Source organism: Candoia aspera, chromosome 1 (assembly GCF_035149785.1).
Source record: "Candoia aspera isolate rCanAsp1 chromosome 1, rCanAsp1.hap2, whole genome shotgun sequence".
Lineage (NCBI taxonomy): Eukaryota > Metazoa > Chordata > Lepidosauria > Squamata > Boidae > Candoia > Candoia aspera.
This window is the reverse complement of record NC_086153.1, coordinates 119,110,927-119,227,213: the sequence shown is the minus strand read 5'-3', so window position 1 is coordinate 119,227,213 and position 116,287 is coordinate 119,110,927. Positions and strand designations below refer to the sequence as shown.

General features: G+C 38.2%; 1 protein-coding gene across 2 annotated transcripts; it reads left to right on the top strand.

The window, feature by feature from the left end:
• Positions 1–23,648: 23,648 nt before the first annotated feature.
• On the top strand, positions 23,649–89,537 carry BCKDHB (branched chain keto acid dehydrogenase E1 subunit beta). Of its 2 annotated transcripts, none has more exons than XM_063312737.1 (11): positions 23,649–23,958; positions 25,744–25,821; positions 26,361–26,429; positions 27,658–27,791; positions 32,412–32,567; positions 33,943–34,051; positions 36,762–36,859; positions 38,237–38,347; positions 52,332–52,418; positions 78,687–78,834; positions 89,196–89,537. In XM_063312737.1, exons 1-10 carry the CDS (start codon positions 23,826–23,828, stop codon positions 78,825–78,827), a joined length of 1,116 nt encoding a protein of 371 aa, XP_063168807.1. In that variant the 5' UTR covers positions 23,649–23,825; the 3' UTR covers positions 78,828–78,834; positions 89,196–89,537. The 2 variants fall into 2 exon arrangements, with proteins under 2 accessions (XP_063168807.1, XP_063168815.1); XM_063312745.1 differs by lacking the exon at positions 89,196–89,537 and adding an exon at positions 85,338–86,057.
• The last annotated feature ends 26,750 nt before the right edge of the window (positions 89,538–116,287 follow it).

Below are 116,287 nucleotides of genomic sequence, written 5' to 3'. Positions count from 1 at the left end.
GTAGATATTGAAGAAGAGCGGAGAAAGTATCCTGAATCTTAATCTTTTATTTGTTATGGTTTTATAAATTTGTTCCTCTTTATTATTAAGCTTGCAGATTTTCTTTTAATTTTTGATTAACTGATAGCACTTAGACAAACCCTTTGTAATGTGAAGTTTGCTTTGCAGTTTAATAATTTAGCTTACAGGTCAGCTCCTATTTCCGCTGTTGCATCAGAAACAGTGACAAGGCCACATTTTGTGTGACCACACCACACATCCCCCCCCCAAATTGAGCAAATAATGGACAGGAGACAATGTTTATTCTATCAATAACATCTGCAAAAAAGGCCCACCACATTTTCTCTACATACTACAAAGAAAAATTGCACTGAACATGGTCTAAGGATAATTCAAGGGAAAGGTGAATTTAGCTTTAGTTTGTTTTAGCCTTCCCAAAGAGAAAGCTAAGTTTCAGGAAGAGATTCAAACTATTCAACAGGAAAATTATAGTATCCACACAATAGTAGTAGCACAGTGGGCTCACCCCAAGCATATCTAGCTCCATGATTCTCTTCCCCACTCCAGAAACACAAAAGTGAAAGGAAAGGGACCTGACATAACAGTAGAGGTGGATCCAAACACAGGTAAAAAAGAACACAGGGGGCTGAGGAATTCTTCCTGATTCCTCTAGACTATTTTCCCAAACACTCCAAAGTTGAGAGGAGAAGACCATGGACAAGGTTGGAAGGCAAATGAAAACAAGCAAAAACTGTTTGGGTCCCCCAGCCACTGGCAAGCTACCCTGTTTAGATTATAGGGTGGTGGGTGAGCTTCATGATAAGGGTTTAGAATTCCCTACAGTCAGGGGCAGCCTCTTCTGTTTTATTTCCCACCTTCTTGGCCAAAGCCTGAAAAGTTCTTAAGTTGTCAGATCCTAAAATCACAGCTGAGCAACAAACCTTACTTTATTCTTTGGGGAATATACTGACGTTAGATTGGCATTCAACTTAATTGTAAAGGATAAACTTTGGAAGGTCACTGGTTATTATTATTAATACAGTACAATGTTACATGAAAGTACCTGTGCATATAGTACAACCATTTAGGTCTTCTGTTTGCCCCATATTGAACTTGAAGGGTGTTAAGCAGGAATGCATTTTGGTACTTCTGTTTAATCTCTATATTAATTTATTAGGTATAAGTTTTATTTCTCAGATTTTCTGTCCTCCTACGTTGGCCAGTAGACATACTTCTGAATTACTCTGCTATTGATGTGATGGTCCACTCTGTCAACTGGTTATACACGAACACTTCATTGTGCTGAAAAGCTGCAAATCAATTTCCCAAAAATAAAGATCATGGTCTTCCTAAAGAAGGCCCTATGTACAATGGGCTAATAGTTGGGAATCTGTTGGGGCAGGCAAAGTTCTCTAAGTAACTGTGGATTGTGTTTCATGCTTCTGGCTTCAGAAAGCCATATTCCCAGCAAGTGATATGAAATATAGAAATATGTTCTAATTTGAGAGCTTTTATATGCAATAGGTAGGTAATTTATTCCAACAGCAATCAAGGTGTTTCACGTGAACAATGTGATAGCTTCTATACAGTGCACAGCTGTGTTTTTCAAGATTGGTGTACTAGAAAAAGTGCAAAATAAAAAAAAAATTAAGAACAATTCTTGTTAATTGCCTAGAAGTTGAATGTCCTGCTACATTCAGGTGGGACTGGGATTGGCTAAGGCTTGAGTACTTATATTCAATTACTGGTTAAAATTAATATTCTTTCTGTTAGCTTTAGCTACCTTACTTCTAGACAATTATTGTATTTAGCAGAACACTGTGGAGGGGAAACTTGGACTCACTGTCAAATATGTGACTACAATGGAGCCTATAAGACTAAGGGAAGAATAAGCAAAGGATATTAATTATTGAAGAGACTGTAGTACAGTGCCATTTAATTATCTTGCCATTAATCTGCAAAAAATAACATAAGGTATCTCTAACAATGGGCCCTAGGTAGAGGAAGACTTTTACATTGACTTGTTTTAGCACTTTTGCTTCTGCTTTCCTATAGTTAGGGAGACATTTTCAGTTTTGACTCTCAAAGTGTACTTGTCTGTGTGGATGAGGAGTGGTTGAAATAGTAAGATAAGCATTTTACACTGCTCAGGTAAGTGGCTGCTGCTGGGGGCGCAAGAGTGTGCGAGAGACCAATGCAGCACGGTGGGACTTGGGACTGCTGCAGGGAGGGGGAGCCTTACACGAGTGACTTGCAACCTTCCCTGCTGGCCTCCCCATTGACTTTACTTGTGGAAAACCAGCAGTGAAGGTTGCAAATGGTGATCATGTGACCACAGGGCACTGCAACAGTCATAAGTGCGAGCCAGTTGCCAAGTGCCCAGATTGTGATCACATGACCAAGGAGTGTTGTGATGGCCTGAACTTCAAGGACTGGTTGTAAGTCTCCTTTTTCAGTGCTGTTGTAACTTTGAACGGTCGCTGAACAAATGGTTGGTAAGCAAGGGCTATCTGTGTATATTTTTTATTTTATGTTGTGTCTGATCTGGATTTATTATGAACTTAACAGAGCCTGTAAAGCCTGACAGTCTTATTTTGAGATATTTTTTTGTAAGTGTGAGAAAAATAGATGTTCCTGGCCCAGGAATAAACAAATCACTCACTTTGTGAATAAACAATTGGTTGCCTAGGAAAATCATGGAGGAACTTGCAGTTCTATTGGTTGGTGTGGTAACTTTACTTGCTGCAATCCCAGCAGATAGAGAGTAAGAGGACCAACATAAAGAAGGCAGAAGTAGCATGTTGCAAGTTAAAATCGCTGGAAGAAACATTAACAATCTCAGATATGCAGATGATACCACTTTGATGGCTGAAAGCGAAGAGGAACTGAGGAGCCTTATGATGAAGGTGAAAGAAGGAAGTGCAAACACTGGCTTGCAGCTAAACCTCAAAAAAAACCAAGATTATGGCAACCAGCTTGGTTGATAACTGGCAAATAGAGGGAGAAAATGTAGAGGCAGTGAAAGACTTTGTATTTCTAGGTGCAAAGATTACTGCAGATGCTGACTGCAGTCAGGAAATCAGAAGACGCTTAATCCTTGGGAGAAGAGCAATGACAAATCTCGATAAAATAGTTAAGAGCAGAGACATCACACTGACAACAAAGGTCCGCATAGTTAAAACAATGGTGTTCCCCGTAGTAACATATGGCTGCAAGAGCTGGACCATAAGGAAGGCTGAGAGAAGGAAGTTCGATGCTTTTGAACTGTGGTGTTGGAGGAAAATTCTGAGAGTGCCTTGGACTGCAAGAAGATCAAACCAGTCCATCCTCCAGGAAATAAAGCCAGACTGCTCACTTGAGGGAATGATATTAAAGGCAAAACTGAAATACTTTGGCCACATCATGAGAAGACAGGACAGCCTGGAGAAGATGCTGATGCTAGGGAGAGTGGAGGGCAAAAGGAAGAGGGGCCGACCAAGGGCAAGGTGGATGGATGATATTCTAGAGGTGACGGATTTGTCCCTGGGGGAGCTGGGGGTTTTGACGACCGACAGGAAGCTCTGGCGTGGGCTGGTCCATGAAGTCACGAAGAGTCAGAAGTGACTGAACGAATAAACAACAAACAAACATGTTGCAGAGTGCTCTTAATCTTTAGGGAATCAACTACAAATTTAGAATATGCTGAAGCACCAAGAGACATCCAAGAAGCAGTTGCTAAGGGCCCTGCAGAAAATGATGATTGCAGCACCAAGATGCAGTACCAGGGGCCAATTTCTATGCCAAGCCCCTGCAGTGGCTCCTATTGTTTCAAGAACAGATCACCAACAGCTTAAGTGATTTTAGAGACTGCAGACAAAGTATCCAAGTGCTTGCTGTGGTGACTAGTTCCAACCAATGTAGCCAGAGGAATGCCGTTCAAAGAGCCAATAAACATTACCATAGATGCCAACCTGACAGGCTGGTCAGACTAGCAGCAGAATTACTCAGTCCAGGGATTATGGTCTCTCTCAGCACAAAGCAACGCTACTCGTAACTCATAACTCGTAAACTGGCTAGAACTGAGGGCCATACAGTTGGTAGATCTCTTTCAAGTTGGTTCCATCTTTCATGGCCATGGCCATGACCAAGAACATGAAGTGCTATTCTGGTCACTAGAAGATCAACCTGACAGTCCCACTCCAAGATAAGAGACTAGAGAGAAAACATTAAAATGTCATGTTTTTTTAAATTACTGTTGTTCTCTGTAGATGTTCAGGTGATAGAATTGTTACAGTATGTCAGATGTGTTGAAGGTACTTATTCTTGTGTGTTTCTTTCCAAGCTAATAAAGATGTTGAAAGTGATGTCTGAGGAAGGAGAGACTCCCTTCTCCTTTTGAATGTAAAGTCAAAGCCCTGCCTTCTGACTAAACAAAGTGAAGTTGACGCTTTCCTCTTAGGTCATCTTCTGGTGACCAAAATGGTATCTAAGAATAAGTCCAAGTGCTGCTCTGTGCAATAATCAGGTCTGAAACCAGGGACTTCCAAGCACACTTGGAAGGCCACCATCCTTTCCATCAGGAATGTGTGCATCTGGTGGTATTTATCCCAAACCTCAGGATCCAAGGAAGCATAATTCCCCTGTATAAAGAGACATCAAACATTCCCTGGACTCACCCGGTTAATTCCTCCCTAGCAATCACAATGGGCAAGAGCCTAGAACACAGATACTTGTCCTAACCCTCACAAGTTTCTGGTTCATTTCCTCAGATCACAGGAAGTTGCAAAATCCAACATGGATTAACTCTGAAATACAACACTGTATCTTCATCACAGCTGATTCCTCTAAAATATTTTATGACCTCAGAAATCCTTGGGGATGACTCCCTTCCCAAGGAATGGGTGTAGAAGGAGACAGGCAGAATCCTCCAGCCTGAGGCATCACAGGAGGAGTCACAAAGGGATGGGTTGGGAACTGGATAAGGACTTAATGCAAATAAGAGATGGTAGATTGACAAGACTAGTCTAGCCTCTTCTATCTCTTTTTTAAGCATATTTGAGTAAACATATCTGTTGCCTTCATTTACAAAAGTCTCCTTTGAGGCTGTTTTGACTTGGTAATTTCATGGACTTCTTGGCAATAATATAGAACAGTTTGCCAATATCTTTATCTATAATGTTGTGTGTTTATGTCTCTGTGTTTCCCATCTTCCCAGTCTAGTCTACAATCATAGAATTCTGTAGTAGTTTCCCACCTAAGTACTAATCAGGACTACTTCTGCTTAGCTTCTGAAGTTAGACAAAGTTGGCCAAGAGAGTCTAAATCTAGTAAACAGTAAATCTTTAATTCACTAGTGATGTCTGCCCTCTCATGTTTATGTGTGAACCATTCAACTGTGATTTAGTCAGTAAACCATGATTAAATAAATGGTTTACTGTGAGGTATGAATAACAGCAACTCTTCAGAGTTTCAGGCAAGAAGTTTTTTCCCCCAGTTTTATCTGGAAATGTTGGTGCTTCAACATAGAGCATCAACTCCTGCTTGCTTTAGAGAGAGGCTCTGTTCTGAATTCATAACAATTACATCCCAAACTTGCAAAACTTGCAACCCGTCCAATCAAACAACTAGCCAGGTATTGCCAGAACTTTTCAGATATAAGCTACCTGCACATGTAGTTTATTAGGCCCAGGTTAAGATGCCATTTATGATGTCAATTGATAGACAGTCAATCTGGATACAGTCCTAGATTATTTTCATAGAAAGAGGCATTCCCATAAAAATTCATGTAACAAATCGCATCATAGTCAAATATACACAATGTGACTGTACATTTCCTTGGAAATGAGTTCTGCTAAGGTTAGTGTGACTTCCCTATCACTGAATTCAGTGGGACATACTTTCAACATGCACAGGTTGAGTTTTAGAGTATTTTTGCTGAAAGCCTGCAAACGTACAGTATTTTTTAATAAGTTTGACTCTTAATTTAAAAGTGTTACAGCTGATGATGAACATTCAGACATAGCAGTACTTCAGAAGACTGAGTTTCACATTATTTAGTGAATGAGGCAAGAGAACACAGCCGAGATGTGCTCTTTTTCAGTTTTGCACAAGATGTGCATGTTCCTTTATGGTAAGCAAACTGCTGTAAACATCTATTTAACATAGAAAATATCCCCATCACTTTTCTTTCCCATGTCCTCCAGGGGAAAAAAACTTACTCTTTCTTCTGTACCAATTATAGTTAGGAGCAGTGTTTCTCAACCTTGGCAACTTTAAGATAGGTGGACTTCAACTCCCAGAATTCCCCAGCCAGCACAGTTGGCTGAGGAATTCTGGGAGTTGAAGTCCACCTGTGCCAAGGTTGAGAAATGCTGGTTTGGAGTGTACAGAAGACTCACTTGAGCTCCCACAGGGAATACTAGGCTTCCGATTCAAAATAAGCCAGTGAATTGTCTATGTATTTGTCTGATACTTGATTGCAAGTCACATGATGAGAAACTGTTCACTGAAGGAGCAAGCACAATAGGGATTCTCTCTCTTGTGTTCAGTCACATAGCCACACATAAATAGCAAGGATGGAAATGCTTACTGAAAATGTAAACCTGAACCCCAAGTGCTGAGGGGTGACGGAAGCAGAGTGTTTGTCAGTGACTTCCTGGGAGGGGCTGCATCTGAGCTGGAATCTGATTCTTCCCCTCAGTTCCCCATGCTGGCTGAGAGAACCTGGAGAATGCTGCAATAACGATAAGCTGATTCTAATCGGACAGATTGCTACATCAGGGTGGCTCTCGTGCTGGAGGAGGTGCCCTAATTAAAAGGCACAGTTGAGTCAATGACCCAAACATTTACAGTAGGTTCACGCACATGAGCCTGAAATAATGATTTTCTGGGTCCACACGTTGGGTTACACCATACCTTCTTAAACTATAGTGTGTTGAATAAATCAAAGATGACATGGCACGCATAACACAACATAAGCCATGTGTTTTCAATCACAATTAAGGGCTCATACCATAAAAAGTAAAGTCTCTTGGGTCAAGCTTGACTCCAAGGGGCCACACAGCCACATGTACTTTTTTGGCTACGAAATGAGCACTGGTTGCTATTGGTTTCTTCCAAGATGATTCTCCAGATTCCCAAGCTAAACTGCAGCCCCGGTATTCCTTTGTAACCTCCCACCCGTGTGCTGATTAGGTCTCTCCGGCTCAGCTTTTTGAGATCAGCCAAAACCAAAACCAAGATTTAGTACAAGTGTGAGCTTAGCCAATAGTGTTTCCTTCTGAGTAGATAAGCGTAGGATTGTGCTGTTAAAAATCTCTTTTGAAAACTTCTTTGAATATCAGTTTCTTCATCTGTGAGCTCTGATTTTGCTTCTCTTGAATATGCAATGAAACAAACCATATGGGAAATATGCGTAGATGCATATATATTAGGGGTATTTACTTTAGTTAAGTATCAGCCCCAAACTACCTATGATGGAGAAGTCTGAGATTTGTTTAAAGAAAAACAGATGTCTTTTAAAGTGGTTTGAATTTAAGTGGGCTCTTCCAGGTGTTTTGGATTAGGCCAGACTGAGAGGGAACCAGAAAGTCCTGATTTAGACAGTGCTGTAAGCCAGGTTTGCTTAATTGTGGTCTATTGAATAAGCCACTGATGGTTGGATTCACACATCATGCTGACCATAAACCATGATTTCCAAAGCACAGTGACTAGAATCAGTCAACATGCTAAGGCAAAACTAAGCCAGCCCTACAGTGGTCTTGTGCAATATTTGAGCTCAGATACTTTCTCTGCCTTCAGCACTGTCACTGATTTCTCCCCTTGTCATTCTGCTGCTGCCATCACCCATCTGCACCGCAGGCAAACAGGCAAGTCCTGTTCATCGCCACAGGCAGAAACCAGGGGCATGGATCGGAGAAGAAGGCAGAGCTTATTTGTATTTGTGGTTTCTTCTTTATTGCAGGGGCAGCACAGCAACTACAGAAGGGAGGCCGTCCTGATGCTTGGTTGTCGTAGGATTAAACCATAAGAGCGGTAGGAATAGAAAGTGCTGGCAGGCCGCCTTTGAATTAGTACTGCTGTGATGATACTTGCTCTTGTTCCAGCGTTAGCTGTTTTAATAGTCAGTGAAAGGTACTTGTCTGAAAATTTTTTTTTTAATTTTATTTATCAATTTTTTATCACCGCCCATCTTCCCCCACAAGGAGGGACTCTGGGCAGTGATAAAAATTTGATAAATAAAATAGAAATAAATAAATAAAATATCCTCTGGCTGCTACTTATAAAACTTGGACATTCACGACAGTGCTACTGGATGGCAACATACTTGGAGAAGTTCTAATTTCAAGCAGTCTCAAAGTTCTGACCTTATAAACTGGATTGGTGAATCCCCAATATTGTGGGACGCCAGAAGCCAGATCCATTTTAGAAATATTGAGCTAACCAGATTTCTATTTAAATTATAGGCTGTATTTACATAATATGTTGTACCATAATAGCATTTGTTTGGTTTTGGCTTAGCATACATGCCCTAGTATTTTTTAAAATTTCCTCCTGAACATACATAACTGTATGTTCCCCAACGGGAGGAGATGGGCGGGGATAAATTAGATAAATAAATAAAATAAATAAAATGTACACGTCTTATACAAATTGTCCTCTCCTATCACTCTTTTCTGGGGAAAGATGTGCTAAGTTAGAAGTCTCCCTAATGGTGCCCACTTGAACTTCCTAGAAATCCAAGAGGTGAAGCAACCACCAGCTATGCAGCAAAAGGACATCCATCCACACGTCCATACATGCATCTATCTGCTTTAGGGAAAGATGGCAGGAGGAAATAGCAGCTTTTGTGTACAGTCTATGCCAGAACAAGAGACTGGAAGAGAAGATCCAGGGATACACACGAAACCATGTCTTAAATCTCCCATGTGTAGTGGTTCTTTCTTTTTAATGATTGCATCACTACAGGGAACAAACAACCATGTCTTACAGGGGGAAAAGGGTAAATTCCATTTAACTGGTGTAAAGTATGGCTCTCTTCTTTTCCTCATTCAGAAAATGAAATCAACTTAATCTATAAAATTATTGTTAATTGTGTTTGTATTTCATCAAATTGACAAGGAAGATTGTTGGATCAGATAACGTGCTGAAAACTATCTGCAATCTAGCTACTGTGTAACTTGACTACATCTAATATTAGCTAAAATTGCCTGCATGAGTCTGTTTTCTATTTATTCAGGTCTGATTGATGACACTTTCCTCCTCAACGTTTTTTCAATTAGATATAAGTAAAAGTTTAGCCTCTCAACAAACTAAGTGTTGATAATTCTAGTACTGTAATCATTTTTTTTAATCTGTTCAATCATGTCTGATTCTCGGAGAATGCCTGGACAAGTCCCTGCAGTTTTCTTGGCAGGTTTTTCAGAAGTGGTGTGCCCTTGCCTCCTCCCTAGGGCTGAGAGAGTGTGACTGGCCCAAGGTCACCCAGTTGGCTTTGTGCCTAAGGCGGGACTAGAACTCACGGTCTCCTGGTTTCTATACTAACGGCTAAAATGGATATTCGTGAAAGTGAAAGACTTGGCCCAATAAATATGTTTATGCCATGTTTGTTTAACCACTTGACATCGCTCATCACAAATATCTACATCAGAGCCTGATCCACTACGCCTTCCTTTATACTTGGTTGCTGTATTGGACGAAGCCTTTATTTCCGAAGCAGCTGTGGCCAGCCACCAAAACAAACAAACAAAAATGGCTGGTTTGTGCTACTCTTATGGCTTCTAAAAGGACAGAATGGTATGGAAATGCAAGGGAAGATCAAAGCAAAATACACAATAGGCTGACCTGTCAGTTTAGTTGCTGGAGCTTTTGGAGGTAGAAGAGGTAGTTATCCTTCTTTCTTATAACTGTTTTTTTGTAGGGGAATGGGAACAGGATGTGGTATAATGGGTTTCTAAGGGAAGAAGGAGGAAGAATTGCACCTTTCCAATTCAGTTGATGGAAAATGTTTCATCAGCAAAAGAGGAATATTGTTTTCATTCATACACAGACAATCATATTTCGTCTTAACTGCTATAAGGTTAAGGCAGTGGCAGCTAAACATTTGCTCTGAAAGCTGCTTTCAGTGTGTTATTAATATAGTGTGTGTGTATTATTAATATAGCCAAGCTAATTTTGCAGTTAGATTGATTTTTGATACAATTATAAGCTACTGTCATCTACAGCAGGTGTAGATAGAAAGCAGATTAGTATCACTGTTACATCTCTGGGTTATTTTCTTAGATATGAGATCTGCCAGTATTTTCGACTCCCAGTTGTTTAATAGCAGCAGTAATAAATCTCTCCCCTCCCTCGATAAATTAATGAAGAAAGCTTGGGGAGAAAACCAAGGGTATACTTTTGTGCAAAAGAAATTGATTTCAGTTTTTATACTGAAAAGGAATTCTGAATCAGAATCATGTGTTCAGAGGTATCCTGTTCCTTAATCCTGTTTTGTATCTAAACTTCTATTTTGTACTTGATCATTGTCAATGGATCCAGGAGACTGAATGCTTGAACCATTTGATCTATACTCTTTTTAGTATGAGCTGATTTTGTTTGTACAGAGGAGGTTTCTGCTGCTATCCTTCCCTTAAATCTGTTTGTTAAACTTCCCAACCCTTCAGAGCATATGGAAACATCCATTCATGGAACGAGTTAACTAGATACCGTTCCTGATCTCCTTTATATCATTGCTGCACTTGGGTGCTTGATCATGGGAGGACCTGGAAATAAGGCTTGATACCTTGCCTGTCACCCTTTTTAAGGCTACCAGATCTACTGCAAAACTCTGGGTGCCATTCTTAACATCTACTTATCCTCTGGATTTTTGTAGCTCAGATCTGCTAGTTCTATCCTTTTCTTCCTCCCTCCCATGCTTTAATTAGTTTTAGATGGAATTGTGATTTTCTTTCATCTCTTTCTTTTTCTCCTGTGAAAGGAGACATCATCATCTTGACTATTTTTTGTGCAAGGCAATCTATAGCAATAGGGTTTTTTATGCATGTATCCTAATATGGTTGGAATTCCATCTCTGTCCTGAACAGTGGCACCAAAGTTTTCTCCTCAATGTTGATACAATAATAATTATATTTTTGCTGTGTGTTGGAACCCGTCATAATGTTCTTCAACCATTCACTAATTGGTGTGAATACAGTCAGAGCTCTACTGGCAATGGTTGCTTTAAGCTATGATTTGTTTAACCATGACACAGTAATTAAATCTTGATTCATACAACTTGCAACACTAAGTCTAAGGCCTTAGTAAGGTCTTAGTGCAATGAGTAAACAAAGCAATGATGTTGCATCAGGACATTAAAAAAAAGGAATCACCTACCTTACGCATATAGCAAAACAAAAAACAGAAACACACACATGCATTTGATAGCTTAATCAGTCGAACGTACATGTCTGCCACTCCCATACTTAACAGATTAAAAATAGAGAAATAACAGCTATGCACATCCTGACACTGTTCATGCCGCTATGAAGTCTCAGGGATCTACTTCATGCAGTAAGGTGTCTTTCTTTAGAGAGATGCAACTTTGCATTTATCTGGTATTATTTCATGAAATGTCCAATAATTTGAATATGTAAGTTCAATTTCAGTTTCTCTGGCCGCCCATGTGCACATGACTCTGGGCAGCTTACAAAGCTTGAAACAACAGAAAAACAATTTAAAACAAGATAGAAGTGGCCATGCCTGGCAGAGGGGAACACAATTAATAACAATCACTCAAATGGAGGAGTGGGCTCATATGACATCCTGGCCCAGTGTTTTTAATTCCTTACTCAAGAGGGATATCTCCCAGCAACCGATGTTTTTCAGAAATCCAACACTTTTGGGGATGTTTGGCTATCTTTTTATGAATTATATTTTCTCAACATGCATGGGACCCTGATTAGATTCCACCTTCATGGCTTGCCTTAGCAGACTTAGCATACTATGTGCAACCAGACTGTTTGGCTGATTTATGCTCAGGGGGAACTTGCAAAATGGATCAGTTCCGTAATCAAATATATTGGAATGTTGCATCAGCAGTGGCTGTAACAAACTGCAGTGGGGTCAAAACAATGACATGCGTGTGATGATGTCATCACACGAACATTGTAATTACATACAGTATTTGCATCACATCTGACTCAAGTATGTATTTGCATGATGATGTGTTGTCATTTGTCCCTCCTTGCCCCTCTCTGGGGATACCCATCTCCAATGCTAGGCCTACGTTCCTGGATCTTTGCTCTGATCTTGGACTCTAGGCTTTATTGTTCGGACCAGCTTGTGGAACTCTTTGGCATTTGAATGTTGGACTGATCCAGACTGCTCTTCTCTACTGCTGCCTTGCCCATTTTCCTGGACCTACGCACCATGGGTCGGTTGCCTTCTAGCCTTGTCTCTTATCACCACAGCTCTGGACCTCTGGCTCTTGATCCTTGAACTCCTGACTGCAACCTGTATTGGCCGTCCTAGCCTTTTCCCCTGACTACCTGGTAAGATCTCACCTTCTCTATATTTTTTCTGGAACTCACATGTGACAGCTTAGCTGAGCATTCTGCTTGCCTCCTTAGTTGTTTGAATTACAATCCTATCATTAAATCAGTTGTAACTTGCTACTGTGTGATTGCTCGCTCTGGAACGGGACAGGTAGTTTCATCACTGTAAGCTTGGTCAGTATTTTAATGGTTGTCATTTATAAAAAAACTGTTTCAGATTAAAATTATTTATCTACAGTATTTATTCTGCATCACTCTGAAGCTGAGAGTGCTTTCAGTTCTAGAAATTTAGAATTTAGAGTTTTAATTTGAAGCAGTTTGACAAATCACACAGATTGATTTGATATTCTGAATCAAAGCAGAAAGTCAGATTAAACTGTTGGATGAAAGAGATGCTTTTGATTTGATTCACATCACTGGGTATTTCTATACATACTGTATGTAGAAATCAGCTTTTAAAACTGATTTGGAAATCCAAATCAAATTAATCCAATTTGGCAATCCAAATTGAACTGATTTTTTAAAATAGGTTTAAATAATCAAATTGAATCAATTTTCCAAACTGAATCAGCAATTTGCATTAAAGCGGCTCTGCAACCATTACTAAATTTCAAGGTAGCCTGAAATTATCTTGAAAGATATCCAACTGAATCTTGTCAGCCTTTTTATATGACCTGGACAGCTCTCTTACAAAGGCTGCAAGATTAAGCTGACTTCCTAGGGATGAATTCCCTTAGATTCAGTGGAATTTATTTCTGAGAAAACTCATCTAGGTAGGCTGTAATATCAGAAGCAATATATATAAGTCCACATTGACTTGTGATGCTACTTCACTTTCAGGCCCGGTTCTTATTGAAAGAAGCGAGATATTTTAAGAATCAAGCAATGCTGAAGAGAAGATACCACACTGAATTTATAAACTGCAAAAAGATAGACTGTATTTCTAATTCTCTACATGTATGAATCAGGAAGTGTTAGCCATGTGTAGTAGTCCAGAGAAGAAGTACAACCAGGAGTACTAGCTCTATCTTTATCGTAAGATCATATTAACAGAATCTTGCAAGTTTGAAAGATTTATTTTCTATCCCGCCTTTATTCTTTTTATAAATAACTCAAAGTGGTGAACATACTTAATACTCCTTCCTCTTCCTATTTTCCCCACAACAACCCTGTGAGGTGGGTTGGGCTGAGAGTGACTGGCCCAAGGACACCCAGCCAGCTTTCATGCCTAAGGCAGGACTAGAACTCTCAGTTGCCTGGTTTCTAGCCTGGTGCCTTAACCACTAGACCAAACTGGCTCTCCCTTCCTTCACTTTTACTCTCCCATAAACTACAGAGGATCCCTTCTGAGATGCTTTTGCCACCCCTTCTCCTTAGGACTCAAATTTCATTTATCAGACCATTATCTAAGTTGCGGCTCTTCCTCCTGTCTCCCAAGGTCATTCCCACATACCATTACAGGAAGTCATTGAGTTATATTCTTAATACTACACACAGATTTTTAAACTATGCTTGTCTGTTGTTTCTCCTGTGGGAAACACTCATGAGAAAGCTAAAAGGTCACACATACAGAATTTGTAGGACAACTGGTTTGTCTATGATAGCAAAAAGTCAGCAGTCTGGTAGCACCTTTTCTGACTAACAAACTTCATTGAAAGGTATAAGTTTTCATGATCTGTGGCTCACTTCATCAGATGTGTAGTGATTCAACTGATCAGTTAAGTACTACCAGACTCCGTCTGATTTTTTCATTCAGAATCTGTGCTTTCACAGCCTACATTTGCCTTGCTTCACCTAGGACTTAGCAAGGCACTGAAAAATGATAGCCTCTGACAGAGGGAGGATTAAAGGCCACATGAAACCTGGAGATCAAAGGTTGTAACTGGTATTATAAAGAAATTTCAAGAACCCTTGAACAAGATCTGCATGTAATTCAAACGTGATGGTCTGTTTCCAGATGCCTTTTAGCCTGCATATTACTTCAGACCCTCTAATCTGCCCTACTTAGCATAGCACAGCATTGCCCTATTTATACTAATATCAATGACCAATCCACTTAATTACTGTTTAAATCTTAGAATCTTTTGGCAATCAGCTAAGCCTGAGAACGCCTGATCCTTTAAGATCTCAGGTACTTTGTAGAAAGGAATTGAGCTGGGGCATAAGGAAGGAATGCATGAGGTGTTAAAGGGGGACCTGCATTGTTTGAGGGAAAAACTGTTTCTGATTGTTTCTGCCCATCTGGTGAGATTGGGCAGAGTGGGCACTTTTTGGGCCCCATTGATCGAGTGGTGTCATCTTGTGGGACCCAGGAAGTGTACCTCCTCTGTTGTGGTGCTTGTCCTCTGAAATAATATCCCATAATATTAATATCCCAGGGTGGATTTTTCCCACCCTGATTATGTTCAGGAAGCTATTAAAGACCTAGCTACTTTCCCAGGCTTTGGGGTAGGGTGAGGGTTGAGCCCCTGCTGGATGTTTTTTTGGTTATATGTTGTTTTGCAGCTGCTCAAGATTTCCCTTTTTTGCTTTTACTTTTTAATGGTAAGCTGCATGGAGTCATTGGGAGTTGGGTGACCTACTGTATAAATTGTATATATAAATAAAAGATTGCACAGTCCTGGAACAGGAACTCAGAATAACCCTGCCTTTTCTTTACTATAAGATGGAACAGAAAGAAAGTTGACAGGCTTTCAAGATTTTTTTATTCTACTATAGTACAATATAAAGAGCATTCCTGGAACCTCTGCTGTGCCTGGTTTTTGACCTGGCTTATCCTGAAGGGCTGACAACATTCTTGAATGCTTCACTACTCTGACATCAGAGAGGCACTGAATGATGCTATTAGACCCTAACTATGGCAACAGATCCTTGAGACACTCCATTGCCCACAAAACAAGTTACTGAGGCATTGTTACAGCATCAATAGCAAGTGGATATAAAAATAATGAACCTGCACAATGCCACGATACGGCTAGCACAACAATTGGGGCAAGGCTGTTTCAGCGGAAGCAGCCCCACAAGTTGCTGCCCAATGCACATTGCGCCATTCTCCTGGAATTCTACAAAGAAGGGCTGGTGGTCAAGATCAGTTCCTGACTTTCATGATGCAGCATGAATTGTTCATGGCAGGCCAGCCAGGGGAATTTCCTATAGATCAAACCAAGGTTTCTCTTGCTATGAGCTGATGAAAGAAGAGGCAGCCAGACAGGCCATATCTCTCATTGAGGGTGATGATCCATTGTTGGATAATTGCCAGAACTCTATGCAAAGATTTAGAGTTGCCAGGACTTGGATGTATGCCCTGCAGGAAGATACTTCCCCTTTCTCTATGACTTGAAGGACAATTGTTTCATAGTTGATGTTTATACATTCCCCTTCCTCTCAGGGAAGGAGTTTTTCAACTTTATGGTTCCTTTCCAGGGACACATCATGTCCCTGAACTTGCTTTAATGAAGCTCTACCGCTTACTCCTTGTTCATGAAGAGCTACCTGGCCCTGGCATTTAACGTCTGTTCTTCCCTGCCCCCTCCCCACCCCTGGTTTTGGTGGATGTGGAAGAGGAATATGAAGTGGAAGGTATTCTGGATTCTAGAAGCAGGAGGAGACACTTAGGACATCTCGTTCACTAGGACAGCTTCCCTGAATTGGAAAATTCATGGGAGAAGGCAACAGATTTTCATGCACCACACCTTATCTGCCAATTTTGTCTGAAATTCCTACACAAGCCCTGTACCCATGACATGCCACCACTATCAAAAGACAATGAACCCCAGGACAAAAGAGACTCTCAGACGGTAGATGTCATGCAATGGGAGAGGAGGGGGCAATTTCCAGCTCAGTTTAACTCTTCTCTGCAAGACTTGTCCATTGACTGCCAGGCCCATCCACAAGGACGGAGGGGGAGTGATTCTGTGTTCCCTTGGCAAATTGTCTGGTCTATCTCTGCACAAAGGAGGAGGGACTGATTCTGATGGGGTGGTGGTGGTGTAAAGGAATTTAGAGTTGGCCTAGGAGATAGGGAAGGAATGAGTGAGTCATTAAAGGGGGGAGGAATGAGCAAGCCATTAAAAGGGGACTTGCAGTAAAGATTACACAGTCCTGAGAAAGGGGGACATGTGAGAAAGAAATTCAAAAATAACCCCACCCTGATTTTGTTAAGCATAAGATAGGTCATCATCTTATCTCTTTGTAACCAACATCACTCTTGAACTGGCAGATGTTCATTTGCATTTCTATCATACCTTAATTTGATTCTTTTAGTTTGTCCTTACTATACAACAATAAACCTATTTTGAACTGTAAGAAAACATCAGCATTGTACAAGTTAATGCTCTCTGACTAGTGATATTTCTGATTTCAGATCCATATTCTCAGGAGGTCAGAATAGCAGGAGTAATTAAAACTTTGCTCTCCCTCTTATATCTCCTAGATCTCTGAGCATGCAGTGTTCTCTTCCCCTTCCCCGTTTAGACAGTAATGAGTATTGCTTCACTTCATATATTTCAGATTCTGATATGCCAGCTCTGTTGTGTTTGGGTTTCATCCTGCACATTTAGCTGAGCTGGACCCTAGACTTCCCCAATTTCTTGTCCAAATAACACTACGACAAATCACTATTATTGTGAATCAATTTTGCTGCCTGAGGCAAAGGCCATCAGTCACATATTAGCTGTGTTTGCATGATATATTTGCTCATGGTTAACTTAACCATGGTTTAATCAATTAATCTGGTTGCCTGAGTTCATGGGTTTTAATGAAACTCATTACATTGCCTGGATTCACAGAACTCATTAAACTAAAGTGTGACTGGCTAGTGTATCCTTCAATGTATTGTGCAAACTCAGCCAATGAATTCTAGTATGACCTATAACCCGAGGACTTATCTCTTTGGGCTCTATTATTCCAAGTACCTTTTCTTTGAGAGAAGTTCTGTCATTGGGAATAGAGTGGAAGAAACTCTTAGTTTTAGAGACTAAAGTATGGAGAGCTTGCGTGGATTATTTTCTTATGGATGGGAATTTCCTCATAAGATTATAAATGTGTTAAATTAAAATGGATTTATAAGAATGAGCTGCAGGGATCAAGAATGAGAACTATGGAGAAGACTGGAGAAATGTGTCTACCAAAGGGTAGGAGGAATTCTAAGAATAATATAAAGGCTAGAATAGACAACTTTAAAATAGGATAGATTTCAGAAATAGTGACTGATGGATTATTTGCTATCAGGTCAAGGTTGATCTGTCCCTAGCCTGGTCCTTCAAATCTTCCAACAGGGTACCAGATTCATCCACTTTTCTGCTGGTTGTCATCATCTTCTCTTTCATTCTACCTTTCCCAGCATTATGAACTTCTCAAGAGAGTTTGGTCTTCTCATAATGTATCCAAAATGTGATAATTTTTAGAAACTGGGTGTTTCTAGCACCAAATCTGAAACCATCCCTGTAAGTGTCTGCAGAGCAACTGTTCAGCAGCAAGTTGGGATGGTATATCAACAAAATTCCCGATTTACTGAATGTATACTCAATATTGTTGATATTCAAATGAACAAGAAAATTGGAGAGAGAATGAGAGAGCATACATACTACAGTAATGCCTCCCCCCACCATTTAATCTATTCATGATGACTCAAGTACCCAAGAACATGTCTACCATATCTGGGAGACATTAATTTCCCAAGCTACATTTTGGTTATAAGTACCAAATTGGCAACCTCCCTCATAATCTACCAAAGATAAGAGAGATATTTTTGTTTACCAACTTGGCATTTAACAGAACACTAGGAGACTGCAGGACACATTTATTAGATCCTCACAATTCTGTTTTTCAGAAGAAGGGAAAGGCACAAGATATTCAGGCAGCAATTCCCTGAAGACAATACTTCTCTTTTTTTATACTTAACCTTGGTTAGACTTGTTCATTCCATCCCAGGTTCCCACCAGCAACATCTCCTAAGTGCGTTATCTTAAAAACTCAAAGCAGAAAGAGAACAATAAGATGCATCATGCCATACATTCATGCAGTGCCCCTTACAGGGGTAATCTTTTGGTGTCACCCACTGGTGCTGGCTTGCTGTCCAGCTTCAGACCTGGGGAAATCCCTTCTAAATTGAAGCATCGCAGAAACCTGAGTCATTTTGTGCGTTTGGAATTTATTACTAAACAGTGTCCTAGTTCCTGACCTGGAAATGAATCTACAAGCTTTACAGGATGCTCTACATGTTCTGACACATCACTGGAGAACAAGAAAAGAGTTAGATATTTTTTCCTTTTGTTTGTTCTCCTGTGCCATCTTGTGGTTTGTCAGAGAATTATAACTTGAATAATAAATCATATTGGCTGGGAGTTATGCTGCTGTCATATTGGTAGTGCAACAGTCCATAACCAATGTGTGCCCTACCCAAGACAGAAAGGATACTATTTTAAAAATTGTAAAAACATCAGTCTCATTTCCAGTGTCTTTGCAAAATGCCATTGTCCACTCCAAGACACAGAAGGGAAAGCAAATGCCTGCCTCACAGGAACTGAGAGAGGCAATCCAAGCCAATTAATCTAAGGGTGGAACTGCTCAATTTCTACAAACCCATAGCAGCAACCCATCACAGGTCCCAGGAGCAGAGGCACCAGACGCATAGCTCTTGAGAGACAAGAAGCATTGTTGTAAAAACAGGTCTGAGCAACGTTCCCTGTAATTTCTGACTTGCTGTATGCAGGAAAAAAAAAATTGTGCAGCTTTTCCCCAAACCAAGAACAAATTTGTGCAGCACAATATCAGTATAGAGTAAATTGCAAGTTCATGTAAGAGCAATGAATTTAAACATTTACATGTTTAAATACTTCTTAGTTGAAGTATAGAAACCAGAAAGCATAATATAGTATGTAACATGCACGCTTAAAAGTTGTGCCTTCAAGTCATTTTTTACTCCTAGCAGCTCTCCCCTACTGTTTTCCTGGCAGCATTTTTCAGAAGTTGCTAGGGAGTGGGACTGACCCAAGGTCGCCCAGCTGGCTTTGTGCTTCAGGCAGGACTGGAACTGACAGTCTCCTGGTGCCTTGACCACTACACCGTATTGACTCTACACATAGGTGCTTACAGATTGTAAAATAAACTCATTAGTCACTGATAATTGACAATTGCAATCAATATTTTGTAAGCATTTGATTTTTTTTCTTTTTTTCTCTGGAATATGATACTGTAATGAAAGAAAAAAATTAAAAATAAAGTGTCATACAAAAAGCGTTTAGATAGCCTCTCTTTCATTTCTTCCCCATTCTTTCCTTCTCCTGTGCATGTATTCTGAACTTATTTCACTTTAATTATTATTAATTTAAAAACTGATTTTTTAAATATAAAGTTAACAGCAACCATGGATCTTGTGTGGCCCAAAACTCAACAGATACTAATTAAACCTCTGCTTGGAGGGGAGGGAAATTAAACCATTTTCGGAGAGAGGAAGGAAATTAGCCTGTTTTGGAGGGTGAGAGAAATGAATTAAACCCTATTTGGAAGGAGATGCTCCTTTGTGCCCTGGAGGTTCCAGGACAATGTTTCTCAACCCTGGCAACTTTAAGATACGTGGACTTCAACTCCCAGAATTCCCCAGCCAGCCACTGGCTGGGGAATTCTGGGAGTTGAAGTCCACATATCTTAAAGTTGCCAGGGTTGAGAAACAATGCTCTAGGATCTGGGAAATGACTGCCTGCCTGCTGTCTGGACCAAAGGCACAAGCTCGCCATCTTGCCTTAACTGCAGCAGCAAGGATTACTTGGTGTCATTGGGCGTGGACTAAGTGGGACCTCCTGTCACATGATGCTCCTGCTCAATCCATGCTGTGGTGGTGCCAAGAGACCCTCACTGCTGCAGTTAAGAGACAGCGAGCTTGTGCAGGACTCCTCGCCAGCCCAGAGTTTTATCTGGCTCAGTTTATTATTATTTAAAGTTAATTCTATATGTGCTCCAGTTTTTACTGTGTGTACGGTTTTCATGAGTACTGAGCATGCACACATGCACACACCTTAGAGTGGACCTAGGGTCAGAGTCCTCCCTTTTACTCACTATACACAATTCTCAAGACCCAATTAGTTTCTGTCCACATTCATCCCCACCACTATCAGTTCATCTGACAACCATCCATGCTATGTGTTATCCCAGCAGGATCATACTCCCCTAATACCATGTAAATGGCTGTGCTTTGTGGAAGAAAACACTCGAGTCCATATTACCAAGCAAAATTATTTATTTTGAGCTCATGAATTGAGAAGGAATTCCTCACTTCTCTCTGGGTTGTCCTAACTTCTGATTAAAAGTCTATTGAAATTACGTATTTATACTTTCAGCTCTTAAAAGTTAGCAAAAATCGAGCAAAAATTAGGAAAATCCCTTCATTATCTTGCTTCTCCCTTTTACAATACATAAATCACTCTTTTCTGATTTTAGGCAGTGTGTTCTGTCCTCCCTTCCCTTCTCAAAGATGACAGTCAGGAATTAAACATATGTACCTAAAATAAAAATAGCTTTGCTCTTAATGTATGTATTGCTGCAGTTCAGAAAAGGAAAACAAGTTTGGGATCAATGGGCTACTGATTAAACAATTAGGACAGCGTTAATTTACCATATACTTGATGGTAAACAGATTCCTGTATCAGTTCTTTCCACATATTCAGTATATTAATTTTTTTAATGTAAAGACATTATACAGTATATTTTACCCATCTTTTCCCTTCTGATGCAGAGGAAATCATAAAGAAGTATATTTATGTTTGGACAATCCAATTATATTATTGTGCCTTAATAAGTCATAAGGTGTCACCATCGTTTCCTTTAATTAAAAATTTCCACTGCTATGAAAAATATTCAATTTATCAATTCAGAATTTTCCAGTAAGGACAGCTTTAACTCAATTATGAATGCAGTTTATGCCATCAGCAGTTCCTGAAGGCAGGTTTTGAAATATTTCCTATAATTTATGTCTTTATCCATGTGGAACAAATATGATTGAGGATCTCCCTATTTGCTTCACTGCCCTATTTTTGCAAGGCCTTGGGAAAAAATTCAGTCACCTATCTAGCAGGACAAAATTTATTGATAGATCATTATAAAATCATTTCCCTTTTTCCCTTTCGTCATTTGCTAAAGATTATGTTCTTGGGGCTACAACTGGGTTGAGTTTGCAGCTGTTTCTCGAAAGAAATTTGTCCATGCTGGTACCTGCAAGCACAGTCTGTCTGTCTGTTTATCAATCTATCCTGTTTATTGCCTTGTTTATTCATTATTATTCATTATTATTCATTTTAGAATTTGGTTTTATTTTAAAATTTTGGTTTGTTATGGCATAAATGCTTTGCAAATAATAGTTTGTAGTTACCAACTGTGGCTTCTGAGTTGTCTTCAAAGGAAGCCCCACATGCAGTGCATTGCAGTACTCCAGAGATCGCATGATGATGGCATGAGTTACAGCTGCCAAGGCTTCCTGCTCCAGGACAGGCTGTAACTGGGGTACCAATCAAAGCTGGGTAAAGCACCCTTGCCACATGTCCACCTGCTGCTCAAGCAGAAGCCATGATCCAGGGGGACCCCCAAGTCACAGACCTTTCATGGGAAGCCTGACCCTGTCCAGAGCAATCACAGAACCAACAATTCTGGAGAGATGAGATGTTTATGGACAAACAGCACTCTGTCTTGCTAGCATTTAATCTGACTTGGGTGTCTCTGTCCCAGTCCCCCACAGCCTACAGACATTGGCTCAAGACTTCCACAGCATCTCTGGCTCAGCCTGGGACAGCAATACCTAGTTGAGTACCATCAAGTGTGCTGATGATACCTCACCCCAAGCTGAGGGATGAAGTTCTAGAAGTTTCATACAGATGTTAAATAGCAGGGAGAAGAAAAAGGTTGAGATGTTTCTTAAGTATGGAATAACACTGGATAACAAAGCTGGCCTGGACTGTGATCTTACCACAAGGAATAATGCCTGTAATGGAAGAATAATCTGGGCTATATGAACCAATAATATAGCCTTGGCCCCATCTTCCAAAATTACTACATTACTTTGGGCTAAGTATTATGCATCTCTCCCTATCAGCCACAGTAGCAATTAATAATCACTGTTACTTCTCCAGCAATTAATAATTGTTCTACTACATGCTACACAGATTAACCACTCCCTGCTTTAGTTTAGTTTAGTTCATGCAAACCCATGGGCAACGGGGACAAATGAAGACATTTGTGTGGCATCATCATATAAATGCTATGCTTTGTGTAAGATGTTGAAACCCAAGTACCTAAGGGTAGCATTTGCCTGATGACAACACTGCACATATATTTCTGGCATCGTTGCAGTTTGTTGTAGATGTTGCTGTGTGTAGTTAATGATTCGATGTGTTGTGTGAACCCAGTTGTAAACCATGGGTAACTTAGCCATGGGAATATGTGTCATGTGAGTACAGTATGTATTTTCCAATTACAGGATACAACAAAAATCAGGCCACCATCTAAGATCTGGACTGACATACTTCCTGGGTTATACTGCACAACAAATACATATTATGGCAATGTGAGTCTACACATTGCAGTAACCCAAACCCATTGGGCTCACTGCATTAACTAGCTATCCAGGTTTTCAGCCAGGAGCCTTCTTTTCTGGAGAGTTTGACATCTTTTGTATGAAAAGCATGTGCTTTGCCAGGAAGATTCGATCTTTCCTTTGTATTCGAAATATTTTTTTCTCTGCATGGTACAATTAAATCAACCACTTTTCTTTTGCGCCACGTCACAAGACAATTTGTGAAGGTCAATTCTGCCTTCTCCTTTGGGATAGGTGATTGGAAGGCACACATCTATGCTACCCAACTGCAGCCTCCACAACATCTCCGTATGGTGATTGCTTTCGAGTTATACTTCTGGCAAAGGAAAGTATGCCATCAATACGACCTTATACTAATGGTACTAGCTATCAAATTAAAACCCGAAGTGTAAAACCAAAACAGATTCTCTTCATCCTAGATATGCTCCGCCCAACTATACACCTCGTCTCTCACCATCTGGTTTTTCCCCCAACAGCGTATCAACACTCGTCTTCTGCGCACGCGTATAACAACCCAGCACCCCTCGTTCTTAAAGGAAGGCTCGCTCCTTAAAAAGTACCCACCGCCCCAGCTGGCAGGGTTTCGATTGGTTTATTCGCTCTTGGCGCCGCCACCAATGAAAGGAGCGAGCGCGGGTCCCCGCCTCTCCGCAACGTGCTCGCGCTCGTTCCAGTAACAAGACCCCACCGCAGCAGAGGCCTCAGCCGCGCGTTTTTCGCGACTGGCCGACATGGCATTTGCCGGTCTTGGGATCCGGAGGGCGGCGGTCTTCACCCTTCGGCTCCGTCTCACTACGGGGTCTCCACCCCGCAGGCGCGCGGCGCATTTCACTTTCCAGCCGGACCCCGAGCCCACCCAGTATGGTGAGCACTTTAGTCTTCCTCGCCCGGGTCCGTGCTGCCGTCGTAGGGAGCAGGCGCCGCTCTCGTGTCTCCCGGTCTCTTTGCAGTCCCTGGAGTTGAGGGGAAACGAGTCAGCCGGAGTGGAGTCCCCCGTTGCTCTGGTTTTCTCTCCAGGCCAGCTGACTGAGGTGGTGGGAAGGGAAGCAGCATTTCTGCAAGTGTGGGACTGGCTTTTTCAAATGCTTCTGGCGCAATAGGCCAGGGTCTTACGAAAACGGCGACCCCGGTGTGTTGATTTCTGCCTGTAAAAAGACTTGGACGCGAGTCAAAAAGTACTTCCTCCCTCCTTACAGCCTAAAATAAAGTTTTCACCACCTCTGTAGATGCAGCCCCTAATGTGGGGAAAATGGTACAGATAAGTGGTGATCGTTGAGGAAATAATGTGGGACAGCAATATACTAAGCTGATGGCACTTTCGAAGTGCCTGATTAAAATGCAGGTTGTCCCTTCTCCTTGTCATAGGTTATTTAAAGTAAGGAGAGAAGAAGGACTTTTGTGAAGAGTTTTACTGGAGAGGAAACTAAAGTGAATGCCGTTTGTCATTCATAGCTGAGGCCTTGCACCTTCTGCAGTGTGTTGCAGCACTGGCCTTTGTAACTGCAGACAACTACAGTCTTGCGCCATTGTGTCTCTCTCTGTTTTCTGCCCTCATCATGGCAGGTTGATGTTTCATTTTGACAAAAGATTTGTTTTTCTTCATTGCTTTGAATATGGAAAAAGCATGAATGGTATTATTGAAAAACCACTTTAGATAGGAGTGAAAGTAATAAAATAATACCTTGTTGTTAAACAGACATACATATGTGTACTAATTGAGGCTACCTTTAAAATGTCATAATTCCTGTTCTGGGACTTCAATCGAGTACTGGTCCCACTGTGCTGTGTTGTGCAGATGGCTGCTTAGTTCTTCTGAGGATGTTCCTCTTCATCTTCTATCTAGCCCAGACTTTCTCAACCTTTTGACCCTGGAGGACCCCTTGAAATATTTTTTGAGGCCTCGGGGAACCCCTGCACATTCAGGCTCCAATATAGGCCAGAAGTTACAAAATTGTTATATCTGTTTCATGTGTAGGCCTGCATATATGCATTAACAGTGTTCTTAAACTAAAAATAAAGAATGAAACTTACCTCTTTAATGTGAAGTTGCCTGAATTTGAAATAATTTTTTAAATAAATCGTGATCTCCCAGGGAACCCCTAGTGACCTATCGCAGAACCCTAGGGTTCCATGGAACCCTGGTTGAGGAACCCTGATCTAAAGTATATACCACAGCTTAGCCCATCGTGTTATGCTAACCAAGCCATAGAGTTGACACATCTATGATCTCAGAAAAATAAAGTTAAAGGAGTAAACCATAATTATATTAATCATAATAAGAGTACTGTGAGAACATGGGCAGCAGAGCAACCAGCAAAATGTTCTAATAAATGGAAAGGATCTTTTAATCTACAGGAAGCTTTTGATTTCAGGGAACTTTTATTTACTAGCTGACCAGCAAAGGAGATGATTTTTGTGGATTTCCCCTTCTGTATTCCCTCAAATGGTTACTTACTCATGATTAAACAGACACAACCACTGAGTACATACATTAGTGATGTATGCATTGGAAAACAAACAGATGGAAATATGGGGTTCCACAAGTCTTAAAGCTTTCCAAATGGATCATGCTGTTTTTGTATGGTAGTAATTAGCAATTCGTTAAATTAAGTAGTTGGCCTTGTTTAACCAAATAATCTCTCTTCACAGGCCAGACACAAAAAATGAACCTTTTCCAGTCTATAACAAGTGCCTTGGATAATGCTTTATCCAGAGATCCAACTGCAGGTATGTTTTTATGCTTTGTTATTTAAGGCGAGTCTTTTGCTTGGAGCCTCTTCAGTTGAGGATACTCACTGTCACACAATTCTAATGCAAACATGACTGTTAGTATGAGGATGCTTAATTAGCATCTTTTCTCCCTTATATCCTTTTTGGATGGTAAAAGGATTCTATTCAGGCTTTGACTTTTGCTTCTAGATGTAGCTTCTCTTTGAAGTTTAAAGCTTCAGTGTTGTGTGCTGCTAAATTAATATAATTTTATGTGCTGGAAAAAAGTTGAAGATAGCCTTTGTTGCTAAAATCAGGAAATTAAGTAAGTTGAAAAAATACTCCTTTTAATGGAGACAGATTTCTTTCATGGCTTGTATAAATTGGCTAGTCCCTTTCACTTCTAGTATTGTTTATGAATGGTGTTCTTTGTTCTTATCACTCATCAGATTAATATTATATAAAGAAAAGCATGAGCAGTAGAAAAAGTCAGATGAAGGTGATTTAACAATCCATTTTCTTTCTGAACAACTATTTGATTCCTAATGTACACGCAGTAATATTTGGTGAAGATGTATCCTTTGGTGGAGTTTTCAGATGCACCGTTGGCTTGAGAGACAAATTTGGTAAGCTCACAACTTAACAGTTCATCATATCTCATGTTACATTATTTTTATAAAATTTTGTTTTTCATTTTGATAAAGATCTCACTGTTTTATTGTACAATAATTAAACATAATTAACAATAATTAAAAATTGAACAAGATTGTTGGTTAAAACCATAATTTTATATAACATTAGAGCAGTTACTGGGATAGCTGGCGTGCATTAGGGAAAAATGTCCTTGCAAACAGATGTTATTTTGCCATCCAGAGCCGCTTTGGAGTTGGGGGGTATCTAAATCTAATGAAATAAGTAATTGATAAATTTTCTAATTGTTGATAAAAACAATTTTGGAGTGCACTTGATCTAAGTGTACATATAATGGGTGTTGGTGCTACAGTGTGCGAGGCATTCTCAGAAGAATATAAGGATGGCTTATATGGAAAATAGTATGGTCCCAAGTTTAAGATCTTGTGAATAATACATTGCTCATACATGCATAGTAAGGAGTTCTACTGAGGAATTAAGCTGCACAGGCATAGCTTTACCTAACGTTAGAGTGGTCAGGTCTTGAGATTATTATTGCATAGATTACTGAGGAAAAGTTAGAGCTATTGATTCAGCTGAAACTAGTATTTTACATTCTTGGCGGCTGAAAGCACATCATTAGGGACTGAAGAATCTACAAGCTTGAGATGTATTGTGTAGTTCTGGGTATCACACTTTAGGAGGAATTCAGATACCTTGGAACAGGATCAGAGAAAGGCAAGATTAGGGATCTAGAAACTAAGTCCTAAGCAGAAAGTTTGAAGGAACTGGGAATATTTAGCCTTGGGAGAAGATTGAAGGGAAATGTGATCATACTCTTAAAGGTATGAAGTACATGGAATCCAGTGTGCAGAACATGGACTAATGGATTTAAGTAACAGGAAGGCAGATTTCAACAGAATGCTAGAAAGCTTCCAGACTGTAAGAACAGTTCAGTGGTAGAGCCAGTTACCCAGAGACGTAATGGACTTCCCTTGCCATTTGTCTCCAGTGCTTTAATTCTGATTCCTGTATGGAGCAGAGGGTTAAACTCAGTGGCCAAAAATGTCCCCTTTCAGCTCTATAGTTCTGCTTTTAATTTAAAGGTTAATTAAAAAAAATAGTGTAAGCCCTTTTATAGATAGGTAACTTATATTAAAATATTTTTTCCTGGGTTGTCATATACATTTTTAAAAAGGTTTATTAATAAAAAATCTCTTATAGGTAAAGACAGAGTGTTCAATACTCCATTATGTGAACAAGGAATTGTGGGATTTGGCATTGGAATTGCAGTCACTGGTGCTACAGCTGTTGCAGAAATCCAGTTTGCTGACTACATTTATCCAGCTTTTGATCAGGTTAGAGCGTATTTTAAGAAGTCCAAAATTAGAAGAAAATTCAGAGATATTAAAGTTACTTTCTCAAAATAATGAAAATATGATTGGAGGTGAGATTAACTGTGATGGTTGAATGGCCCTTCATGAACATGGAATAGAATTGTTGAGCAATCTGTGCCATTTTGTATGTTACAAAAGGAACAAAAATTGTGAGAATACATTGATAACAGCCTGCTGTTTTGAGTAACATGCAAAAAGAGAATTTGCACTTTTGTCATGGACAGCTGAAAGTCCTATATGCTTTCCTCTTGAGAAAAATATACATTCATTTTACATGCTACAAAAAAGAAGTAACATCAGAAGCATGAATATACCTGTACTGTATTTTTCTTCTTGTAATGGGATGGAGCCCATAGTGAAAAAGTAATGAAGGTAGGTTCATAGCTGGGCATTGGTACACTCTCTGACTGGAATTGTTGCTTGCTTGATAAAATGTGCTGTATAGGTATTCCTTGACTTATGACCATTTGTTTAGCAATGGTTCAAACGTATGATGGTGCTGAAAAAGTGACTTGTGACTGGTCCTTGCACTTACGACTGTCACAGTGTCCCCATGGTCACATGATCAAAATTCAGGCGCTTGGCAACCAGCAAGTATAAACAACAGTTGCAGTGTCCCGGGGTCATGTGATTGCCATTTCCAATCTTCCCAGCTGTCTTCTGACAAGCAAAATCAATGGGGGAAGCCGGATTTGCTTAACGACCATGGCAAAAAAGGTCATAAAATCAGGTGTGATCATGTGATGCCTCACTTAATGACCACATCACTTAATGACCAAAGTTCCGGTCCCAATTGTGATTGTAAGTCGAGGACTACCTGTATTATAATTACATTTGAGCATCAAAGGTAATTTATAACTTTTGTATGTGGAAAACAAGTTTTAGAAATCCATACTATATTTGTAGCTGGCTCAAATAAAGAGAAAGCTTTCAAAATACTTAAGTAACTGGAACAAAAGGTTTTCTTGATGTGGGAAACAATATATACATTGATTAAATGAAGTTATACCAGTAGAAGTCTTACTTTCCTGAATTCTGAACTCACTGAAAAAAATGTGCATTCCCTAACACCCCCAAATGTTTAGGCAGATTCATTGAAACTATGGGCTGTGTTAGGTGGCTACAAGTGGGAGAGGGGTTTGCTGAAATTAAAAATGTGTTAATACACAGTTGTTTTGCCTTATGCCAGACAATCCCTTCTGTCATTAAAGCTCTGTAAAACACAGTCCACAATGTTTGCTAAATTGAATGGGGGATGTGAACAGCAAAGAAGAGAATGGAAAGTTCCATTATTATTACTTATGATGTGCCATCATGTTGGTGTCGACCGTTAGCGACCCCTTAGATAGATTTTCTTCATGACAATCTGTCCCTAACCTGATCTTTCAGGTCTTCCAGCAGTGCATGCATCATCACTGTAACTGAGTCAATCTACTGTAGCTTACTACTGGTCATCCTCCTTTTTCCTTCCACCTTTTCCAGCCTTATAGACTTCTTCAGAAAACTAGGTCTTTGTATAATGTGTCCAAAGTATCATTATTTGAGCCTGGTTATTTGTGCCTTGAGTGAGAACTCTGGATTTATTTCTTCTATGATGCATTTGTTCGTTTTCTTGGCTATGCATGTTATGCTCAAGTCTCTTCTCCAACATCCAGGTTCAAAGGTGTCAATACTTCTCCTATCCTGCTTCTTCAAAGTCCAACTTTCACTTCCATAGAGTGTCCCAGGGAATACCATGGCTTGCACAAGTCTGATCTTTGTAGGGATAGACACATCATGGCATCTGAATATCTTTTCCAAGTCCTTCATGGCTGCTGTACTGAGTAGTAGTCTGTGGTGTATTTCTTGACTGCTTGTTCCTTTTCTGGTGATGGTTGATCCTAAAGGACAAAAGTTATCCACCATTTCAGTATCTTCATTGCCAATCCTAAGGCTGGTTGTTCTACCTGTTGTCATTAGTTTTGTCTTCTTTATATTTAATTTTAGTACAATTTTTTCACTATGCTCCTTGCTCTGTGTTATCAGAACTTGTAGATTCTTTGTATTTTTGGGCTATCAGAATAGCGTCATCAGCATAGCACAAGTTATCGGCCTTCCTCCAGTTTTAAAACCATGCTCATCTTCTTCCAATCCAGCCTCCCTTAATATATATTCAACATACAGATTAAGTAAATAAGGAGAGAGTATACAGCCATGTCTCACTCTTTTACCAACCTGGAGCTAGTCTGTTTCACCATGTTTGACATTGTGTAAGGAGAATATAGATTTTCTTAACAAACTTAACATGTTTTTTGGCAGGTTTGGGGCACTTAATATCCCTGTGAAGAAGGCTGTTCCTCATCCTGATGAACAGGCACTCACCCTTGATATAATTGTTGTCTGGAGGACACTGAAAAGAATCAATATGCGGAAAGCAGCAGGCCCAGATAGTATTCCAGGGCGGGTACTCAGGGACTGTGCTGATCAATTGGCCGGTGTTCTCATGGACATTAATATTTCATTGCATTAGGCTGTGGTCCCAGTGTATTTTAAGACTGCTTGTTACGTGAAAGGCCCCCTGTGCAAGCACCGAGTCATATCTGACCCTTTGGAGGGACCTGTGCCTAAAAAAATCTATGATCACATGTCTTAATGACTATCGCCTGATAGCACTGACTCCCATGATGATGAAATGTTTTGAGAGGCTGATAAAGGACCATATTGTCTCCAGACTTCCCCCATCGTTCAATCCACTTCAGTTTGCTTACTGGCGGAACCACTCTCTAGAGGATGCAAAATCTCCTCTGTTCTTCATTTGAGTTTGCCACATCTAGACGAGAAGAACAGCTACCTGCGATTACTGTTTGTTGATTTCAGTTCAGCATTTAATATGATCGTTCCCTACCCCTTTCCTGGTAGACAAATTGGGCTCTCTGGGTTTTAGTACTCCTTTGTGTAACTGGCTACTTGACTTCCTCACTGATAGGTCCCAGTCAGTGCGAGTTGGAAATAATATCTCCAAGCCTAGTTCCCTGAGCATCGGTTCTCCTCAGGGCTGTGTCCTGAGACCATTGCTGTTCACCCTGATGAGCCATGACTGTTGTGCCAGGTTTACCACCAACTCCATTGTGAAGTATGCAGATGATACAACGGTGGTGGATTTTATCAGGGAAGACAATGACTGGGCTTATAGGGAGTTGGTGAAGGGATTGGTGGATTGGTGTAATATAAATAGCTTGGTTCTAAATGTTGAAAAAAACTAAGATTATCATAGATTTTAGAAAGAACCGGCCCAGCCGTACACCACTCTTTATTAATGATATAGCTGTGGAGCCAGTAACATTTGGTTCCTGGGGGTGCAGATAACGAATGGTTTGACTTGGTCTCTTAATGCTGCATCCTTGGTAGAATGGGCACAGCAGCGTTTGCATTTTCTGCACCGGATGAGGACAGCCCATCTTCCACCTCCCATCATTCTCACTTTCTCTAGACACACTATAGAGAGTGTATCGACCAACTGTATTTCTATCTGCTTTGGAGGCTGCAGCGCCTCGGATAAGGCGCTGCAGAGGGTGGTGAGGGTAGCAGAGGGGATAATTGGGATTTCACTTCCTTCCATTCAGGATGAAACATATACACGATGCCTGTTCAGAGCCCGAAATATTGTCATTGACCCCTCCCACCCCCATTGTGGCTTGTTCTCCTTGTTACCCTCTGGGAAGAGGTTCCGCTGCATTCGATGCAGAACAGCTAGATTAGGTAATAGCTTTGTCCCCTGGGCTATTAGACTCCTGAACTCTTAATAATCCCCTCTTACTTCATTGTGGCACATGTTGTATGTAGGACCATGATATTTATTAGGGATAATGATTAGGGGAGTGGAAAAGTAAATATGTATTATATATTATAGTAATTATTTTTTGTGAGCCAATTGCAATGGCATTTCATTTTAATGTGTACCTTGGTGTATAGTGGAATGACAATAAAAGTCCTGCCCTGCCCTGCCCTGCCCTGCCCTGCCCTGCCCTGCCCTGCCCTGCCCTGCCCTGCCCTGCCCTGCCCTGCCCTGCCCAGCCCATACTGTGGCTTCCTGGCCTGTATATAGGTTTCTCATGAGGACAGTGAGATGCTCTGGGATTCCCATTTTTCTAAGCACATTTCACAGTTTGATGTGATTGACACAATCAAAGGACTTTCTATAATCAGTGAAGCACATCGTGACTTCTTTTTGGTATTCTTTGGCTTTCTCAATTATCCACCATGCACCAGAAATCATGTCTTATGTTCCTTGGCCTTTTCTAAAGCCAGCTTGAACATCTGTCATCTTTTTTTTCCAAGTAGGGCTCTAATTTGCATATTATTAATATTAATATTATTATGTCCTTTATTTTGTACAGCTCAAGGCAGCATACATAATGCTGCTGGCTCCAATTACAGTACATTAGTTTCCTTTTACTCCTGCTGATAGCATCCATAATTTCAAGATTTGGAATGTGTATCTTGTTTCTGTGTAATCTATAGTAGAACATGAGTGATCGTTAACTGCATAAATATGTCTTGATAACCACATGCAATATTAAATATATCTCTATATTTCTTCAGATTGTTAACGAGGCAGCAAAGTATCGATACCGTTCTGGAGATCTCTTTAACTGTGGAAGCCTCACAATAAGAGCACCTTGGGGATGTGTGGGTCATGGCGCATTGTATCACTCTCAGTCCCCAGAAGCCTTTTTTTCTCACTGTCCAGGACTGAAGGTATAGAACAGCAATTTATTAGATGGTCTTTAGAGTGCTACAGTAGTTCTTTTTAAATATAAAGGATTAAATATAAAAAGTATTATATTTATATTAAAAAATACAAAGAAATTATAGAATACAAATGTTACATGGGAAAATTTGCAGAATGATATACTACAAAGTAATTTTTGGAAAAAAATATAAAATGATCCCCTTGGAAGAAAAACAAATCTCCCTTTTATCCTTATGTATCAACTTGGATTAGAACAAATATCATTTTGTGTCAGTTTAATACTTTCAAAGCTATTCTTGAAATCATATTAAAGAACAGCTAAACCATCTGAATAATGGAAGCAAATAACCATGGTTAAAGAGTTTAAAAACCTTATTTTTAGGAAACCCAAACCTTGGATATGGCAGCAAGCCATGTGCAGAAATATATTCTATAAATGGTTTCTGGATTAAATTGAAACTAACATCAGACTTGTTTTTTTCATATATGAAGTTATTTTTGATATTGATAGCACCTAGTTTAAGCTGCCATTCCTCTAATGAAAGAGTTGATGTGATTTCCAGTAAGAAGCATAAAGTATCCGGATAGCAGTTAATATATATATAAAACCAGCTCAGTGTATTTTGTAGGTATGTAATGTTTGGTAATAATTAATGAAAAAATGACTGGAGGAAAAAGAAAATCAACATTTAAGACTTGTATCCTGTAGTAGATCATCTTCCAGTACAATTTTTTTTGACTTTGCCACCAGATATGGTAATGCTTTCCAACTTGATTTTTACATTTCCATATCTTTTTTCCAATATGCACTATCCATTTCAGTAATCATCACTGGAGTAATGTACCAACAAAATAATATTTTGTACCAGTTTTATTTCAGTGTGTTATTCACCCTAAATTTGATGTTCATTTTCTTTGATATTCCCATTGTTGCATGTCAGTTGTCCTGTTTAAATTCTGCATCCATTTAATCATACAAACTTTGACATGTTTGGTCTCTGAATCATATGTCAGTAGCAGCTGATTGATATATTGATAGATATATGTACACACACACACACACACAATTCCTTCCATAGATGCAATCCATTTGTATGGTGCTATGACCCAGTTTGTGATCCAGGTCAAACAGCCTGATAGTGTAACTTGGTGCCACCAATCTCCCTTTTTCTTATACAGCTTGTAAACTCTTTAATGTCTGGTTGTTTATTTAACCAGATAAAATTATTTATTTGTCTTTGCCACTCATTTAGCATATTTTCACAAAGTCTTATGGGGATCATTTGAAATAGGAAATTATCCCTTGGAAGAATGTTTATTTTTTACTGTTGATATTCTTCCTAATCAAGATAATCTTTTTATGTATTCATTTTCTTGAAGGTGGTTGTTCCAAGAGGGCCTATTGAAGCCAAAGGATTGTTATTGTCATGTATAGAAGATAAAAATCCTTGCATATTCTTTGAACCTAAAATAATGTACAGAGCAGCAGGTAAATTATTCTCATATTCAGGGCAAAACTGAAAGTTACATCTTATTTTTTCATATAATGCTGCATAGAAACGTAGAATGTATGAGCTGAAAAGACCTTATATATCATCTAGTTCAATCCCTTGCTCAGTGCAGAATTTATTAAACCACGTCTAATAGTTGGCCAATCAGCAGATTGAAAATTTCTTCTCATTACATTCAGGGTGGGTCAAAGAACAATGCAATGCATTTTCTAGAACTGTGATGCCATTGTTTGTACTGAGGGCTACCAACAAATGTGGCATCTAAATTCTGATCTGACCTGTCCCAGTGCAGTACATTCCACCAGCTCCCCAGTCTTCTCAGCAGCTTTCCTTTCTCCTGGGTCTTCCCTCAGCCTCTGATGACCTTGCTATTTTCTCCTAGTCTTCTTTCCCCCCATACCACTTCAACTCAGAATAAAACTGTTTTGTTGAATGCGTGAACAAAGCCACTCCAGATGTGCATATTCTGGTTTGGTCATTGACCACCCAAAACCAGCTATTCCGTGCATGGAAAGGCTCATGTTTGGAATGTTCTGCATATTCCTATTTTCTGTCAAATGAAAGGAGAAAATAAGAATGAAAAAATTTATAATAGGTCAAGTAGCAATGACTGACAATTTTCAGTTGCCTTCATTGAGTTAGAGTAAATCTACACTCAACCAAAATACTTTGTCTAGCTTGTGAGGTACAGAATTTATGGTAATAGTGATATATATTTCTGACCCACTTAAATAGCAGTGGGATTTTATTATTATTGAGCAGTACTGGTTAATGTAAGACTCAGCATAGGTGACTTACATTATAAGGACAGTTTTAATTATTTTATTACTATTTTTATAATACAAATTTGGGATATTGAAAAGTAGTTCTACTCAAACATGTCAGCTGTTTTTCAGAAATTAAACTTCAAATAGATCTTTTTTAAAAAAAACCTGTTGAATGATTCAAAAGCAGATAGTGGTACTTAGAGGAAAAAATGAGTCATCTTGACATTAGCAGGTTTAAATTTCTTGTGGAGAATCTATTCTTATGACCTTTTCAGCTTCATTTAATTCTACCTTATATGACATAAATAGTATAGAAATAAATGATTTGCATCAGTGGTTGTTATAGTGACATGGCAAGTAAGACTAAAAACAACCAGTTTTTCAATTGGTGTTCAAAATGTCCTGTCACAAGATGTACACATGTTTTCCTACTACAATTGAGGATTAATAGAATGAAAACTTGTACTCTGCAGCCTGCATGAATAGGCTGTTGTGGCTGTTTATAGAATCATAAGCAATGACACTAAGGCAAAATTAACCATATAATGGTTTCCTGCAATGTGTGAATCCAGCCACTGAACTGAAGGAGTACTTGTAAATTCAGCACAGGACATTATATTCAGTTAAGAAAGTCTAGAGCTGTAAACATATCCCCTTCAAGTCAAGCTTGAATTCCTTGTGACTTCGTGGAATTACCCATGCAGGATTTTGATAACAGTACAGAAATTATTTCCTATGGAATTTTTTTGATTTTCCAGTTTATCCCACAATTTTGGATTTATTTATTTATTTATTATTCAAATTTAATTACTGCCCATCTCCCCCAAAAGAGGGACTCTGGGCGGATTGTCTGGTAGTCTCCCATCCAAGTACTAACTAGGCCTGATCCTGCTGGCACATGCTGCAGGCTAAATCCAGAACTGGAATATATGGCAGCTTTACTCTTCCATTGATTGATTGATTGATTGATTATTTATTTATTTATTTCTGGTTCTATGAGCAAATACTAATTTTTCCCTTAATGGTGTGCTGAAGTCTCTGAGAAAGAAAACTAGACAAATCCTGATCTAAGTATCTATGAATAAATATTTTGCAGATGTTTAATACAGCTTAGTTAACTTACCAGAATAAAGATTTTTGTGTCTAAATAATAACATTTATTAATATAAATGAAATAATTAAAATATTTATTGTTTCCTATATTTCCTATAGCTACATCTCTCTGTATATCTATATATCTATATCTATATCCATATCTATATATCTATATATCTATATAGTTGAGAGACTGTCATAGAGATAGCCAATTGTGTTTGTGAAAATGGGATCTTATTGGATTATCTCTAAATTTAATTTTGTTTGGTTTTTACTGCAATGTATCTGAACAATTGTGAAGACAAACAGATTTTTTGGTTTATAAGGGAACTTATCTGCCTGCTAAATTTGTAGTGAGTTTTAGTTGCTGCTACTATTTTCCCCCAAACTGGATTTCATCTAATTATTTAATTGTGGTTAGTTTATTTTAGTATATCCTTATGCTGTTCTGACAGAACAAGGCTTGTCAGATTCTTTCCAGGGTAATTTCTAAAGAATTAGGTCCCTGGGATTTATTTTTATTTCCTGTACCCTAGTCATAGTTTCAACTGATAATTAATAAATTACATGATGACACAAGTGAATTAACTTTTATCTTGATACTTTGCCACTGGATTTCTCCTTCTTCAGAGCTGAACTTTCTTGTAAGTTCTGTTATAGTTATGGCTGTAAGTTTAGACATCTTACAGCAGGGATGGGGAACATGCTGTCCTTCAGCTTTTGCCAGCATCCTTTGGCCAGTTGATTGGGGCCGCTAGAAGTTGTAGTTCCCCATCCCTGTTCTACATACTCAATTTATAAACTTACTTGTTTTCCATTTATTCAGTGGAACAAGTCCCTGTGGAGCCTTACTGCATTCCTTTGTCTCAAGCAGAAGTGCTTCAGGATGGAAGTGATGTAACTTTGGTGGCCTGGGGTACTCAGGTGAGTAATTTTTGAGGATTTGAGAACCCCCCCCCCGAAAACTTCCTAGAATATCACACTTTATCATTATGACTATATTAGCACATTCATCTGGATAGAATTGATATCTGATATCTGTTGATCACCTCAACAGATATTTATGTTTTGTTTAGTCTTTCACTGTGGGTGTGTGTAAATATTGTAGAATATTCTTCAAACAAAAATGATGGAAATTAAATAAGACTCAAATAGATAGGATTAGAACCAAAGTGTTAGTGATACTTAGATCTTGTTGAAATTCGTGGGGTTTAAAGTTTATTAAGAGTACAGTAGAATTAAATTTCAACTCAGTCTCATCCAATTTGACTGGTAGCTTTCAGTATAACAACTAAAACATACATATTGTTGTATATTGACTCTTTAGCAACAGTGGTGCTATGCGTCTGTTCAGGCATCCATCCATACAGCATCAATTTGCCTCTTTTTTTTTAACCTGGATTGAGACTCTAAATATGTTTTAGCCATATAGTGTTAAAATAAGTGTGGTATACCATATATTGCATGGATTCTCCCACTGCAATGAATACATCTAAATACATTCAGTATGTAAAATTAGCTGGTTGGCTGTTTGTTTATTCAGAACAATTCATATTTCAATAGTTTCTAAGGTAAATAATAACAATCAAAACATTAATTTTAGGTATTTTATAATAATATTGGTTGACCAGAATAATAAACTCTGCAACAGCTAAAAAAAACCTTGTGGAAGCACATCACCTTCAGCAACCTTCTGTGTAAAAAGTAGCTTGCAACAAATCACTGGCCATGGCAGGTGCTTGGTACTTTTATTAAGGATCTTGGACCAGACCAGAATGATCCCCATGAGGCATTTTCTATTGTAGAACATGGAAGAAATGAAATAAGGAAAGTTGTATGCTTCTTTAGAACTTTAGATACACCATTGAAGGGAAGGGAGGGGAATACAGATTGTTGTGTTCCCATACTGAATGAAGGTGATGTGAGATTCTTGAGGGTCTTCCAAGGAACTTCACAGGACTGCATGCTGTGGAATAAGAGTTTGTCTGGATTGGAAGTGACATTTAACCATTAGAAAATGGCATCCTAGAGAAATTTGAATTTAGAGCTCGTTCCAAATATTTTGTGGAATATTCACATGCAGTTGTACTGTCAAGCAGTATTTGTTTTTTGATACTATTTTATATTGCAAACTTCATAAACTCGAGGCATTTTACAACTGTATAAAATCATAATACCATAAAACAGTTTCTTCCTACAAAAGCAAACTTTGGGGGTCAGAGTGACTGCCATGTTTTTAACCAGTTAGAAGTATACTCTTTACTTTCAATACACTATTGCATGTTTTCTCCCAATATTTAGGTTCATGTTATAAAAGAGGTAGCAGTTATGGCACAAGAAAAACTAGGAGTGTCCTGTGAAATAATTGATTTGAAGACAATTTTGCCTTGGGATGCAGAGACTGTGTGCAAGGTAAGTGTATCATGCTTGTCCATTCAATCATACTAATTTATAATGGTCTGATTATTATTCAGTAATAATGTATAATATATAATATAACACTGATACAAAATAAATACGTTGAACAAATCTCTCCTGTTTATATAAGAAAATCTATGGTCCAAGGAAAGCAGTGCTTAGGGAAATGTTAAAAAAAAAGTCGAAAACTACTGGGACAGCATTGAACTGTTATCTTGGATTTCTCTGTCTGAGATTGAATATAAAATGTGGGCTTTGAAGAAGGATGTTATGTTGGCAGATTGCTGGGAAAGCCTTTGGCCCAGGAGAGATCAGAAAAGTCACACACCAGGCATTTCTATAAAAATAATTTTATTTACAGAAAGCAAAACATATTTAAAAGCTTCTGCATTGTTTCAGGCTCTCAGTGAGAGCAGCTCTACTCTCTACATGCCTACACAGAAGGGAAACAGAAACTAAAACAAGTCCAGGCAAATTTTTTTTCTTTCCCAGGTGCAAAAATTAACATCCGAAAAGGGGACAGTTGAATTCAACTCTTCACCCGGCCAAAATGATTAGTTACCATAGTAACCTTAATCTGTAGTAGAAAACATTAACATGTTAAGCCTGATAACAGCCCCCATCCCAAGAGCTGAAAATGCTGCTTCTGGTCTGCTGAGCAATTATCCATGGGACGTCGGATTTATTTCAGCCCTAAGTGTGAAAGAATGTAGACCTGGCCTTGGGAATGAACTGTTAAGGGGAGTGTGTTGGAAAAGATAACTCAGCCCTGAGAGAAAGTGTGAGAAAGGAACTCAAAATAACCCTTGCCCAAGTTTTGTTTGGTATAAGATGGCATTGAGAGAAACTTCCAAGATTCTGTTACTTTACCTGCAATAAAAGCTGGCTGTGCCTGTATCTTGACTTTGCCTGCCTTGAAGGGCTGACCCTAAGCCATAATGTGATTTGCTTGATGCTTACTTATCATGTTGTGTGAAACCTAGACAGAGTAATTGGTAACTGTGGTTCATGCTTTAGCACGAGGCGTGAACCAGGCTACTTTTGCTTATTCAACAAGTCATGGCTTTATGAAATAAATCATGTTGCCATTTTCTGCACAGGATATGTATCCTAAACCAAAGCAAGAATCTAAGGTCTGGTCTCTAGATTTGTCATGCTGCTTTAACTGATTTCAGAACTGAATATTAAACAAAGATAAACTATTTCTTCTATATATGTAGCAAAACTGATTGGTTTGGTAAGAAGTGGCATAATTTTCCTAAGTTTATTTTAAATGTAATATAGTTTAAAAACTTACTGTCACCACTCTAAAAATAATTCTTATACTGCTTCTTTCTTCTTGATTCTTCTTCCTGTGTTACCTTACATGTGGGGAAAGGTACTATATTCTCTCATTTACTCAGGGCAGATTTTTTAAAAGCAATCAAAACTTTATTTAATAATAACGTTATATGAACAGATAATATAGGGTATGTTTCTGTTTAGAGGTACAGAACTCTATGCTTATTTGAAAAACGATAGCTTTTTTTCCCACAAAGGCATTAATTTTTCTTTTTTTCTTCTATACTAATTGTCTCCCTTTTCTTTCTTTTCCCTCTTCTTATCCTCTCATCTGTCATTTCCCTGCCTCATACCTCTCTCTCTCATTTTTCTCGCCTTGCCTTCCTTGTGAGAAGGTGTCCAGTGAACCCATTATTTATTTTAGTATGATTTTATCACAATCTATATAATACTTTTCCCATGGATGATACTCATTATTTCCCCCTGTCCCCCTGAACCTGATTTCTCCCTGTATGTAGCTACAAATATCTTGGTAACTAGACCCTGGAATTTGTTTTTGAATTGTAAACATCTTTTGTCATGAAAATGCTGTCGTTCAGTGCAGGTATTATATTACACCTAATAGCTGTTTTCTGTACTTCTGACAGGAGTAAACAGTGTCGATATCCAAAATAGCAAGTGCCAATAGCAAACAGCCTTTTCCAACCTGTTCCAAAAGAAAAAAATGTTAATATTAATACTGATTGTGTCTTGGGAAGGCAAGATACTATTTTACAACTTCATTTTTATGCAGGTCATATAAGAAGAATTAAATAAAATGTATCTACAGTTTATGTAATGCAAATGATTAAGACCGCAGTCCAGTAATCATCAGATGTTAATCTTATTAATTTTTTAGAGCAAAGAAGTAAAAACAAGTCTTATGAGTATTATTTAATTTTCATACTGCTTGTTAGAGTATTTTTTTTTCTAAAATTACAAACAGTATAATCATGTTCACACCACTAGAGGTCCCTGTTAGCTCAATTAAATCTGAGCTTTGTATGTTTTATGAAGTATTATTTTCTAAAATAATTGTTGTTGTTGTTTTCAAAATAATTTGAGTATTAAATCTGTTTAATAATTTGAACTGTTTTTGCAATAGTTTGATGTTAATAATATGTCATTAAAGGTCGAAATAATGCTGAACAGGCCACCTGTAGATCATGAGTGTGATACTGCTCAAACTGATAGCTATCCTCATGTACTGAGTACTAATTTGAACAGTTATTGTCCATTTCACAAAAATCATAAAAATATTTTACCATCTATTAAATTTTATTTCAGTGAATTTAAACGTATTTATTCTTGCACTGTGTACTGGAACAGATTGTTTCCCTGATTTTACTGTCTAAGAAAGAAGACTGTTTGAAATTCTTCATAATAAGAAATGTCTTTGTCAGATTAAATAACTCAGTCCTGTTGATTTAGAAACTTGCTTCCTTTTTCAATAGAGAAAAATAAGGGGCTGGATTCAGTTGCAGTGCTAACCATGATTTCCTTAATTATGTTTAAATAAATTAAATATGGGATCATATATAATGCTAATCTGTAGCCATGGCTTGTAAGCAAGACTGCCTGAGCTCACAGAATACACTAAACAAATGTGGGCAACTCATATTTTGGCTTAGAATGCGAACGAAGCTGATATTAGGAAGAACTTCACACTGTTCCAAAGAAGGAAGAAAGTGGCTGAGAAGCCTTGTCCCTGTGTTCCCTGAAGACATGGAAGTTCCCATCACTTGATGAGCCACTGCATTCTAGACCAATTAAACCTCCTGGGTTGTCTTGCAACAGCGGCTCCATTTAGGCTGCACTGTAGTAGTCCAAATGATTGCTGATTAATGCATGTGTGGCTATAAGTAGACCTCCCGATGCAGGAAAGGCTGTAACTGGAGCACAAGGTAAAAAATAAAGCAAAGCTTCCAAGCCACAGCTGCCACCTGCTCTTCAAGTTGGTCCTGTGCGCCCAAGCGGATCCCCAAGTTATAAACCATTTCTGCATGCGGAAGTGTACCCTGTCCAGAGCCAAAGGTGGAATATCTCTGGCATCAAAAGACTTCTGAACCCATAGCTCAAGATTACTCAGAGCATATTAGATGAAATTCTTAGCCTGTGTTGTAGTTATAATTATATTCCTAATTCTAGGTTTCTCTGAAGAAAGAAGGAAAAACACCGGGTAATTCTATAATTTAGTTCTATAAAAGCGGCTGTCTCATTCATCTCAAGCTGTCATTTTCTTCCAAGTTTTTTCTACATAAGTCATTTTTTGTTTGATAGAGATACATGTATCAGTTGGTCAAATGCTGAATTATGGTGGAACAAAATTGGCAGCTGCCTGGCACAATTTAGCCATGTGCTTGATTGCTATATTCCAGAAACACTAGATGATGGAAGCTTCCTAAAACCCTTTAAAACTGTTTAAAATGTATGATTAAGGGTAGGAAGAGGTTCTGTGCTTTTTTATTTTTTACTTGGGATGACATTCATATCTGAGACTTTTTTCTTTGTAAATTATGGCTATGAAACCAACTTTTTCTTGCTCCCTATTATCCATTTCAGCTTGTGATTCCAATGGCATAACTTACCCTTTTTTGTAAGAGAATTCATGGACATAAGTAGGTTAAACACAATTTAAGCTTTGCTGAGTCTGTATTAGTTTGTGGGAAATGGAAAATGTGTTGTCCACAGTGATGGAAAATGTGTTGCAGAAAGAAGCTTTGAGATATTATTTTAACTGTAATAGTTCAGGGCATGGATAACTTTCTATGAAATCAATACAAAGGTAATATTTTTGCAAATTTACTTTGGTATAATATTTTTGAATTCTAAATGTGATAGTATTTGTATTTTTACTTGTTTTATTTTACAAGCTTTCAACTTTTGGGAGAATATTACTTATGATTTTAAAGTGTAGTATCTGATAAAGTTATATATAAGTAAGATAATTATTGTAACAACTTATATATGAGAAAGTAAGATAATTATTGTGTCAACTCACCAGTTTTCTACCCAATGCTATTCATATTTTTTTTTCTGGAAAGAGTTGAGGTTTTTCCCTAAATCTAGATATATGTGAAACTATAGGGAGGGAGAAGGATTTTGTGTAACTGAAAGTATTTTGGCAATTGTGTGTAGTCAGTGTGTGTCTGTATACTCTCTAACACTGTTGTTGATTGAATATCCCAAAAATCAATGGGAAAAGCAAGATTAGTTGCTAATTGCATCCTCTCTTCCAGCAATATGGATTTTTGTTTTTCTTTCCTTTTTCAGTGTTCAAACTGAAAAAAAAGGAGATGTAGATTAATCATATATACCATAGTTTCTATTCGTTTCCCATAGTTTCTATTCATTTTCATTTATAATTTCTTTGGTGCCATATCAATAACTGCTTTTTTTATTTACAAAGCAAAAGAACTGTTCTAAAAAGTTTAGGTGGGCATCAATTTATATATTTGTTTATTCAAATTTATATAGCCACCCATCTCATATATATGACTCTGGGCAGCTTACAAACAATTAAAACAAAAACAACAAAAAGAAGAATACAATTTAAAATGAGGAAGAAAATATAAAAGCAAATAAAAAACCATAATATAATACATAAAACAGCTGAGGTAATCCCATTCATCAAAACACTCAGTACAACTACTGCACCAACTCCATTACACTCCCGAGTCCCAGTGCCTGTTGGCAAAACCATATCTTCTGGACTTTGGCCCTGAGCCTGCTGGCTTGTCTTAATCTGATCTCCAGGGATGATGTTCCACAGGGCAGGTGCAATGGCAGAAAAGGCTCTCTTCCTGAGTGCCACCAGACACTCCCTGGCTGATGGGACCCACAATATGCCCCCTGCCTGATGGGATGGGTGATGTAATTGGGTACAGGCAGTCCCTCAAGTTACTTGGTCCTATGCCATGTAGGGCATTAAAGGTCATTACCAGCAACTTGAATTGAACCCGGAAGCAAACTGGCAGCCATTGCAGCTTGTGGAGCAGAGGTGTAACATGCGCAGATCATGGACCACGCATAACTGTCCACATGGCAGCATTTTGAACCAACTGAAGTTTCTGAATACTCTTCAGTACGCTTTGTAGAACGCATTGCAGTAATCCATATGAAAGGTGACTAAAGCATAATGACTGTGAGCTGGGCCTCTTGGTCCAGGAACAGGCACAGAGTAGTTGTGCAAGGGCCCTCGTGGCCACAGCTGCCGCCTATCCTTCAAACAGGAGCTGTGAGTCCAGAAGGACCCCCATATTGTGCACAGGACTTGTTTGGGGTAGTGCAATCCCATCCAGAACAAGAAATGGAAAGTCCTGAGAACCAGGAGGACTCAATACCTAAAGCTGCTCAGTCTTGCTTGGGTTGAGCTGAAGCCTGTTGTTCCCCATCCAAATTCTCACTGCCTCCAGGCATCAAGTCAGGACCTCCACAGCATCACTTAGTTGGCCCAGGGTGGAGATATAAAGCTGGGTATCATTGGCATACTGATGATAACTCACCCTGTGCCCTCAAATAATCTCACCCAGTGGCTACATTAGATGTTAAACAGGAGAAAGTAGCAAACTGTGTGGCACCCTGCAAATCAGGGCTGAGGGTGGAGAGACTGACTGGTACTGGCCCTGAAGGAAGAGAACCAGCACAATACAGTGCTGCCCACATCAACTCCCAGAGCTGATCCAGAAGAATACCATGGTCGATGATATTGAGAGCCACTGAGAGGTCAAGAGCAAGGATGGACACTATCCCATCCCACTCCTGCTGGCAGTCATCCAAAAGCACAACCAATGTTGTTTCAGTCTTATACCCTGGCCTAAATCCAGACTGAAAGGTGTTCATATAATTCATTACATCCAGGATTCTCTGAAGCTGCTGCACTACCCGCTTCTCAACAATCTTCTCTAAAAAGGGAAGGTTGGAGACTGGACAAAAATTGTCTAGAACAGTTGGGTCTAGCAATGGCTTCTTGAGGAGGCAGACATCAATATACATGCTTATGTGCCTAAGGAAACCTTAAATGGGCTGGAGGGGTATACATAGCCTGTGGTTTGCCTGCTTCTCATATTACAGTGGGTTTCCCTGTACTGTCAGGGAATACTTTTCTCATCAGCTTGTATATTGAGGGATTTATGAATATCAGTCTCAGATACCTTGTTGACAGTTGAGATTTTGAAACGCTCAGTTCAGGAGGGACACTGACCAGACTCAAAGTTTCAATAATAATGATCTGAAAATATGTCCTACACTTGCCCAATTCTGCTCTGTAACTGCACATTGCAAATTCATCATCAACATCACCACCACCACCATCATAGGGCTACCATTTTTCTGGGCTGGAAAAATCCAGACAACCACTAGATGGCAAAAGTCACAAAACTGATTCCTTTGCTCCCTCCTAGTGGTTGCATGGATATTTGCAGTCCACATATCATAGTCCTAGATGATGCAGCTCTTTTTTTAGGTAACTTGTCTGTCATACCAAGAAATTAAGTTATTACCCATATATTTCTAGTCTTACATATACTTGAATAACATGTCTTAGGATCATTGTGCATCATGAAAAAACAGATTCAAGAAAGTGAAGTACATAATTAGGTGAACTAGTATAGGTTTATAGTTCATTATATAGACAGACAAAATAAATGTGTAGTACTTAGGTTATAAATGCAGTGCTTGGGTTAAATAATAGAGAAAACAATAGAAAAAGGTTAAGTGAGAACTTGATTCTCACAGATATTGCCAACAAAAAAATGGGAGGAATGGGTTAAGTTGGATAGTCAGAAAGAAAATTAAGTGGATGGAAGACACTAGAATGTGAGAGATCAGGCAGTTTCAAGAAAAGTGAATTTCTCTGGAGGAAGAAAAACAAAATATCCAGTATCAAAAAAGACTAGTTATAAAAAGAGGAAATATAAAGGAGCAGTTCAAGAGAAAAGTGGTTTGACTGCAGTAAAATTTCACGTTTAGAGAAAGGAATTTGAGAAGGGCAGGTAATGATTACTATAATTAAGAATAGCATAAAAGAGAATGGAAATTGTGAGGACAAAGGTTGTACCTGAAATATAAAGGGAATAGTTGTGGTTACCATCCTTCTTTGTCCTGTAGCAGAAGCATGTAACAGAGGAATGGTAACCATGATGGAGAAAGAAGAAGGTAAACAGAAGCCCCAAAGCCTTACAGGAAAAAGAAAGGAAAAAAGAATATGACATAGGAATATTTCAGGCTTTAAGAAGAGAGGGTGAGAGAATAGGCCTTGGATATTAGAACAGTAAGAGTTATTTTATTTTTCTTATAAACCTCTTTTCTAGTAAACTGCTCTCAGTGAACATTAGGTTAAATAAGTAAGACTAACAATTTTATAAATATATCCGTTCAATACTACAGTGAAATAATTTAGACTGTATAAGAACGAAACAAAACCGGCACTGGCAATTAAAGGCAGATAGGTAAAGGTAAAGGTTTCCCTTGACGTAAAGTCCAGTCGAATCCGACTCTAGGGGGCGGTGCTCATCTCCGTTTCTAAGCCTTGGAGCCGGCGTTGTCATAGACACTTCCGGGTCATGTGGCCAGCATGACTCACGGAACGCCGTTACCTTCCCGCCGAAGCGGTACCAATTAATCTACTCACATTTGCATGTTTTCGAACTGCTTGGTGTGCAGAAGCTGGGACGAGCAACGGGAGCTCACCCCGCCGCGCGGTTTCGAACCGCCGACCTTCCGATCGACAGCTCAGCGGTTTAACCCGCAGCGCCACAGATAAACCTAACAATAATTATTGCTAGTAGTTTTAGTGCATTCCAAGAAAGTATAGTACCGTAACTTAAAATCTCATTTGCAGGTATTAGGTGCAATTTTTTTTTGATACGTTAGGTGGTTCATAACTAGCTCATCTTTGCTCCAGAGAGGCTGACATTAGCAAGAGGGTGTCAGTGAAATTCACCTGCCCTGGCCTTCCAGTTTTGGCTTCTGGTGCTGAGTATGTAAGTTGGGTTACATTGACTGCTACTTTGTTTTCAGGCGGCATATAGCATTAGGCTCTTGCCTGTAGAGTTCTAAATTGTTTGGGCCTGGACTTACCTATGAGAATCATTTGTTATACTTAACCCTATCTCTTATAAAGGTCACCCTCTCATTGCTGCAAGTTCAGCTGGTGATAACTCTTAGCTGGACCTTCTCCATTTTGCTTGTGGACTCTGAAATATTCTGCCTCTGTTAATCTCTGTATTTATGATGCTGATCAATGATATTGTGTGTGTATGGACAACTGCTTAGGCACTAGTAGTAACTCTCCATCTATATATTTTGTCTAGGTTTATCTTTTTAAGATTTTGTGTTGCATACCACCATATCTTGTGGTATGCTTAGTGAATTTATAGAATATTCATGTAATTAGAGCAAAGTGATAAATGGATTGTTGATTATGATTCATGGGACAATGTTTAAGTGGCTCAGCATCTTTTATTTTTAATTTACTCCTTCTTAATTCTTGAGCCTTAGGAAAGGACATTATTTAGATGATGTCTGCACTGTACCTTCCAAGTTAATTTATACAGCGTTATTTTTTTGCCAAGTAGTATACAAATAATTAGCATTATTCAGTAGTAAGTAGGAAATGAAGAAAGAATGACTATCCATTTTAATAGTCAGGCTTCCCTAGTGCCTGCTCAAGAAAATGAAGATCACTCAGAGAATAGCCATGTATTATTGCAGAACTGATAGCTAATGATTCCTTCTACTTTGTCCTAGACAGTATTAAAGTAAAGTTGCAAGCAGAGAGAATGGCTGCATTCCTCTACAGGTAGTCTTCACTTAACAACCATTTGTTTAGTGATGGTTCGGACTTACAATGGTGTTGAGAAAAATTACTTATGACCGGTTCTCACACTTATGACCATCACAGCGTCCCCACGATCATGTGATCACGATTTGGGTGCTTGGCAACCAGTTTGCATTTATGACCATCACAGTGTTCCATGGTCACGTGATTGCCATTTTCGATCTTCCCGGCCAGCTTCTGGCAAGCAAAATCAATGGGGACTATGGGTTCACTTAACGCCTTCAGTGATTCAGTTAATGACCACCGCAAAAAAACATGAAATCGGGTTGGATTTGCTTAGCAACTGAAATTCTGGTCCTAATTGTGGTCATTAAGTGAGGACCACCTGTATTTGTCGTCTGTGTTTCCTTGGGCTAAGAATTTGTAGAACTAGGAAGGATTGGATTACATTCCAATTCATGAGCTATGAGTGCAAGTCATTACTTCATAATATCTTTCTACGCACATTGCTGCTTAGAATCATAATCACAGAAGTAGTATGGGTTCTAGGGTTCCTAATTTGGGGGGATGGTGTTTCTTTGTTTGGTGTTAAGGAATTTATTACACTTAACTTGCACATCTGTTCTGGTTGTCAGTTAATTCCTAGCTATATTTAAATAGTATATATGATTTAACTCTTTTTGGAAGTGCTTTACAAGTCACTGACAAGCCAGTGTTATCTGTGCTTTTCAGAAGAAAACTCTACAGAGTTCACTGGAGCTTAATCTCAAGTAAATGTGTTAAGAACTAGGCTCGGGCCTATAGGTAATTTTTTTATCTCTTGTTTTGGGGCGATTTTTACATTTTTATTGAATAAATTACACTGTTTCACTCCAGCGAACAAATGATAGAGGTAGGCTTGCCTTTTATGGAGATAATTTGAGAGGCCTGTATGAATATTTAAAACAAACTGTATAAATGCCAGTCTGTAATGAGGGAAAAAGAATGCCTGAGGAACTGTTGAGTGTTATGAAGAAGTCTAGGTCAGGTTTCTTTCTTTTTTTCCCCCCTACAATTTACATGCTGTTTTTGAATGAACTGGAAAGGTATTTTTCCCCTAGAGGACTGGAATGTTTAATCATTCATGCAGTTGGGTAGTTACAACACTGTAAGAATTGTATGTTTAAGTCTGTTAAGTCTATTAAGACATATTGAGTAAGGCAAAATTAGTTAAAAGTAAAATCTGAAGTGTAGCTATAACATTTTAAATCTTGTTATGTGAAATAATAAATTTCAATTTATCAACTTTCAGAAGGTGGATGTATGTAGCTTCTAGCTTCCTTCCATGTCCTCAACCAGAAAGGAAATTATCAGTTTTGTTTGGCTGACTCGGTAACCAAATAAAACATAAAACAGAAGACTAATTCTTTCATCTTTTGGTTCAGCCAGCTGTTGCCAATGGGAGCTGTGAGCTCGTCAGTGCTCCAATTTGACGATAAGATCAACGTGTTGTATATGTACTCACCAGGAGTTGAATTCGACTTGAGGGAGTCTTTATCCTTTTTATATATACTTTATTGTTTTGTAGCCAGTTCATAAGATTAGAATTGTAGACCTAGACTATGCCATTTCTGGGCATATGTATGGGTTATGGAGGAATTTAACACATTCAAATGAATTCAAAGAAAAGATGGTAACTAAAACTGTTTTGGGGTGTTTGAACTGTTCTAAACATGGAAGAGGGAATGTGTGTCTCTTTAATTCTTGCCCACACAAAAATTGCTTAATACAAGAATAAGTAACTGGAATTTACTCACTTGGCTTAATCTTAAGCAGTAGAATCATCTGTGTTTTGCCAAACATCTGATAAGCAAATCAGACCTGGAGAAAGCTATGTGGCCTGGCAGATCCATCATAAAAAGTGGTACAGCCAGGCAAAACACATATTTGGGTGTTATCATTGGTTTTTTTTAAACATTGAGACTTATGTTCAAACATGGCCTATCTTTAGATTCTGCTTCTTTGGATACTTTCTTGTCATTTAGATAACACATATTGCTTTGCTAACTGGGATCCCTTATAATAACATTCTATTTTGTTCAAGATAGACAGACAGACGCTGCTTCTTTGAATGTTCAAGAATGAAGTAAATATCAACCCATAAATTTTGCCACAGTGATCAAATGTGTGTTCTGTTTCTCATTGCTGAAGGTCTGTCAAAGGCTCCTTTAGGAGACAAAAGAAATTACAATGGTATAATTACATATGTGATTGTAGTGGCTTACTGAGAAATGTGAAGAGAACCTGCTGTAAATTTGAAGCAAGCTACCTATTTGCAGCAATATGCAAGAAGAGCGTAATATATCAAGATTACGAAGGAGACACACACCAGTTTTAATGTATTGCTGTAGTCCTCAGTTCTTTTTAATCCTGTTCTGCTGGAATGCTTCAGGTAGATATCTGCTGTATATAAAGTAAAATGCATATATGGAGCATATATAGAGTCGTATACGAGATGGGAGGCAGAGAAATTTGACAAATAATAAGTAAATAAAATTGATAGTGTTTGTCATGATTGAGACTGAATGAGACAGTTCAGTTGTAGAGGTGCTCAGGGTACTGTCCTTGAATGACTTCCAGTTCTTATGTTGTGAGGATGTGGACAAAGTTTTTAGTAGAGTTTGGTCAGTTACCTGTTTTCTTGATCCCTTCTCCCTGCGGCTTACTGTATTACGATGGGAATGTTCAGCTGAGGCTAGGACCTTACAAATTTCTTCTTAGACAAAGGAATAGTTCCCATCTCATTAAACGAGGCCATAAAGGGACCCATTTGGAAGAAATAACACTGTTCCCGGATGATGATGATGATGATGATGATGATGATGATAGGCTAGAATTCTTCCTGAGCAAGATGTTCAAGGGAGCAGATCCAGATATTCTTGGATGTTTTTTCTAGATCCATTTGAATTAGGGTATAGATCTGTTTTTGACACTGAAACAGCCTTGATCTCTGGGATTATTTTTGCTGGGACAGAGATGGGGGAACATTATTGTTTGATTTTCCTGGACCTCTCAGCAGCTTTTGAAACTATAGATCTGTGTATCTTTCTGGAAAGGCTATTCAAATAGGAGTGGAACAGCTTTGTGGTGGTTCCATTTTATCCAAATGACTGTTTCTAGAAGGTGTTGCTCGGTACCTTCTCAAGCACATGGTGTTTATACTCTGGGGTTCTGCAAGATTCCAGTTATCCTTATGTTGTTGAAATCTTGCATGAAGTTGATGAAGAGATCATTCAGAGATTTAGAATCAAGTGTCATCAGTATGCTGATGACAAAGAAATATCTATCTCCTGTTTATCAAGGTTAAGGGAGGCAGGGGAAGTATTGAATTGGTGTTGGTGACTGGATGAGAACCATCTACTACTTTTATTACAAGGTTACAATAAAGAATGTTGCAAATCTGAATATTCTTTTGCCCCCCCCCCCCATCCCTGGCCTTTATCTTTATGAGAACTAGGGCGGCTCCTGTCTGAGATGCTTTCTCAAATTACATTTCTGCCCTGGATTCAGATTTCTTTTATCTGACTGTTATCTTGGTTGTGGCTCTTCCTCGTGTTTCTCAAGGTTATATCTTCTGCCCATTACAGTCAGTCTGCTCTAGAAGAAGTTACACTTCCCCTAAAGGATTAAGTTTCTAACTTGGAAGTGCTTCTATTTCCATTATTGCTATTAGAGGCACAGGCATCCTCTCTGACATGCAACACTTTTTCCAGTTTAAGCTGGAATGCCAGGTACAACACTTTTTGAACAGAGATAGCCCTGTAATGATAATCCATACCTTGGTACCATTTCATGTAGATTATTGAAATGGAGCTGCTCTTGAGTCCAAGTCTGGAAACTGGTAGAAAATAGTGCAGGAGTATTGACTAGAACTGGGTATTGTGAATATGTTGCTCTGGTCTTATACATCCTTCACTGGCTTCCAGTTCATTTCTGGATTTTGTCGGTGTGCTGGTTTTAACTTATAAAGTCCTTCACTGCTTAGGACTAACATAGTGTCTCAAGGTATGTCCTTACCTGCAACCTAACATAATCTTCACTTTCTCTGGGAGTCATCCAATGCTGAGATGTGGCAAGTAGCTATCAGAGAATAGGCCCTTTCTGTAGTAGCTCTCTGCATCTGGAATGCCTTTCAGTGGCAACAGCTATTTTTTTCCTGCAAGCATTTAAATCATTGTGTTGATTTTCAACATGCTGTTGTCTAGAAATGTTTACTTTGGCTGCAATTTTTATTGTTTTATTGTTTAAGATATTATAGCTTATATATTCAAACTATTTCAGTATTTTATGTGGGTTTAGTTTGTTAAGTTGCCATGAATTTTTTTAAAAAGCAAATAATATAGAAGACTTTAAATATAATATTTGATTATGTGAAAGTAAATTTCATTATTTGCATTGGGCAAATTGTGTTGATGAAGTCCTCTTCATACCTTTATATAATTTGTATATAATCTGAACCTAGGTTTTCATAGTCTAAAAATATTTGGAATAGATTAATATTCTAATTTCTTATCTTTTATTTGGCATCAGAAACTTGTTTAACATATTTATATTTTCAAAATATAAACAGTATAACATAGTATTCAAGAAATGTTGAACATATTGTTCCCTAAAAGTTAAAATAGTTATTAATCTGTTATTTATCTCAATACAATAATAAAATTGATAAAATAGAAAGTAGAAAGTTTCACTGTAGTTGGAATGCCAGAACTTCAAAATAAAAATTGCTTATGTGTGCCTTTTAGAGGCAAGGTACTATGTAAAATGTCACTTTTTAGTTACAGAAAGTTGTGTCTCTATAAATGTATCTTAAAAGTTTTCCTTTTGTCTTTTTTTTAGTCAGTGGCAAAGACTGGACGATTGCTCATCACTCATGAAGCCCCTGTTACTGGAGGCTTTGCATCTGAAATTAGCTCCACAGTACAGGTAATTCCTGGGGTACTAAATTAGTTGAGCTCTTTACAGAAGAAACTCAACTTGCTTACTGTGGGATTTTCACAAGTGAAAAGTGTATGTTTAAACCGTTGACATATATTTATGAGGAGGTAGATCATATTTTACCCCCAAGACCTACAATGCTGTCACATTGTGATGGGATCAGGGTATTCCTGGAAGAGAGAATGAAGACAGCTGGGAGTGTACATCAAGAGTATATACTCTCTGCAGATTCACCCAAGGCATGAAGGTCATCCCAGCTGCCCAGCTGAAGCAAGCAGGCACCTATATCAGACAGCAGTGATATATAGATGTGCTGGAAGCAGATGAACACTTGAGTGACAAGGACAAAGGCATCATTTCATAGTATGTGGAAGAAAGCAATGGTAACTATTCCTGTATTTCAACAAGAAAACCATATGGGTAGACAAGATAAAGTGATTGATAATATAATGTCAGATGATGGGACCCTCTGGTTGGATAGCACTCAACATGCTGCTGAGGAAGAGCTGAGGATCTTTTGCAGTATTAATAGTGTTTATAACATGACTAGATTAAAGACTTTGGGACATCTAGTTGCTGATGTTGCCATGCTGGAAAAGAAAATCCAGAGCTGAAAAGATAGAATCGCAGTGGGAGCATAGAATGTAAGAAGCATGAACATGGGAAGGCTCAGCAGAGTGAAAGGTGAACTAAATCAACTACATATTAATATCTTCAGTATCAGCGCATTGAAATGGGCTGGAATTGGACACTTTTCAGGCAGAAATTCATGCTGTTTACTATTTAGGACATGAAAAATAAATGGCGTTGCTTTCATAGTCAAGAATAATATAGCAAAAAAAATATTGGGTTTAATTCAGTCAATGAACAAACATTATCAGTGAGACTTTGATGATAGTCCTTTAATATGGTCATTCAATAGACACATAGTAAGCAATTCAAAACAGATCAAAGATCTGGTGGACTTGTAATAAAGCAAAGAAATATTGGGAACAGATATATATGATTATTCAAAATATTTTGAAGGTAAATATAGTAAAAAAAGAATTATTTTTATTAGGAATAATGGAGGAAGAACTAAGAAAAAATATGGAGTTTTTTTTGTTATATATGATTACTGCAGCAAGAATTTTATATGCTCAACATTGGAAGAGAGATTATATACCAACAATAGAAGAATGGATGATTAAATTATTAGATTTAGCACAAATGGCAAAACTGACATTTCTGATGAAAGATAAAAATACTTTTGAGATTTAAGGAATTATGGCAACCACTTCTTGATTACCTGCTTATAACCGAACAAAATGAAGCTATGACTATGGGCTTTTTATATTAATGAATTAGTTAAATAGAAATAATGGTAATATAAGGGTAAATAGAGAAAAGAGATTACAAAAGGCAAATATAAGTAGATCTATAGCTATGATAGTGGGAAACTTTTCCCTTTTTCCTTTTTTTTTCTCTTAATAGAAAATATTTTGTTTTGTTATTTTGTCCTACTATATTTGTTGTACCATGACTTTTTGTACATAGATTGTACTATAACTGTAAATATATTTTAATAAATAAAGGATTAAAAAAATTAAAAAAACAGATCAAAGATGGAAAGAGTATACTGAAATTCTGCATAGCAGAGATGGTAACATCCAAAATACCTTATTATCCAAGATATTCCCTGTTTACAAGAACCCTTAGTACTAGAACATAAAAGTAGATCACTATGGTTGTTGGCAAGTTGGAAAGCTACAGGAATTGATGGAATATCTATAGAGATACGGCAGGCAGCAGAAGAAAAATCAATAAAGGTTCTAACCAAACTATGCCAGCAAATCTGGAAAACAGCACCTAATAGATTGGAAGAGATCCGTTTACATACTAATGCCAAAGAAAGGAGGCTTAACAGAATGTGCAAACTGTTGCACAATATCTTTGATTTCACAGGCTAGCAAAATAATGCTTAAGATCATCCAGTGCAGATTAGAGCCATACATGGAAAAGGAAATGGCAGTTGCTCAAGTTGGTTTTAGAAAAGGCTGAGGAACAAGCATTGTTAATGCTGATATATACTGGATAATTGAGAAAGCCAAAGAATACTTTGTCCTTCATTCAGTGTACAGTAAGAGAAAGTTTGTATCATTTAATCCTAAACTAGCTTTTGTATCGTAATATAACATACATAATTTGTATAAAGTTACCTTCAAACTTCATATATCTTAATAGTAAAAGTAGAGAAGACCAATGGCTAATCCAGCCCTGACTCTATTAGGCTTTCATAGCACTCTGAAGACCTGGCTGTTTCCCCAGATATTTGGGCCAAGTTAGGCAAGCTTCATTGTAGGTGGGGTTTTAGGACTAGAACATATTATTTACCTCAGGCATTATGGGCTCTTTCTTTCTTTCTTTCTTTCTTTCTTTCTTTCTTTCTTTCTTTCTTTCTTTCTTTCATTCATTCATTCATTCATTCATTCATTCATTCATCTTGGTATGCCACCCAGATTCACTTCTGTGAGATGGGTAGCTATATAAATTATCTAAATAAATAAATAGACGTTTGTAAGTGGTTGCTGGACAACTTGTGTTTGGAAGATGGGGAATAATCTTTTGGTGTTAGTCTGTATTCAACAATGTTGGCAAATGGAGAAGCTGATCCCCCTTCCTCAAAAAGTGATAGAGAAAGGCTTGGTATACTGAAGATGTCTCTAAATCATCTTGTATTTTGTTTGCTTTGAGGTATTTGAAAAATCTAAACGTTGTAATTTTTCAGTTATTTTTACCACAATTTTTTACTGATTGATTTTATCAGTTATAATTGCTACTTTTAACATTTTCAAGGTCACTTCTTCCTGTAGGAAGAAATAACGTTATTCTTGTCTGAAAATGATTGTATTCTGATAATTATGGGAAAAAAAAGTCCTTGAGAACTTACCGTACTTGGCTTTATAGTGCTTATAGTTTAGGTTACAATCCTAAATTTACTACATCTGTTCTTTGTAGCATTCTGTGGTAGTGGTAGAAAACCATTGAGAAGGGTAGATATGCTGTTCTGTGAAAAATGTGGGTGTGGGGGGCTCTACCAAATGCAGTGGCAGAAGTCCTGTAGCTTTCTGTGCCCTGGCAGCAGGGAGACCAGGAATGATGTGGTCCAGGAATCATATGATTCCTTATTCCCTGCCATGCCCCAAATAAGAGCCAGGAACAATATCAGCTCTGCAAACATCTCCCCTTCCTCCTCCTCCTCCTCCTCCCCCCAGATCAAATGGTCAAGATACCAAGGAAGAAATACCCACTCATCAGAGCAGAGTGTCTATGGTAATCCTTCAAAAGAGAGATGCTTTGCTGAGAAAAACGCACAGCTGAGTGGCTATCCATGGGCAAGCCTCTAAGGACAGCTAGGAACAGCTCCCAAAAGAGCTACAGTATGTAAGCCTGGAGAAAGATGTCCCTTGAATGTGCGCCTACATGTGATAAAGCACCTCTTTCAAAAGATTTGCAAAGCCTTAATTAATGGGGTTTAGGAAATGGTGTTTCCTGCATTAATTTTATTTGTTTTATTTTACAGTTTCTCCCCTCTCCTATAGATAAATCATTGTCATTTTTCATTCAGTATATAAAAATAAGATATGTTTGATGTGTGATTTATGAAATGTATCACAGAGGAATGTTGCTTTAGGCATGCAGAAGAACCAATCTTATTAATTTCTAGCATATATTTACTTGACCGTGAAAGTAAGGTTTCAGTGTTAGACACGTCGTGTCATGAAAATAAAAGAAAAACAGTTGTAAAAACCATTTTTCTGGATGAAATGCATAGTAGGAAAGCCAGAAAATCTCAGGGATTGAAGCTTTTCTTTCTTTTCTTTTCTTTTCTTTTTTCTTTTCTTTTCTTTTCTCTTTTCTTCTTTTGCACATGGAATTAATAAAACGTATACCAAGGAAGTCTAGTTAAAGTAGATTATATATTTTCATATCATTATTTTGTACTTATTGTGAGGTCTGGAAGAAACTGAATTGCAATTATTGCAGTTTACTATATGGGTATTATTGTTTTGCATTTTGTATATGTATGGGTGTCTGTGTGTGTATCACCATGTAATCAGTCAGTATGGATCTTGTCTGGCAGAGACACTGTCCATTTCATCTTTAGTTGGATGTGACTAAGTATTCCTAGATTAGATGATAGAGGACTGAGGTCAATTTATAATCTGTTTTACTTTTTCTATCAAGATAATTAATGCAAGAAAATTTTGTTCAAGGTTGTAGATGTTTGAAGCAAGAGCAGAATTATGTTTTAGTAAAGATAAAGGTTTCCCTTGACGTAAAGTCCAGTCATGTCCAACTCTAGGGGGCGGTGCTCATCTCTGTTTCTAAGCCTTAGAGCCGGCGTTGTCCGTAGACACTTCTGGGTCATGTGGCCAGCATGACGACACGGAACGCCGTTACCTTCCTGCCGAAGCGGTACCTATTGATCTACTCACATTTGCATGTTTTCGAACTGCTAGGTGAGCAGGAGCTGGGACTAGCAACGGGAGCTCACCCCGCCGCGCGGTTTCGAACCGCCGACCTTCCGATCGGCAGCTCAGCGGTTTAACCCGCAGCGCCACCGCGTCCCCTTTTAATTGTTTTGTTCTTAAATAATATGAAAAAGAGAGATGATTCTCTCTGATACTTTGGTATCATTTTTTAGTTTTGAGAGCACTGTGCATGAATTTAGCCGGCAGGTTCTAATTATGTGTAACTTGTGAAATTATATGCGACTTAAGATTTTATTATTGGCTTAGACATTTTTCCTTTGCCAGGCCGCAGTTCTTCCCATATTGACTAGAAGGGTTTGGGTCATACTTACAATGCTTCTACAAGCTGCAACAAAGGCAGAAATCAGGATGCTCTAGAAGAAGTTAGCTCTTGTGATACAAATGTGATGCATACATGCATGCATCTTGCATGCTTGTGTGGTAGAGCAAGAAATATTATGTTTACACAATCATATAGCATGCTAGAAATACCCATGAGTTCACATAGCATTTATATGCAGGTGCTAGATGTCGATCACAGTTCTTGACTTCCTTTGTAAATTTTTATGTGGAGAAAAATTAAAGCCTGAAATAGTCAAATGCAGATAGGACTGATACATTGATTGAAGGGTGGAATTTGGGATGCATTACGTTTCCAAATCTTCAAGTGTTTCATTGTAGATAAGCAGCCAGCTCTCAAGTGCTCGGTAATAAAGTAACCTTTATTATGAACAAACAAGAATCTAGGCTTATGGGCTACCCCTGTGGAGAATAATAAGACTCTTTTCCAAAACTGTCATTTAATCTCTTGGAAAACCAGTCAGACAAGCAGAGAAGGACTAGAAGTTAATCTGATCAAGCATGGATTGTATGAGCTCAGCTTTGAGCCTACACTTTGGTTGTAAGGGAGGAGAAGTACTCTTAGTTCTCACTTATTGTGCTGGTCTGTTGGCTGGTTGCCTTGGCAGCTGTGATCATTTTGCAAAGTATGTTGTCAAGAAATGCAAATTTGCCAAATTTTTGACTCTTCATGGGTGGAATCCATGGTGATGATTGGGGTATCATCTTGCTGGGTTAACGGGTTCTTTTTGGTCCCTGGATTCCAAGGAAGTGGCTGTGGTGCTCACTAATAAGTCTCCTGCTACTCATAGAGGAGACCCATGCCTTTCCTGGCTTCTTTGAAGGATGGAGGAGAGTGGTCATTAACTAAAAATAAAGCCTCTTGAGGCTTCACCTCGGGAGGGGTGTTTCCTGTATTCTCAAATTTTTTTTTCCAGGATATAACTGCATTGGACAAACATTGTCCCATCTACAAGCTTCCCTTTCTCAGAAGATTGTTGAGAAGTAAGTAAGTTGCAGAATACCCTAGAAGAAGCAGATTATTGACCTTTTCTAATTAGGATTCTTGCCCAGGATGAGACAGAAACTGCACTGGTTGCCTTTGTTGGGACTTAGATGGGGGACTGGACTGTGCCCCTTCTGGGCCTATTTATTTATACATACAATTATCTATATGTTGCCTCTTTTTGCAACTCTTTGCTGCCTTTGATAGTATTAACCCTGCCTGTGAGGGTTGGGGCACTATTCTTCAGTGGTTCCATTCCTTTCTTGGTGGGTGGTTCTAGTCATTAGTTTTAAGGAAGAGACCAGCCTGGTGAGCTCTTACATGTAGAAAGCCACAGGACTCTGATCTCTCTTCTCTGCTTTTTAACATATACATGAAGCTACTGGGAAAGCTCATCCATCAGCTGAAGATGTGATATCATCAAAAGCTGATGATAGCCAACTGTACATTGCCACCTGTGACTGCTTCAACTGTCCCAGTGTCTGGGATTAAATCCAAACAAGATGGAGTTGGTGTTAGTTTGTTCACTGAGATTCTTCAGTGGCTCCAGTATTATGCTGTCAAGTTACCATATTATCGTAACCTTTGGAATGAGGTTCTCCCTGAGATCCGGATGGCCCCCACTCTGCTGTTTTTTGGAAGAGCTGTAAAGACTTGGCTCTTCACCCAGGCCTTTGGTGAGGGAGAGTGAGACCCCTCTCACTCATTGGGCTTGCCATCTTTTCTTTGGCTTTTATATTTTATTGATTTTATATATATTTTTTTGGTTGTTGTGAGCCACCCAGAGTTGTTGAGAGTTGGGTAGCATAAATATCCTCCTCCTCTTCCTCCTCCCCCACACAAGGATGGCAGTTTCCTTGGACAGGGCAATGGTCTGGGGTCCTCCTGGACTCACAGTTAGTACTTGATGCCCAGGTGGAAGCCAGGGCCATGAGGCGCTTTGCCCAGTTCCAGCTGGTTCCCCAATTGCTGCTTTACCTGGATCAGGAGTTCTTATGACTGTCACTCATTATCTCATCATCACCTGTGTTAACTACCAACATGTAGTCTACATGGGGCTGCCTTTAAAGATCACTCAGAAATTACAGTTAGTACAAAATGTGGTGGCCCCTATGTTAACTCGCATTAGATGCCATAAGCATGTTACACCTCTGCTGTGGGCCCTACTTTGGCTGCCAATAAATATCCATGTGTAATTTAAAGCATTAGTTTTGACCTATAAAGCTCTGTGTGGCTTGGCACCACTGTATCTCCACCTTCAGCTTGATTGGCCAGTAATTGGCCAGAGGGAAGGAGGAGGTTCTTTTTAATTGTTTCCATGTTATGAGATGGCTGGAAAAATGGTTAAAATGGAGCTTTTCTGGAGGACTTTTAACTATTTACATCATACAGTTGGCAATTTATGTAAATATATATTGCTGCATTTTACTTTATTTTTTGTTAAATTGTTTTTATCCTGATAGTTTTTTATGTATACAGATGAGAATTGCATGATTGTGGTATTATAATCAAACAAAATAGCAAACGAATTTGTCCAAGAGACCATTGTCCAGGTTAAGGAATAGTATATTTATTAAATAATCCAGCAGAAAAGAGTTAAACATGGTGAATTAAAATAACAGTAAATTAAATTAAACAGGTTTATTTGTCTAAAACTGTCAGGAATCTTCATCTTTTAGGATCGTTGTAGAGAACTCTGTAGAACTGCAGAGCAGAACCAGGCTTTTATTCACCAGTCACTTGATGTCAAAGAAAGTTTTACAAAGAGGCCAGAACTGTTGTCTGGCAAGGAAGACTGGATTTATCATAGAGGGATCACTACAAATATCAGCATTTACTGTGCGTTTTACAAGCAGACTTGTCTGTTTTAATGGTATGTGTTTCATAGCTTGTGAGGGTGTATGCTAATATGCTCTGATTCATAACCCAATTCTAATGATTACTAGAGAACCCATCTTTTAGAGATATTTTCTTACCTAAACAGAGACACAGAATGACCATGGGCAGGCAAAAAAGCAGCGGGAGCGGGAGCGACTTCCAACTTCCTGCCAGCTTCCCCATTGACTTACCTTGTGGGAAGCTGGCAGGGACCATCGGAAATCTTCCCTCCCTCCCTTGGCAGGAGCCACTTGCCTGCCTGCTGTCCTTGGACTTGAAACCTCCTGCCGGCTTCCCCACTAACTTGTGGGATGGGATTTTGGATGCATTCTCTAAACACATTCTGTCAGTTAGCCCATTTGATGTACCTTGGTTGAAAAATTGTTTCCCTGTGATGCAGTGTTTCCCTGTGATGCAGTGTTTCGCCCAATTGAAGGTTACAGACAGACAGACACAAGAGTTTTAGTAGTATATAGATTGGGGTATTTTCCAGTTACAATTGGTATGATATTAATAGTTTTCTGCTTAAACACTGAGGCTTCTCCTTGTTCTGTTGTCTGCAAGTCCCTCTCCCCTCCAGTCTGCTCTGGAGGTTTCTGGAGCAAATTTGTTAGACTGAAAAATTCATTGTGTTGCCAGAAAGATATATACTTTTAGTGTAAACCATGATTCTCAGGAACTTTTGATAGAAAATAACATTGGCTACATTCACATGCATACCAAGTCGTTTTGTTTTTTTTTGGCTGGGCCAATAGCTGAATTACACAGTGTTATGATGTAAACCAGAATGGCTGAGTTCAACACAATGCCCTAAATGTATATCATACCAACCACTACTTTATCACAGTATATGAACTTGGCTATTGATTTTCATACATTTTCGTCTCTAAAATATAAGCAGAGACTCACTTTGTGGTATAGCAAACTTCCTACTCTATAATTTTCTGTGGTTCAGATGATGATAATCACAAGGCAATGAAAGAATGGTATAGGTCTATAGATCACAGTATTAGATAGTCCATCAACTGACTTCCAGAATTAAAGTAAAATAGTACTGCATAATCTAATGGAAAAGAAAAGGCACAGAATTGTATAAAAAGTAGCTTGAGAAAGCTTATAATCCAGAAGAATTTGAGTCATATAAAAATAAAATGTTGCTACTGCTTCAGATGAAGATGATTATTTTAAAAAGGCTTTATTTACATATATTGTTCATGTGCTTAATCCATAGCTGTCAAGACTGTTTGACAATTGGTAATTATGCAATGTCGACACGTAGAGATGGTCACTTCTAAGTTTACAAAAGGTGATCATCCTTGCATAGTGCATTTTCCTAGTTTAACTGCATATTGCCAGAGTTATAGCCTTTTAAGCCCCAGTTGTTCTGTGCTACCTGGCAGCCCTCAGTTTTCTGTGCTGGAATGGTAACCACAACAGAACCACTGTCAGGCTAGAAAAGGTAAGGTTGTTTAAATCAAATGTGACTGCATAGTCTGTGTGTGTAATGATTGCCTACTCCAATATACTCAGTCTCACAAGCCCAAGCTTTAAGATAACTGATTTATTAAAGGAATAGTGTGCAGATACAGACAAAGCTGAGAATAAACCAAAAGCGCGCGAAATACAAATCAAATACTGTTGCTTCAGGCCAACTCCGCCCCGTGCCTCATCGTAGCAACCACCCCATCCCAGATGTCAACCATCGTCATACACCGGCCTGGGAAAGTAACCTTGAATAGAGTCACCAACCCAAACATGCATTTCAGAGATTACAGCCTCGCAGGGCTGGAAATTTCCAACAGGGAAACACGGATTAGAAGAGTGACATGTGAAACGTTACGATGTATACAGGACATTGAAACGGAGAACATGACATACTGCCCCCCTAAAAAAATTACAGAGCAGGTTTGGAGGGATAGTCAGCATGAAATTTAGCGAGGTTTGGGGAACGCACATCGGGAGCGGCAACCCACTCCGGGTGTGGGAAATGCTTCCATTGGATGAGATATTGTAAAGTAGAGCGGTTGCGACGAGAATCAAGAATGTCCTTAACTTCAAAGTGTTGCTGAGCGTCAATCATAATGGGTGGAGGGGGTGCTTGCTGAGGATGCCAGCGATCCGACAGAACGAGCGGCTTGAGTAAGCTGCAATGAAAAACAGGATGCAAACGTTTAAGATTGTGTGGTAAATCCAATTTAAAAGTTACAGGATTGATTTGGGCAACAATAGGAAAAGGACCAATGAACTTAGGGCCAAGCTTTTTGGAGTGTTGTGGGGATTTGATAAATTCCGTGGAAAGATAGACTTTGTCCCCGACTTTAAATGCGGGTTGGGTGGAATGCCTAACGTCGGCATGTCTTTTGTAAGAGGCTTGCGAGTGGTGTAATGCCTGCTGGATCTTCGGCCAAGAGTCGGCTAAGGTTTGAGCCCAATTGGTGAGAGAGGAAGGGAGAGATTGCGGATGCGGGAGTTCCGGAATTGGGACGAAATCACGGCCGAATACTGTTTTGAAAGGAACTTGGCCAGTACTTTGGTGGACAGCATTATTATAGGCTACTTCAGCAAAGGGAAGGAGGTCGACCCAATTGTCTTGTTGATAATTGACAAAGGCACGGAGATATTGTTCCAAGGTGGAATTGACAGCTTCAGTTGATCCATCCGTTTCCGGATGCCACGCCATAGAAAGGGCTTGCTCGGTGCCAACCAGTTTCAAAAAACCCCGCCAAAACTGTGACGTAAATTGTGAACCCCTGTCACTCACCAAACGGGAGGGGCTCCCGTGTAGGCGGTACACGTGTACGAGAAACAGACGGGCCAGCTGCTGCGCGGTGGGAATGGATGCGCAGGGGATGAAGTGGGCCTGTTTGGAAAAGAAGTCTTTGACAACCCAAATTACGGTTTTATGTTGACTGGGGGGTAAGTCCACTATAAAATCCATGGAGATCTCCTGCCAAGGGCAGGTTGGGTTAGCCACCGGTTGTAGCAAGCCGTGGGGCTTTCCAACTTTGCGCTTAGTTGCCGCGCAAACAGGGCAGGCGGCGACATAGTCTTTGACGTCCCTGAGGAGCGCTGGCCACCAAAATTGACGGCAGATGAGATGGAGGGTCTTAAGGTAGCCAAAGTGTCCCGCTAGCTTATCATCGTGGCAGCGCAGGAGGATTGTCTTTCGCAAAGCCACCGGGACATAAAGGCGATCATTCTTCCATGCAAAACCCCCATGAAAAGTAACAGAGTCTAAGTTGGTTTGCAACCATGTATCAGATTTCAGGTGAAGAAGAAACTGTTGTTGCAAATCTGAGGAAATTGGCAACTGTCCCGGAGCGGGAGAGGGAGGAGTGGCTGGCTGCTGAGAGGGAGGAGTGGCCGGCTGCTGAGTTAGACGGGCGCGTGTCTGACTGCGCGTCATGGCTGCCAATCCCAATTGCTTTTCAGTCCATACTGTGCCTTGGACAGTTGGAGCAGGGCCAGAATCTTGGGGCCGGCGGGACAGGGCGTCTGCCAAAAAGTTTTTCCTCCCCGGAATGAACTTGAGAGAGAAATCAAAACGGCTGAAAAATTCGGCCCATCGGAGTTGCTTGGGGCTGAGTTTGCGACTGGTGGTTAAGGCTTCGAGATTCTTATGGTCAGTCCAAACTTGAAATGAGTGGGAAGCCCCCTCCAATAAGTGTCGCCAAGTGTCCAAGGCTGCTTTTACAGCAAAAGCCTCTTTCTCCCAGACATGCCATCGCCTCTCCGTCTCAGTAAACTTGCGAGACAAATATGCACAGGGTTTCAAAGTGCCTGACTGGTCACCTTGGAGCAAGAGGGCTCCGATAGAGAAGTCGGAGGCATCGACCTGTACCACAAATGGTTTAGTTGGGTCGGGATGCTTGAGGACGGGTTCAGTTGTGAACAATTGTTTAAGCACGTCAAAAGCCTGCTGGCAGGCTGGAGTCCATTTAAGGAGAGCGCCTGGATTTTTTGATCGTCGAGTGTCCCCCTGAGCTTTGGTTTTTAATAAGTCAGTGAGGGGGAGGGCGGTTTCCGCAAAATTTTGGGCAAATGCCTGATAGAAATTGGCGAAGCCAAGGAAACTTTATAATTGGCGTCGCATGCGTGGGGGTTCCCAGGCGACAATGGCTTCCACTTTTGCTGGGTCCATTTCAATCCCCCCTGCTGAAATTCGGTAGCCGAGATAATCAATTTGGGACTGATGAAAACCACATTTGGATAATTTAGCATACAACTCAGCTTTTCGGAGTTTAGCAAGCACTTGATGCACCAGGTGAACACGTTCTGCCATAGTTTCAGTATAAATCAATACATCATCCAAATATACCAACACCCCCTTAAACAGGTGGTCATGCAAGACCTCATTGATGAGCTGCATAAATACCCCAGGTGCCCCTGCCAACCCAAAAGGTAACACTTTGTATTGAAAAGCCCCCAGAGGACAGTTGAATGCTGTTTTCCACTCGTCCCCTTCCCTTATGCAAATGCGAAAATAGGCCTCCCTCAAATCCAGTTTTGAGAAAATCTTGCCTCTGGCCAGATGTGCTAACATGTCCTTTAGGAGGGGCAAAGGATATTTATTTAATATTGACACTGCATTGAGCCCCCGGAAATCTGTACATAGCCTCAAAGAACCGTCCTTTTTAGGTCTAAATAGGACAGGTGCCCCCACCGGAGAGTTGGCTGGCTCAATAAAACCCCTGGCCAGATTCTTGTCAATGAACTCTCGCAATGTGGCCAACTCTTTCGGGGACATGGCATAGATTTTTGGGTTAGGCAACTTTACATTGGGTAACAATTCAATAGCACAATCAGTCTTTCGGTGAGGGGGCAGGCGATCTGCCTCCTTTTTGCCAAACACATCTGCGAAGTCGTGATATTGGGCAGGCAGTCCCTCTAGTGGCTCCAGCGTTTGTACTGTGGTGGTGGCTGCCCGCCCCCCTTCATTGTCCTCCAACAAATCCTTCTCTGGCACCTTATAAAATCCATTAGCGAACGTCACAGTTCTATGCAGCCAGTTGATAGCCGGATTTTGCTTGACAAACCAGGGCATCCCCAGGATGACCAATGGGCCCCCCACCGGTGCTATTACAAAGGGTAATTTCTCCCAATGAGTTCCCATTTGCAACGCCACCAGTCCGGTGGAGTGGGCTACTGGTTTTCCCCCGGCCATAGTCCCGTCCAGTTGGGTAAAAATCATTGGTCGCTGCAACAGGAACCTGGGAAGCTCTAATGCGGCTACCAGATCGGGGTGCATCAGGGATCGCGAGCAGCCCGAGTCCAGCATTGCCCACACTTCCACAGTTCGGGTACTGGAGCCCAATTTTACCTTGACCGTCAGGGTAGGAAAATTCCCACTCACCGAATCGTGGTCGCGCCCCTCTCCTTCCACCTGCCCTAGGGCGCCATTCAGGGCAGGTGGCTGGCTTTTCCCGCCGGTTGTTCGAAGTCCAGCTGTTCCTCCTCTCCTCCGAATTGGTGATCGTCAGGGTCGTCCTCCGCGCGGGCAGCTCTCACCTTCCTTGGTACTGAAGGGGACTTGCTGGACGCCTTCCCAGGTCGCTCCTCGGATCTCTTTCTTGGGCACGCCGCTGCACGATGCCCTTCTTTCCCACATCGCAAGCACTGTCCTTTCGCAAAACGGCGTTCTTTCTCCTCCTCCCAACTTTTCGACTTAGGGCGGCTTGGGAATCCCGGGGTGCGGACACTTTTACTGAACTTTCCCTGTTTCAATTCTTTATTATGGGCGAACGTCTCTAGGGCGTCTTCAGCACTACCGGCCAGCTGAATCCACCCGTACAATGTTTTCGGGTCGTCCCGTCCCAACGCCCATCGGAGGACCTCCGTCTCCAGTCCCTGTTTGAACATTTCCACTAGGGTCGACTGGGACCAGTCCTCCACCTTTCCAGCCAGGGCTTTAAACTCCAAAGCGTAGTCCGCGACGGAGAGGGATCCCTGGGAGAGCTTCCTCAACGCCCACTTCGCCCGTTCCTGGGCCAAGGGGTCTTCGAAGTGTTGTTTTAGTGCCCACAGGAACTCCTCAAACTCCTCTAGTTCTGTGGCTTCGGCTTGGCATAATTGCACATACCAATCTGCTGCCTTCCCCTTTAGCTTATTGGCGATGGCATTGATTTTGCCTGACTCGGAGCGAAAGCTTCGCCCCCAGTCAGCTATATAATTTCTAGCGTTGGTAAGGAAGAAGGACAGCTTGGTAGGGTCGCCATCGAACTTCACCATGAAAGGGGGGGCTCTTGCCGCCTCTCTCGGCTCAGCTGGCTCCGCAAAGGCCAACGAACGCCTGCCCGCCGCCTGTGACCCTTCCCTGGTCACTCCCGACTCTCTACCCCTCGCTTGCCGGAACACCCCAGTCCTACTTCGCCCCCTCGGTGGGGATGGGGACCTCGCTCCCGGGTTGGGCCGTCGAGGTGGAACTTCCTCCGGACCCTCCTGCCGGGATTCTGACCCCCTGGGGTGGTCCTTTAACAGGGCAACAATAATGTCCATTTTTTCCTCCAGCGCTCTCATACGTGCAGGGGTGACCGGGGTTTCCAATGGATCCGTAGTCACTACCACCGTAGGCGCCAGCGGGATCTCCGGTTCCCAGGATGCTTGGGGTGATTCAACCTCGGAGTCTCCCTCCTCCCCGGTTCGGTAGTCATCCCCTGTAGCGCCGCTCACTTCAGACAGTAAACCCCGGTCCTCCGTCAGGGCACCTTGCTTATCCCGTTGGGCTGCCCTCTGAGCTCGGGAGCTCGGGACCACAAGCGCTCTTGTGGTGTCTGGTTCTCCTTCGCCCTCCTCGCACGCTTGCAGTCCGGGTTCTGACATCGCTAGCGTCCCTCTTCACCAATTACTTGGATGGGGCTAGCGGAAAGGTTAAAGAGATGATTCTCAGCTTTATGTAATGGTTGCCTACTCCAATATACTCAGTCTCACAAGCCCAAGCTTTAAGATAACTGATTTATTAAAGGAATAGTGTGCAGATACAGACAAAGCTGAGAATAAACCAAAAGCGTGCGAAATACAAATCAAATACTGTTGCTTCAGGCCAACTCCGCCCCGTGCCTCATCGTAGCAACCACCCCATCCCAGATGTCAACCATCGTCATACACCGGCCTGGGAAAGTAACCTTGAATAGAGTCACCAACCCAAACATGCATTCCAGAGATTACAGCCTCGCAGGGCTGGAAATTTCCAACAGGGAAACACGGATTAGAAGAGTGACATGTGAAACGTTACGATGTATACAGGACATTGAAACGGAGAACATGACAGTTTGTTTACAACTAAATGCTAAATTTATAATGTTTCCTTTTTTTTAATCAGACTGTGTTTTGTTCTTAAGTAATTAAGAACTAATTAAGTAATGTTCTCTTTATTGCTCTATTTTTTCCATAGTTATTTAGCCATTTACTCATTCTGTCAGTGGATGGGGTTAAATACTTACATGGTATATAGGAACTAAACATGAAGTTAGTATGTCCTATATGTCTTGTAATTTCTAGGAAAATTAGAGCATTTTATGATTAAGCAAATATGCAATGGCTATTTTTCCTGCATTAAATGGAGGTCTTCATATTTGACGGATTATCATATATTCTTTTACATAGAGAAGATCTTTTTAACCCATTTTTTTAGCAGAAGAAATTGATTTAGTACAAAGTGTAGGGCTAACACACACATGCATATAATGTTTTAGAAATGGTAAACTGATTTAAATCACAATTCCTTTCAATTTTCAGTTATAGATTCTTTGTCCCTGTGGTAAAAACTCTGATTAGTTCAACCATACTCTTCAGTTGTACTTTCAGTTCTCGCAAACGAGAACTAAGAATATGATCTTACTGAACAATAATGGCGAAACATATTACATTGAAAGAGACATGACATTCAATTTGAAAAATGTATATAAGCTTAACGTATCAAAATGTGAAAGCTTAGTTTGCTAACTGGTGGTATTTGTGTTGTGCTATAATTGTTCTTAGCTTATATGTTTTGGGTTTTGATCTGGACAATACAGAAACTGCTTTCAAAGCTTCTTTAAATTATCTTGAAAAGCAACATTATTTGTAAGCCACCTAAGGAGCTGGGTAACCTTGAAATGGGGTGATTAAATAAATAAAATAAACACATGACTCTCAGTGAAGACAATTTCTACCTCTTTTTTCCTTATGGATTTTCCTTATTTATGCAAACCCGTGGTCTACAGTCTTTTAAACCTTTGAAGTCTTTTAACCTTTCAGTACATTTTTCCTCATTTTTGTAGGTAACTACATGCCAGAGAGGGCAGGCCACCTGGTTTCAGATATGGTGCTTACCCCAAAATCCCTTACATAAAATGATATGTATGATTGCGTTCAAACTTGTAGGTACATTTCCACTCATTTATCTTTAGCCATCTCTTAGTTGTCTTTTGGTATTCCTTTCACAGCAGCATTCTGAAAGGGGATTAGAGAGAACGTACTCTCTTGCCAAAAGATGGAAGATAATTGTTGAAAGATACAATTTAATGTAGTAATAATGATACTTTGAATAAATGTATGAAGATATTGATAATTTAACTTCAAGGTGATCTCTGCCTTGATTTATCAGCTTGAATTCCAATTTTTTAAAAGTCATTTTAATTGGCTTCAGATTAGCTGTAGGTATGACTTTTACTTACTGTTTTTACCACCATCAGATTACCTCTAATTATTAAAGAAACATGCAATTTTCTTTGAACATTATTAAATGTATCAGTTTGGAAAGTTAACCCTATAATTTTATGCCCCTTAAACAGTTATTGTTTGGTAACAAAGCTCTTCATTAATAGGGAATTTCAGAATCCAGGTTTACTGTTGTGAAAATATGAGGAATGGGATCTTTATTTATACACAGCACTACATTGTAATAATAAATATCAGGTGCTTTTTTATTTTTAAAAGTATTGACAACATAAGTACTTCCTTTAGGGAATGATTCCTTGTCTCTGCCTGCCCTCTGCTCTGGGGAGCTGGGAAGCCTCTGACTCAGGAGGGAGGAGGAATGTGGGTCTGGGGAGAGCAGGTTTATGGTTGGGAAAAGGTTGCTGTTGGGAACATTTTCTTTGGTTCTTTACGGTCTTTGACAAACTCGGAAGGCCATTCAACCTATTCAGATATAACACACATACAAAAATATAGACTTTGCTTATATTTTTGTTATATTTGGAGCAGGGGAGTACAGGAAAGAAACTACTAAATTTATCTCAACCAGAATAAAAAGTAGATGAAGTCCTGATTGTACTGGGAAATGTTTGTTAATATTAGTATTAATGTTAACGTTTGCCAAATGATAATGATTTAAATACAAACTCATTATATAAAAGTAGCTGATTTTTAAAAGGAAGTAGAGTATTTTTCTTTTTTAAAGAGAGCTTAATAAAAGAACTCAGAAACTTATCTGAGTGTGGAAAACTTCAATAATGTTTAGTTCATGGAAAAGATACATTGCTTTTAGGCCAAGAGAAGGAATGACTAAAATGTGAATAATGATCGTTCGCTTCAATTAATCTTCTAAAGCTGTAATCCTAGTATATTTAAGATCTGCAAGTGGTTAGAAATATACAGCCTTATAATGTGAAGAACCAAACAGTATGGATCGTTAGGAAGCTTTCGTTAACTAAAACATTCACGGGAGCTAGTTCATTTTTTTTAAAACAGCGATGTTGTATAGCTGCTCAATTTCTACAGAATTGTATTCTAGACATTGTGGAAATATGTATGTTTAAATTATTATATCATCTTTTCACTGACTTGCTGGATTATTTAAGCTGCTGCAGTGTTACAAATAACTGAAATAGTAATTTGATGCTGATGGTGTAGGTTCTGTAGTACTAGAAATTAGTGATTTATTCATTTCATTTTTGTGTAGATGGGTAAAAGGGTTTTGAGATACTTCAGCCTAGAATAAATGGCAAGTTTTCCATGTTCTACACTTCGTCAGGTGGGTGTTTGTTTGTCTGAAGAATACTTATTTCCTTATGTCATTTGGTGAACAGTAACGGTAATTTGATTAAGAGTGATGTTGTTTTACTGTAAGAATTCTTAGAAAGTAAAATATCAAAATATAGAAAAAAATTGTTAGTTTAGTAAGTCTTCATCGTTTTTATAGACATTAAAACAAATAATGGTTTGGTAGCTTCTTGTCTGAGCAGCAGCCTGGTTTGATCAGTCCTGGTGACACGCTTTAGAACTAATGCTGTACACCTGGGATTCCTGGCAAGTTGACATTAACTATCATTCATAGCTAGAAACGTTTTGGATAAAACTTGCAAGTATCAACAATCCTAAACTGAATAAGCATGGGATGAGGGTATTGACAATAAATATTTGTGAAGTATTTTAGAAGATCGTGGGAGATGAGTTATTTCATGTTAAATATATGGTTGTATATGTATGCAGATGTTTTTAAAGTATCTTTTTTTTCATTCAAAAAAGAAATTACACTTTCCTCAAAGCATGAGAGCACAATACAAATAGCAAAGTCTTCATAAGATTGTTTTTGAAAACGTGCATTTCTTGTATTTGATTTTTAAAACTGAGATAAATATACTGCTTAACTGTATCCTTCATCTGCTGTATTTTAAGATAACTGCTCTTTTACCTTTATTAAAATGTAAGATGTATTATTAATTAAGCAAAAATAAAAACTTCTAAAAGTTTACATTGCACTTTACCTGTACTTACTGAAAGCTAAATTAATACTGCATTTTGTTTTTGGAGTGAAGGAGAATGACTATGATACTCCACAGGTATTCATGTATTTGGATTTGGCATGTAAACAATTTTGCATCAATAGCCTAATGCTTGGTAAGGCAAGTGAGTTGGGTGAGGTAATTATTTACCTGTCTATTTATACAGAAGTAGGGCCTTTGTTTAACAATCGCTCTTCAGCCTGATGGCTTAAATACATTTTTCTGAACCCTTAATTGTAGATTTAGTAAGAATCTAAAATGTACTGAACGGGTTCCATCTTAACAGAGAATAGATGCAAATTCTGCATTTAGTCACTGAGAACTGTGCAGACTCTACAGTACAGAAGTTCAGACAAAAGCAGTACCAGCCTATTTAGGTCTATAAAGAATCACCTTTAGTTATTGTATGTCGCAATCTTGCATTTTTATGGAATGTGTTATGGGGAGAAGTAGCTGCTAAGGAATCCACGTCAAAAGAAAATGTTGCTTTATAAGAACAGAGGTAAATTACAGTTTGCAGGTGTAATACTTTAAAACTAACCAGAGACATAGTCATAGTAAGCTTTTAGAAATGAAGTACTCCGTCTCCACCAATATAGTTTATATGATGCATTAAGAGAGACATGCAAAGCCTCTTTATGCAGCCAGGCTCTAAATACTATACATGCACACACACATATACACTTTGGAACTGATGGCTTTGCCAGATTATTGAAATTCAACACTTAATTCTTACTTTTAGTTCGAGAGAGAGTATATACTTTGTCTTTGAAAACATTAATGGCTGTTGAATTAAAATTGCTTTTGCACTGAAGCACTTTGTATTCTTTAAAATATTACCTTTTTTTAAAACACAGATAGACATTTCCTTTGTCATCAGTTCCTGGTTAGTTAATATTGAATTATGATGTACTCCCCTTGGCTATGCTGTATGCTTACATTAGTTTTATGGTAAATAACACAATTTTTTTTTTCATATTTATATTTAAGATTGTTCAAAAGTTTTTCATAGTTGAGATTTGCAAACGTTTTAAAAATCAAGATCTTAAATTTCATCAGTTCTACGCATTTTAAGAAAGCACATTTGAAAAGGCTAAGTTTTCCTATTAAAGATCACATTTGTCAATGTATCTTACTGACATTACTCATAGTTATGCAGCACAAGCAGTTTATAGTAATACTAAAGAAGTGAAGCAGAGAAGAAGCTGAGTGTAGAAAACTGATTAATGACAGTATAAATTAAATCTAAATAAATATGGTTTAATATTCATTTGTGGGCTAATGCTCCAGTATGTTGTAAAGAGATTTTTCAGGTTTTTTTCTCCTTTATTTTACACTTTGGGCATATGTAATGTTCCAGGCCTTTACTTGCTAGTTTTTTGTCTTTAGAATGTTTAGTTCCTTTTGAAGATCATTGTATTAATGTCAGTGGTATTTGACTGAGTACTTTGCCATAATTTGAACTATCTAGAATAGTGCTTGATGATTCTAGAGATGCAAATAGAATAATATTGACCCCTGCTAACTGAACAACCATTCATTGTTTTTGTACTTAACTATTTACTCTTATCAAGTGCCAATTGCCACCAATTTAGTTTCTAAAATTTCTGCAACAGTCAGAAATTTTGTCTTCATGAGAGGGATTAAGAAGGAAGAACGTATCTTCTTGCATTATCTTTTACAATTTGAGCAGAAGGTGGAGATCTTTTTAAGCAATAAAAGGTGGCCCACATTTTCCAGTGTATTTGATTGTGAATTAAATGTATCAAGTTTGAAATGATGTTCCGAAATTTATATTTTATTGTATTTCAGACACAATTACTATTGTCATATTTGGTTTGACTTGGATTGTGACTGAATCCATAGTAGGAAACACATTTCAATGTAGGAGTTTACTTTTCATCACAGATTAACAAAAAGGGAATCCTTACTCCTGGAATGGTACTTTGTAATTCAGTGCTAGCTGTACAGGCACAGATGTTTTTCTTTTTCCTTTCTTATTCCCCCATTGCATTCTTTTAAAAATAATCTAACTGTTAAGGATAGATTTACATTACGTTTGGAATATAAGCATAATTTTTTTTCATGTGCAGTTAACTATTATCACAGTTTCAAATTAAAACAGTAAGACAATACCAAATATTTGTTAGAATTTGAAACATCTTTGAATTTAAATAGCATATGTTAAGTATTAAGTGCATTTAAATCAAGTGCTTTGAAACAAACACTATAGATATAAATAATTCCTAAAGAGTTTATCACTTTTCCTTTAAGCATTTTTTCTGCTTCTGAAACTCAGGAAACTAGCATAGCACATACATTTCAGCGGAAACTGTTCACTGTTTTACTAAAGATTCAGTATATCAACAGCTGAAATTGTTATTCTCTAAATAAATGATCGGTTAAAACGATCAAAGCATCCAGAGAAAAAAATCTTTGATCTATATCTATATCTATATCTATATCTATATCTGTATCTATCAATATGAGATGGAATATTCACCCAGGGAGGGAACATTATTATAAAAATTAGGGAATTTGTCTCTGTATGCTCTTTAACTGTAAATACATAATCTTATTTCATCTGTATTTTTTTCATCTCATATTAAGGAATTGCTGTAGGTTTACAAATGAATGCAAACTATTAACAAATATATAAAATCGCACATATTTAAAAATCTCTCTTTTAGTGTAGGTTATACTAAAGAAAAAAATCAAAACAAAAAAAGAGTGCATGTCATTGTACAATGAAGCCTTTAAAGATATTACTGAAAGCAGTAAATATGTACTTGAAAAGTTAAACATTTTGAAGCTCTCATTTTATTTTAATTATTCACCTTAATTCAAGTGGGAAGAGTTATAATTTATTAGAGCGGGAAAGATGATATATAGTGTCACTGCAATCCAAAAAGAATACAAGAAACAGCTTGCATATATGAGAGTCCAAGGACAACTCAGATGGTGAACTTGAGAAAAAATAATTTGAAAGCTCCATGCTTTCATTGGAAAGCTGAAATGTATGAATCCTAAATATGTAAAGATTGGCTGCTCATCCATAAGCAACCAAACTGTTCCTGTTCAGTATTGTCACACAAAGGAGCTATCTACAAGCCTAAGTTTCTGCATTTAATTCCTGGAAGGCCCCTTGGGTGGCTAGCACTGAATGGTGTATTATTAAAAAGAGGCTAGTATCACATTTCATTTAAAAAATGTGCATGTTAGAATGCTATGTGTCTGTTTATATTTAAAAAAAAGACTTTTCTTATAAGTGCACTTTATAAGCGGTTTAAAATGCTTTTGAAAAAAATGTGAAATATTTATGCCTCTGTCTGCAGTTAGTTTAAATTGACAAGCCTATTGTAGTATGCCTGTAAACTATGCTCTTCTATTATCATTTCACTGTAAGCCTGTGTTTAATTTGTAAAACATGATACCACTTTTTCAGCTGGTTAATTTGTCCTGCAATGGTTAAACTGATATTATATGAGAGAGACATATAAGCAGAAATACTTTTGCTGGTCCTAAACTAGACCATTTGCGGACCTCATCGCATTCAGTCTGACCTTTCAGTCTTAATTGTTTTATGTTTCATAATGTCTATCCACATTGTGCAGTGGGATGAAAACCTTTGGGATACTCCTCCTCACAAGTGTTGGACTCAGGCATCACATAAGTTGATTTCCATTTATAAGAAGTTTCAACCAATGAAAGCTGGAGAGGCACTTTAGACTGATCTGTCCTTTCCCCTGTGTCTCCTGAAAAACTGTTCCAAAGGAAATCTTTTCATTCATGAATGAGCATGTCTGGATCCAGCCCTGTGCTCTGAAATGGGTTGGAGAAGTATTTATTGCAAGCCATACCTTGCCAGTTCATTCAGTGAAAGTATATTTCTTCTATGTATCCCTCCTCTGAAACTTAACAGAAATAATAATCAGAGCCAGACACATAATTCAATTACAGCTAATAAGTAGAACAGGTTTTTACACATTTTATGCCATACCTTATTGAAAATTAAATCTGTTCTCATATTATCTCCTTTTTCCTCTGCACAATGGGATATGGTATTCAAGGGCAGATAACTCATTTTACATATAAAACTCATCTTGAGTATTTGAATATATTTGGGTTATACCATTATCTGTATTTTATAACAAAGACAGATTCATTTTATAAATGCTGAGGTAACTGGAAATAGGAATAATGTTCTGGAATGTATGAACAGAGAGGTGGGAATGTGTAGTGGCAACTGGATTTGCAGTATTTAACATTGCATTAGTCATGGCCATCCCTAAACTGGTGTTATGTTCCCTATTTCTTCTAAATTGTGTAGTTCTTATGCAGTGCTCTTCATATTCCACACGCTCATCTTTTAATTTCCTTCCACTGGAATATAATGTTAATGTTAATACATTCTTACATGTATTAATACAATGGTTTGGATCCTCCCTCCTCTTACATTTGTAGAGCTTTAGGTTCCCTAAAAATGTATTCATCATGATCAGAGAACACTCTGAAATAGAATAGCATGTTATTTGAAACCTTGCAGTACAGAGAGCTCACCTTTATAATATTTCATTTAGTCTTGCATGTTGTAAGTGGGGGGCTGACTTTGAGTAGTGGTCTCATGTCTGAGATTACCGTGCAAGATTCTTGGATGATTGGAACCAGAAAATTCTTGGTTTGTGATTCTCCTAGATGGATCAGTGGAAACTAGATCCTATCTTTGGTATTATTCAAGGTTTCAGTCTTATTCAGTACTAGTTGAACAAGTGCTGAAGGATTTGCTGCCAAGATACCAGGTAGTTTTGGAAACAGCTGCCTGAGCGTTCTTACTTTCAGGCAAATAACAATTTAGACTTTTTTATGCTTTTCCTTTTTGCTATGTTTAAATTTTTGAGTAGCAATTTATTTCTAATCTTCTATTTGTCAGCAGGACTGTAGGCTTTACACTGAGTTTCTTAGATTACAATTCCAAAGCCAAAAATGTTATTGAAGGGATGTATTAACTGTATACAGAAAGTAATTTAAAAAGAAGCTATTAAATAGCATATTACAATATACTTTTATTGATTGGTAAGAAATAACTATGAAAGGTAAAATCTTAATCTGTTTCTAAAATAGATGTGTTAATACTAAGTCTGAGAAGTTTTGATTGTAAAAAAATTAATTCATTTTTCAGTAGGCATAAAATAAAATGCAAAGTTTGCCTTTTTTTGAGTCAAGTGGTCTTTCTGTAATGTCAAACTCTAATTTGCAGACTCATTGTTTGCAGATCTGCATATCTGATCCTTCCAAGGTTGAGTATTCTGTTGTCAGTATACTATATGACCAAACAACTGATCAGAGAAACCTGTTCTTGCTGATTATTTTGAATTCCCCTGTGCTTGCAGTTTCTTAGAGAAAACTTAAGTTTTAATGATGAAGTGACTATTTAAGAGATCTAAAGTTAGCCTGAGATGTGTTAATGTGAACAGTTGAATCTTAAGGCATTCTTAACATGATTACATTGAGACAGTTTCATAATAAGCTTTTAGTTAGAAGTTTGCCATAACTTTTTAACAAACTTACATTTAATTTCAGAGATATATAATTCCATAGGACTGGCTTCTAATTTGTGCCAGCCCTATCTTTATTTGCTACACTTGTATGGTTTTGTGTAGGAAACAGAAAAAGATTTCTCAGTGGTACAAGGAGAGAGGCAGTATATCTCTTCTTCTGCTTCACTATTGAAATATAATTTTGCCTTGTAAAGGTAATGTGGTGTTGCTAATGTGGTGATACATTGCTTTTATTTATACCTTACTGTTCTCCCATGAATAGTGGATAAGGCAGTTAGCAAAATGTTAAATGAAGTTAAAAAGGAAATTGAAAATTGCATTATAATTAATAGAAAGACCCAGTTCAAGTCTATCCTTAGCTAAGAAATTCTCTGGGTTGCTTTGGGCCAGCTGCTCTCTCAGAGCCCAACCTACTTCACAGGGATACTGTTTTAGGGATAAAATGAGAGGCTGGAACTCTATGCTGCCTTCAGCTCCTGAAAGAAAGGTAGGAGATAAAACCAATAAATAAGTGAATAAATAAACATTTGCCTCCAAACAGCAAAACAAATGGTTAAAAACAACTTTGATTCTTTTATTCACTGTATTTTTTGTACGTCACTTTAATTATTAGTCTTGGATCATAAAAAAACATATAGTATCCATCTACCAAACCAGCTCACACATCAAAAGAATGTCTGAATAAAGACATGACATGATACTTAAATGATTAATATGTCAAAATATGTAGGTCTTAGTCTTTTCTTGTTATTGTAATACATTTATCTGATCTCAGAAATGAAATGCCTTCCTAAAGTGTATGCACTAGATATATTTATGTGCACGCACACACAGAGCACCACAAAGCATTTAAAACATCTCTAACACATAGTTAAAACATCCTGAAGCAGTTTGTCCACCTCTAATATGTTTAAATGCACACAGAGAGAAATGGATTGTATAATAAAAACATTGGTGTTGTCTGGGAATATAGTCTGCTGTTTCTGTGCTTGTTCTGTATACTAATAATTCTTTGCTAATAAATGTATTAGGATAAATTGTAAGGTACTTAACCATAAAATGAACATGACTGTACAGTGTAGTTGTGTTACGATTCTGCAGAAATTCATATTGATCTAACCTAATAAAAATGACATATGCAGTTAAGAAAATATTTAAAGTAAAAATAAGTATTTTTTTATATGAACCAAGGAAAAAAAAGAAGCAGATTGTTGAATTTTGTAGTACATTTATGATGCTCAAGAAAGAGTAGGTTGACATAATGAGAGTTCAGTTTTAAGCACTTGCTTGTTTTGTGTTTATTGAGGGTAAAAACAAAAAAGGATTATATGAGCATAGTTCATTTATCCAGGGACTTTAGGTCAGTTTCCCACCCCAATAATGACCTCTATGAAGCGGTTTAGTCGTCAGAGACAGAAATGTGTAGGGCAATTTCAAATGAGATCCTGGACATTCCACAAGAGAATTTTAATCAAGGAAGTTGTTTAACTCAGGCAGTATAAAAAATGAGTGTTTATAATCAGAACAAAATTTAACATCTTCTGTTTAAACTTGTTTTGAATTAGTAAATTAGTAGAATGTTCAATATTAATATTTAGTGCACCTTTTTAGATGAAATTGAACATCCTATAATTGAAAATTACTTGTACAACTGGAGTTTCACCCCCTTGCCTCCACTCCCCAGAGTTCTGTTCTCTGGTATGTGCAGATTTCACATTGGCTCCTCATATATTATTTGATTTATTGTAAGTGTGACATCAGAGATGTGAACTATTCCTAACATACATTTTATGACAGGTTATTTATTTGGGTTTTCCAAATAAAATCTGTATATAGATCAGTACGGTACAGATAAGATGAAGAATGTGGGATTGTATTTCTGGGAAAAAAATACAAGCTCTAATTCAGCATTTTGTCTTTAGCAGAACTTATTGGGATTGTGGGATTGTATTTCTGGGAAAAAAATACAAGCTCTAATTCAGCATTCTTGGAAAACGCATAAGCCACTGTCATTCTGTTTGTTTTTAGCATCTGGTGATCAGATATATATATTGCTTTGCATATGCATGTTCTGTTTTTAGGTAACTTCAATGGATTTTCCATAAAGTGCTTTTTTTAAAAAAAAAAAAGCTAGAATTAATTTTCTCCTAGGCTTACCTCTCAAATTTCAGGAGAGTCAATGTGGCATATTTTAGTGAGTATTAAAATGTGACCTTATAGACTTCACTCACTTTCTTACTGCTTCATTTCAACAGGAGGAATGTTTCTTGAATCTAGAAGCTCCTATTACAAGAGTATGTGGTTATGACACTCCATTTCCTCACATCTTTGAACCATTCTATATCCCAGACAAATGGAAGTGCTACGACGCAGTTCGGAAAATGATTAATTATTGATGCTCAGGTGAGAAAAAAAACTTCCCAATGTAATTTAAGCCTAAAAGTATTAGAATAAAATGCTAGCACCTTTTGAAACCAACATCTGATTAGGTTTGCAGTACTGAACATGCTTTCTGTATAATAGGTCTCACTGAATGCGGTGGAACTATATATAGGAAAAATAGTAAGGTTTTGATTGTTAGTTTAGAGAGTGAATTGTAAGTATTTCAGTCTAGAAAACGTTCTTGAATCAAAGGAAGTATTTCAGTTGTATTTTTATGAGGTTGTGTTTTCATCTACCTGCATGAATTCTGTATTTAGGATTGCTTATTGTGGTAACTGATGGCCACATTCTTGTATTATATCAATAATTTATTAACCATTACATTTCCCATTTATTATTCTTAATTATACATTGTATTCATATTAATATAAGATCTTACTTAACAAATTATGTTCAAATTCCATCGCCGCCAAAGACTCTGTATGTCTTGGTTTGTAATTTTTGTTCCTAATCTCTAGGAACACTGTTATTATTTTGAACATTGTATAATTGAAAATTACTTGTACAATGGGAGTTTCATCCCCTCGCTTCTACTCCCTGGACTTCTTTTCTCCAGTCTGTGCAGATTTCAAATTGGTTCCAGATGTAAAGGTGGTTTTGACGATAGATATCAGGAGCAAACTGAAAGATTTGTGAATAAATCCTTCTTGTGCATGCATTAGAAGTAATTGGAGTAAGCACATTCTAAAATTCCATAAGCATATATGATAATATTTCTGATGTGTTTGCTGATGAAACTTTTGTCTGTTCAGAGTTTTCAGAGTTCCATCAAGTTTATAAAGTACTGTTTTAAAAATGCTGGTTAAATAATCTGTTCTAATATTTTTCAGTAACTTCCGTTGAAATTTCTGATAGGTGTAGCTTGTTGGCAGAGTGCTAGAAAGCATTTGGCCCAGGAGAGATCAGAAAAGTCACACACCAGGCATTTCTATAAAAATAATTTTATTTACAGAAAACAAACATATTTAAAGGCTGTTTGCTGAGAGGAGAGATTTCTCTCAGCTGCATATTCTCTGCAAGCCTGCACAGAAGGGAAACTGAAACTAAAACAAGTTCAGGCAAGTTCCTCCCTTAGGCAGTGCAACCATTAACATGTGAAACCATCAACCTCTTCACCCTGCCAAAATGATTAGTTACCATAGTAACCTTAATCTGTAGTAGAAAACATTAACACTCCCCTTTTTATACTACAGAATAAGACACAAACCAATTTTCTTTGACAACTCTGTATGTCTTTCCATTCACAATATTTGAACATTATTTCCCCTTTGGTTTAACAGAAAGCTACCATCCTTCTTCCTGTGTATTTCCAAACCTAGGTAGTTTGTTACAGTTCCAAGGCTTTTTAATGTGAAATGGCTTTTCATGCAGGCTTCAAAATCAAGCCTTTGTTTTTCTTTTGATGTGAACAGCAGCAAATCATCAACATAAATGCACAGATATGTACAGCCTTGTTTGTCTTTCTTCATATATACACATGGATCTGCTTTTCCTTTTTCAAAACCAAAATTCTGCAGTTTTTCATCTAAATTTTGGTTCCAGGATCTAGCAGCTTGTTTTAACCCATAGATTGACTTCTGCAGTTCACTGACTAGATTCTCCCCTTTTTCATAGCCAGGGGGTTGCTGCATGTATAATTTGTGGTCTAAATCACCATAGAGAAATGCAGTTTGAATGTCATAGTGGTGAACTGACATTCCTTTGAGTGCAGCAGTTTTTAACAGTAATCTAATTGATTCACCTTTAGTAACTGGTGCAAAAGTCTTGTCAAAGTCGAAATCTTTCCTTTGAGTGAACCCTTTTGCAACTAACCTTGCTTTATATTTTTGGATTTTGCCATCAGCATCCCTTTTCAGTTTGAAAACCCACTACAACGTAGACAGCGTTCATTGGGAGGTAGATTTACCAGTTTCCATGTTTTATTTTCTTTCAAGGACGCTAACTCCTGTTGCATGGCAGAATGCCAATTTTGTGCAATCTCAGGTGGTAAAGCATTCACTTGTTCTAAAGACTCAGGTTCTGTGAATATGTGAAAAGCCTTTACTGTTTCAGCCTGAAAATGTGATGGAGGAACGCCTTTATTACTTCTCTGAGATCTGCGAGGTAACACAGGGCTTAAATTTTGACTCCTATCACTTTCCTGAGAAGCATCTGTCTCATCAGACAGATCTTCAGTTTGCTTTTCTGGTTTAATGTCCTCATCAGGCAAAAGATCACCATCAGCAAGTCCTTGCTGTTCTCTTGTGGTGGTCAGATCAACTGGAGAGCTAGAATTTAATCTCCCCCAGTTTTGTTCAGCAAAAGAAGCGCTTTTGCTAATTATTAATTTCTCTCCCATTATGAACCTGTAGCTCCTTTGGCTTTGTTCATAGCCAACAAAGATGGCTTTCTTTGTTGTGGGGCCTCCTTTCCTTCTCTGTTGTTTTGGAATATGAACCCAAGCAGTGCTACCAAACACTCTAAGATGGTTTACCTTTGGTTTCACACCATAAAACAAATGGAATGGAGTGTCCTGAATCACAGAGTTATACAATCTGTTTTGTACATAACAGGCAGTAGATATTGATTCTGCCGAATACTTAAAAGATAAATGTGAATCTTTAAGCATGCATTCCATTGCATTTTGCAAGGTTCTGCCCTTTCTTTCAGCAACACCATTTTGCTGAGGGGTGTAAGGGTTAGCAAGAATTTGTTCTATCCCCTTTTCCGCTAGGAACCTTTTGAATTTGTGAGAAAGGTACTCTCCTCCTCTGTCACATTGGAGTATAGATACAGGCCTAGGGAATTTTCCATTTGCCCATGTCACAAAAGCTTTAAATTTCTCAAGTGCCTCATCTTTATGTTTTAAGATGTAGATAAATGTGTATCTTGAGAAATCATCAATGATGGTCATTGCATACCTTGCTTGTCCAAGATTTGGAGCAAAAGGACCAATAATGTCAGAGTGTACAATTTCCAAAGGTCTAGTTGTAACTCTGTCACTGTGCTTACTCACAGGAGCTTTTAGTGTTTTGCATTCTTTGCAAACTACACAGTCTAAGTATTTGTCACAGGGTTTTATCTTTAGGTCAGCACACAGCTGTGGCATTTGTGCTATATACGTGAAACTAGCATGACCAAATCTCCTGTGCATCAGGTGTACACATTGGTCATGATATGGCGTGTTGCCAACTGCAGCCTTGCAGCTTGGCTTCCTTGCATTTTGCACAATGTACAAGGAGTCTTTTAACATAACAGTAGCACACAATTTTCCATGTTTACGTATCTCACAACCAGTTTTCTTAAATGTTACGATATACCCTGTTGCAGCCAATTGTGCCACAGATAAAAGGTTTGATTGTAAATTTGGCACATACAACACACCTTTTACAGTTTCTCCCAAGCAGGATAAATACAAGTCACCTTGTCCCATAATTTTGGTTACAGCCCCATCAGCCAAAGATACACTTTGTCTTTCAGTTTTAGACAGTGACATAAAAGAGCTTTTACAATTACATAAATGACAATTGGCCCCAGAATCTAACACCCATACATCAGAATTACCCTTCTCAGCAACCTGTGCAATTTGGGTTGTCTGAAGAGCCTTCTTCTGCATTGCCCTTGTGTTCTTCTTCTCTGTCTTTCTACTCTTGGGTCTCAAGCCACAGTCTTTCTGCAAATGTCCAGCTGAAACACAAGTGAAGCATCGCTGGCTGGCTAGCGCTGTGGCCTCAGCTTCCTTTCCCTTCTTTTCCCTTGTTTTCTGGTACTGCAGCTTTCCAGAAGAGGTGGTGGGGATCTTTCCTCTCTCTTTTCCCATTCAGCGAGTAAGCGCTGTGTAACATACGATGGGGTGAGGTCTGCTTCAGGCATAGCCTCCAGGGTACAAATCAGCGTGCCCCACGTTTCATTCAGCGAGGACAGGAGGATATAGGATTTTGTGAGTGGTGTAAATTCCATTCCTCTCTCCTGCAACTCAACAGCTGCTGAATATAATGCAGGTGCTCAGGAAGGCTATCTCCTTCTGCAAGGTAGGCTTTGTACAGCTTTTTTGTCAGGGTAACTTTACTCCCTGCTGTTGCCTTTACATACAAGTCTCTCAAAGCGTCCAAAGTTGCTTTGCAGACTGCATACCTCGCACGTGGACTAGCTGATTGTCCTCAACTCCCAGGATAATGGTGGCTCTAGCCCGCTCATCCTGTCTCAGCCATTCAGCACTGGGATTTTGGGGGGTTTGCTCACCAATTGGCAGCCAAAGATTCTCTCTGTGAAGATACATCTCCATCTTCAGGGCCCAGTTCAAATAGTTGGTCTCTGATAGGCGCTCCAGAGGCATCGCTGGGGGCTGGGAGGTAGCCATGGCTTCTTCCTTCTTTTGCAAGTCACCTCAGCTGGCTTCTTTGTCCTGTAGACCGGCAGTTGCTGGAAAATCTCCAGGTGGCTCCAAAGAAAATCTTCACAGGTCTTTGCTACCTGCCTTTAAATTGTGCATGAGGTGTGGAGCTGATCTCTCTATTCTCTCTGGGGTTTACTGGGTTTACTGGGCTACTTACTGGGCCCATAACCTGTTGGCAGAGTGCTAGAAAGCATTTGGCCCAGGAGAGATCAGAAAAGTCACACACCAGGCATTTCTATAAAAATAATTTTATTTACAGATAACAAACTTATTTAAAGGCTGTTTGCTGAGAGGAGAGATTTCTCTCAGCTGCATATTCTCTGCAAGCCTACACAGAAGGGAAACTGAAACTAAAACAAGTTCAGGCAAGTTCCTCCCTTAGGAAATGCAACCATTAACACATGAAACCATCAACCTCTTCACCAGGCCAAAATGATTAGTTACCATAGTAACCTTAATCTGTAGTAGAAAACATATTAACATAGTTGCAGTACAGTATATCATATAAGTGCATGTTTTATTTTCAAGGCAGACACTTTTTTTTCAATTCATAGTTTTAAAATCAACACTTAAGATAAGATTGAGTGGTTTCTCCAAGGTTGGTGGCTGCAATTTGTTCCTCCAGACAGCTGGAGAGTCTCAAGTGTTGTCACCAAAAAGATGGTGATGGTTTTCAGGGGATTTGAAAGATTTTTGGAGAGGAATTTTAAAAGTGGAAATGGGAGCTGGAAGATCCCCCAGATGCCTTCAAATCAAATGCCAAAAAAGCAAGAAAATTAACTAATTCCAGAGCATCATCTCAGGCTGTTTTGGGGGTGAGGTACAGTCAGGAGTTTGGAGTGTTTTACATCTCATTTCTACCTTTAGTCTTGTTTGGGGAAAATGTAGGGAGATCTCAGTTTATAGACTTAAAGCTTGTTCTGAGCTGTTTATGTTGTTAAACTCTTATAGAAATATATATAGTTCTATCAGTAGATGCTATGTTGTTTAACACCAAAGTACAATATCGGAAGAAATAAAGTTGCACATGCTTCATTTGTCCTTTATAGGAAAAGTAAGCAAACTGTAACCTTCCAGATATCTCTGATAGAGGTTCTAGCATCCCACATCATTGAGCATACTGACAGAGTCCCCTGGAATTTGTCATTCAGCAACATCTAAAGTACCACAGGTTGCCTACCTCTCTTTAATAAAAAATACATAATTATGTATTTCCTTGTTGAAAATAATGTGTTCTCTTGAGCCTTGTGGAGGCTGGCATATAAGAACCTTCCCAAAAAGAGAAACTATCTTTATTCCTAGACTGGCTTTCATAGCCTAAGTGGAGTCTAGTAAAATGCAAACAGCGGTCATAAGTCAGGAAAACCACTTACAGTTATTCTTGCTCATAAAGCCATAAATCAGGCTTTAGACTTTTGTACTGATTGCAAGGGATCAGGCAGTAGCAGAGGCAAAGCTCTAAAATCAGTCTCGAGTGCAATAGTCAAAGTTTCACAGTAGACTTCAGTCATAATTGTTGGGTCTATTCTGGGGATCAGTCATTCATGCAGCATGCATAACATACAGTTTCAAGGTAAAGCTGTCATAGAAATTGTTTCAGTGGAGAATCTCCCATGTGAGGAGGCCTTAAATATCCAAGCCCTGATTTAGTGGGGTCAGCAAGCTTCAGTTCCTCTCGGGTACCTTTCCCTGAAAGTGGCCATTCCTTAGCCTGGCTTTCTTCTGGCTTTTGTCACACTACCACTAGGGTTCCCTTTGTCTTCTGTTCCAGGGCAGTATATTTGATATTAAAATTAAGAATGGTGGGGACTGCCTCTGTTTTTTCTGTTATTTGTCCACAAATACTGGGGGTCCTTGGTTTCTGAGCTGACGGGTTCATCGGCTAGCTCATCTTCTAAGGAAGAAGGTGAATCCATCTGGGCCCAGCCTCATGAGCAGAGTGGTTAGGGTAGTTTAGAATTTCCTAAAAGACCAATCCTATTTGGTGTGTGTGTGTGTGTGTGTCTATCTTTCTATTCAGTCTCTTCGGTTTAACTTAATTATTTGTCTTACGTTCTCAACCATTTCCTCTTCTTTAGTCTACTTCCAGGCTTTGTAGTATTATGAAGAAAGAGTTGTCAGAATCATGAACTACAGAGCCCTGCCCCTTTAGACTGAAGGGTTATTTGAACTCAGTAGATTTTTTTTTTCACAGCATGATGGTACTCTTGTAATGAAGCACCAGGTCAAGTAATACATAATTGCACTAAGCATTGTGATGAAATAAAAAAGAGGCATCAAACACCACATATTTGCATTTATTCCCGGTTACGTTCTAGATTGTTTTCTCAGCTCTCATGAGTACCTGGTGCAGAGAAAGGGTACAGAAAGTGGGATACTTGCACTCATTTTCCATTGCCACAGCAAACGCGTTGTTTAGTGGCATAGAGAGTGAGTAATGCTTGAACCGCTCTGTGAGGCTCAGGAGAAAAGTAGAAATATTATTTACTTAAATGTCTGGTTTAATGTCTGAATGTCACAGAGAGGGTTGAACCTGCCTATTTATTTCAGGATTGCGCTTGCAAAACACGTTTTGGGATCTGCGCTGTTGCCTGTTGTAAGGCAGTAGATAGAGTTTGCAGAGATATCTCTTTTCCCTTGTTAGTTGATCTTTTGTTTAACTTTTTAAAACAATCAATATATTAGTTCACACTTTTAGTATCATTTGAGGCCTGACTGTCTGAGGAACCATTTCTCTTATTAAAATCAGCTTGGATGTTGTGCTCTGTTGGAAAGACCATTCTGAGGACTGACCTTCTTTTAGAGGTCTGTCAGTCAAGAGGAGAGGGTCTTCTTCGCCTCGGTCCTTCCTAGGCTGTGGAGCTGGGCTGATTCCCTGTTCTCTCTCCCTCTAAAGATGCATCCCACCAGGCATTTAGTTGTAGTTGCAGTCACCCATTTGGCTACTCAGTGTGGGTAGAAAGGCAGGATATACACTGAGTTAAATAAATGAATCTGAATCATCAGGCATGAAAGTTCCAAGAAGAGAAACATGCTGGGATTTGAGGAACAATCAGCTCTTGCAACTGTGACAGCTTTTCCCCTGGAAAGGCTAAATGAGAGGTTGGACTTTAGTGGGCGCAGGGGGAGGCTTCACTGCAAGGGGACTGATGTCTTCTGTGAGGCTCATAGATAAGGAATGTATAGTAAGCTTTTTCGGGGGTGGGGCGGTGGAGTCTGCGTCTTATTCTTGATGGTAGTACTGATTTTAGCTAATGCTAATTACTAATGTAGTAGTAATGTAATTCATACAATGCAATGCATTTAATTCATTCAAGGAATATTTGCATTTGGTTTTTTCAGCAAGCCTGGGGATCCACTGGTAATGCGTTAAATGTAATATCTTCCCTGTCATAATATTTATTTATCTACGTTCATCGTTTTTACTGGTTTTGTAGAATGTTTTAAGTGCTGGCCAGAGTTACTTTGTGTTAGATGGGCTGCCATATAAATTTGCCATATAAATAAACAAACAAACAAGCATTTTATAAAAAAATCTTAAGTTATTTTTTGTACCTTAATTATTTTTAGCTGCTTAGCGTTCACCTGTTCTGTCTCTAGGATTTGGTGTAGGCTCAGTTTATAAATACTTGAATAAAATAATTGAATAAAATCATACCAAGCAAAATAGTCCCCCCTTCCCTGAATCTATTAAAAGCTACAGTACAAATATGAGTTTATAATGTTTTCAAAATATGCACACACTTTTGTGATAAATAGTAACACGGGGAATTCATTATTTGTGGCTGCCAAAGAAGTTTGTATGGGTTGTTTGAATATTATTAGAATGATTTAAAGTTTGCTGTAGAATATATGTGTATATATGCATATGTATATGTCAATTCTTATGAGAAAAATAATTGTGTCTCAACATAAAGAAACCATTTGTTACGTGCTTGAACTTGCTTTGTGCAGTTGTCATTTTGGGCCTTGCTAGAAAGAAGGGTTATTACATATTTTAGAATTCTATTCTGGCACTTATGATATCAAGATAATCTGTGATATGAAGAAAAGCATCACATTCTCAATTTACTTCAATAATTTTTTTTTTTCATTTCTTCAACAAGGAAAAAAAGGAAAACGAAAAAGAAATTTATTTTCAAGGAAATACGAAAATATTTCAAAGTAATGATTGGTAGACCCAGCAAGGGGCAGTTATCAGAAACTCTTAAGAATTCTAATATGAAAAAGGATACAGTACTTCTCTTGCTAGGGCAGATTGTCTACCAAAGTAACCATGGCTGTTTCCCTCCTATAATTGAGCCTAAAACTGGATTGATGTGGCTCTCTACTACAGGACTTATTCAGGACAAATGCCATGTACCACAGAGATGCAGAAAAATTCTGAAATTGAAATGTCTTCATTTACTTTGTCTTTTTCAAAGCCTGGACAAGGTGTGAAAAGCTATGAAACTAGTGGTAACAGGGCTCATTTCTAATATGAGTAATACTTACCTGCTCCTGGGGTAAAAATGGCTTGCTTCTTGTTTGCTTTCTACACCATGCTTCCTTTAGAGCTCAAAGTAGACCCTCATCTTGGGGCCACAGGATGGTGAATGCATCAATGTAGTTTGTTTTCTCAAAAGAGACTTTCATTTGTTTCTTTGCTCATAGGGTTGGTTGGTTGGTTGGTTATTGATTGATTGATTGATTGCTGTGTAGCTTATAGTTGTCTGCTTGTGCACTTTACAAGAAGGTGAAGCAGTAAAAAACAAGCAGATCTTTTTTTTACTGCAAGCTTGAGGACACAATGTTCTTGTTTTCTCCCAATATCATTGAGAATATGTCAGCAAACAATGCATCTTCAGTTAGTGTAAACATCCTTATAAAGAGCCTTGGACTGGAGCTCTCAAAAGGATACCCATTGTTTCTAGTTAAAGTCCCTCTATGTGTTCCTTAGTAAAGGTAAAGGTTTCCCTTGACATGAAGTCCAGTCGTGTCCGACTCTAGGGGGCGGTGCTCATCTCTGTTTCAAAGCCGAAGAGCCGGCGTTTATCCGTAGACACTTCCGTGGTCATGTGGCCAGCATAACTAAACGGAACGCCGTTACCTGCCCGCCGAAGCGGTACCTATTAATCTAGTCACATTGGCATGTTTTTGAACTGCTAGGTTGGCAGGAGCTGGGACTAGCAACGGGAGCTCATCCCATCACGCGGATTCGAACCGCCGACCTTCCGATCGGCAAGCTCGGCAGTTTAGCGGTTTAACCCACAATGCCACCGTGTCCCTTACATAGCATCTTATACAGATAAATATGCTTTTAGATTTAGCTGGCAGTGGTAGATACAAAATGAAAAATACACAAGTCAGTTCTATATACACTTACCCAGATCTATTGTACAGCTGTATGTAAAAGTTTAAACATCCTTGGTGAAATTATACAAATACCTCACTCAACAGAAGTTAACACAGCTTCTGTACAGTTCAAAGTTAAACTGCACGTAGTATATACACAAATTTGACAGCTTACACTAATTTGTGTATATTCTTACTATGTGTAGTTGATTTCAGAACCAAATAAAACTTTTTTTATCTTGCAATAAAAAATCACAACACTGAATTAACTGGAAAGGTGTCCAAACTTCTGCTCCTGCCCTATTCACTGTTAGAACTTCCAATTTGTAAACAACTGTGCCCAGATATTCAGGTTTCTACACAGGTATTCAGATTTGCAGGAAGTTGTCATGTTTAACTTTCTACCACATCGACATTGTGCGGCTTCTGTTCACCAAAGGATTTATTGAAGCTTATGGTATGATTAGGAATGCCTAAACTTTTGCATGTAATTGCATTTAATGGAACTTATTCTTAAATAAGGATGCCTAAGAAAGCAAACTAAGTAGTTCAAAATGTTCACTTAAAATGATATTTAAACAGTATAACCTGTTCTATTTCTGTTCCTTTAAAGGTGAGAAGAACACCTTTAAGAAGAAAATTCAACTGCCATCTACAAAATGATTACCATTAAACTTGGACTTATTTTGTTTTATCTTTATCGGGAATAACCATACAAGATTCTTTGCTGGATACTCATCCTGACTAGTCATCAAGCCAAAATTTTACCAGCAGTGGAGTTTAATATGGGCATGGGATGTTTGTAAAATATTTGATTTTTCCCAGTTTTGCACATGAGACTGCTAACATGTTTTATCATGCAAATCAAGGCTCAGGTTGAACGTAATAAATTGTAATCAGGAGACCTGTGGACTACCCTTTTGCCTTAATTGACAAATGTATGTTACAGATTTTACAGCAGACTTGTTATGTCAATGCAGTAGATTGTACATGTCATCACTGGGTATTGTATTCATGCAGGTTATCTGGGGTCCTCCAAAACCACTTGGAAGCTTTGGAGGATTCTCTAGTATAGATCAACAAGTACCCAGCAGGTGCATGGATAAGGAGAGTAAGACAAATTCTTACATGTGAGCAGAAGTTGGCTTGCTTGAGGCTGGATTTAGTCTTCTGTCCCAATTATGTGATCATTTCCATAGCATGTAATTAAAAAAAAACCAGACATCCTTAATTTAAGCTAATCTGATTCCTGTTATAAGAAATATGACATACTCCAATGCATTTTTTGCCTGAAGATTTAAGTGTCGGGGGGGCTATTTTAATTAGTAAGAACAATAAGATATTATAAATTTAATAGACATACATGGAAATATTTGAAGCATTTACCCAAACTCTCCATCACTGAATGCAGACAGTTGGAGCCTGTAATATTTTGTTGCTGCATGAAACTTAAACTGATTGATTAGATTTGGTCTGAAGGCTCCATCAGCAATTTGGAAAGCAGTCAGGTCAAACCACTTCAGAGGCCACCTCATTTGATTTGGTTTGGAACTAGCAGTCTAAGACTTTTTCTTTCCCTGTTAGTTATCATCGTGGAATTAAGAAATGGTGATAGATTATTAAGCTTTTTGACACAATGGAATGAAATCTGCATGCATAGTCAGCAGAGGAAGCATTTGACATTTCAGACACATAGATCACTCATGGGGGGAGACACATCCATCTTCTGTTTCTTTTGTGCTGTTTATATGAAAACTAATGATGATCAGAGATGATAATTCTTCCCCTAGAAACCTGTAAATGTCATTATATAAACTCTTCCCTACATAAATAATGCACCCAATTTCAGAAAGAGATCTATAGCAGTTAGGTAATTTTTGTGAATTAAATAAAGATTGTGTTATTTAATAAGTATCTAATAATAATTCCTAGGAGTGTTATTTATAGAACACGTGATGAGGGTGCATGTATTGGACAGAACGTATTTGGAGTAGTGGCAGGATAGACAATCAGGACACTCTAGAGGTTGATGAACTAGGACTTGCAGCATCCTTAGGAATCGGGGCCAGTGGTGACATGCTAAAAGTGGATGTTCAACATTTGGAATGGCATGAATTATTAGGAATAGTAATTCCTAATGATAGTAATAATTTTCCTAGAACAGAAAATTGATTTCAAATTGAAACTGAATCTGTGTAACAACTAGAACTGAAATAGTGTGGAGCAAAAATGGGGAAATGAAAAGTGACTTTTCTGAAGTAAAATTACTAGCAAACAACATTTAACAAGAAATATAGACTGAAACAAAAGCTAAATAAACAGAATAGGATTTTAGGAAAATTGAAAGGCAAGAATTGGAAGAAAGTGTTGGATGGAAAAGAAGGAAACTATCTTAGGAAGACATGAAAAAGATAACACAAACCAAAACTGATGGCCACTGTAATCCTCTTTAAACACTTTGCAGGAGCAAATGAGTAAAAACCAGCTAACATTGTCATGACATCCCTTATAAAATAATTCCCTGCAGTTAGAAGCTAGACCTGTCATGCATAAAAATATAACACATAATTTCTTTTATCTTTCCTCATTTCAGTATTTTTCTTACATAGAAAACCCGAGGAGAAATTTTGCATTTTTCCAAACATAATGTCATCCTCTTCTTTTCCAAATTGCTTGCAAATTTTGACAAGGCCTGAGTGTGTTCTACAGCAGTTCAGAGTACAATTTTATTGCTTGATAAGAATCTTGAATCTATCCAGAACAGCCCAGTTTGACACAAACCAAAAATTAATGGATTCTAGCCAATTCAGATGTTAACATGGCACTATAGGCATGTACTTGTGAGAACATACATAACTAGATAATATGTGTGAAAGTATAGTTAGATCTTTCAAATTTGTAAAATGGGAACCACGACCTTTTTGGAGATTTGAAACTTGCAATGTAAGCAGTGTGGTCTTTACGGAATTCAGAAAGCAATCTGAGCTAGGTTCATTTGGTTGAAGCAGATGTATTAGTAGAATAATTGCAGTTTTGATCCAGTTAGTTACCAACTGAAAAAGTTCTTGGCTAGATTTTGGCTGGAAAACAGATAATATATTTCAGGAATTTTCTGAATTTTTTGGAAAAAAAATTATATTGCTGTTTTTTTCTAAGTAGGGTAACCATCAGAGAAACTATATGCAGCTGTTTTTCATTTGAAGATATTAGGGTGGCTTATATTAGGGTAATGCTAAACAGCAACAAAGATAAAGCTAGCAATTTTAAAATAAAGGATGATTAGGGCAGCTAGCAAAATAAATAGAAAGTTGTGGTGAATACGTTTTCTATTTTTGACAAAGCATTCCGGTGTGGGAGCTCCCCTAATCTCCAGATGAGGATTGTTCTACAACATTTCAACACCATTATAGAGAATACCACCTCCATACTACAGCTGAGTTCATATACGTAAGCTGTGGTATATTCAGTGGAGCATTGTATCTCAAGAGCAGAGCTACATATATAAAAGTAAGCAGTGGAGTATGCGGACCAGCTCTAATCTAAATCAGTTTGGAAAATTGTGGTAATTTCAATGCAATGTTTTGGAAAGTGATTAGTTTGGAATATCCACTAGATTGCCTTGAGATTGAATCTCTGAATCAAATCTTTGCACAGCACTAGTAGGTTGTTCTTTAGAAATGAAACAGTGTTACACTGTATTGTTGAAATTACTATTGGACAGCTTATGAGATAAATTTTAAATACTAGGAATTTAAAAAGTGTTTTTAAAGTCCAATTTGTCTTAAAGAATAGGTCTGAAACATTAAAAAATAAACAATATTTTTGTCTTTAAATTATGTAAATGTATCTTGAAATAAGTGTGAAGTTAATTCATTATGATTTCATTTTGGTTGCAATGCGAAAAGTTACTTTATACAATAAATAATTACCATGTACATTAAATGAATTACCTTGTACACTAAATAATTAGAGAACAATATGAATTTTTCTGCACAGATTTATCTTTACTCCCTAAAACATTGAATTTTACTACTACTGTTTCAGTTTAAAGAACATACATTTCTATATTTTATTGCATTTATAACAAGAATTAGATGCATTACCTTGATTATTGCAATGTGTGCTGCTCTCAAAATATTGTCTAGATGGCACTGTACACCTATTCAACCTGTATTTGTGGATAAATGCCTTTGTTGTGCAGGATACATGCCTTGTGAGTTTATTGTGCAAAAAATGGTATTTGTTGATGTAAAAATGATACATTGCTCACCAGGAGATGTGAAACCAGAAGCAAAATATAGTTTAATATTGCGTTTCTTTGAAAGTTAGCAACTTTTTAATATAAACTAAACTGAAGAGCAAATAATAATTTTAACATTCTGTGTTAAAATAAAAGCTAACAATCATTATAGTTCGTGTATTTTCATTTAATGAAGTGTTACAGGTTTCTTATTTGGAAAGTATAAAAACAAATTCACTGCAAGAAATAATGTTCCTTTTTTATATATGGTTTTTATTGAAACTTTTTATAAAAGATACAAACTAATACAAACTAATATAAGTAAGGAAGAAAAAGAAAGAGAAAGCAAAAAGTGCAAGAGAAGAAAAAAGTTGAAGAAAAATAGAAAAAGAAAAAAGATACGAAGAAGTAGCTTCCGATATTCTTCACAGCAGTTATAAGTACAATATATTTTAACCTCTCACTCTAAAGTTACATCAGAACAGTCTTCTTCCTATAATCTATCCTGTCTAATCATCAAAGCCATAAATCACAAGTTCATTTTTTTTCGTTCTTATGCAAAAAGTCCATAAGAGGCTTCCAGTCACCAATAAAAGTAGATAGTGCCTTTTCTTTAATCAAAGAGGTTAATTTATCCACCTCAGCAAGAGCTGTCAATTTCACCAATTATTCCTCCATAGTGGGTAGTGTCAAATCTTTCCACCTCTGTAAGAAGTAACTGGTTCCTGATAGTGGACCAACATTGAATAATATGTTCAACTGCATAAATCTTACTTTGAATTTGGAACTGACTAGATTATGTCTGTGGGACGCGGTGGCGCTGTGGGTTAAACCGCTGAGCTGCCGATCGGAAGGTCGGCGGTTCGAAACCGCGTGGCGGGGTGAGCTCCCGTTGCTCGTCCCAGCTCCTGCTCACTTAGCAGTTCGAAAACATGCAAATGTGAGTAGATCAATAGGTACCGCTTCGGCGGGAAGGTAACGGCGTTCCGAGTCATGCTGGCCACATGACCCGGAAGTGTCTATGACAACGCCGGCTCCAAGGCTTAGAAACGGAGATGAGCACCGCCCCCTAGAGTCGGATTCAACTGGACTTTACGTCAAGGGAAACCTTTACCTTTCGAGATTATGTCTACCTACAGCCTGGTACAAACTCAATTTTTGTAGGTATCCTTTCTTTTTAATATTTGCTAAGTAGGTACTAAGCTGTTTGTGAAATACGGATTCAGCACAGATCCACATTAGTTCTGTCTATACAGTATAGGTGGGAACTGCTGATGAAAACTTCCATATTAATTAAAGATTCTGAGGACAGGTTGCTTCTTTAGGGTGTCTTATGGATAGTGTGATTAATATAATGGGCTTCAATTGTAGGTCAGAATTTAAAAGCCCAAATTTGCTCCGTATGATTTCATTTCTTCATGAGATGAAATCTTTGGGTTGGAGTATCACCAACACCTTAAAAGTTATCAGCCCTGCAACTCGCAAGTTGAGGGAAGAATATGGAGGAATAATAATCATATTCAATTTTTAAATAGGGAAGGTGATAGGTTATATGGATGAAATTTTGAAATTGGTCCCAAACTTTAATCATCAGTAATTTATTCACTTTAAATCAGCAAAAAAAATAAAAGCTGTTCATGGATACTGAGTGACTAAGTTCAACATAACATCATTTTTGTTGCCAGAGAATTAGTATATTTACATGATGGTTTCATTCTGGGTCTGCCTATTTATTTGTCTTGGATGTAAATGAAATTTTTGTATCATTGCATTATTTTTTTAAAAAAATATATTTTTATCCACTCCATTGCTTTCCTGTTTATAGAAACATGATTTCATAAATCTCTGTTTCATAAAGAGATTTTTAAAATAGTGAAAGTATTTCTACAAGCCAAAGGGTTGGACTAGCCTGGCTCTTCTTTAATAATATTAAAGAAGAAGACTTTAATATCCAATAGTTAGGGAGATAGTTTAGTGGAAGAAAAGTGCAAAGTATCCAACTGGATTCTGTTTGGACTTCATTATCTTCATATTAAAGAAATGCAACATTTCTATTTATACATGTTTTTTTCTAACAGAGACTTTGGTCATACTATCCTAACAGTGCAGGCCCCCATTTAATGTTAACGTTTATCTAAGACCAATAATATTAATGTTTTTCAAAGATCATTTTTAAAATAACCTTTGCAAGAAAATATGTTGACAACTCATTTGGAGCATCTAACCACCTGTTTGCCATAAATCAAAGCTTAAAATGTTTACAGTGCTGCTAGATAGCACTTAATATTATTTGTGGTAGTTTTCCACTACTGTACAGTATTTCGTTTCCTATCTTGTAGAAAGGCATCCATTCCCAAATAGCTTCTGTTTTGCAAAAGGCTTTACCTCCAACATAATGAACATACCTAAAATACCATTATCTGTATTTTAAAAAGGTGCTGTCTTCTGGCTAGCAAAGAAGATGAACGAGGATGTGGGTGGATGGCAAAGTGGAAGTTTTAGATAGGCGCAAATCACTATCATACTAAGGTAGCTATGAAAGCATTTATCTGTTTCTTGAATTTTCCACTGATACAGAATCCAGTAGTAGGCAAATGGTTAAGATAAAAATGTACTTCTTTTGTTCTGGATGTCTTACAGCCAACTTACAAGTATGCCCTTTCTTATGCTATTACTGGAAAAGTGTCTTTGGATTTGTTGATTTCCTGTTAACTATCAGTAACTGTATAATTTTATTAGTATTGCTTCTAACAGCTCCAAGTATATAACTATATAACTTGAAAGCTTTAATGACTTTTCAAAATTAATATGAAGTTTTTATTTCCTGTATTAGGGCAATGGAGAATGTTTGTGCTGCAGTTTATCTCTTGGTTAATGCCTGAGATTTATGGCAAGAGAAGTTTCTTGTAATAGGAACATTTTCAGTCAACCAATGTCATAATGATGTTTTTTCGTGCATATAAGCATTCTAAGTTTTTCAAATTAAATGACAGAGTACTGGTATCCAGTCATACAAAATCAATTTGGGGAAGATTTGTCTTTTCATCTGTGCTAGGAGCTCTGTGACCAAATGTTAACACTGTGGGTTAAGTTTCACTATAATGTATTTAGAATAATTTTGAGTCCAAATTTTACATGCACAGTTTAAACCTAGTAGAGTTTTTGTTGCTGAGAATTCTTCCACATAATCAAAATGTAAGCCAGTAATTAGTGATACCTTAAAAGCTGAGCAAAATGATACAAAAAATAAGCCTTTATTAAGTTTCAAGCAAAGATAAAAACCACAGAAAAACAAAAAACTACAAAGAAAAAAGAGAAAAAACTAAAAAAGCGTAGAAACAAAAGAGAAAAAAATTCAGAATTACAAGAAGAGGTGACTTCCGACTTTTAACAGCAAGGATATACAAAAATTTCCATAATCAATCCCTTACTCTATATTAAACCTAAATCACATTATTTCTATAAATCATTCCATTGGCACAACATAAAAATCACTAAATACAGTTACTCCCTCACCTTATATTAAAAGAAAAAAAAGAAAAATGTACAGTATATAAGCCTCCTAATAAACTCCCTCCAAAGATAACATTTATTTAATTATTTCCTTCCTACTACTATTTTATACATTTCTGTCTACTATAATAAAGATCAAATTAAAAAACATATAAATGGTCTGCCATTGTACTTGATAATACAACAGTTTTAATAATCTTAATCATGTTAAACCCCAAAACCATCCAAATAGACATTCTTAATCCAAATCATTACAGATAAATAAAATCAGCCAAACCCTAAAAACAATCCAGATGAACATTCTTCAACCCTTATCCCACTTCAAAATAAACCAGAGCATTTACATATCCCCACAATGCGCACAGAGCTTTTTCCTTTAAAAAATCAAACAGCCCAACTGCCCCCCTCAAAATTTCCAGCTTCTCCTCAAAACACCTCCCATACATAATGACCCCTTCTTTTTCATGGCATTCCACCAGGAAGTCTGTTTCACTTATTGCTTGCAAATCCCTCTCTCCCTTAAATTTCTCCAACTCCACTATTCAATTTTCATCCAGCATCTCTGGGGGAGATGGGCGGTGGCTAAATATGAGTAATAAATAATAAAATCTCAATAGAAATTCCAGTCTCACTCTTAGAAGAAACATTTCTATCACTGTTGAATTCCTCAGTTTATCTACCACATCCCCAACCAGATGACACGTTTTAGACCTCATATTTTCCACAATGTCCTGAATGCCTTGCATAAAAACTTGGTAGGAATCAGAAAGAATCTGTTTAAAATCTTGTTGGAAGTCAGCAAAAATCTGTTTAAAATCCTCCATGTCTCAAGGAGTAGATTATGGCGGCCCCTAGGAGCTTAACCAGTGAAAGTTGAAGATATGAAAGAATTCTGGAATGTGTTTACATAAGCAAAAGTGAGATATGCAGAGTTCCCCAGGGAAAGTAGAAGCACAAAACTGAAAGTTCAAAACAGCTGATTCAATGTGTAGGAAATTGCGAATATCTTCAAATTTAGTACAAAAATAATAACAGGCAGCCAATTATTTACTCTCAATCCTCCTTAATATTTGGATCGAAAACAAGTCCAAAACTTTAAAAGAATTTTTTAAAAAAATTAGTCCCAAAAATAATGATAAGTACCAAGACAGCCTGCTTCTTGTTGTAGGAAGCCTCTCTTAGGGTACACATACTGAAAAGAAATATCAATTGGGTGATTTAGAAATGGGGTGGCCGGTCTTAATGTCCCTTTAAGGCTACAGCACGGCTTGGAAAATGGTGACGTCCCAGCCTCCCGGCTAGCTTTTACCAGTCAAACGTGAATGCTGAACTTTCTCCCCTATTCCAAGATAAAACAGTACAGTAGATGCCAAAAATTAATGCAAAGCAGCAATAACAGTACAACATGCCTCTAGTGGTCTAGCAGCCAATGTGATTGATACAAATATATATATAAACATAAGCAGATCAACTGGTCCTTACGAGGTATGATTCATTCTGCATCAGTTGAATATTCAGGGTAATCTTCAAAGACAGTTTTGTGAAGGGTACATTAAAATTGCAGATGCTCAAACTGATAATAATCTAAGTTAGCCTCAGGTCATGGTTATTTTTGTTTCTTTTTATAATAATGGGGATGCATGCTTGGGATACTGAGAAGATAGTGATGAAAATGGTTACAGTTGATATTTTAATGTCTGCTTAGTTTAATCAAGATTTAGATGCATTTGAAGGTTAACCTGCTTTTATACATTCCATTATTTAAATTTACTTACCTTTTTTTTCCTGGTTAAGACTGTACAGTAATTCAGCTCTACAGACTGTAATCATTCTGCAACAAAGAAGCAGCAAAGTACAAGTTGTTGAGTCATTCTGAAGTTCCAAATAATCAAATAGAAGTCTGCTTGGTTCCATGGCTTGCAGCAAACAATGTTTCATTCAGAAAAGGAAGAGAATCTAGGCGTAATTTTAAATCAGGGACTTTGGAGGTAACCTCTGAAATTATATAGAACTTGACATAATTAAACAGTTATTTCATTGTACTACAATTTACTGCTTTGCCTTTTATGTCTACAACTTTGATGTTCCTCACGAATTTGAATGGTTTATGTCAGTGAAAGTTGGTCCACATTTCAGTGTGCAGATTGCAATTACTTTCTTCCTTTTCCCCCCCACAAACCATGCAAAAGCTTATGTCAGTTTGGTTATAGTTAGCAAAGTGGCACTTAATCCAGACACTGGATATGGGCAACAGCAGAGACTAAGCCACGATACTGATAACCTGGTAGTATCGAGAACTTTTTGTAATACTGCCAGTATACCTGAAAGCGGATAAATAAACAGAAAGCTACAATAAATAATGCTGTAATCTAAAATCTGTAGTATTTATTACAGAGAATATATAACCGAAAAGAATGCTGTTTAACTCCCTTCAGGCTACTCATCCAACATGAGTTTAAAGTTACTTGCCAGTATAATATTATGTTAAAAATGCATAAATGAAGTAGTATTTCTAAATAATACTTAGAATGATTTTTAAAAATAAAGTTGGAGCATGAGAAAGTAAGATGTGTATGATTAAAATTCCTTTGGGGATGGCGGGATGGCCTTTTTGTCCTTTAATTTAATTTGTTTCAGCGGGCATGTATAGAGATTTACCACCAAGCCAGCATCAAACCAAAAACAAAAGCGATTTATACTGTCTTGACCTGAGTCAAAGATATACATGGAAAAGTCATAGGTATACATGGAAAACAGTAAAAATATGGCATGAGATGATACATTGCTTTTTAAAATAGATTAAAATGCAACAATTGTTTGTCACAATGTGACTATAATAAAGGAAGCGATAAAGGCAATGATAAGGCAATAAATGGAATATAAAACTATTTGAAAGGTAATAGATAGCAAATGGAATGTAAGGGAGACAGCTGACCGCAGCCTTCCAAATCCACAGCTATAAGAGAAATGCATTATTTATTTCTCGAATGGAGCGATCAAGATTCCAGAGTTCCAAAAAGTGTTTAAAAAAGAGCTGTTCAGCTGTATTTAAAATTAAAAAGAGTCCAGAAAGTTTGAGAAAAACGAGGAAATGAAGAGTGAATAAGAGGGGTTTTAGGTTTTTGTTTGTTTTTAAAAAGGAAGAACATTTTTCTGATAAGCTTAGAGCTGGATTCACAGCTGTAGGACTAACCTTAACAAGGCAACCTATAGTGATCATTAGCTAGAAAAACAAAGGGTTCAAATTCAAAAGGGAGATACTTTTTTTCACCAAAGAGGTTAACGAATGAGAGTAACAAAAAAGACATTGGGATGTAAAGTCTAATTGCTTGTGTTTCCCCATTAGAAACAAACAACAGAAAACCACAGATGAAAGTAGAATGGAAGAATAGAAGAGACAAACAGGATGTTCCTAACCTGCAACACATTGCTGCAGCTTCTATTTTCATATTTACCTTACATTTTTAAGAACAGAGAAATAACAATAATTAGGGAACTTAAAGCAAATATTCAGGTTTGCTTTGTCTTAAAATATAAGAGATAAATAGTCTCTCTCTTTTCAATTAGGCTGAATATTTGAATAGAGTCATGCATATTTAAAGTACAGCAAATAAAACAAGGTGGCTGTGGTGACATGATTTAATATTTTAACTATGTGCTATAGGGCTCTCTCTTTTTGGAGAAGATGTATGTGTAAGACCCTACTTTTATTTTCTTCCTGAACCCTATAATCAGGACTGAAATTGAACAGGGCACTCCCTGCAAAGGAAACTTGAGCGGAGCATCTCTTATGACAAAAATGAGGCCTTGAGGCTTCATTTATCAAATGTTTTTGTAGCACATTTTGAGAGGGGTGGCCATTGTCCTCTTTCTTCTGATTAGGAAAACCTTGATTCAATCTGCAAATGGCAAGTTAATTGTGGGGGTTGTGAAAGACAAGTGTGGAATATTTGAGGCTGCATTGTTAAACATTACCCTGCCAACACAATCAAACAATTGCTTTTTATCTTAGCATGTCAGGAATGCTCCTCTGGCCTCTTTGTTTTAAGATTGGGAGCAGCTAGCACCTTGAGGTTCAGATGATCTCTGCTCTGATGGCTACTATTTAATTCAGTGGCATTTGATACAGACAGACCTTTATTGAAGGTACTGTGAAATACCGTGATTGTATTTGCCAATCCTTGGTCCCTGCTTTTCACTAGGTGTTTGCCCTTACCAGAAGGTTCAGTTCAGAACTTTCTTCATTGATGAGAAAGCAGACAAATTTGCCTTGGACTAAATCAAGGTCTTCCCACCCCTGACTTCAGAATCCAAATTCTGAAATACAGCCTAGGTCTGAGTAATCAGGCTGTTTCCTGCTTAAACCATTTTTACTGCATTCCACTCCCTAACTCAAAGGGCATCCCTTTGCCAGATGGGGCTGTGCTTGTTCTCTTTTTTAAAAAAAAGTTGAAGGGCACAAAGTGACCTATGCCTTAACACTAATGTGAGAAGGTCATGGAGAAAAAAAACCTGTGCCTCTGGAACCCTTTAAAAACATTTAAGGAACATTAATGAAAATATTAATGCTCTTCAGTGGCAGGTTGGCAATGAACACTATTGAGTTTCAGCACCAAACTGTAGAGGAACTTGAGTGCTGCAAAGGGCAAGTAGGGGACTTCATGTCAGGTGTGGGAAATCGGATGGGTTACTGCTGGACATGTTAGCAGTGGCAGGTGGGAGTTGGAATCCAGTGACATCCAGTGCCAAATTTTCCAACAAGCACTCCTCTGTCCTTCAATTCCAGGGTCAAATTAGCCCTTTCAAGTGAAGTGAAACTAACAGATAGTGATTGACTAAGATTATCCATGATACGAGATGAGTAGAAATTTGGGTCACTCCAATTCTAAGTCAATAGGCAAGCCATTACAGCTAGCCAATCCTAGCCCATGCTTCTTTTTCTCTTATTTCCAAAACATGATTTGCAATTGAAGATTTTATTGTCATCTCCAACAAAGATAATACTTGGTGAGATCTACAACTACAAGAAAAATATCAAAGTTCTGAAGTTTACGTTTTTTATTACATTCCAAATATTAAAAATACCTCCTTAAACTATATGCTGACAGTGATATATAATATGTAAATATTATCTGTGTAGAAGTATTAATATGCCTATTGTGTTTGTAATTCTTCTTTATCTGCTTTTAGAATTATTAGTATTTATTTTTGTCTATTGCACCTGAATTTAATACTCCAGTGGTGGTGTTTTAGTTCCAAATGGGATTATTTGAAAAAGGTTTGTGTCTCAGTCATTATAAATCAATATTGTGTATTCTGACTGATAGCAGCAGTCTGTTTTTTCAGGCAGAGGTCTATTTCAGCAACCTCTGTATGCTTGTTCTAACTGGAGATGCCACAGATTCATCCTGAGTTACTTGCATGAAAGCATATGCTGTATGAATGAGCAGTGGTTCCATCCTCCAAATTTGATCCAGTTTCCTAACCAAACCAATAGAAAGAGACACTTGGAATTGTAATTCAGTCACATGAAAAATCTCAGATGTAGCTCCACTCCTGCTCTATTAGAAGAAATAAATGGTCTCTCAGCATCTGGCCTGTCTTGTCTCAGCTGAGAAGTGAAACAGGGTCAGGCCTGGCTAATACTTGAATGGGAGACTTCCAGGGAATATCAGGGCCATAGACTGGACTAGAAAGTTGAAAAAGAGATCTTAGAAGAAAGCAGTGGCAAACCACTTCCATATTGCTGCCAAAAGGATGTGTCAGAGAAGTCACCAGAAGTCAAGCATTACTTGAAGGACACTTTACCTTTTATCTGTTTGGGGTGCTTTCTTTGAATAATGCTACCTGCACATTTGCTTTATCTTTCACATCCATACTAATTTTTGTTATATTTGGTTTTATTTAAAACTTCAAATGGGAACCACATTTTAAAATTATACAGGGTAATTTTGTAGGTTAATAAATACAGATTTGATCTATAAAGTACACAAATGTAAGGGTACCCAGCAAGGTGCTTGAAACAGCAGAGGGATCCTGATACTACTTTCCCCCACCTTCTGCAGCCAGTTGTGTTCTGAAAGTATTTCAATTCTTTGCTTAAAATATTGGCTGCTCAAAAACACTGGCATTAAGGTTCACATCCAATATCAGAAAAAGGATATTGGGTTTATGAAGGATGGAGTAACCAGACTGAACAACACTGCCCACTCAGCTATGTCCTGTCTGCTGTGTAGCTCAAACATACTGTAGCAAATGCACATACCCTGAAGTGTTGATAATGGTTTACAATTCTGTTAATTGCTTAAAACGGAAAAATAATGTTTTCTAGTTTTAGGTACCTTCCATATCTGGAAGTGTTGTGAATGTGAAGAAGTTCTAAACCTGCCCCCTGCTTATCTCATGCTCATAAATCCCTACAATGTTTTCCTACCTCTAGAACCCATGTAAGCTATTTCACTGCAGATGAGGCTCTCAACAAAGGAAAGAGGTTCTGAAAGGATAATTGTAACTTATTTTTAGTCTTATGTCCTTCCTTGCTGCATTCAAGGTACTGCAATACTTGAGAATAGTATGACAGAGGTATTCTCTATTCCTGAAGGGAGGTCAGACAGTAAACAACTCTGCCCTCCCTCCAGATGATTGCCTTGCTATAAACAGGAAGGAGAAGTGAGACTGTATGTTTATGTCTTGGCCATTGTTGTAGGGCTCTTGAAAGGACTCATACAGGGAGTAGTAGGAAGATGATTGAATGGTTTATATACTTAAGTGTGGTAGTGGAAGGATTTATAATAACCTCTATTTCTTCTCCGCAACTATTGCTACTGGCAAATGCCGTGAAAACTAAAGAATAGGTGGCAGTTAATATTAAAATTAGGTCTCAGCTGACAAGGAGATAAAGTCATTTTTAGCAATCACAGAAATGCATCTTTTTAATGGATTTTGTGAAAATGGGGCAAACACGGAAAATCATGTTGATCCTGACAGCACTGCCCTCACCTCAACTGCCTTCAAGACATTACCATGTATTGACTGGCTACAGAAAGTCAGGCTCATGTCAGGCTCCCTAAACCCTGTTTAAGAGTTAAATTATGCTCCCACCAACATCACTCTAAATACTGCTGGTTCCTTGTAGGCAACTGAGCATTCAGTAGGACTGCAGGAAGAAAATCTGTGTACCAAGTAGTATATGCAAGGGGCCTTGCCTTCTGCAGATGTCATGGAATTGACATCAGGTGCAGGGGCATTATCTGAAAATGGGAAGAAACAAGAACGATCTTAGATCCAACCCTAGACAACAAAGCCCTTAAAAAGCTTTTAAGCAATTTAAGGTAGAGAACGTATTTTCATCAGTGAAAGCCACAAGAGTAAATGTGCTGTTAAATAACGCAGGGCTAGGAAAAGCTGCTGACACCCAGCTTTATATTCACCACAGCAAGGAGAGTTAATGGCAAAAGAACTACAATCAGCAAGGTCTCAGCTGAATGGCTCTTTATATCAGTAATAACATGAGGCAGATAATTTGAAATATTTAGATCTACAGTAGATTTTTTCCCCCTTGGGATAATTATTCCAAGATGTTTAAAATAATTGCAACAAAAAAAAAGTAAAGCCCATTTTTTACACATTTCCATAGGTACATTAGAGCCAATGTACATGAGAGGTACGTGAGACTTGCCCCTATTGAATAATCTGATTATTTATTTGTTGTTTCTTTAATTCAATTTATGTGGCTGCATATGTCACAAAACGAGTCCACTGATTTACCAAAGCAATTCTTTATCAATTTACCAAACTGTTCTATCAATATATTTTAATACAGAATTTTCATAATTTTCAGTAATATAGAACATATCATCAGCATATAGTAACTATTAGTGTTCAACTCCAGAAAGCTTTATAATATTCTGTGACTATTCTATATCAAATGCTTAAAGGGAATTAATTTTCAAATTAGGAGACATAAATGCTTTAAATAATTCTGGTCATGTTATTTTGTATAGGCTCCTTAAAGTTATCTTCCAAGTGTTTTAAATCTTTATTTTTCATATGCAATAATATGCTTTTAAAGTATCCCATATAACCAGGAGGTTCTCGATTTGTGTGTGTATGAAATCAGATTTTGAAGAGTATATATACCTCAAAATCTTGTTTAATCTTTTATAAAAATTGGATCATTTAATAATGATGTATTTAGTACAATCTTGAAAAAGATAGGACTTTTTTATAAAAATAAAAGTGATTATTAACATGTTTAATATCCAATATTAAAATATTCTTCTGGCTTACTTCTTGTTCCACTACATTTTGAAGATTTGGTAAGCATAGTTATGATAATCATAGCAGGTTATGTGGTTCCATGAATACATTCTTGAACAACCATTTTCTAGATAAAATATGATTTTCTTGCAGAAAGATAGAAGTTTCTTGTAAAAAAACAAACAAAAAACAAAATTCAGGTTTTAAATAGCTCAATTTGGAAGGACATCTAAGGCCTTTTACATTCCAGGAAACACCTAAAGATGACATAAGTGAAACACTGCATGTAGAAACAGCCAACCCTCACAATTCCATGTCTCAAAAGAAAAAAAAATAAGCGAGACAACTTTTAAAGAATCAAAAAGAAAAATGTGAAAAGTCACAAACAGAAAAACATGGAACAGAAACTTTAAAATAATGAAAGACTTTACACAACAAAAGAAAGATGCAAAGCAAAACCTAAAAGGGAATCTTCAAACACTAACAAAATTAATTTAAATTCATCACATCATTTTTGACTGCCACTTATTTGTGTCTCTTTGGCATGAATTACTCTTAAAACCTTTACAAAATAAATACCCATTAAATGTTGTAAATACTGTATCATCTTGCCAATATCTACTGAGTGATGCTGTATCTGAAACCACCCAAATTGTTGCCAAATTCCTAGTGGAAGTACTTAAAAGGAAATCAAATTTTTCAATGAGTATCACTCTTTCTTTGTTACTCTCATGATAGGTTAATGCCTTTTGTATTTTATTGCTTTTATAATGCCATTAAAGTTTTGACTGATTGATTGATTGAACAAAATTAATTCTATGGGGACTGCTGGAAAAAATGTACTGAAAATGCAGCATAGGAACTCATTGCTCCTCAGGAACCAAGGTGCAGAATTTGAAAAACAAATAATATTGTTCAGCTTTAGCTGGTATAAGAAAGACCATCCTGTTTTGCTTCAGTCTGTAATTTTAAGCTGTGCGTGTATCACTTCTGATAAAATATCAGTACTCTTTCTTTCTTTGCACAGTACATCAGTGTTCTTACAGAATCATGAGTTGCAAAGTCTTTTGCTTCATGTAGGTGTCCCCTTTCTCATTCTTAAATCTATTATAGATTGAAAATTGTGCTTCTGTTCTGTGACAAAGCAAAGATTATATACCACTAATGATTTTGTACAGCTCTGGATATCCTTGTTGTTTGCCATGGAATCCTAAGGTGCATTGGATGGGGATGACCTCATGTGAATGATGGTGATAAATGGAAACAACAAGACAAAGAAACAAGGAAATAATTTTGCTCTGGTATTTGCTAATCAGGATGGAGCTTATCTGTACATCTGGGGTGTACCACTATCTTGCAGGGGTGGAGCATCCATTAAACTGGTCTGCTCTGAGAGGTTGATGGATCCTGAAGAATCATTGGTGATGGAATGATTGATGGCTCACTGACTTTTTTCCAGTCCTTAAAATTATGGGTTCTGTTGGTGCTCTGGTTGATCTGTGGAATGGAGAAATTATTCCGGTGGTTGACATAGCCATCCTAAGGATTCTCTGCTGGTGTATGGTTTGAACTTTATTTTCAAATTTAAGATGATGAAGCACCTCAGTGATAATTGAGGAAAACCTGCTCAAAAACTAACAAAATATGCAGTCAATACATACTCCATGATGGATGGATGCCTTTTATGGAAATTAGAGCTCATTTTAAGGCTGAATCCATGGCAATGACATTCACAAAGAAATATTTTTACTTTGACTCTAAAATCCAAAGTGCTTGTTTTGATCTACAAGGTCCTATATATTCAGAGGCAAGAATATCTGAAGGTCCACTTCCTTCTATTTGAATTTACCTATAATTTAAAGTTATGATTTAAAGCCCTGTTTCATGTCCCATTACCTAGAAAAACTACGTTGGTAGCTACAAGGAATAGGACTTTGGGGCCAGATTCCCTTCCCCAAGGACATCTCCTCACTCTGCTAGATGCAAGAAATCTTGTGTTTAAAAAGTCCAGAGGACTACAGTATGAGAGGGAAGAATTAGAATTTTCTGTAACTTTCTGTTGCCATCTAGTGGAGATCTGGATTTTTTCATCCCAGATAAGATAGCCCTACTATAGCTTTCAGTCACTAAAAATGCATGTATAAACTAGTTCATTACATTCTTATAACCTTATAGATACAGACATTCAAAGACTTGATGTAGTTACCAAAGCATACTTTTTCATTTTCTTTTTGTTACTCATTCTTCATTGATTTCTTATTTGTTGCTTTGCTGTCCAAACTAGAATGATACCCAGCTTGGCTGTTTGCATTTGTTGATATTTATAGAAATAAATATTCTCTACTATGTTCTCTTTATAGAGGTGGCTGACAGAGTGACAACTGCAAAGAAATATATAGCTACATGGGTTATTTTTGTATGGAAGATCATTATTAAGAGGTGTTTTTTTTAAAAAAAAATGGTTGTTGGGGGTTTTTTGCATAAGGGGATGCATGGCACATTGGTTAATTCAAATCATCTTTGGACACAGACATTCTAATGAGGAATTACTGATGGGTCTCCCTGTTCTACAATTAGTATTTCTCTTTCAACAAAGCTCTGCAGGCAGTCAAACAGAAATGTCTAATTACCCTGCTAAGAATTCAACAGACATTCACATCCAACATTTATACTAATGAGCACATTCCCAACATTTATCCATTATACTATTTGTTCCAATTAAAGGTTAAGGATCCTCTAGAGTACTATTAACAAAAGATAAAGATGAAACTGATGAAAAACTGTTTTATTTGTACCAAGTTAGAATGAGAATAATGCTGGGTTAATATACTGTATATCTGTTGAACAAGATTTTTTCCCCCTTGATTACTCAGTTTTGCTGTGTGAAGAACAGAATCAATGTGAATCCTGGATGGATGGCAATGATTCAGAGATGGGAGGAGGATGGTGAGAAAGGGGATGGGGGTGGGGTGGGGAGGAGAACACAACTAGAAATTTATTCAGAGTTGGGGCAGGCATATTTTTGCCTTCCTGCTGGTTGTGGCTGATAAAGTGACCAGTATAAAGGATTGTGGGATTGTCTCTGATAGCCTGTGGCCTAAAACCCACCTTTAAATACATTAAAATGCCACATGGTTGCCTTGTCACCCTCATCATCACTGACTGGCAATGAATGGGATGCTCATAATATGATTTTCAGATAAACCATCAGAAATAGCACAACTTTAGGGAAGGGCATGGGTGCCTCCCTGGGACTAGAGATGGTTCCCCAAGGAAATTTTAGGCAGAAGTTATCTGTTCCAGAAGAGTCAGCCCTGAGCTATCCTAAAACATGTGAAGCAGCCACTTCTGATGGCAGTTGCCAGGACAAGGCAGAAATTCCTCATTGCCCCAAATTAGATTTCGTCCCCCCAAGCTACCCTCATTGCCTCAGGCACGGTGGGGAAAATAGGCTCTGCCATCAGCAGTATTGAAGGAAGAGTTGGAGCAGGATGGAATAAGGGAAGTTGCCTTTTCATCTTGTCCCTCACTGCCCAAAACAATGATTCTGATCACCACCCCTCACATCCATTCCATTTTTTTCCTGGTAAATCAGACTTTGAGATAAGATTGCCCCTCTCTCTGAGTTCTGTATGATCTCTTGCTCTTTCTATTCTTTACATGTCACCCATGAACTCCACGGGGTCCTTCTCTGGGTGATTTCAGGTGAATTTGCAGGGTTACTTAGTCAATAACAAGAAGCTTTTCTTCTCTCTGTCAGGCTGCTGAAAGAGAAAGAAAGAAAAGGAAGGAAGGAAGGAAGGAAGGAAGGAAGGAAGGAAGGAAGGAAGGAGGGAGGGAGGGAGGGAGGGAGGGAAGGAAGGAAATGTTGTAGGACAAAAGAATGGTCTCCTCAGTCTGGTGCTACAAACACATTTCCGAACTGACCAAATTCTTGACCCTTATACTTCCTGGGTGATTAAAGCAGCCAAGTTGGAACTGGCCTCAGTTGAGAAATTCATCTCATTCATTATATTGGGAGATTAACTTCTCTTCTAATACGTTTACACTTAGAATTTGTAAATTTCTTGCAATCATTCTCCATTCCTTCTAGTTCTTTCACTCTCCCCTCCCCACATGCCCATTGACTTCCACCGCCCACCATCTTGGATCATCTGAGTCTTTCACTTATCTTAGTAAGATAAAAAATAGAAAAAATAGAACGGCAATTAAACAATACTGGTCATTTTGACCAGGAGGCCATAACAAGTACAATCAATGCCCATTTTTGTCACAAGCATGCTCATGCTATACAAAACAGATAGACTGCTGTTTAAAATGTCACTTTTCTTCTCTTCTAATACTGCTTGGGAAGATATGCCGACCTACCCCTTCTCCTTTCTTAACCAAGGAAAATTCAATACAGTTAAGCAAGTTTTGTTTGACCAAACTCAGATACATTCCACTAAAAGTTCTGCATGCGCTTCTTTTCCATCTGTCAGACAAATGGAAATAAAAATGTCACTCTCTCCACAAATATATGCACTAAGGAGAGTTTATAACCATTTTACTGCAAGCATATTGAAGAGAAAATGTTTTCACATAATGGTAAATGCCACAGTGTGACGGAGTTCTTTTTGAACTGGAGGTGTATTTTGCTTTGCAAGTGTGGCAACTGACAGAGAAAAACTACACAGTGGAGGTTTTTGTGCTTTTTTTTTACTATTTACAGTGAAACTATTTGCAACAACACAATCCCAGTGTTCACCTGGTGTCAGGTTCCTCTTACTTCTCCCTCCCAGAGGCTACTGTATCCCCTTCTAGCTCTCCTACGTCCTCCCCTTTCACCCCAACTCCTTCCCTGTTCCTGGGCTTATCTAGAGAGAGTGAAAAGAAAGGAATGGGCTAGATTTAGTGTAATGTGACAAGCATGGCTTGACTTTCTCCTGGATCTGCTCAGCTGAACACCTCCTGCTTCTCTGTTGGGGGAAGAACCTCTCTGAGGGTCTTCTGCCCAGTCCTTCCCCAGAGACCAGGGCTTTGCCAGTGACCAACGATCCCCTGCTTCCCATTTTCGGTCTTGGGTAAAGAAGTTGTCTCTCTGGGTCTTCACTTCCTTTCTTCCAGGAAGCCAACCATGGACCTTCCTTCTCCCTTCCAGACCAAGAACCAGCAGCTGCTCTGTACATTCATGTAACTTCACACTCCAACTTTTCTCTCCAGCCACTCCATTTTACACAGACTTTTTCTCTCCTCTCCTCTCTCTCTAATTTTGGTCAGCATGACCCCCAGCAGCTGAGGAGGTAGGTGTCCCCCCAGGGCTCTAATCCCCAGCACCTATATACCAGGCTGGGCCAGTGGGACTGCTGTCTCTACATCTCCCCACAACAGCTCTGGCTAGCAGCCAGGTCAGCTCATCAGCCCTCATGACAGCACAGCTGCCCTTCAAAGCCAGAATTGAGCTGCTTCTCTGCTTTTCTCCTTCCATTTGCTGACTCACACCAGGAGAACAGCAGCCATGTCAGGTCACTGAAATCCATGTGCCACAGTAAAATGAGTGGATGGCTAGTTATACTTCAGTCCTAGTCTTGTCTCATTTGTAAGAGTATGATTGATTCAGATGAGGAATAGTATCTCCTATACAAAGGAATCTGTACTGTCTTTCTACGGGGCTACAACTTGTTCAGTCCAAGTTAAGACTGCCCTCTGAGTTCCAGGTTTATGGCCATCTGAACAGTAATTTATGACATGGAGCTACTTTCATCAATGTCATCTAAATTCTAATAATTAAAAGATACTAATAAAACAATCCTAAAGATTAATTTAACTTCTTATTGCTTTAGGTGCACACCTAGTCTGGTTTTCTCATATGTGTAGACAGTTACAAGAGAAAAACCCACATAAAACTAACATTCCAGTTCTGCAGAGTGATGAAAAAGATCTATCTTTGGAAAATAGTACCAAAGCATGTAATTGCTATAATTTATACTAGTTGTATGGATAGTATCATTACATAATTTAGCCCCTAGGAGGCACTTAACAAAATAAAGGGCTTTCTGTTGCTTTTGCTTTTTTCTTTTTTTAAAGTTAAGCTTTCACATCCTGACGGATTTGTCTCCAATGCCTTCTAAGATACTACTTAAGGTATATCAGTTTTCTAGTCTGGCTAAAGATTATTAGTATTCTCCCAGAATTTTCAGTCTCCATGGCAGCTGGGCAATCTGGAAGTAGTCATCCCAAAACATCTGGAGAGCAGCTTGGAGAAGGCTGATATATACCACCATGAATGTTCTGATTTTTTACAGCTTGTTTTTCTTAAGAGAATTTACTTTATACTAGTTATTTTGGTGAGACCTTGGCCCAAAATACCAGCAGCAATCAAAGTTCTTGTGATCCATGCCACAGAAACCTTTAAATCTTACAGAGTCAATGGTATAGTCTTCTCTTGGGGGAAAAAAAAGTCAAATTAAGCATTTTCTGGGTGTGGGCAGTGTCATAGGAGTCTGTTCAGGCTATACTTTTGTGAGTAGCTTAGAATTTAAACCCTTTATATAAACATCTACTTAACTCCTAACCTTTCAATGTCATAATTACATGTCACTACTTATATTCATTTTATTTTGTTTTGCTTTGCTTTTATGACAGCACTATGCAAGCATGCTCTAATACGAATATTAAACTCAGGGGAACTTAACAAAGCATTTTTCCTAATAAGTTTATCCAGTTTATTTCTAAAAAAACCAGCACATTTCTGAAGAATAGCTATTGCACTTTCAGAATTTCCATGTAATCACTGTCTAGCATATCATTCTATAAAGGCTGCCATTTTGAACTACAGTAATGACAAGTCATTTGCTGCTCTAATTGCAGACATAGGTGACAGAAATGCACTCTTGGCCTTTCCTCAAACTTTGATGCACATTCTTTGCTACTCTCAGCACCATGGCACATCCTACTGTAATCACATGCTGGATGAAGCAAGTTCTAGAAAACAGAAAAATAACAAAAGCAGATCAGGATACTTAATGATTAACCTGGTGCTCTGTTCCTCACCTGCAGTTTTAAAAAAATAAACCAATAATTGATATTTTTGTGCTTTGTACATGGTATTCCCCAAACCCACCAGATGAAATAAAATGCAGTTTTCTTGCTCATAAGCCGCTTTTCCTTCCTGAATTAAGCCCAGACAACAACAAAAATTACTTTATTTTCCAGTGTGACAAATCAGTATAATACAATAAGATGGAGTGGATCCAAATTTGCTTGTCTGTGAGTAAAAGCACTCATTCAGGGGAGGCTTCTGCTGGAGAATTATGAGCAATTTTTCCAGCATGTTTCAAGGAGAAAGGATGATTCAAGTTGAGGAAAGTAGTCCTCAAGGTAGCTTGACATCTAATTTTAACAACCTCATTTTAAAGAAACTCTGCTCACTTTCTTCTGTTTCTTTTATGAATAGTGTCTATAGCTATGATTACTCACATTCCAGCTTATGAACTGCTCATAGTCATAATCCATGAAGACCAGGGCTGGCCTGAGATATATTTTTGCCTGAAAGGAGGGGTGGGGGGTGGAGAGCAAATTTTTAAAAATCCTTTGTGCCAGACCCTTGGCCTTCATCTGTCCCTTCCAGGATGACATCAAAAGAAAATGGGCACTCCCCTGAAATATTTCCCTCCGCTGAATCAATTTATTTATTTATATGGTTTATGTAGCCGTCCATCTCCCACAAGTGACTCTGGTTGGCTTACAAGGATTAAAGCACAGAAAAACCCACCACATATAACCCCCCTTGCCCAAGGATAAACAGTAACCCATTTACAGAAAAACACCAGCAGAGCTCATCTTCTCACCTGACCCCAATGCTGGGGAACAGCCAGCTCTTCAAGGGCCTTACAAGAGGCTAACAGGCTTGGGGCCGTACAACTCTCCAGGGAGATACTGTTGGCTTCTTCACTTTCTTTAAAATAGTAATTTTATTAAAGTTTATAATTATAACAATAAAAGCTAATACAAACTGGAAAAAATAGAAGAATAAAAAGAAAGAGTAGAAAGTTCAAAAAAGAGCGAAAAAAGGGGGAAAATAGAAAGAAGAATAGAAAAGAAAGAAAAAAAATAAGGATATAGTAAAGAAAAAGAAAAATATATAAAGAAGTGACTTCCCACCTTCATCACAAGTATAAACAATTTTAGTAACTTACCACCTTCTCTTAAAATACAACAAATGATCTCTTCTTCCCATATCCCATCTCTTATCTATAAACATTTTTTTCAAAAATATCCTTCAGTATGTCCAATGTTAAAATATTTTGCTTCATTCTGTAATTGTAAGTCGAGCTTAAGGGCATTTAATGTATTATGAAACATTATGCTACCCTTATCCATGGCCTTTGCCTTTCTTTAGCACCTGAAAGAAGTTTGTTGGAAGGAGTCTCTGACCTGTTCTATTCTCACCTCATTTGCCCTTGATATGCAGCCAAGCCCACCCCCAGTTAGATTTTTCTGCTAAGATTTAAGACAATCCTGCGCTGGAGCAAAATAAACTCAAAATCCCTTTCTCTGTTAGGCTGCTGAAACAAACAATACAGTACACAAAGGGATGGTCACCTTGGTTCTCCTACTGAAAGCATATTTCTGAGCCAGCCATGTTCTCAAAGATATTTGAGTATTTCTCCCACCCCTCACTCCACACACACACACACACACACCACAGAACACCTTTTTTGCACCTTTTGTAGCCCAAACCTGGCTCACCTAAAGCCAAATCACTTTGAGGATAGAAATAATTTTATTTGCATGCAATCAATAATTCAGTATATGCTGGACCCCAGTAAAGCCTTGATACTTTGCTGAGTGGCCATGAGCAAAAGCAGAGCCAGGGCTTATAAATCTTTGGCCTGCTACATTACAAAGGCAAGACAAAGAAAAAGGCAGACACAGTGGAAATTACAGCATGACATTGGAATATTTTAGATAAACCCATCAGTGTGACTTTATTATTATTTATCCCTTCCTCCTAGGTCAGCATGCTAGCCATACTGTCTTTGAGATATGGTCAGTGAATAGAAACAGTTTGGTTTACTGGGCTGTGGGTTCCTGACTAAGTCTTCTCCCTGTCGCCACTCAGGGCCACTTCAACTTGCTGTGAATGTTTTCTTACAAGGGCTCTTTAAGCAGTTCAGATGTGTTGGGGAGGGGCACCCTATAGGTTTGGTAGTGAATGCAGTTTATGTCCTAACAGCCAGGAACCATGCTGAGACAAGGAATAGGTCTCTAGTACTTTATTACTGCTACATTAGACAGAAAATCCTAACAAACTGAAGAAGCGTGGGAAAAACCCAGACAGATAAACCCCAGAGGTTAAGGCGGGTCTGATCTGTGTCTCTTTGAATGGCCGCTTAATTCCTCAGCACTAGGCATGCGTTTTCCCCCCTGGATAGAGGCCCCCTCCTGCTCGCCATCAGTACTCATGACAGTTTACAAATGTGTGGGGGTGTACCTTTGACCACCAAACAGCTCTCTCTGGTTGGGGGACAAAAGTTCTAGTGAAAAACAAAACGGGTCTGAGCCCCATGTGATTGAAATCTGCCAGCTGTTACGTTCCAGACAACCATTTACCGCTTTCTCCTATCAAAGTTGTATACTGAGCAGAGGTTTTACATTCTGATGCTAAGACAGAGCATTATTTGTGCTTGACAGAAGCACAATACTGAGAGAGAAGCAGTGAGAGAAAGCCTTAAAAGGATCAGAGCAGAGTGAGCAGGGTAAACTTTTTTCTTATGGAAATAGATCTCTTGCTCAGGAAAGGCCATCCTAGCTCCAATTTTTATCTTTATTTTTTTAGATTTCAAACTCAGTCATCCTAACTTTCCTTCCTTGGGCTTTCCATTTTCCACATCTGCATTTGCTGTGCGACCCTTTCTCCTAATCTGTTCATATTTGTTTCCATGCACTCAGCCTACTTTTGTTCCAGTGTTTGAAACCCCTGCATGCTTTTCATCAGTTTAATCCAACATAAACAGCTGCCTTTCAACACATATATTCCTCAGCTATTTGCTTAAGGTTGAAACAAGACCAGGAAGTAAGCAATTGTTTCTCCAGTATTTCAGAGTGTATGTAAAGCTTGAGTTAGATTGAAACTAGTAGAAGGCATCTCACAGAGCAAATTGGCCTAGTTAGGCTGACATTTTAAGGATATTTAACAGTAAGTTTGACAAAGGAATGTTGACCACAAACAACCAGGATCAGGTTATAATACAATATTTGAGAGAAAACGTCTTTTAGTTAGCTGAATATGTTGTTCTTGGCCAAAAGCTTTCCCCCCATTCATGGAGGAATGAAGGAAGATAAGCAGTTAAAGATGCTGCTGATGCTAAGGCTCTTGCTGATATCAGTGAATGTTTAGGTCCTTCAAACTGAATTTAATATGACTAGAATAAAAAGACTGTCCATTGATATACAGTAGTTAGATAATTTTAGATTCTGGACCGAAGCCCCCTCTCTAGTCTTCACGTACTTACGTGCTTCCTCTTCTTTCAAAATGTAGCAAATCCATCACCACCACCACCACAAAAGAAAATCTAGAACGTTTACAGCAAAACAGGTCCAAAAGAGACCATGTTCCAAATTGCTACAAAATATGTGACCCTGAAGTATTTTGGTTAGAAAGATTTTCAGAAACTGGAAGCCTCTAAAACATTATTTTTGTAGCTGCTCAAGTCTGGCTTGCAATAAATAGTTTACAGAATCATACAGTAGGATGCTGGTTTTCTTTATGGAGTAACATGTGGTAAGCCAGCAATGCTTTTGGGATTTTGGGAACCCTTCCTCATGATCATGAATGGAGCAATGGACCTCTGCCTTAAATGTCCCACTGGGACATTACATACAGTAAGGATGGCTATTTGACCAAAGTAAATGGCCTGTTCAGCTTACCTGCATTACAGCTTGATGCAAATTATAGGAAATCATTCTATTTAGCTTGTGTAAAATCAGTTTCCAGTCTGTTGCTTCTAAACGTTATCGTCTGAAGCAGGAAGTCAAAGGGAATCACAGAGCAGAAAATGGTTCCACAATTACAGTTATCTCTGTTATTGTGGCCATTTCTCTTGTGATACAGGTGATCTGCAACAATAACTCTACAGTCAAAAATAGATTGACTTATGGTATGAAATCACTTTTGGAGTCATATACACTCAAACTCCTGCTGAGGTAGTCACACTATCTTCTGAATTATGGTTGTAGGCTTAAAGTATTTACTTGTTTTACGTAGATACTTGTTTAGCAAACATAAACCAGGGGATATTAATTCAAAAAAAAAAACTGCAACTAGAGGTGGTTCGTATATGAACATAATTTGATTTCCCTTATAATTACTTAATACTCATAGCTGAACATGTGAACCAACCCTAGGGACAATATTATCTCTAGAGTAAACCCCTGCTTTAATGGTCCATTCAGGGAGGGGGGGGTATTGTCAATTAAATTTGCTGCTTTTCCCAACCACATGAAACACACTCCTGCTTGCTAAAGCCAAATTTACTGATACAATGCACATATAATATAGTATAGTGCAGTTCAGTATTTGTATTTGATTGCTGATGGCTCATTATCACTTAATACAGAATGAGCAAGCTTGTGGCAGTGATGTAAAATGAAGAAAGCTGTGTTATATATGGGAATTTGTTTTTTTCTGGTTTTTTTTTTTTTTGGTGGGG

Coding starts and splice junctions, on each gene's coding strand:
- BCKDHB (XM_063312737.1), top strand. CDS start 23,826: ATGGCATTTGCCGGTCTTGGGATCCGGAGGGCGGCGGTCTTCACCCTT. Junction 26,430..27,657: donor TGGCTTGAGAGACAAATTTG/GTAAGCTCACAA, acceptor AATCTCTTATAG/GTAAAGACAGAGTGTTCAAT. Junction 36,860..38,236: donor TGGTGGCCTGGGGTACTCAG/GTGAGTAATTTT, acceptor CCCAATATTTAG/GTTCATGTTATAAAAGAGGT.